At 41.1% G+C, this 130795-nt stretch overlaps 11 protein-coding genes and 1 long non-coding RNA gene across 35 annotated transcripts; 7 read left to right on the top strand and 5 right to left on the bottom strand.

Annotated features, from left to right (window-relative positions):
* The first annotated feature begins 10198 nt into the window (after positions 1-10198).
* Positions 10199-12671, top strand: LOC121199752 (zinc finger protein 652-B-like). The gene is made up of 4 exons (XM_041064676.1): positions 10199-10456; positions 10576-10663; positions 11059-11221; positions 11483-12671. Exons 1-4 carry the CDS (start codon positions 10258-10260, stop codon positions 12602-12604), a joined length of 1572 nt encoding a protein of 523 aa, XP_040920610.1. The 5' UTR covers positions 10199-10257; the 3' UTR covers positions 12605-12671.
* Positions 12672-16023: 3352 nt separating this feature from the next.
* Positions 16024-21771, top strand: LOC121194619 (protein-serine O-palmitoleoyltransferase porcupine-like). Of its 4 annotated transcripts, XM_041057588.1 has the most exons (14): positions 16024-16159; positions 16268-16460; positions 16573-16616; positions 16771-16952; positions 17074-17204; positions 17303-17323; positions 17670-17684; positions 17798-17923; positions 18025-18125; positions 18247-18323; positions 18433-18496; positions 18712-18797; positions 19908-20018; positions 20536-21771. In XM_041057588.1, exons 1-14 carry the CDS (start codon positions 16024-16026, stop codon positions 20635-20637), a joined length of 1389 nt encoding a protein of 462 aa, XP_040913522.1. In that variant the 3' UTR covers positions 20638-21771. The 4 variants fall into 4 exon arrangements, with proteins under 4 accessions (XP_040913522.1, XP_040913537.1, XP_040913512.1 ...); XM_041057603.1 differs by lacking the exon at positions 17303-17323; XM_041057578.1 differs by lacking the exon at positions 17670-17684.
* Positions 21772-24634: 2863 nt separating this feature from the next.
* Positions 24635-31468, top strand: wdr13 (WD repeat domain 13). Its single transcript, XM_041060278.1, has 10 exons — positions 24635-24677; positions 25240-25327; positions 25453-25684; positions 26103-26212; positions 26471-26601; positions 26685-26992; positions 28884-29064; positions 29251-29392; positions 29553-29671; positions 30524-31468. The coding sequence occupies exons 2-10, from the start codon at positions 25287-25289 to the stop codon at positions 30706-30708; spliced, it is 1449 nt and encodes a 482-aa protein (XP_040916212.1). The 5' UTR covers positions 24635-24677; positions 25240-25286; the 3' UTR covers positions 30709-31468.
* A 2807-nt stretch (positions 31469-34275) lies between these two features.
* Positions 34276-37317, bottom strand: LOC121194463 (probable G-protein coupled receptor 173). Its single transcript, XM_041057373.1, has one exon. The coding sequence runs from the start codon at positions 37187-37189 to the stop codon at positions 35978-35980; it is 1212 nt and encodes a 403-aa protein (XP_040913307.1). The 5' UTR covers positions 37190-37317; the 3' UTR covers positions 34276-35977.
* A 4123-nt stretch (positions 37318-41440) lies between these two features.
* si:ch211-167b20.8 (protein phosphatase 1 regulatory subunit 3A) lies at positions 41441-51415 on the bottom strand. 5 transcript variants are annotated; one of them, XM_041061078.1, is made up of 5 exons: positions 50297-51415; positions 47112-47158; positions 46452-46537; positions 46056-46082; positions 43189-43322 (listed from the first exon to the last, which is right to left on the bottom strand). In XM_041061078.1, exons 1-4 carry the CDS (start codon positions 51160-51162, stop codon positions 46056-46058), a joined length of 1026 nt encoding a protein of 341 aa, XP_040917012.1. In that variant the 5' UTR covers positions 51163-51415; the 3' UTR covers positions 43189-43322. The 5 variants fall into 5 exon arrangements, with proteins under 5 accessions (XP_040916996.1, XP_040917003.1, XP_040917012.1 ...); XM_041061086.1 differs by having other exon boundaries at positions 46452-46534; positions 50297-51414; XM_041061096.1 differs by having other exon boundaries at positions 43198-43324; positions 46052-46082; positions 46452-46534.
* A 922-nt stretch (positions 51416-52337) lies between these two features.
* On the top strand, positions 52338-58229 carry tspy (testis specific protein Y-linked). 3 transcript variants are annotated; one of them, XM_041060875.1, is made up of 9 exons: positions 52338-52628; positions 52717-53729; positions 53828-53905; positions 53996-54107; positions 55011-55165; positions 55598-55674; positions 55912-56096; positions 56411-56476; positions 56660-58229. In XM_041060875.1, the coding sequence occupies exons 2-9, from the start codon at positions 52764-52766 to the stop codon at positions 56695-56697; spliced, it is 1677 nt and encodes a 558-aa protein (XP_040916809.1). In that variant the 5' UTR covers positions 52338-52628; positions 52717-52763; the 3' UTR covers positions 56698-58229. The 3 variants fall into 3 exon arrangements, with proteins under 3 accessions (XP_040916809.1, XP_040916817.1, XP_040916801.1); XM_041060883.1 differs by having other exon boundaries at positions 52338-53729; positions 56429-56476; XM_041060867.1 differs by having other exon boundaries at positions 52338-53729.
* A 4657-nt stretch (positions 58230-62886) lies between these two features.
* On the top strand, positions 62887-73130 carry LOC121190095 (semaphorin-3F-like). The gene is made up of 18 exons (XM_041050675.1): positions 62887-63328; positions 65243-65379; positions 68358-68518; positions 68655-68717; positions 68833-68952; positions 69157-69250; positions 69379-69498; positions 69616-69761; positions 69868-69982; positions 70085-70154; positions 70326-70470; positions 70616-70838; positions 70933-71021; positions 71121-71162; positions 71274-71431; positions 71532-71599; positions 71692-71819; positions 71957-73130. The coding sequence occupies exons 2-18, from the start codon at positions 65268-65270 to the stop codon at positions 72332-72334; spliced, it is 2232 nt and encodes a 743-aa protein (XP_040906609.1). The 5' UTR covers positions 62887-63328; positions 65243-65267; the 3' UTR covers positions 72335-73130.
* Positions 73131-73807: 677 nt separating this feature from the next.
* LOC121190103 (wiskott-Aldrich syndrome protein-like) lies at positions 73808-78071 on the bottom strand. 2 transcript variants are annotated; one of them, XM_041050689.1, is made up of 11 exons: positions 77828-78071; positions 76807-76947; positions 76483-76569; positions 76234-76330; positions 75851-75880; positions 75710-75745; positions 75401-75602; positions 75081-75259; positions 74400-74965; positions 74115-74226; positions 73808-74018 (listed from the first exon to the last, which is right to left on the bottom strand). In XM_041050689.1, the coding sequence occupies exons 1-11, from the start codon at positions 77927-77929 to the stop codon at positions 73960-73962; spliced, it is 1611 nt and encodes a 536-aa protein (XP_040906623.1). In that variant the 5' UTR covers positions 77930-78071; the 3' UTR covers positions 73808-73959. The 2 variants fall into 2 exon arrangements, with proteins under 2 accessions (XP_040906623.1, XP_040906631.1); XM_041050697.1 differs by having other exon boundaries at positions 77835-77967.
* A 167-nt stretch (positions 78072-78238) lies between these two features.
* Positions 78239-107224, bottom strand: LOC121190116 (sodium-coupled neutral amino acid transporter 3-like). Of its 11 annotated transcripts, none has more exons than XR_005894949.1 (20): positions 98325-98396; positions 98128-98166; positions 97488-97591; positions 96184-96302; positions 96033-96093; positions 95778-95893; positions 94489-94562; positions 94299-94391; positions 94084-94165; positions 93894-93976; positions 93635-93693; positions 93399-93536; positions 93131-93210; positions 92476-92576; positions 92170-92294; positions 91566-91710; positions 91347-91450; positions 91144-91237; positions 89769-89871; positions 89182-89557 (listed from the first exon to the last, which is right to left on the bottom strand). XR_005894949.1 is itself a non-coding variant. In XM_041050720.1 (18 exons), the coding sequence occupies exons 4-18, from the start codon at positions 105278-105280 to the stop codon at positions 79517-79519; spliced, it is 1431 nt and encodes a 476-aa protein (XP_040906654.1). In that variant the 5' UTR covers positions 105281-105358; positions 106099-106210; positions 106899-106955; positions 107114-107208; the 3' UTR covers positions 78239-79516. The 11 variants fall into 11 exon arrangements, 4 of the variants coding, with proteins under 4 accessions (XP_040906654.1, XP_040906651.1, XP_040906643.1 ...); XR_005894961.1 differs by having other exon boundaries at positions 95778-95849; XR_005894957.1 differs by having other exon boundaries at positions 97488-97584.
* LOC121190187 lies at positions 82347-84434 on the top strand. Its single transcript, XR_005894962.1, has 2 exons — positions 82347-82457; positions 84120-84434. It is a non-coding gene; the product is annotated as an uncharacterized LOC121190187 (long non-coding RNA).
* Positions 107225-108059: 835 nt separating the features above from the next.
* Positions 108060-111223, bottom strand: apex2 (APEX nuclease (apurinic/apyrimidinic endonuclease) 2). Its single transcript, XM_041051561.1, has 6 exons — positions 111050-111223; positions 110842-110925; positions 110405-110585; positions 109840-109983; positions 109554-109623; positions 108060-109252 (listed from the first exon to the last, which is right to left on the bottom strand). The coding sequence occupies exons 1-6, from the start codon at positions 111162-111164 to the stop codon at positions 108104-108106; spliced, it is 1743 nt and encodes a 580-aa protein (XP_040907495.1). The 5' UTR covers positions 111165-111223; the 3' UTR covers positions 108060-108103.
* Positions 111177-127965, top strand: zgc:162200 (uncharacterized protein LOC558638 homolog). Of its 4 annotated transcripts, none has more exons than XM_041051540.1 (10): positions 111177-111230; positions 113122-113454; positions 115626-115838; positions 116046-116198; positions 118076-118591; positions 119619-120497; positions 121129-121308; positions 122514-122665; positions 123824-124184; positions 125343-127965. In XM_041051540.1, the coding sequence occupies exons 2-10, from the start codon at positions 113203-113205 to the stop codon at positions 125346-125348; spliced, it is 2712 nt and encodes a 903-aa protein (XP_040907474.1). In that variant the 5' UTR covers positions 111177-111230; positions 113122-113202; the 3' UTR covers positions 125349-127965. The 4 variants fall into 4 exon arrangements, with proteins under 4 accessions (XP_040907474.1, XP_040907456.1, XP_040907483.1 ...); XM_041051522.1 differs by lacking the exon at positions 111177-111230 and adding an exon at positions 111498-111661; XM_041051531.1 differs by lacking the exon at positions 111177-111230 and adding an exon at positions 112331-112478.
* The last annotated feature ends 2830 nt before the right edge of the window (positions 127966-130795 follow it).

Raw genomic sequence — 130795 nt, 5'->3', positions numbered from 1 at the left:
GGAGAAGTGGAACAGGCTGGGTGGTGCAACGTGGTGCCCATTACACCATTAAGTCCTTGCTGTGCAGCTAAGATAAGATGTGCCAGGGACACGAGCCCAAAAAACAAAAATGGGGCACACCTGCACACACATCAAGACAGGCAACAACACATGCTTCTTTCAACTACATGACTCGCTACACACACATCCTGCCAAATTTCCTGTTAACTGTCAGCAGAACTGAAATCAACCAGTCATTTTTCATTCAGTCTCTCTAAATAATAAAAGACACGTAAACAAAACTTGCCCAAAATCTAATTTACATAGTGTTACTGTACACTGCAGCAGGAGTGCATCGTATTTAATCTTTTGTTATTTATCATGACAAGTATAAGACCATTGATTCTCTAAGCAACAGCATACTCAGCACTCTGGCTGACTACTCTAGGATGAGACCGAATGATGGATTATAATTAAATTAGTGACCTCTTAAGCAGAGATCAGACAAGACTCTGTCCTGACCGTGTAGAGAAATCAATATCAGACAATCAATTGGATTTTGTGCTTGCCGGGTTATTGAGGAAATGTGTTTATCACAAGTACCATCGATGTTTGCTTTTCAAATAGGCAATAATCGAATTTCTGTGGTATTTATATACCTGTGGATATACTCTGCAGATTCACTGACTCTCAGTCTCTTAATGCTTTAAATGTCCTTCTGCTTTTATAAACACCCCCAGTCTATTAGTATGAAACTCCCACTTGCTCTCCGATTAGCCTCAGTCTGGATTCTTCAAGGATAAGTTGAATTAGAAGGGAAACAGAATCTCAATAAAACTTTCTCTACTGTCTCCGTCCTTGCCCTGTGTGTCTCATCATGTTGGTTAAACCTTTATCTTTAATCCTCCAGTGGATAAATGTCAGCACAGTCGCTGCTTGAGAGTCTTGTCTGAAAGGTCCATCGCCCCTTGTGCTGCAGGCGACAAGGTGTTAGAGCTGCTAATCCTCATTCAAGGCTCCACTACACCTGTATCCTTTCCAGAGGCAGAGTAATCCCAAACTCTGGCTTCTAACATAAACCACACACTCGCACACTGAGTCATATGCTCACACACACACACAACCTATCTCCACTCCTGCTACCTCAATGAGAAGCGTGATAATTTTCTAAATAAAAAAACAACCTGACAGTAAAAGCAGGCACTAGTCAAACCACAGAGAGGTGCCTGACAGGCTCAGCAGGCAGTTGTGCTTCAACTCTCATCCCCTCTCCTCATCTCTGTCTCCTGTCCATCACCATTTACCTACTTGAGTATCAGTCCTACATGATTATTGCAGTGGAGTGGTTGTGATGATCTCCTGCTTGGCATGCTTTCAGAATAAAAGGTATGAGATTACAAACAATTCTAAAAACAAAAAATGCCTATATTCTTCTATTAAAGCACCGGGTACAAAAAGATGTCCCCATGTGGTGCAGATGCACCTGTAAAAGTTAGTCCATCTTCAGTCTGCAGAAGAGGGAAAAACAGGGAAAGTCAGGAACGGCTGTCAGTAAGTCCATTTTAATCCTCCTTTTGTCCTCTGGTCATTCTGTTTGAAATATCCACAGGAGGGTTTTTGTGTTTAAGAAAAGAAATAAAAACCATGGTGAGTATTCCAGGTGGCTACAGTGCTGAGCAGAGTGCGGCGCCTGTCTCAGGTCAGTGATAAATCACTATCAGCAGCCTCACAAGATGAGAGAAATCACTAATGGCTGATTGGAGGATACTTCTTGGCTTCTCCCCTTGGGCGCGACGGTAAATGCTCTCCCCCACTGCAGCCGGGGGAACACAAAAAGCGGTTGTTCCCCAGCGGTGAAGGAGACTGCTGATCTGTACGCTCTACAACTACTACTACTAAAGCTGACTTCTTCTGGATTTTACACTGTATAATCTCTTTCTCCTTCTCTCTCTCTGTCTCACCCCCACCCTCTTTCTCTCCATTTCCAGGGCTGGGCTACTGCTCTCCTTTCTAGTCCCTCATAATTTTTACCCACACCTCATTTGCTACCCTCTCCCTCCTCCTCTCCCCTGCCTCTCTCTGCTTGTCTGCAGGCAAGAGAGCGAGCACTGGAAAGCCTATGCATACTGTTAGAGCAGGGCAGAGCGAGATAACCAGCAAAGCTACATAAAAGTGAATGAAATATCAAGGTATTCATGTACTGAACAACCAAAACATGGAGACAAGAAGCAAATAGGTTCATTCATATCATGGCATTCAAGAAATCCTGCATCACCTTCAGTTGTTATGAAATGGTGTTAGAAATAAAGGTACGATTGCACATTTTCATACCAGTAAAAATGCCCAAAGCAGGTAGAGAGCTCATGCCTGGCTGTGAATTTAGATGAGGTTCTGGGCTACCACAAAGAAGGAGGGGAAAAACCGGGGGGGGAAATAAGAGGAAAAACAAGTGAATAACAGGTGTGACGGGATGAATTGAAAGATATGGAAGAGAGCCAAGAGAGAAAATGCAAATGACTGTGTGGGAGAGCAGTGGAGAAGCGGAGATGAGGTGGAACAACAGTTTTCTGCAGTAATCAAAATGACCTGCTGAGGGTGGGGGGCTAGAGGCATGTGGAGACATTTCATTTTAAGCATCGGCCCAGCCTGGGAGATATTCACTTGTTCTCCTTGTGTAACTCCACACTCACACTCAGAACACCACGCACTTGCTAATTTTCAATTTAAAAAAGGCTTCACTGGCACATACACTGCACTGCCCCTGCCAAGTACCTCAGGGCAGGAGAAGCGAGACAGTCCACGGGGCAGAAAGGATTAGAGTCACCAATATCAACACGCTAAGAAAAATTTTGTTCACAGTGCGCAACCACATTCGGGATTGACTTTTACTTGGGGATACTCTAATTTTCTACCTGTCAGTTTCCCGTTTTACCATCTTCACGTGCTTGAACTCTTTCTCTGCGACATCACAGAGAGCCATTTATCAGCCGCCATGAAATAAAGAACTAAGTATGTAGTTCTTTGTCATTTTGTGTGTTTATCTGCTGCTATCCCTCACACACACACATTTTCAGCCTCCCCTCATGCGATATTTGCTGTAAGCCAGTTTGAAACAGGATTTCATGGTGACTGTGTCTGGTTCAACAGGCTTACACATATTCTAGCCCGTCTCAGAATGCTGCAGAGCCACTAATACTGCACTGAACAACCAAGACATGGAGACAAGAAGCAAACAAAACCCCACATACTTCACACTTACTCACACAAACGCACACGCACGGACATAGACATCTTTGTGTCATGTTATCTGTTGCACTCGTGCATCACTTAGCCTCCCCCCATCTGTCTGCTTTAGATCTTCATCTCAACACAAAAGGTCAGTGTTATGTGGAAATAAGCTGAAATATCAACTGCCTGCTCCACAAGACAGAGAAAACTAGAGATCATCACATTTAAGCTGACAGATCCTTCTTGTACACCTCATGTCATGATCTCTTTCCAGCTTAAATACTACCTCTTGTCATTTCACATTATCACTGATATCACCACTGATTCTTGCACTTTTTTTCCCACTCCTACGTGGACAAAGGGCATTTAGCCTGGAGTATGCTGCCCTTATATTTCTCCACTGTTGGGCTGACTGTTGGAAATTACTCCACCCCTTCTAATCTCAAAATGGGTAATGAACACAAACACAGAGTGAAAGCTGAAAGCCTTTTACATCGTAGTGTTCCTGTAATATTCCACAAGAGAACATGCCACATTCTGCATCGCCAAAATCCATGAGCGGGACGAATTGTGAGCTTTTGTCTTGCATTAATGTTAATGGAAAATATTATGCATACACAAGTAAAAGAACAAGAAGCAGCATTTGACAGAGACTCAGCAGAAGGAAAGTTTTTCAAGGAGAATAAAAAGGAAGAGGGAGATGTAAACGAGCTAAAGAGATGGATAAACAGGGCAGAAGAATAGAAATACGTAGAGAAAATCAAAACAGCCTCCTTCTTTCCAGTGAGGCCTGTCTTTTCTTTAGAGGGAAGCAGAGGGCTGAAAGCAGCAGAGCGATGGAATACTGGCAGAATTTTAACAGTGTTCTCATTATTTATTTACTGCTCGGAGGAGAAGACTGCCAGTATATAATACATAAATGCAAAAACCATATTTTGGGGTTTTTTGCATATAAGTGTGTGTGCATGCATTTGTGTATGTGCTGATGACATGACTGCTATTTCATGGTGTGGAGTGATGACTGACAAGTAATAGAAAACGACCCCTCGCAGTGGCTTCATTCACATTCTGGAGAAGTCACTGTGTGTGAAAGCCATTTCACTGAGGAAACGATGAGGGCCAGCTGCCTCAAAGCGGCACTGAGATGGCATAAGCTGGGGGACTTAAACAGACTGTGGAGAGACGGGTAAGTGAAAGAATGGAAGAAATGGAAAACCAGCCTATTGACTGAGAGCGGAGGAACTGTTGTAGGAGTTGGTAATTGTGTCCAATATAATTAAACGAAGGAAACTTTGGTGAGCAGAAGCAAAAACTTTAATTAACTGGCTGAGGAAAACAGGCACAAGACAGGAATCAACAGTGATGTACACTGGTTTCCCCCAGTGTGTTCTTAATTTGGTTGTTGTGGCTCACATTGTGCTGCAGTCTTAGTGGGTCCAGCAAAAAAGGAGATGTCATAGCCTACACTATATACACCATGTACATAACTGTTGTATTTTTTAATGAAAGGGAAGACAAACAGAGGGAGACACAGTCAAGCAGACACACTTGAGTGCTGCTGGGCCGTATAAAGAATTGAATTATCTGTCTATCACAAGAGGCTGAGTGGCATGTGGGACATGTAAGTCCTCTTACACAAATGAATGGCTTTTCATGGTCGTTGGGCAGATGGGGTGGGGATGGGAGGGGTGTTATTCCCTAATGCCAACCCATCACTGTTCTCAAATCCTCACTCATCACAACTCTATACCCTCTATTCCCAATTCTTACTGTGTTCTGCTATCATGTCACAACAGACTTAGTGCTGAGCATGGATGGGTCAGCGGGGAGTAAAGGGGAGGTAAAGGGTAAAGGAGGGAGGGACTCAAGGGACTGGCTTGGAACAGCACCATCTCACCTGTGAAGGAGGAATAAATGTGAAGCAGACCAAAAAGATCTCAGTGCATATAACGTGCTGCTGGTCCACCTTCTCCTTAATAATAATAATAATAATGAAAATAATAATGAAAATAATAATAATAATAATAATAATAATAATAATAATAATAGTCCTGCTGAGAGCTGCTTGTGGAAAACAGTGAACAAAGGGAGAAAGTGGGAGAAAGTTTGGAAACAGAGGGAGAGACGTGAGGGTGAATAGAGCATGAGAGTAAGTTGGCTGGAGGTGGAGGTTCAGCAGGTGGAGAAACAAAAGGGACTTGAATGAGGGAAACACAAAAGAAGTGCAGTGGGCGTTGATTTGAATTTTCCAAAGGGAAAGGTGATTACCACTGTACTGTAGGGGAAGAGGAAGGCTTAGTGAGAGTGGCCTAATTAATTTGAGTGCTAATACAGAGACCACAACATGGAGTCTCCATCTCCGACGCCTGGATGACTGCTCACTCCAGCCCCCGTCTCAGCCTGTAGACACACTGTATTACACATGGATTCATATACAGTATTACAACACGGGCGGTGGTTGGCGCTGCTACAGCAGTCATGTAGAATATTGAATTAACAATGGTTCAGTGGGAGCTAAATGAATTTCCTAAATTAATATATTTGCTCAGATTTTAAAAATTTAAACCTGCTGGCTGCGTGACAGCTCCAGCTGCGAGATTCCAGGTCATTCCCAGGCACTTTTCCTATCATGATGTTTTATCTTCAGCGACTCTTCCAATCAATAAAAACTGTATCATTCACCCAGAAATGTATTTACCAATCAATATCAGCATCTTTCACCTACTTGCCCACAGGGACACATGTGCATGGACACACACGCACACCTTGATGCATTATGAAGACAAAATGTACAAAATCCCATTAATTCCACTCCATCCCTCTTTCTCCCCCCCTAGTGATCTCACCTAATGTGATCCCTGATGACTGTCTGCTGTCTAAACTCCTGCTTTTATAGCCAGAAGCTTTGATATTATTCTGGTCTACCTCAGAGCTCTGGCTGACAGCTGAGCTATCATTTTTCTAACATAAAAACCAATTAAAATTCCCTTCAACTTACTCTTCAGATGCAAGCAGGCTGAAATATGAATAGTCTTTTTGTTTAAACCATCATAAGCCTTGCTCAGATGCTAGGAGATGTTTACAAACGATGCCTCGCTTCCCTTCAGTCTGAGCATAAAATAAACCGAACTTATCCCGCCCAGGTGTTTTAAGACATCTGCAAGCTGTGACTCTCCTCCTCCCACATACTCCCACTGATTTGCCCCAGGCTCAGCCGAATCAATATATCATTAGCCAGTCTCTCCACTCACCCCTCGTTCTCCCTCCAGAAACCCTTGCCTGCCTCCCACTTCACTCCTACTCTGTCCTCCCTCACATTTAACACTATTTCATGCTGTTTTCTCCCTTTACCTCGCCTCTCATCTTCATCGCTTTGGCCTCCACCTCCCCACTCTCACTCCAGCTTTGCTTCTGTCCTTTGTGTATTTCTCTGAACCCACTGCTGACGTGGAAGTGTGAAAAAGGGTTAAAAATGAGAGAGATGGGGGTTAAAAGGCGTAAGGGAAGAATCTGAGCCGTATCAGGTATGGATGGAGACGCTGGGAAAGGGCAGACATTGCAGAAATAAGCAAAGCAGGGAGGAGATAGGGAGCATGAGGGGGAGGGGAGCCTGGCTGGCTGGATGTGAGGGTGAAATGAATGTGTAATTGCGTTGTAGTGGCTCAACCCTTCACCAGACAACTGAGTGATGGCAGGAGTGACAGCCACAACACTCCCCGGTGGAAGTGTTTGAGCCTGTGGTATGTTGTGCTGCTGGGTAAACAGACAAGGTTGTCAGAATCAGTGTACAGGCGCCAACACCACCAGGTAGCAACACGCCCATCTATTTACTGCAAAGAGTCAAACATGGAAAATGCATGGATACAGATGAATAGGGATCACCTTCATAGATGGGAAAAAAAAGTGTACAGAAAAGGTTTTTTTTTTTTTAAAAACTACTCGATGTATTTTATCTGTTAAAAACAGGGACTGCATCATTGCCCCACTTGTGAACAAAAACAGTGAGGGATTGGCTCGCGTCTCCTTCTCTGTGTCTCTTCTTTCTCCTCTCCACCGCCTTCACCCAAAACAGGCCACCCATTCACTCACAGCCCACCCCGCCCTTCTTACATTTTTTTATATTCTCTCCTCAATCTGCTCTTTATTTTCCTTCCCTGTCCTCTTTCCACCCACTTAGAATGACGCAAGGCAGGGTGAAGATAATGGTAATTAAAACGGGGATGATGTGCAGTGAAATGAAGCCAGTACGAAGACACACCTCATCCCCAACAGGAAAAAGAGCGGATGAAAATGTGGATGGGGAAAAAAACTGAGAGAGTGTGTTGTCAGGCTGCAGAAATATGTAAACAATGTACTGTTACAGATGTTATTTTCATCAAATGTTTCTTACATAGAGACTGGAAATAGACAACTTTGATGACCCACCTACCCCTCTCTCTCTTTCACGCACAAGGAACAAAAAGCAGCAGTACAGAGCTTTGATTCATGTGTGTAGCTCCAGGACAGCTAAACAACAAAACAGGTGAGACAGTTACAGCTCACAAAAAGAGACTGAAACCAAATCCCAGAAACTGTACCATGGTAACTGCAGTGAGAGGGATTGGCAAGACCGGGGAGGGGGCAGATGGAGGAGTCACCTTGAGGGAGATGAGGGGAAGGAGGGAGGTAAGGGACGCAGTGGCAGTGCCAATTTGTTTCTTTTCAGGTCATCAGCTTGTAGATATTGAGGATAACACTTGATAAGAAATTAAACTGCAGCCTGAAGTGGAGTATGGGATTCATAATTGTAGAGAAAGGTTATAACGTGATAACTACAGAAGGAAATCCTGTAATCCTGAAACAATCTTCACAGGTGTCCCCTACTGTTCACATTTCGTTTGCGGTACAAAACACTGGCAGTCTGTTCAGTGGTGCCTAAACGCTGGAGTCAGTGGGACTCAGGTTTTTCTCTCAGTGGAGGTGCGAGCGGAAATAAAATAAAATTGATTTAACTCTCAGTCGCAGCTTTAAAGATTGATTTTCATTTCAGAATATGAGTGCACTCCGTGAAAAGTCAAAGTGCCATTTATCCACAACAGTGCTGTCTCTGAGCTCACCTGGGTCACTGTTGATCACAGCAACAGATTTGTGTTTGAATTGTGCGGTCAGATGTTACAGAAGGACTCAAACAAAGCGAATGAGAAGGTGTAATCATAGCTTTTCTTACACATCACTGATTATAGGGTCAAATAGTATGGATTTTGACACTAGTTACCAGAGTTTAAATCAAATGGGTCGTTTCTAAAACATTGCCAGGCCTTGTTTTTTTTTTTTTTCTTAATCTTGAAAACTGAGCAGCACATCAGTTCCCCCCATTACACAACAGTGACATCTGTTGGTGGAGTACTAACACTGACTTAAGAGATAAGTACAGTGATATTCTGTATTTTCTAATTGTTAACAAATCCCATGAGAAGACCAGAACAATGGGTGGATCTGACTGACAAGTAGTCAGTGAGCCACACCATAGGAGTGGGTGACATGTTCATTGATGACCATGAACACGGGCAGTGTAGTTAATTTTAAGTCTGTCCTACATACAATGTCCTGCTGCCATAAATACTCATACTCAAAACTCAGATTTACCCCTATTTAAGTCAGTTTGCTCAAAACTACAGTGCCTCAGTGGGAACCAGTGGGCTTGAGACTGAGAGCTGCAAACAAGATGGGGAAAGTACAGAGACTAAGACAATTCTGGTTTTAGTGTTTTTTATTGGATTTCTCAACAATAAGAAAAAGTGTAATATCTTTTATTATTCTTATCATTTTTTCTTTACCATTTTTATTTCTTATCATTTTTTATGTTTCTGAAAAAGGTTTTACTTAAGATTTTAATTGCTCAGGCACAACAGTGTTTTAAACTAAATTACGCTCAAGGGCACTTCTAAAGTGAGGTATTTCTGAGTGACAACTGGAATGAAGGTGCATTTACACTTTCAAATCTGTAAGTGTAACAGTGTATGTGGGAGGCTGGAGAGCCCTGGCAGGTAATTGGACAGACATAAAGCACTGGCTAGGGCATAATGGTCTACATTCAACCAAGAGACAGGAGAAAAAATTAACATATGACAATTTATTACAGGCAGAGGAAACCCTTTACAGTTGAAATGTTTTAAAGTGCCCATGACTGTATCTGGGAATATGCACTGGGTTGGCTGCGCTGATTATTAGAAATTACGTCAGTAAAACCTTTGTTCAGAAGACCAATGACAAATCACTTCTTGAGTGCTGATAAAAGAAACACACACTGATCTGGTGCAAATTTCAGAACACACATTTACACGAACACACAGTAGTTTTTTTTTCTGTTTTAACTGAAAATATTGTATGAAACTACTTCTGAGAGAATAAAAAAATTATAAGTTAAATTATTATTTTCATGTCCCAATATAACAATTTTAGACAACAAACTGCCACTTAAAACATGCCTATTTGGTTTCCCCCCCCCCCCCATATGTGCTCTGCTTTGCATTTTTAATGCCATCTACATGGACTGTGGAGTGTTTTAGATATCACCAAAATGGCTAGAGCCGGTTCTTACTGTACTTTGCGCTTATCTTTATTAAAGCATCCACTTTTGCACTGTACTGTACATGTGGGAATGTGACCATTGTTAAGACATGAAGTAACTGGTACATCTGCAAAGGGAGCTGTGATAATAGCCCTGTCTGAAACAACTAACTTAATTTGGGTCCCAGAATCTGATGGGTCACAAAAATCAGTATAACACCGGCCAGCAGGGGGAGCCACCTACCCCTGTCGAGTAAAAACAAGACCCACAGGCACAACAAAACTCGCGTCCTGCGGTTGTTTTTGTTGAATACGTATTATTGTTTAACGGGTGTTTAACGGGTGTTTAACGTTCACCGGTAAAAAAAACAAACCGTCCATATTCAACCGGCGTCTTCGCGAGGCTGCGCGCGCGTCTTGGCAACGGAAGTTTAGTTTGTTGCTTCCGGACGAAGTCCTTAGCCGAAACTAGGCGCTAAATCCAGACTGTTGTACACTAAAATGTCGGCCTGCTGTGTGTCCGGCTGTAAAAATCGGCACTCCTTAAACAGCAAACTCAAATTTTACAGAATACCGTCTGGATACCGGCCGTTTCAGGCCAACCGGAGACGTTTATGGCTACAAGCAATACAACAAGTGAACGGCAGCACCGAGGAGCTCAAAGGGAATGTTCGTATTTGTGGCGCTCATTTTATATCAGGTAAGATAACCGGCCCGTTTTCTTTTTACTATACGCTACAACAGATAACCGACCTACTGGATCTGGTCGTTTAACTTTGAAGCTGGTTAGATTATTTTGTGTGTTGTTATGTTGTGCAGGGGAGGCGTCCATGGACCACGACAGTCCTGACTTCGTCCCCTCTGTGTTTACATGCGCTGCAAAGAGTACCAAGAAAAACGTGAAAAGGTTAGTGATGTAAATTACTGTCGTTAGCGAGATATTTAAGAAAATGGTGGACGATCTTAAGGCACCAGTATCAAAGTACCATTACTCTTGCGTGCAAGTAAATCTCCCGCATTCACAGTCTTGATTAAAGTACAGTGTAGTTTGTGGTGCTGTTGAACCGTTTTGCACTATACACGGAGGTGCCGTTGTAAGCATTTGGTCAATAAATCTAATTATACAGTATTAGTTTTTTAGTCAGTGTCTCTCACACCGCTAGTTGTTAATGCTAACTATCTTTATTGCAGTTGAAAAGAGCAAATTTCTCCTTCCAACACTCTCCATCTCCACTTTGGCAAGTAGATATGCAACTGTTTACTGTGTATTCAGATGAATAATTTTTCACAATATTTTCAAAGATTTTTTGGTCATAGAAGAAGAAGGCGCCACCCTAAAGCCAATGCAGAAAAAGAAGAAACACCACCCACAGACAGTTCTCCAACTGACCTCCAGGCATCTGTTTTGATGGAAACTGAACTTCCAGAAGAAATACAGACATCATCAACCCTTTCAGTGCCAAAGGTAGCAGCCACAGCTCATTTCTGCTTTCATTTAGAAAACAAAATCTGTATATTTTATTCTTTGTCATTATTCTATTCAGAGGGCACACGTTTACTTTGGTGGTGGTGATAGTAAGGTGGGCTGGGGGGCTATTTATGTTCAGCACATTTTTCTGCCATATCTTAAATTGCTCGAAGAGGGTTTTTCGTGTGTGAATATATGGTTTCCTTGTTTTATTGGATTTCTATCTTCATAATCTTTGTGTGTGTGTGTGTTTTCTAGGAAGGGGAAACATTGACTAAAGAGGCTGAGGCTGAAACTGGAACTAAAACAACATCTGACCCAAACAAGACATCAGAATCATATAAAGTGCCAACAGGCATCCTAAAACTACACAACACGAGGCCTGTTGTGCTCCTAAAACGTCTAGTTGTACCATCAGGTGAGTATCAGTGCACGCTGTGCAATCAAAACTTCATCAGTGTATCTCAGCTTGACAAACACAAACAGCTGCATGAAGAAGAAAAGTCCTTTATCTGTGAAAAATGCGGAAAGCACTTCACAAATCAGGCTGATTTCACCGAGCACCAGTGTGACGACATTGACGAGCCCTCCTTTCAGTGCAACATGTGTGATCGGTCTTTCACTACAAGCCATAACCTCAAGCGTCATAAACTGCTGCATGTCAAAGATGGCAGGAAGTGCAGCAGGTGTGGCGTGTTGTTCTGTCAACGTCACGGCCACGTCTTTTTCAAGCTGCAGGATGAGTCTGAACAGGATTCCTCCAACAATGAGCTGCAAAATGTCGACAGTGATATGATGCCAGAAAACAGCCTGCTGGTGAAGTCTGAGCAGAGCCATACTGATGACCTGAATGATGATGCACAGAACACCGGGACTGTAACACCTTTGCTGACAGCTACTGCAACTGCACCCCCACACCCTGGACCTTTATCCAAGACCTTTAAGGCCCCACCTCCAGCCTCACACACAAGAATCTTATTAGAAATCCCTGTGCCGGTGTTGCTGAAACCTTCTCTTATGCTAGATCCACCTCCACCCCCACCAATCCCCATGCACTCAGGAAACCCAGGAACATCTTCTCAGCATGTGCCACCCATGCCCAACTGTTCTGCAACCTTCGTCCAACCCTCTCTCCCCCAGCATCCAGAACTCCCACCCTCACTAAAGCTTTTTTCACCTCAGTACCTCACCTCAGCATTACTTGAGGTTAAAAGAAATTATGAATATATTTTAAGCAAACCGGGAGACGTTAAGAACAAGGTTAAGAAGGAAATTGTAAAGGAGGAACCGTGTGAGCTGCCACTGATGTCTCCAGGGGAGCAAAGTGTTGAGAAAGTGAAAAATGAAAGAATTGCTTATGACCTGGAGATTGTGGTCTGATCTAAATCTAGTTGGAGACAAATTCTTGCTTTTAAAACAGGCTTTGTTTGGTTGATACTACAACAAACAAAAAAAACACATAAAACATAAGCCAATTTGGCTGATGTATTGTTGCTTTTGCCATTTGTGTGGCATGAAGTGGTCACGTTTTGTGTTCCTGTGATATATGTACCTCTGAATGTATTGCTGCATGCATCACTTCAGTGCCTCTTTTTTCAGCTGTCAGCCCTAACCTGGTCTAGAACACGGAGATATTTTAATGTAAGTGACTGAACTTGTCATGCTGCTATTTTTTTTATTCAGTGAAAGCTCTATAGTTAAGATGCTTTCACTTCTTAATGACTTATGAGCTTAAATTTGTTTTACCTCTGCAGTTTTCAGGTTAGTCTGTGAGGAACTCCACTGTGCTATAAACAGGAATGGTATGGATATAACTATCCAGTATCATATCCGATAGTAATTGTCACTGAAGTCGGTTTTCCAATCTTTGCCACTGGGAACCACATTGTTTTTTATTACAGAAATATATTTGCACAGAATGCACATGCACACAGATTCCAATGTTTGGGATACACAAGCTTTACATTTTTAAATCTGTATTAAAATGTGGAAGTGGTAGAGAGGGTGCCATACTGAGAGATGAAACTACTATTCAGAGACTTGTTTCTCCCACAACAGCTAGCACCTAGCCTGCTAAACCGTGAGCGAGACACTAGTCAAGCAGATTGCTTTATATTAACAATACTGTGCACATTTTTTAATGCATCACACTCACTGACTCTGACCTCAGAGCTTTAACATATCAGCTTTCTGGTGATATTGTGTCATTTTTTTAATCAACTGAATGTCAGTTAAGATGAACTTTATTAATCCCACTGGGGGAAATTTGCAGTTTCTGTCACTACAGTCAATGTATGACTATTTTATAACAACATATTTTCTTTGCCTCATGCTGTGACACTGTCATTGCATCGGGGCCTTACAAGTCTGACATTAAAGCTGTCCTTTTTACATAGATGAAATTGCAAATGTTGTGTTGTCCATGCTTCATTGGCTAAAAGGATTCACTAAAGAATATATACTAGAGTCTAGTGCATCCAAATTACATTGTGTCCATATCAGGTTGATTTTCAATTGGACAAAGCAGGAAAAATGTGGAAGAAATAAACTCTTTAATGTGGGTAAACTGAAATATAGTCTATACAGAAATAAAATTACCACACTTCATTAGTTGTAGTTTTCTTGTTATAAGAAATTCGCTGGAGAAATAGTTTCAGGAGCCACTGGCCTAAAAGTGTTTTAAGATCTGCCCTGATGGTGGCAGTAGAGGGACTATTGACCCAAAAATGTCTGCCTACTTTTCTTGGACTGACCTCTTATCATTGTGTCATGTTGCATTAAAGTGGCTTGTTCTGTGAGCTCCGTACAATCCCATTGCAGAATAAAGGCTCACAGTACAATAACAATAAGGTGCCCTCATGCCTTCATTCCTTGGGCCTTTTTGTCACTGCATGTGGCTGTGGTTCCCACAGTGTGTGTCAACTACTACAGCATGGTTTAGAAGTAAAACAAAATGAGACAGTTTCCCAGTAGTACAACCTACTTAAAGCTAAAAGTAAATTGAAGAAAAATGTTTTGCACTTTTTAAGCTCTTTTAAATTAATAATTTAACATTAACTACAAACTTAATTGCACTTTATGAATGAGTCTTTAAACTGTAGAATTTGGCTCTTAATGACTAACAAACATAACTGCTGACCTTTTGGCTTATTAGAAAATGGGAAAGTCATTATCCTTAATCTACAACTTTGAACATTTCTAACAACAGAATTGCTGAGAATGAATCCCTTATTTAAAAGCTAGATTAAGGAATGAGTAGGAGAAACAACAGTCTTACAGATTTTTCACAACTTTGCAGCCCAAACGATGCTGTAACTGATCTATAAAGCATTAGTATTTTTAAATTAATAAAGCAATTAGTTATAACCTATAAACCACTAAAAGGGTGGGTTATTGCTTGCATTACATAAAATTACAGTTTAACAGCTGCACACGTTGGAATAGCATATTAAAATATGAAAACCAGATGTGCAAAGAAGGCAGTGTCCAAACAATCTGTATGTTTTTCTGTTTTTACAGAATTTTACCAAAAGAATAAAGTATTTTTTTTAATTACTCCTGTCCACCGTTCGTTCCTCCGCAGCCTCTTGTGCCACATCTCTGAGGTAGTCGACAGTTCCCCGTCTCCCGTCTGACTCCATCTGCACACTGTACACATCCTATTGGTGGGAAGGCCCCGGTAATGGTGGGCACTGAATCTGATTGGTGTTTTCGGCTGTCATTCAAAGCCAACGAAATCAGCGATTGGCTGAGGTCGTCGGATCTGAGCAGCAGATTGGTTGATGTTCCTTCGCGTGGCATCACAGATGACAGACAAGTGGTGCTGATGCTGTGACAATGGGAGTCATCCAGATAAGCATCATCTGGACCGAGTGTGCTTAAAACACAGCGGCGGCACACGCGCTCAGCTGACCGTAAAGGGACGGAAAAGCAGCTGGGTAGAGACACGGGGAGGAACATCCAGCTGCTGCTCTGAAAGGGTAAGTTTTCCCCTGGATAACAAACTGACATGCCCGGGGCGTCCAGTTAGCTGTTTCTGAGTGGGGGCTGGGGTTCAGCTCTCAAGTACGTTGGTAGCAAGACCGCTATTACCGCTGGCGAGGTGAAGCAAGGTTAGCAATCTTTACCAGCCCCCCTAAAAAAAAATTAAAGATGCTTTGCTTTCTGGCGAGCCGCACAGCGCCGGACATGCTATATGCAGCTCTTGTTAGCCAGCTGTGACTCAACTCATCCCCGTGGTCGACTGCATTGCGGAGAAAGCATGTCTTGCAGAATAGCATGTGTCTACTATTCTTCAGACTGACCAGTAAATAAGTGTTTAACACTCCAACACATCACAAGGCCTCTTTCAGCTCGTTATTGTCCTGTGGTTTTGATCCTTTCTCACATCCTGAGATTTCAGTCTTTCTGGTGTAATTTATCATCCCTATGGATCACATTTGATGCCACTGTTGCAGAATGAAAATATAATAACCATTTATGTAAATGAAAAGAAAAAAAACCCAACATAATTAACGGCATCAGAATTAACAGCATCATCGTTCAAATCTTTGCACAGATTTGTAGTGAGCTGCTTTGCATGCTGGGATTTGAAGTGTGAAGTGGTGTGTATCTGTTGAGTGAGTAAATGTAGTAAGCAGTGTGTGCTGCCCTGAAAGCTTGTGCATATGTCCAGCTTGATGCATGTTTGTTATTCTTTTGCTTTAAAGCCAGAGATTTAAATGCTGGTGACACTGATGCCATTTTCTGTTGCTGTAACAGTGCAGTGTTTGGCTTCCCTCTGCTTTCTAAGTCTAGTGATGGGAGCGTTCAGCCGACAGATGTTTTTCCAGGAGCTTGCTCATGGCTGCCTGCTGCCTACAGCTCAGCAGGGCCTGGAGCAGGTATGGCAGCTGCTGGTTATCTGCCTGCTATGTCGGCTCCTCTGGATGTTGGGTGAGAGTCCAGTTACTTTGTGCCCAGTCAGTGTTATTCACCCTTCATATAGGCAGCGTCATCATAATCACCTGTGCTATCCTTTATTGTCTTATCTTGCAATTTCAGGCCTCCCCTCTTTTGTGAAGCACCTGGGCACAGTGGCCGGAGGTTTCTACACTCTCTACCTGTTCTTTGAGCTTCATATGATCTGGGTGGTCCTCCTCAGCCTTCTCTGCTACCTCTTCCTCTTCCTGTGCCGCCACTCAACCATACGAGGCACCTTCCTCTCCATCACTGTGCTCATCTACCTGCTATTGGGGTAAGAGAGTCCTCCTTTGATCTGTGGAATGTGTGTGTTGCAATAACTTTTTAAAAGTTTAATGCGCTGTGAGATCTACAACACTGGTGTTATTCTTATCCAAATTTATCAGGGAACTGCACATGATGGACACCACCAACTGGCATAAGATGAGAGGTATGCCAGGCATCTTTTCTGTAGACAGCAACATTTGACACATTCCTGATAGATACAAGCAACTAATTATTTTAGGTTTACTTTTATGTTGAGCATCAATAGTGTTTTTATTTTGGAATCTAGTCACTGTCTAAGTGCTGCTGCTGCCATCCAGGTTCACAGATGGTGGTTGCCATGAAAGCCATTTCTCTGGCCTTCGATTTGGACAGAGGTGTTGTGACCAGTGTACCCTCACCCATTGAGTTCATGGGCTATATTTACTTTGTGGGGACAGTCATCTTTGGGCCCTGGATCAGCTACAACAGCTACAAAGAAGCTTTGGAAGGACGTAAGCTGGTAAGTGTAATACAGTATCTCTTCAGTATGGAAGAAGGGGGGGTGAGGAAATATTTAAAAGATTTATCCTGTGACACTAGCTGCTATCTGATTCAGTCTTTGGTTCTTTCTTCTTCCTCAGAGTTTTGCATGGCTTTTTAAAGTCTCTGTTAGCTGGGTGAAGAGCCAGGTCTGCCTTGTTATTTCCAACTGTGTGGCACCATACCTCTTCCCTTATTTCATACCTGTTTATGGAGACAAGCTACTACGAAGGTGAGTCCAACATCGAGATACTTGTAAACAAACCAAAATAGCTGTTTATACCCGGTCTTGGATTGCGTATCACTTATGGATTATATCTTTGTTTACAGCAAAAAGAGGAGGAAGATCAGGTGATTAATTGTCTACCCCTCTGATTCTGTACATAGCATTACATTGGAAACATGCATTCTTTCACATATTGTGTGGCAGTTACGGCATGCTTATTTTCTGCTTACCATTTGTGTATCACCTTTGCCCGCACGCATGTATCCACATCATTCCCCCCTCTCTGTGCAGCCACATGTCTTCCAGGACACCCGTCTCACCCTCTCATTTACCACAAACTGTTTCACCATCTTGAAAACCGTGGTGAGACATAGATCATCACATGGCAGGTCAATAAAAAACATTTTATGAATTTAATATGTCACTAACATTAACTGCTGCAACTTCTCTCCTTATTCTGGTGCTTCTCAGAGGTACACTGGCAAAGTACGTATTTCACTGTTGTGTAATAATTGATTAATTAAGTTTAAGTATTAATTTACCTGAGATTGCATTTTAATGCCCGTCTGTTTCTTCCTCTTTTAATATCCTTACAATAGGTGGTTGTTGGCGTATGAGAACACAATGTCGTTCCACTTCAGCAACTATTTTGTTGGTTATTTCAGCGAGACCACCGCTACTCTGGCTGGAGCAGGCTTCACTGAAGAGAAAGAAAACCTTAAATGGTCAGAACATCAGGCACCATATTAGCATAAATCACATTTCTCTTTATTCACATTTTAAAATAGCCCCCCCCCCCCTTTTTTTTTAACCTTTTGTTTTGAAGGGATATGACTGTGTCCAAGCCTCTGAATATAGAGTTTCCTCGGTCGATGGTGGAGGTGGTAACGTCATGGAATCTGCCTATGTCTCGCTTTCTGCACACCTGTGAGTTATAATGCATGATGGCAGAGCAGCTGTTTTTACTTTTCGTTCTCATCATGAGTGGAATGATAATGGCCTCATTTAAAGAGACACTCTTACGTAAGCTGATGCTCTCATCTCACAGATGTTTTTAAGAGTGCTCTCAAATTCGGGACATTCTCTGCCATCATGGTGACATATACAGCCAGCGCCCTTTTGCATGTGAGTACTATGTGGAAGTTTTACAGAACAATTATACCTTGTACTCTGAAACATAATGTGTCTGTGTCAACAAGTGGATTGTTTTAATCCTAACACTTATGTCTGGTAGGGTTTGAGTTTTCATCTGGGCGCAGTGCTAATATCTCTGGGGTTCATCACGTACATTGAGCACGGTAAGAGCCCGCCTAATGTTGTCTCTTTTCCACATTAGAACCTATCCATTTAGAGAAGGTGCTTAGCTTTGCAGTAATGGTTAATTGCACCCACTATTATACACTATTACACACCGTATCTGTTCACTGCAGTGCTTGTAATTTATCTCTTATACTTGGAAAGGAACTTTTCCTCCAGCTTCGTTTTAATGCGCCCGTCTTGTTTTGTGTTTTAGTGTTGCGAAAGAGGCTTGCAGTCATTTTTAATGCCTGTATACTGACAAAGAAATGTCAGCCAAATTGCAGTCACCGGAACAAAAAGGTACGTTGCACCATTCTTTTCCTTCTCTTTTTATGAGGCAAGGTCCTTTATTATCAGTCATTTAACATCAGCAGTGGGCTCTTCAGGTTTCCATGAATTCCATGGAAAAGAACAGTTCAACAGTTTTGTAAATACACTTACAGCCAGGAGGCGATTAGCTTAGCTTAGCTTAGCTTAGCTCAGCTCAGCTTAGCTTAGCATAAAAACTAGAAGAAGTAGGAAACAGCCTGGCTCTGTTTTAAAGCACCTCAAAAACACATTCATTAACATATTGTATCTTGTTTAATCCAAACAAAAAAAACTAAGTATAAAAAACAAAGTTTTAGTTTTATGAGAGGTTATATACTGGACAGTTACTCGGCAGGCTACAGTGACTTTTGGTTTTGCCAAAGCCAAGCTTGCCTCTTCCAGTCTTTATGCTAAGCTGTCTTCTCCTTTTAGCTAATGCTTCATGCTGCACAGATAGAAATCTTAGTTCCAGTCACAGGACTGCAGTGTTTTTACTTGGTTTGTATATGCTCTGGTTTTCTGGCACTGGCATTATAATGCTGGAAAAAAAATGCATCAGCTGCCATTAGAATACAGCAGCCCCCATGGTCTGCCTTGCGCTGTCAAATGATATATTTTGGGAGTTTACTGGCAAAATGCCCAACAAAAATCCCATATGTTATATTAGTTAGACACATCAAGAGCAGCAGGTAGGGGAAATAATGATTTATGTGAAGAAAAAGCAGCCTGCATGGACTGTACATCATAGTTCCTATTGCTCTCATCACATTTTAGGCGCTGATACACTGAAACCCCTGAAAATGGGGTTTCAACTTCTCTGTAACATTAAATCTTACAAAACTGCATTACAAAATGTGCAACAATCAAAGTTAAAAGGACAAAAAAAGGCATTATTTACTATTCGTTGTTAAACAGTAAAACACTCAACTAACGCGCTTCATCAAGGCTGTGTAAGAAGTCGATTGAGACAATAGATTTTTGAGGCCTTTGAGAGACAAACCCACACAGATTACAAAACAAAAGATATGGGGAAAAAGTGTCTGAAATATTGATTAATGAGGTTCCTTGTTCTTACGTGAAGCCTTGTCTCTCCCTCTGCAGGAGCTATGGGTCTATATGATTAACATAGCATTCAGCGCTTTGGCAATTCTCCACCTGACGTACCTGGGCTCTGTGTTCAATTCCAGTGTGGACTACATGGAGGACGATGAGGTAAGATGAGATAAGACAGTATTGATCCCCAGAGGTGAAATTCACAGGCTGCAGGAGTGAAAAAAAATTGTCTGAAGAAGTAAGAAACAGATAAAGAACTGAGTATAGCAAATACAACAGAGTAAAAAAAAATTAATTTAAGAGTCTTTTTAACACAGAACTGTGAATTGTTGAGTCTTACTGGAGTTGTAGGTCACAACTTGTTTAGAAGAGTTTAGGTGCTTATATTTATTCTGCCTGCACTCATAAAATGTACAGCACACTATGTGACACGAACATGTGGAATGGTATATATGTAACCCTAGCTGCAGTATTTATAGTTCAAAGGAGAGAAGTGACCTGTAATATAATTTTTTGAATGATGAGTGGTTTAAAATAGATCTAAATCTGTTCATCTATTTAAGTATGAAGAAATGAATGATGAATCCCATTTTATATAAAGATGTTTTTATGAAAGGTATACATAATAGTATGCACTTTCCTATTTATCTCACATAGTATGTATCGCCCTCTACAGGACGATATCACCCATCATACAATTCAGAAGTGGTCAGAGCTGAGCTGGACAAGCCACTGGGTCACGTTCGGATGCTGGATATTGTACCGCCTCATTCTTTAATGATAAGAGACAGAGAAAGGCTGAAGGAAGCAATAATGAGAGATGTAAGGCTGGTTCTCCACTTCTGCACTGTGACTTTATCCTGCGTCAGACCGAAGACAACAGATTCAACCTGTATATGACAATAAACCAACACGCAGTGTTCAGGTTGCGCCGCATGTTGGCCCGGTAATCTATTATTCTAACCTGCTGGGGACTAGTTTTGATATCCATGACATGATAGCCCGCTCCTCCCTCCTTTTCTCCATATCGCATCCTTTATATCTGAGCCGCAGTTGTCGAGCCCTCATGTTGTGACAGCAGTTACCGATGTCTCACTGTGAGACACAATCAATAGCTGTCAGCATGGTGGAGATCGGCTGCTCCTTTCTGTGGACACACGATAGAGCCCATTATCTAGGTTTCACCATTGACTGCAGCAGATGTCCTCCAGATGTGGTTTCCCTTCACCTCAAGTGTTTTAGAATTGTGTTTTTAGGTTTGAAGGATAAAACTGACAATATTCTTATAGTCAACAAATCACATGAAAACTTGAAAAAATTACTTAAACCAACAATGAAATGGTACATCTCTCAATACTTTATGTCTTCCCCGGCTTTTCTGCCTGTGACACTCAGCCCCAAGCCTATTCACTATACTTTGATTTTTATGAAATGCTCAAAATCATTTCCTAGAACAGCTGGGCACTGTACTTTTTAGCAAGCGTTACTCAAACGAGTAAATACATACAGCATTTGTTTGGAACTGTTTTCAATGGCAGATCAATACATGTTTTGTGCTCTAGTGACTATTTTCGGCTGCAGAACGGTGAATGAGCCATTGATTCAGAACACACTACAGTGCCCATGTTCTTTGTAATGAAGGAACATGTCACCCAGTGCAACAGTGTCGTTCATGCATATGTTTTAGACAACAATGGAGAACTATGACACAGCAGAATAAGCTATATCAAGCTACAGAGACAACTCTGTAAGTAGAATCAGTTCATTGTTGCTTTTGGTCTTTTCATGGGATTTGTTGGCAATAAGAAAATTATAGAATATCACCAGACCTATCTTTTAACAGAGCTTGTCTTTTGAGCATGTGTAAGACAACAAAGAGTTTACTTTTGAATGAAAAGAGCACAGGTTATGGTTATACAGCAGCAATATTATCGTTGCCAATAACAATTTCCCCTTTTGTGAATTTTAGATTTAAAAAAATTAATCAGTAAGTCTCTATGAATTAATTTTTGTGGTGCAGTTTCATAATAATAGTGTTTGTATTTTGTTTTGTGTTAATTTTGATGATTTCCTTTAAACTGAACTTTGCCTTTGCTTAGAGAAGGTCTTATTAGTATTTGTGAACATTCGAAAAACTCTTTCACTCTTTAGTATTTTAAATAAAAGTTTAGAATCAGGGTATTACACATGTGTTACTGTAGAGCAAAAATGTTTAAATTCCAATTTCATATTACAGAAGATAAAATTATACAGTACATGGCATTAAATATTTATCCTCAGATACAGATTTTTATTACACTGCTGCTTTAAATGATGCATTTATGTGACTGATGATTGCCCGATGAAAGAACATGAGCATCTGTATCAGATTGTGATCACATTCTGTCGATATCTTTCTTAAATATAGAACGTCAGTGGATTTGCTTCTCGACTAAGATGTAGTGTTTTAGATTAGAGCCTGAATGTTCGTTCATGCCTGAGAACAAGTGCTCAGTCTCTGCACACCTAATGCCACTCAATCCAACAAGTATTTTAAGTACTATTATATTTACTATAAGCTTTTTTTCCCCTGTAAATGTGAAGGCACTGACACACCTGTGATATTTTTATAAAATTTTACATGAAACCTGGATTGTTGTCTTTGTTTAATTCAGTGTGGAAAAAAATCCAACAAGGTATGTCTGAGAGGATGTGAAATTTTACGAGCTCAAGTATGCACAGAAGACCAATGCACAAGGACTGCTGTAGGAAATAGTTGTTTATTTGAATCATCATTATTTACAAAAAGAATGTATGGACTGTTAAACAGTCAGTCATGGTATGAGGGTGAGTTAGGAATGGATTGCAAAGGGGTGACAGACTTGTTTTTTTGCTCAAAGCAATGATCCGGTTTAACCTGGAGTCCATGTCTGAGCATTCAATAAGCCAGAGCGGACAGTATGGGAAGGAGGGAAGGAACAAAGGTCGAACAACAGATGGTGATGGATGGAGATCATGTTCACTTTTTGCCTCTGTGAGAGTTGAGCAGATGCTGTATTGGAGGGCCACACAACAGCTCAGTCTGCAGGCTCAGGGGGAGAGTACGCAGGGGAAGGGGAGTGCACTCAGCCCTGTCTGCCCCGAGGACCCCCGTGTTTACGACGGCAGGACCCCAGCAGTGTCTCCAAAGCCATCTTCACAAATGCCTGGAAGTTATTGCTTCTCTCCCTTCGGCTGTCCTGCGAGGGGATGAAACACAGACAGATACCTTCACTGGGGACAAAGCAATCACAGCACCTCATTTCCACACTGTGTGCTACACTGCTAGACATAGACATCTTGCAGTGCCCAAAACCACTGATGGTCTTTATCAAGAACTATATCAATATACTCTTTTTGAAACTTGTAAACTGTTGTCTGTGCACAGATTCGATTCTCTAAGTTAAAATAACATGCTGTCAAAAAGTTCAGAAATTTCAGTTCATATAAATGCTTACCTCCTTGCTTCTTGTTATCATCTCCTTTCTGATCACCTTTCTTCGGCTGCTCTTTAGGACTCTGAGGTTGCTGTGAAGATAAAGCAAATGTAAATAAAGTGAAAAATTTACAGACTGAGAGAAGAAAATCACAATTTAAAGCTAGTAATGACTTTCCTACCTTGGTAGTTGACTTCTTGTCCGACTTATTACCTGAAAAGAGTGAAAATATTCAGTTGTATGTCAAACATTTGAAAGCAAGGTCACTTTTGCCACAGTTTTTGTCAAATAGAGAATAATTTTTTTAATGCTGCATTGAACATGCTGCTTTTCTGGTATACAGATAACTTAAAGAAAAATATTTTGTAGGATTTTACCTTTGTTTAACATTGCTTACCTTTCGTTCCTGGCATTTTGGCTGTGCTCCAGAGTTGGTGCTGTTTTTTTGAGAATGCAGTGCTTAATGTGGTGTTCAACTCGGTCATTTATGGCCCGTGCTTGTGAATGGCTCTGTCACTGGGGCCCCTTCGAGAAAGAGCACCATGAACAAGCAAAGAGCCCCGTCAGCTGAGCAGCATGCCCCACAGCTCTGCAGGTCTTTGCTGAGCCAGGCGAAACCTCAGAGCTGACCTTGTAATACTGCCATTGTGAACTCACTGGAACTGTGTGTTCACCTATTGTCCATGACAAGAAAGCATTTTCATCATGTTACAGGCGAGGTGATAGTGTATTTTATCTTTTTTTAAATGTCAACTGGGTCATGGATGACATTTTTTCGCATTGATCAGCCACATTGGATTTAGGATAGCATTATGTCCTTAGAAATGAGAAGATTTTATTGTAACATATGACTACACTAAATTAGTCTTCAGAAACTGTCAGCACTATGAGAGGAAGGGGAACAGCTGGGATTATTAAGTGGTGCTCAGAGTTGCATGCTTTGCGTTTTTCATCGTGTGGACTGTTTTCATGGTATTGCTGATATTAACCAATTGATTATTTTGCCCCCTCAAGGACCCCCGTGGTCCCTTAAGACAGCACAGTATGTAAATACTGTATAAGGAGAGCCATTGTCATTAGTTTGTGCTTGCGTGTGGGAGGCGGTGGGAGGATGAAGGTAAACAGAACAAACTCATAATTGATCATGAAACCGTGATGCTGTAAATAAAGTTTCTGGTCGGTGGTCTGCTGAATACTCTCATCCGATCACACGGTTATACTGGATCAAACAATACATGTAAACGCTGTGAATCATCATCTGGATTCATGTGGCTCCACATCAGCCAGTGGGCTGTTCCCACTGCGTCACGTGACCTGACAGAACAGGGGGGAAAAAAGCAGCGATGGAGAAAAGCTAAGGAAGGTGAGCCGTTTCCGCACATATTTCTCGGTGTTTCCTCTCTGTATTCTAACAATAAACGCCTAATACTCCGTATAAACTTGCTAACTGTTAGGCTATCTATGTGCGTTGAAGAATGAACGGAAAAAAACATTTTTATGCGAGGACATCGCATACGATGTTGTGGCTAACTTGCTAATTGCTAGCTAACGTGAGGTAGCTTTGTGACGTTAGCTGTCAAGAAGAAGGCTCGCCTGCTCTTGGTGCTGTTTGCATGCAAAAAAAAAAAAAACCCTGCCCAGACCAGTCATTCGTTAGCTCTATTTTATTTTACGTCGGTTCACATCCACGGTTATTTTCTGGTGACACACTCACATAGCAAAACATGTCTCAGTAACAAGGTGTTGTCCCTGTTGTGCCATTAGGTTCTGCAACATCACTTCATTATAAGGAGGGTGGGGTGATATTTTAATTATATGAATGTAACTTTCATGTTAGCCAAGCTGTATTCTCATGCTGTGCACAAATGTAAAGCTGATGGGGAAAAAAACAACAACTGTGAGCTGGGTGTTGTGTGTTTTGACAGGAATCTGCCCTGGCAGTGGCTTCGTCTTTACCCAGAGTGCTTGTGGAATGGCAGCAGTTTGGCAGCAGGTTTTGGCAGTGGACGCAAGGTAAGAATGAGTCAGGCTGCAGGCCTTAGTAGTTTAAACTGATGAAGAAGCTATTCGGATGTGTAATTGCTTATGGATCACTTGTGAGTTATTGTGTGTGCTGTGTCACTTCTTTCCGTCCCCAGGTACAATGCTTACCGCACGCCTACGTTCCCACAGTTCCGAACTCAGTACATCCGCCGACGCAGCCAGCTGCTCAGAGAGAACGCCAAGTGTGGCTTTGAGCCAGGGCTGCGCAGGCAGTACCTGAGGCTGCGCAGTCAGCTGCTGGCCCTGCGCTACGGGCCCCTGTCTGAGCAGAGCAGCTTCAGGGCCAGCAGTGTGCGCAGCTCCCGCACCACACTGGACCGCATGGAGGTCAGACCCAAAGAAACAGAAGGGGCAGGGAAAGTAGATGAGAAAGAATAGAAGAGGGTGTTTGTACTAATTTGGAAAATGAGACATAGAAATATCTGAGAGTTGGATTGAAAATATAGAATACAACATGTGAGAGCCATCTGGATGGCTAGAGTTTAGCATAGCCAAACAGCACTGTTTGTCCATGAATATTAAGCTGAGCAGCTTGGTTGAAATGGCTGGCATTGCCTGTGTATATCAGCAGTGTTGTTAACTTAAAATTGCATGGTAATTTCATTAAGTTTTCAATATTTGATGGGTTTTATGATTTTTTTTTTTTTTTTGTCACACCTTTTGTCTTTGCTTGCACTCACTCCTATGAGATACTGTCTCCCCCTGCACTCCCCTCCTCTTCCCCCTCTCCTTTCCTCTTGGGCAGGACTTTGAGGAGGACCCCCGCACCCAAGGGGCTCGTGGTCACCGCCGGTCCGTCAGCAGAGGCTCCTACCAACTACAGGCCCAGATGAACAGAGCTGTCTATGATGAGAGGTACCAGGAAAAACACCACACAAAGATCCTCAGCTTGCATCCAGCATTGTGTCTCATCACCTTGGGCAATTGAATTCCCTTTGATTTACTTCTCCTTTGAGCTATTGCATTTTGCTAGATTTACTGGCTGTAATTCTGGTTTGGTTGCACTGAGTAATGATCAGCTCTCCCATATTGAGTTGTCAGCTGCAGGCGAGGGTTGTGAGGTGTGTTCTATTGATTGTATGCTTACAAGGTGGTTATTATTTCTGGCCGCAGGCCTCCGGGCAGTTTGGTGCCCACCTCAGTGGCAGAGGCCAGTCGTGCCATGGCAGGGGACACAACTTTAAGTGAAAATTATGCTTTTGCTGGAATGCACCACATATTTGACCAACATGTAGACTCTGCTGGTAAGTAAATTAAGTTTATTCTAATCAATTTGTAAACAGCAAGCATTTATTTCACTCTGATCTTCCTTCCCTTGTTCCTTCAGTTCCACGGCTGCAGTTTGCCAATGATGACAAGCACCTCCTTGCCTGCTGCTCACTGGATGGCACCCTGTCCATCATGACGTTGTCCCCGCCTCCTGCCAGTGTGAAGGTGACACTGAAGGGTCACGGGGGTCCTGTCACAGACTTTGCTTGGTCACTGAGCAATGACATTATTGTGTCAACGTCACTGGATGGGACACTGCGTATCTGGAACACAGAGGATGGTCGTTGCATCAGAGAGGTCCGAGACCCAGAATCCAGCGAGTTGCTCTGCTGTACTTTCCAGCCCATGAATAACAATCTTACAGTGGTGAGTCCCATTTGAGATGTGCTATCATTTTTATATTCTCTAGCACTGATTCGCTAGTAGGTAAAAAGCTTTTCTGTGGACAGATCTCTGTCTGGCCAGCTGTCCTGTATTTTTAGTTTTTATTTCATGAACAAAGTTCCATGTTCATCTTATGTTTTTTTTTTTTGTGATTAATGAGAAGCCATTGTTTTTGAGTCATACATAAGAGTATTATAAATATTTTCCCTCTTTCCTTCTGTTTTATAAGGTGTATTAGTGTATTACATGATGATATGTTTTGCAGCCACAAAATCATGCTAATAATTTTATTTGGTCCTCAAATCATTTGCTGCCTGTTCACATTCCTACTGGTCAACTCAAAGACAAATGATAGTAGTTGTGTTTCTGGACCAAATGTTAATGATAGTAGCTAGTTTTCATACTCTGTTCCTGCTAATGCTACTAATGCAATTAATATAAATGCAAAATGCAATAGTTTGTAAATGGGTATTACAGTAAATTATGTAATTAATACTTTTTTTAATGAAAAGTATAGTTTTTCACAATCACCTAAAGGTTAATGTTTTGTCCCACACTTAGATTATTAAAAGCTGCAAATTGCCACCTTTGAGAAGCAGGAAACGGATAATGTTTGTCATTTTTGCTTGAAAAATGACAATTAAACAATGAAGAGATTATCAAAGTCACCAGTTTATTGTCAACTAACAAATTAAGCGACTAATTGTTTCATCCCTAAATATTTGGAGCTCTGCTTCACAGTCATGAAATAAGGTCCATGGCTGCATCCATTACAGTGATCATCCTTATGAGTCTGTTAACAACAAATTGAAAACATTGTGAGTCATGTTATTTTGACATTTGACATCTTAATTTATTTTATTATTTTCCTTACGGAGGAGACATTACCTGGTGTGAATACCTTTTGTTGTATTTCAGTATTTGAGCACCTTTGAACCTTTCTTGTCATGTATCTGTTATTATACAGCCAGCTGTTTTACTGTAACAACTCTACTGTTTTCTAGATATGTCAAGGCACAGTCCAATTTCATGACATATGTTCAGAAAAAATGTGAAATTTTGCTCTGCTGTGATCCTGGTATACCCAGGAACCTCAAATGACAGGCTGGTGACTTTTGCGGCTTTTATTTCCTCCTCATAGTTTATTACATGCTGTCAGATTAGTTAATTGTCATGCATTTGTTAACAAAAATGCTGCATGCAGAGTCAGAACCGCCCATTGGTATCCTTTTATCCCATTCTTAATAACCGCATTCACATTTAGACTGTGCAGATATTGATTAAAAAATTTAGAATTAAATGTCAGCTTTTGTTACCTAAACAAAAGTGGTAAATGTCCTGGATAATTTTGATGTGACTGTTGCTTTTTTCAGTGGCAAGCAGTTTCATTGAAAAGCAGAAAGTGAAGTGAAAGCAGAGTTGTGAACAGCAGTGTCCATTCACAGCTCATTAAGTGAAACACGAAGGAGGTGGATATTTGTTTTTAAGTGACAGTCAGTACAAACAATAAGGAATTTGAGAGGAACACATTTGTTTTACAGATTTCAAAATCTGCTTTGTATAGGTTTTACTGTCTCATCGGTCTGAGGACAGCAAGACAAGTCGATGATCACTGTTGGATTAAACACATGCACACAATATATTTTTTATAATCTTTCTGACATATGGTACAGTAACACTTTATATGTCGTGTGTATATCAGAGTAGTGAAGCTCACAGAATTACATTACACTTGTCAAAGATCAACCTGCCCTGGTTTTCACTTGTGTAATTGCAACAGCAGAGACACTGCAACCAGTGCTTTTCCCAGTCGGTTTCTCAGTGCTGCCCTGTGGAAATAATCAAGGTCCTCACTCCCAGTTCTGTGTTCCAGGTGGGAAACAGCAAGCACCACCTGCAGGTGGTGAACATCTCCACTGGGAAGAAGGTGAAGGGGGGCTCCAGTAAGCTGACAGGCCGTGTGCTGTCTCTCTCCTTTGATGCTCCGGGCAGGATCCTCTGGGCTGGCGATGACAGGGGGAGCATCTTCTCCTTTCTCTTTGACATGGCCACAGGTATTCTCACAGCATTTCCATTAGGCAGAGGGCAAAATGTGCACTGACCACGTTATAAATTCTAATCATTTTTTTGTGTTGTGCAGTGAATAGTGTTTCTGGTTGAGAGGGAAAACGGTTGATGTGTCTCTGCCCATCTCTGCTGTTTCTTTCTGCCCCCCCCCCCCCCCCAACACACACACACAGGGAAGCTGACCAAAGCCAAGCGTCTGGTGGTGAATGAAGGCAGCTCCATCTGCAGCATATCTGCTCGGTCCTGGATTAGCCGAGAGGCCAGAGACCCCTCCCTGCTGGTCAACGCCTGTGTCAATAAGCTGCTGCTGTACAGGTCAGTCTGTAAGGGCAAGTCACTGTTTATTAATAGGCAGTTTTGTCTCTGCTGTGCAGAGATAGAAATTAAAGCTATAACATTTTCATAACATGTATGTGAAGATGTATGTACGTTGCTACATTGAATTTCATCAGTCGTGCCACCTTTTCTTTGGCAGGGTGGTGGACAATGAGGGCACACTACAGCTGAAGAGAAGCTTCCCTATCCAGCATGGTTCCCAGCTCGTTCATAGCATCTTCTGCCCCCTCATGTCTTTCAGACAGGGGGCCTGTGTGGGTAAGACGTCTCTCAGTGTTCCTGCTGTGATATTCGAATAGAAAAGTGGACCATGGTTCATTATTTGCTGAAGGCTTTTCAATGTGGAAAAAAAAGAAGTGCAAAAAATAGCTGCTGCTTTTGGATTTAAAAAAAAAAAAAGAAGAAGAAAACATATTAGCAAACCTTTGAGCAGCCATCTATGTACCTTCTTTGTAGCTTGTGTGTGTTGTAAAGTGTTTCTCTACCAAAGGGCTGTAAAAATTTTAAAAAGCATAGATAAAATTGAAGTTATACAGTAGGTTGTTTACATGAGAGCAGAAATATTTGACACCACTTGACCTAAGAGCTTCACCTTACTTATCTTTATCTTTTATTAAGTCCTAAGAATCAACTTTTGTTTTCTGTTCAAGGCTTCTCACTGTGTAAATTATCAGGTTTGTGCCTCCAATTAGCAGAAGTTTCTCACTCATAAAAATACCATTGAGAATCTTCAGTTAAAGATGTGTTGTCATATAATTGTTACAAAAGCTGCTGATATTTTGCAACATGGCTGCTTACGTTATTTCCGAAAGGACACGGGCTGACAAACAGTGAAGACACCTGGGAAATTTTTGTGTTGAAACTGTCAGCATCTCCAGATTCTTTTGTTCTGCTAGAAATGTAAAAGGTGCATTGTGCTTATAAGTGATTTTATAGTTGTCACAAGAATAATTGTGTCTCTTGAGATTGTTTAGTGTCATTGTGAACCACTGAGATACTCATTTTCAATCCAGGGTGATTTGTTTTAGTGAGACTTCCCTCATTTATTTATAAAGTTGCACTTGCAATTTCTCTTAACTTTTTGTCTCTTTGATTTTCCGTCGGGTACAGTGACTGGCAGCGAGGATGCCTGCGTCTACTTCTTCGATGTGGAACGAAACACCAAGGCGATCGTGAACAAGCTGCAGGGTCACGGGGGACCAGTGCTGGACGTCAGCTTCAACTGTGACGAAAGCTTACTGGCATCTGCTGATTCCACCGGCATGGTCATCATCTGGAGGCGGGAGCAGAAGTGACTGGTCCACCGATGAAATGCTTCCATCCACTGCGTACTAAAGGCCTGCCGCTCCTTAACCGTCCAATAACAAGTCTGTAGATTTTCACTGGAATGTAACAGGCTGCATTAAACGTTCAGTGTAATGATACTCAAGTGCAATCAGATAGAACACCATGCCGTGTAGGTGGTAGGGATGTCTTAGAGATTCAAGGGGTGGTATGTGTGTGTGCCTGTGTGTGCCTGTGTGTGCGTGTGTATGTGTGTGTGTGTGTGTGTGTCAGTTCTCCTACAGCTGCGGCTGAGAAATTGCTTTTCAACAAAGAACGAAAAAACACTACTCCCATGCATGTGTCATGGCTTACCTCCGACTCGTATGGAAGTGACTGAACTCGTGTGAAGAGGATACAACTTAATCTTCCTGAGAAACCAACACTTTGTATCGCACTGACAGTCCCTCTGGCATAGATCTAGATCACTATTTATGTAACTGTTATTCAAGCAGTGTAATCAAGTGTAGTAAAACCGCCTCATTTGCTTTCAGTTCTAAGCAATTTGCCTGTTTGCAGTTGAGACCATGTGCATGTGAACTCAGAGTCAGTCATAGGCATATCAAATTGATCATAACAAAAAATATACAAGTGTGTTTTTAAGTATGTGTTTGTACTTATGTGTGTGTGTGTGTGTGTGTGTGTGTGTGTGTGTGTGTTTTCAGTTCATGCTGGTTGAAGATTCATATAATTTATTTAACGCACATACAGAATAAAGTACTGTAACTGTCAGATGTCCTTGCTTCCTTTTTCTCTAAACATGTTTGAAAGAGTAGAATTTAAAAATGGAAATACTAATGGCAGAAGAGCTTGATGTAGTAGGGTGGTCAAACATGCTGTGTGGGAGAGTGTTAGTCATTGTGTGGGTCTTCAAGATCTACACAGGAATCCCCCTACGTCAATGACTAAAAGGTGTGAATAATGTAGTGTTGCATTTTGTGTTGGGCAATATGTCCATAATAGTGTGTTGTGGGATTTTATTTGTTTTAACATCATGATAGAGCTTATTTGCTGTCTTTTTGTGGTCTCAAATCCTTAAAGCTTCGATAATATCTGACCTTTTCAGACTTTTAGAAAAGTAGTTAATTCCTCTGTTGGACTTTAAAATCACCAATAATTATATATACTCCTGAACAGCTATTGTTTTTAGCCACGCTAGCCGTGTCGCACCATGGATGGCAATGCCAGCCCCATTGGTCCAAATCTCAACAACTATTGGATGGATTGCTGTAAAATTTTGTACAGACATTCATGGTACCCAGAAGACGAACCCTACAGATTTTAGGGACAATTTTTGTTTTGAGTGAAAAGTCTCAAGAGATGAACTGCTCTAACATTTTCTACAGATATTCAAGGTCCTACAACATAAATTCCAACCCAGAGTTTTGAACATATTTCATGATTTATCCACAAGTTCAGTGCCTTTGAACTTGGCTGTTTTCCTCTCAAGGTTGATGAGGGTATTGTGACGTTAAAATGTGGCTGTGTGGGAGTGAGAGCACAATGAATGGTTGCTGTCTGGGAAGGTCAGGACAGGGCTTTGTTTGAAACGGCCAGAATAGGTGCTGATAAAAAAACAAAAACAAAAAAACACTGAAACCAATCCAAGAGAGCAACACCTAACTTCCCCTGTGTAAAATTGAGTGCTCTGATAGGACAACACAACGAGGCCTCTGCACAACTCTGTATCTTCAGAACATACAGTGGGCGAGCATAAGTTTTCACAAATGAGTAAGACGGCCTTTGTTGTGGTGTATCTTGGAGAGAAGTGGGAAGAAAACTAAAAATAAGCACTTTAGATGAATCTTCAACATCAGTTCTGGGGAGACAAAGAGGCACAGTCGGATAGAACCTGTTAAACCTGGACTATTTAGAGGATGTTCGCAGAGATGATGCTGCTCACTATGGAAACATCTTTTCCATCAGCCACCGTCAGCGCACAAATACAGACAATGGAAATTATCTCTCATTCAAATTCAAAGTATAGGCTGATTTTTTACCGAGAGAGTACACAATCATACACTGGCTGTATTTCATTCAGGCCCTAATTAAGACCGAAAAATATTTTTTTCTCTTCCCGCCCCTTCTATTTTATTTTATAATGTCAGAAGCATAATTATGTCGTGTCGTTTGTTGCATAAGGTTCGCTGTACATGTGGAGTCTGTATGATCTGTTTTACCAATAAGGAGAAAGAGATTCAGAGCAAGAAGTGGTTTATTTATGTGCTTTAGTCCATGTTCCTTATCCTGCAGAGGAGTTTACTCTTAGCGACATTTAAAATCCTTTCCATTGTCAGCAGTATTATTTAAGATTTAATTATTACATTTTTTTAAAGAGTGGAATCCTGATACTTGCAGAACTATGAATTGTAAAGAATAAACTTTGTTTTTCTGGACTGCTGAGTGATTGGATACAACCTTAAATCCATTTCAGGGTTTTGCACAAAAGATTCGCGCATTGCATGGCACAGAAGAGAAGTTATTTTTATTTACTTGGTTTTGCTTCTAGACTTTGTGTTGAACTGAATGTTTTCTTCTAGTATGTCATATGATGTAATGATAAAAAAAATCATGCAAAGTTTACTTTTAAGCATCAATATCAAATGCAGGCTTTTTTTTTTTTTTACATTAATGTTTAAATTGATCTCATGATCTCTTGCTTTCTACTGTGAATGTCTGTCAGTATATTAATGCCTGAGTCCCCTCACTGTCTGTTTTCAAAGGGCCTCGCAATACACGATATTATATAGTATATATTTTTGCTTCATTGTTTTAATCGAGACTAGGTAGCTTATGAAGGCTAATGTTAGCTACTGTTAGCAAACTTTAAACAGGTAATGACGAATAACATTGTTCAACATTGCTTAGTCATCTTCTTGACTCTATGACTCTTCTCTATTTGTGCCCTGTTTACCATTATCCTGTACTTTTCATTCATGGTTAGCAAAAGATACATAGTCTTGCTTTAAATGTTATTGCAGGAGGTTTTAAATATTTTAGACTCCTAGCTTAAGAATCTTACTCCAACCACATTTTTGCTCCCACATACAGTAGTTGTTCAGTTCAAGCCTTGTATAACAGTCCTAAATCGTAGACATCTCTTCTCTCTTTTGTGTATTTATACACCTGTCTCTACAGATTTGATGGGTTGGTACTGGACAAAGAAATAACAAATCCTTTTGACTCTACAGCGGTTGTTGGTCAGTGCTCAGTGGAGAGGAAAGAGTCAAGATGACTTTTTCATTTCATGCAGTGAAGTGTACAGAACTAGACTGATGCGTCACAAATGCATCTTTTTTTGAACATGTTTAGCAACTAAAACACACACAAGATGTAATTTATGCTACATGTACGGTAAAGTGGTCTATTTCCAGTGAAGTGTTCTTCACATGTCAACATCCAGGCAGGTCAAAACTCAGAATGCATCAAAAGTAGAGTCTTTATTGATGAGTGGGCAAAAGAACCACCTCAGTTAAACTGTACAGTTACAGGATATCATCTCGCGAAGGAATGCCAGACGTAAAAATTATGGACCTCAGTTCACTTTTCACTTTGTCTTTCCATATCAACATCTGTACAAGTTGTAATCCAGAGTCTTGAATCTATGAAATGCAGTGGAATGCATGCTAATACAGTATGCTGTGCAAGTGTCCACATTTAGAAAATTGACTGCACACATATATCTATGCCTAACATACTGTAGGTCAGACATTTGCATTACATGAATCTTAATTTGGAGAGACAGCTTAATGTAGTCTAAGCCGGTTTCCATTCACCAAACATCTCTGGGGTCCTATCCGGCCTGAAGACGTTTTGACTTTAAATGTATTGTGATCCAGACACTCAAACAGTGACATTTACGTTGAGGGGAAATATAAGAGGGCCTGGTAACATTCAAGTTTCCTTCGCAGTAAGTGCCACTTCATTTCTTCCTTTTTTTTCATATTCTCGTGAGAGCATAACAGTACTTTAAAAACATTCCCAAGATCACCATTTGCAAACAAATGTTCATTTGCTAATGATTTTTTTTTTTAAGCGACGCAATTTACATCATCATTCAAGTCATTAAATCCTATGGCCTGTTTGCAATGTACAAGTGTTGTTTTCTAATTATTCGTTCCCCTTTTTCATTATCCGTCTGTATTTCACATTTGCTTGTACATTACGGTTAAAAATAAGACTACATTTTCAGTTATGGAAATCCATTTAAAGGATAAATTTCCATATGATGACTGTTCAATTTTGCATGAGTTTGAGACCACAAGATGAGGCTGCTTTCATATTGACTCAATATTACTGGAACCTATTCTATCATCATTATTTCTCTCTCTCTCTTTCTTTCTCCCTCCCTCCTGTCTTCTCTTTCTACCTTTTCCTCTCACGCACACATACACACAAATGCTATATAAAAACACACAAGCAGGAATATACATTCCTGTACAGTCTATACAATATCAAATCAAGTCATATTTCAAAATAGTGTCATCTGCTTAACATGTATTGTTTACAAATAAAGGAAAACAGGCAATTTTTTTATGATACAAAGAAACCTGACACGCCCTAAATCAAGTCCAAAAAATCAAGCATGTTAGGGGCTTCTTGGGTTCACAACAGCTATTTAAATGTATCCAAGGTTATTGGGTCCATTCACTATTCTGCAGTCTCCTTTGAATTAAATGAAAAGGTGTCCAGGGTGGTCTATCAATCCATTCAGACCCTTTGAGTTCCTTGATGTGTTTCAGAGTTAGTAACGCTCTGATCAACGCTCTCTATTCACAGTCCAAAGCACATTTCTTCAAGGATTTCAACCCTCTGTGTGTCTGTTTTGTGCCTCATGTGACACAGAAACTAATTCTCAGTTGAAAAACTCTGGGGCGTGTCCCTCTGAAATAAGGCAACATCAATTTAAAATGGCATCTTTCACACTTAGTTGGATTGGTGATTGTTGTGATCTTTCCTACTTATTAACCATACAGTACATCATCAGAAACACAAACCATTAAAGAGTTACCAGGGCTTGTCTTTTGTCCTGTTCAAACCTTTGCACCTGACACATTTATTCAAATATCAACATTCTTCATAAAATAGCACTGTGCCTGCATTTGTTGGCAAAAATTTTGATTTTGTTGTGCAAAACAACAAAACAGACACTGACACTTAACCAAGGTGCATTACATCAGTTCTAATCTCCACATTTTCCTCTAAAACCTGAAACATTCTCGTCTTTAAGCTCATATCTTATCACATAATGCAGTAGGCCTCATCTTGGGGCAGGTGTTGTTTAGTCCTCCAGTAGGTGGGCAGGTGAGCTCTCAGCACTTTCCTGAGGTCCTCATTGAGCAGGAGACAGAAGATAGGGTTGACTCCAGCCTGGGCGAAGCTCATCCACACAGTGATGGAGAGGTACCTGTGAGGGATGGTGCAGGACTTGACGAACACCCTCCAGAAGCACGCCACGATGTACGGAGCCCAGAGGACCAGGAAGAGCAGGGTGATGGTGTAGAACATCCTGCCCAGCCTCCTTTCTGACCTCACCTCTTCCATCCCGAGCAGCCGCCGGTGTTGATTGTGTAAATTTTGCCTGATGCCCAACAGAGTGGGTGGCATGGGACCACGACCGAACCCTGCAATCCAGTTAGCCGCAGCTTGACCTGTGGCCCCAGGACCGTGGAAGGTCCAGTTCTGGCTGATAGCTGGCACGAGCTGGACAGGTTTCATCTTGCGGTGCCTGTACTCAAACAGCAGCAGCTTGGCATAGAAACCGTGGGTGGCCAGGACCACCACGGCCAGCATGAGCATGAATCCCAGGGTGTCGTTGGTCTTTAGGTAGCGGTGTTCAAAAATACACTGATCCTCATCACGGATGAACTTGTATGTCCCCACATCAAAGACAGGTGGGAACGCCATGGCAACAGCCAGAGTCCACACCATGCAAATGATGGCGGCGCAGGTCCAGATGGTCATGCGCTTGGCGTAGAATCGGTGGTGGGCGATGGCAAGGTAGCGGGTGACAGCCACACAAAACAGCATGAAGGCAGCGTGAAAACAAAACAGCACAGCCATAAAAGCCACAACTTTACAGCTCAAGGCACTGTAAGTCCAGGCCGAGCTGTTGTGAACGGAAACCAGCACGAAGGGGAAGCAGGCAGCTGAGCGAACTGCATCGGCCAGGCACAAGTCCAGAAGAAAGAAGTAGGGAGCCTTGTGAAGTGTCCTGTCTCGTAGGACCAGCAGGGAGACCAAGAGGTTACCTACAAGGCTGACACAGATGATCAAACCCAAGAAGACCAGCTTAAAGTAGGCAGACATATCTGTGGCGGAGACTCCTCCACTGTTGCTGCTGCCATCACTGCTGCTGCTGCTACTGCTGCCGCCTCTTGCCATTCCACTCTGTGAAGCCAGCACAGCCAGCAAACTGCCAGGGCCGTCGATGGCAAAGCTCTGGTTAGCCATTCTATCACCTTCCACGAGAGCTTGCCTGGTTCGGCCCTTTACAAACACTACAGATCCTCCTACAGCCGTCGTCTCCCACGGCCCTCTCGTCTTTACAAGGAGAGGCCGTAAGGATCTTTTCTACACGACAGACTCATCTTTCCTCTTTGTCCACAAGCACACCACCTGTGAACAGAGACACACATTTTGAAGAACGAGAAACAAGATGTCTGACGTGCACGCTAGGTCTAAAGCTGTCCACTGAACGGAAACACAACTTACATTAAACAGCATGGATATAGAAGTGCTGTGTTGGGCAACACAGTGGAAATCTCTGCCTTCCTGTTTCTCTGAGGCTGGGATCAGATCAGCAGCTCTACAGCATGCCAGCTCCTTGGCTCTCTCAGTAATTACCTTGCCCGTTGCTAAGATACAACAGCTCACATACTTTGTGCAAGTGTGGGTGTTTGAGTGAATGCATGGGGGTGTACAGGGGGATGGAGCAGACACAGTGCAACCAACACTGGGTATGTCCAACAAACAGAGATGTTGTAAATGAGCAAAGAACATTTTATGCTTTCTCTCTCTGCTGCTGTGTGTGTGTGTTTGAGTGTGTGTGTGCGTGACAGCCAGTTAAAGAGCAGAGGGTGTAATCTGTACCATTCACGGCACATAACAAATACGAGAATATAATGGCAGAGCAGGCAGCCATTTGGTTTTCACCGTTGACCTGTGTGCGAGGTGTCGAATTTTAGTCAACAGGAAGAGAGAGAGAGAAAAAAAAAATCATCACTGTGATCATCATATTCAGGCCTCAGTGCTGAAGCACTGAACCTGAAATCAGCCTTGTTTTAAAAAAATGACATGATTAAAAACATGAAAATTTGATTAACAACCACTTTCGAGATGCAGCCTCTACTGGAAACTAATTTATGGGCATAAGGTGACAATAAAACATAGCTGTGCTTGTCTGGGTGGGCCTTGTCTGTGTAGGCCATGAAGCACCAGTATGATTTGCCGTAAGTGTGGGGCTTATTTTTTCCATACATAACAGCCCTCTGCCACCTTCACAAATATCATTTCACCTGATTAGATGGCTGTCATGTCAGCTAGGCCTGAAACACTGGGAGTGAAAAAAAAAAACAGATGAACAGGTGTCAAAATCACCTCTGCCGTGTGTTTTTGTGTGTTGTGCGTGTGCATGCGTGTGTGTGTGTGTGTGTGTGTGTGTGTATGGGGGGGGGGGGGGGGGGGGGGGTGATAACCTACCTTTCATACCCTCATTTTTTTTCTTTTTTTGTTGGATCTGTTCTTCTCTCGCGGCAGAAAAACAAAAAAATAAATGATCCCGTTGTTTCACTGTTTGTTAAATCGAGAGAAAAACACATAAAAAAAGCCTCATGCTCCTGCTTTGCTCTCAGGCTCAAACAACACCTGTTATGCATAAATCCATCGCAAGGAAATCGAATTGAGCAACATATAATAAACATAAGACGGTCGGGGCTATCTAATAATCAACAGCTGATCAAACGATCCAGGACGAGGACTCTGCTCTTAAGCCACATTTTTAAAAAAATGTATATATCCACTGCCACCCCCTTTTACTGTTTCATAGAGAGGGATGTGTTCGTTTGGTCTGTGTCTGAATATCATCCGAGAAAACAGATTTTATGTTGCATCACGTCTAAGATGGGTTTCCAGAGGGCTCGAAACAGACGCGATAAAAAAACATATCTTGTTCTCTTCATATATCCAAATGATGTCAGATTTTCAATGCTTATAATAACCCACCCACAAACGTTAGAGAGGAAAAAAAGATCGCGCATCCACTAAATGAATTGTCTTGGCATGTATATTGGCTAGTGGCACCAGAACAATTAGTCCGCACAGACAACAGCCTTGATACGTCTCTTTTTCCCATCTTTGAGTCAAAAAAAGAAGGAGATGTATTTACCCTGAAGTGTTAATATGCAGTCTTTGTTTTGCTGTCCAGCGAAGGTGGACTACATCTTAATCGTCCACAATAAAAGCCTCCATGAGAGAACACATACGTTTTTGTCAAATCCAGCGATGTCACAACGAAATCCACATTGCAAACGCTGTCGAAATCACGGCTGGGTTTTTTTTTTTTTTCTTCACATTATTATTATTTAAAAAAGAAAACAAACAAAAAACAAAAAAAAACAAAACAAAAAAATAAAAAACAAAAACAACACGGCTTGATTTGGCGAATTATTCCTGAATAATCCCAATTATGGCTGCTTGCACGGAGGCAGCTCGCACATTCGCGGAAACTGTCGGTTTTATTCGGAGAGAGGGAGAGAGAGAGAGAGAGAGAGAAAGAGAGAGAGGGAGGGAGGGAAGGAGGGTGAGGCGGATCTGTGCAGCATTGTGGGCCATAACTTGAAAGTGATGTTTTATTCTAACCGTCTCTGTGGCATCATGTATGACGCGTCTGTTTTCTCCAGTATGGACACAGCGAGGAGCTCCAGCTGTCAACAAACTGTGTGTTTCATTGGTCTCCTGCCCTTGGTGACAGATCGGGGCTGGCGGGACCCAAAATGACACAGGCTGGCCTGACAGGGCCGCAGCAAAGGATTCTGGGTCCTCATTTAAAGGAGAAGAAAAAAGAAAAACAATACAAAACCGGAAAAAAAAAAAAATCATCACCAGAACCATCACCTCCCCCACACACTTCCAGACTGGGTTTTCCATTTTCTGTTTACTCTTGTGATTTGTATCATTTGTAATATTATAATCCATAAACTTTCATTCATGAATTTGTGCTCTGTATCGCCCTTTACACTATTTTTCCAGTCTTTCATGTTGTCCCACTATGGTAATGTATTTTCTTTTCCGGTGGAGCAGCTTGTGGTAGACCTAGCACTTCAGGCCATATGGTTCTGCCTTTACAGTATATTCTTTAACTTTTTTTTAAATGAAAATGTTTACCATATCAGGTAAGCAGCAGGTCTACATTTAGTTTTGATTTAAAAGTAAAAAAATAATGTGTGCATTGTGCAGAATTGTGTGAGCTTGAGGACTGGACCTAACAGATGACTTTCCTGGAGAAAGTCTGGACTGAAACAAACGTACTGTTGAGCTAAATGACAGCTGTGATGGAGCGGATAAAGCCAATAAACATCCACAGACCACGGGTGCTTGTTCTTCTTGAGGAAAATGACATGTTAAAGGAGGGGTATTACAGAAAACAAGGGTCTTCTTGTCTTGGGGGATTTTGCTGTCAGAGATGTTATTTAAGTAAAGGATTGTGCTCCTCAATGTTTCAGCTCTTTCTTGTGATGAAATAGCTCCATTCAAATAAGCCAACTGCCCATTAGAGTGATGCCACACTGGGTAAGAAAGAGTAAGAAAATAACCCCTTTAAAGACTTTTTTGTAATATATCACAACTCTCAAAGAACATTTTCTGAAATCGCTGCTTAACACTGCTTTCAGTGGAGTAGATTATTGCTTAAAAAGGATATTAATTATTTCAAAGTGAGCGTCTGTTGTAGAATTCACACTGATTATCCTCCTTGGGTCAGTTTTAAATCTGCTTAAATTTTTAATACATTCTACACTCAGGCTATGTGACCATCACACAAATTAATCACTCCCACCCTTTTCCCTGCAGAAGCCTATGAAATAAAAGTGTGATCTGATTAATAATTTTGTTTTAAGGCCAAATACATAATCAAATACATAATCCAAAGGATACCTGACATCCAAAGACATTAACGGGTTTGAGGTTAGTGAAGTTAACACAAGATACAGTAGGTTGATTCAGCAGGAAAGCGCAGAAGCAGTTTATAGAACTCTTAAAGACACACATCTAAAAAAAAAAACAAAGACGATGCCTTTCAGATATCAGCCTATCACAAGTATAATTAGAAAAAGCAGTGATGTCTCATTATGTAGCATCTGAGGTCTGCTGAGAAATGTCAGCTTCCAAACACTGATCTCATCTTACAATGGCCAGTGTGTGCTGTAATGTGCACTCTAGTATGACACTATGACTTCAGTGCAATGCATGACCTTTGGCTTCTATCTGCGGCTCATGTTGCTGTCTGTGTATTTCCACTTCAAGCAAAGCTGAACGCGCTCCAGAGTCAGAGGCGCTGAAGGCTCTGATGTTATTTTAGTGCCATGTCAGTCTCTCCGAAATTTCCTTCTCCGCACTGCAGTGCCATTATTGTGCATGAAACTGTTGTGCATTTAAAGAATGGATGAAAAGAAAAACAAATACACAAAACAAACAAACTCATAATGGTACGGGGTATAAGACCATGTTTAATGGCAATACACTGCAAAAACTTTCATCACTTCAAACATGTCATTTGGTGCTTCAGTCTGGCTGTGAGGTTGTCAAAGTAGTGCTTTAAAATGTTATGTTATGCAACAACAATGACCACAGCGTTTGTTTACTAGCAAGAACAGGAAAAATTATCAAATGAAATATGCATTAGAAAGGAGGCTGGTGTTTGCTACTGATTAATGTCACTTTCACATGTCACACTCGTTTTATCCCTGGAACAGCATCCATTTCAATCTGATGTTTGCCAAAGGTTATCAGGTTTTCATTTTTTAAGCATTAAGGCGAAAATACTGCATGTTTTCCTTTTGCATTTTGTAAACAAAATTCCATTTCTAAGTATGTTCAGTGTCCCACTATGGTAATGTTTTGTTTTTGTTGTCCTTCGTTAAAGACATAATAACAAATGGAATTCACAAAAGTTAAATTCATGGCAGTCTGGTTAGACAACAACCTTAGATACACACTGACAACAACAGTCAAAAAAAAAAAAGTGCATTATAGAACTGATTGAATAAATCAGAATATAACACCACATACAAACATTTCCACATGACAAGAAAAAAATAATTACAGTGCATTTAAATGTGTGATAATATTCTGTGATTTGGTATTAGAGCCCTCACGATGATGTTGCAAAAATGGGGTAATAACTGTCTACTGTTAACTCTTTGATAGACTGCATGAAAATATCACCAATATATTTATAATCACTTTTTACATGATACAGACTTCTCATGGAAATTAAAACTGTACCCAATATGTCTCTCTTCTGATGAAAATGTATATCAATCTGACACACAATTTCAACATATTTTTGACTTGATGGCTTCTTTTGGAATCATGAAAAGGCACTTAGCTTGCGAACAGATCAGAATGAACTTCTGTGGCATAATCACAAACGGCGCAGGACCAGAAGCAGTCCAATGAGGAAGAGGGCACTGGGTTCCTGCATCACTATCGAGAGGGAGACAACTCCACTCAGAAAGATGATGGATGGCATCAGATTCCTGTTTACGTCACGCTCAGACTGGGGCTCAGAAGCCGTGTTGGATAGATTCTCTAATAATGTGTCAGGGGAAATCTGGGGAGCATCTTCTTTCTCTTCCCGGGCCGAGACAGACCGAGGAGCTAAGTTTTGGTTCACCTCAGTGACATCTGTACTCACTGAGACGTTCTCTGTGTGTTCAGGTGATGAGGGAGCTTCACTTCCTGCTTCCAGAGATGCCTGACTCTCTTCCAGAGGCGATTGGAGCACAGATGTACCGCCTTCACGATGCACTGCAGACCCGGTGGAACCCTCTGAAAGCCCTGCAACAAGTTCACTCTGACCCAATGCAACCTCTGGCTTGAAGGCCTCAGTCACACTGGGAGAAGAGATGAAAGCAGCAGCAGCAGCAAGTTCAAGACAAGGGCGACTTGCTGGGCTTTCAATCGACCTGTCCTCTCCTGTTGGCCCCAGATTTGTCTCTGTGGTAGGAAGATGCATGCAAGAGGCCTCTGAAGGAGGGATTTCCTCTCCACCAGTCTGGGAGCTCTCTGATCTCGGCCTTGACTCTTGTTGTAGAGGAGACAGCAGTGCAGAGGGACTACTGTCTACGGGCTGCTCTGACGTTTGGTTGCCTAATTCACAGTGGAGTCTGGGTAAAGGCTGTGACTTATTTGGCTGGACTGATTCGCTGGCACAGAGAACAAACGATGAATTAGTTTGAAGAGTGGTTTCGGAAGACATAGAGGGGAATCTTTCACCTGGGGATACAGCGTGAGTGGACAGTGTGCCATCAACAGATGGAAGATCTTGGTTGGGTGGGACAGAGGGACCATATGGGTGAACTGCAATCTGTTAAAGTAAAACAGTGAGACAGAAGTGACAGCTAGGAGAGTATAAAGACAAAGGGAAAAGATTTGTATCGTACATTAGCGTTTCACACAGTAAGAAGAAAAGCATTTTACCGCATACAAATGCTTTTCTGTGAAATGGATCCCATGCTGACGTTGGAATTGTGAGGAAATTCAAACAAAACAGAAGCATTATGGTGGGATTTGTCATGACTAGCCCCTAAGGGGGCTTTTCTTCTGAACCCTTTTTGTTATGTTATGATCTCTTTTGTGGTCATTTGGACCTTTTCAGATTCTTGTTTAGTTTGTTAAGTTTTGTTTATAGTTCCTGCTTTATTTTGAAATCGTTGCCCTTGTGTATCTTGTCTTTTTGTACTTCCTGTATTTGTCTTGTTTCCCGCCTTTGTGATTGTCTGCCCCGCCGTAATTGGTTTCACCTGTTGCCCATTACCTTGAGTGTATATAATCTCTGCGTCTCCTTTTGTTCTTTTCAGTTGGCCTTGAGTTTTGTCTCTTGCTGTTGGCTCATGTCTTTCGCCTTGTCTTTTGTTTCTCATCTTGCCTCTCGTCATCGTATCCCCAGTTAGGTTTTCTATTTATTTGTTACTTCGTTTCTTGTTTGGTTTTAGCTCCGTGTTCTGTGTTTCTCCTCGCTAAGAGTGATTTTGTGTTTGCGTTTTGTATTTTTGTTTTCTGTGACTTTTTCCCCTTTATGGGTGATCCATATTTTTGATTTCGTCTGTGGGGTCGTGCATTTGGGTCCAAGTCCTTGCCCTAGTTGTGACAGGATTGGGTGATATATTCTTTCAAAATTGTTGGCAGAAATGTAAGTTCTCATGCATGGACTTCCCCTGTCATGAATAAAAAAAAAAAAAACGATAATGGATATTTTGAAGATGCTTTTCTTTAACTGGAATCCATACAGCACAGGGGCATCAAAGGGAGAAAAAAAACAGATCAATGCCATTTTCAATGCAGTGTTATTTTATCCTTAACTTTGCCAAATGTACATATTTTCACATTTTGAACTAGGGGGTGATTATTTTTCCTTTGAACACCAGGTACTCAAACGTTTTTTTGTTTTTACATAAAGGCTTAAAACATTAAAAAGAGCTTTGAGCATTTTCAAACATCAAAAGTCAGATCAAGATAAAATCATAACAATTTAAAACCAAAAGACAGATAACACCCAAAAGAACAAGCTCAAGAGCAAGACACATTAAACACGAGTAACAGAGGAACTAAGATAGGACATGTAAGTGTTAATGTAGAAAATAATTAGACACAGATGAATATGTTAAGATTTAACGTCATGTTCTGTGTTAATATCATGTTTCCAGATGAAAATCCCGCAGAGACCTGGTATCATTTCTGATGGTAAAACAGAATCACAACACTTTTATGTAAGTTATACATATCCTACATCTATAATTTTGTATGCTGCATTTTTTTATGAAATCCTATGCTTCATAAATTTACACCAAATACTTTCTCAGAATTCTGTTTTCAGTGAGAGCACTTTGTGTCAATCTCAGAGAAAAGTGTTTTAAGAAATGATTTGAAGCAGCACAGAATGAAAACTTTGCACACAACTGAAAACTCAGCGAGTGAACCATTAAAGTGATGGACACTGGCAATTATACTGACAAAGCTCAACTCGAAAATGATTACACAAAACGTGGAGAATTAATTTGTCAGGAACAATGACGTTTGGATGTTTAACCCCTGAAAAACCTTGAATTTGATTTTCAAAATATACTGAATAACGTTTGGAGGAATTTTGATGTTCATACAGGAGTTGACTGTAAATGTGATGCTCTGCCAAAGGGAAACAGCATGCATGTGAATACTGATGTGAACCAAACATACAGATGAGCTGGATGAGTGCATGCCTAACAGATATATATCTGTAGTATCAGTGAGAAATGAAAACCAGATCACGTCATCATGTTATTCTGTTAGGAGGTGGACACCCTAAGTTTTTTGTTTGTTTTGGTTTTTGACGTCCTCTGGGATTTCTGAGGCAGTTTACTCATTGTTAAGCAAATCAACAGTTACTTCCTCCTTCTTCTCAAATACAGCTTTCTTCCAAACTGATAATAGTACCAAAATCAACTTTTGCTTGCCAAAGTGTTAACCCAAGCCCCTTATGATCAAAGTTTTAAGCAGCTCAGCATTTCTCTCCTCCACCATCATTTTATCCCAAATAAATAGAAAGAATATTAGAACAGAACGATGCCAACACTGTTTTTAGCATTACTGTGTTAGTGCTCAGAGTAATGTCAATCTGACACTCAGCAACAGAGCAAATAAGGCTATTTCCCAAAATGTTGAACTATTCCTTTAATATTGCAGCAGGGTCACAGCAGTTAAATTGTGCTTCTCTTCAGAGATTTTCCACTGTGTGTGATCTAAAATGAGTTTCAGTAACACTTCAGTAAAAAGAAAAACCTCTATATAAATACACTGACAATAGCACAATGATAATGGGCTTCAGTACCATAATCACAGATAATGCGAACATACGGGATATTATGATTACACATAGTGTGAATGAATATTAGTGCTCAGACTCACTTAAGACTGAAAAGAGACATGAATTCCGATTTAACGGGGAAAATTTAAGATGCAGAGACATTTAAACAGCATGCATCATGATGTGAACACGATACGAAGCTGACAAGGAGACCAGCATACGGTACTCGTGCTACAGCGGTGAGAAGCGAGACATTACCTAAGTTGTTGCTGAAGCTTCAATGAGCTGTGAACAATATAAACAACCAAGCCAATGATGGTAAGCTTTAAAAGTTGAATAGAAATGTTTGTTATGATTTATTAGACACATGACTCGCATAAAGGGATAAAGCACTTAGCTTGCTTACCTGTTAAATGGGAATGTGTCAACAAATGCATGCAAATCAAGATAATCTGAACATAATCAAACAAGTAATTTTCCAAATGTGTTTCTTCTGTTGGCAACAAGCTACAGTAGCACATCCCAGTTACTCTGGACTGTTTTAACTTTTGCAGGTCAAAGAAAGTTCATACTGAAAAAGAGCCCCAATGAACCCTCCAGTCAGTTAACGGTTTTTCTCATTTAAAGATGTTCCTTTCTTTCCAGTACTCTTACCTCAATGTCAATCTCCGGCTGTACAATGGCAGGGCAGATAGCTGTAGGTCTGACAAGTCCTGACTTGGAGGCCCCTGCTTCTTCTGCTGATGTAAAACAGATACATTTACTATGAGACTCTGATTACAGAGAAAATGACCTTGTTCAACAAAACACCAATTATCAACATTTTTTAAACAACAGTAGATAAATAACTAAAGGGGCACTCCAGCAATTTCCCATGTGTGAATCAGTTTACTCATCCCAGGGAGCACTACTCAGCCTGTGACAATGTCCTATGATGTTTTCTATGGCTCTGGACGGGGGTTTGACAAGTCTGAGAAAATAACCCGTGATTACCTCGGTTTGGGCTTGAGACTTGGGTAAGACTGTGTTACAAACTGGGCAATTTCACAGTAATGCTAATGATGAAATATGCAACTGAGGTGCATTATGGGAAATGTAGAAGTCAGTATTTTTGGAGCCTGACCCACACTAGTCAGGATGTCTTCATCTCTCCTGCACCAACTTTAACCTTTTTTTTTTTTTTTTTTAAATCTGTCCCTTGTGAGTCCATGAAACCTTACCTTAAAGTAAACATATCAATTCTCCTATGCAATACCACTTTTTTTCAGATAGTGAACTGATAGTTGATTTTGTATGACAGCGTCCAAACTGTACCTTCTTCCTTTTCCTGCTCCTCCTCCGAATCTAAATTGTCATTCATACTGAAAGAAAAGAGAGACATTTTGGTTATAAGACAATGTAAAAACTCACTCAGTAATATACTCTTTGAAACACACCCAAATGTGAGTTTACACTTTTGAATAGAAGGCAACTGAAACCTCAGAGGTCTTATGTTTAAATGCAACAATAATGCACAGTGAAAATACACAGTTTACTGAGTGGTCTGTAAACAGCATCGAGCTGAGGGAACCGTGGAAAGAAACACTAAGGGAGACCTATTTGATAAAGTGAGCTGAGGCTGAGCAGCAAGGTTATGGATTTATAGCTACATCTTAGTTTACTCAAATAGTTTTGTATTTTAAGCTCATTTTGTGCAATAGATGCAACATTTGAATCAGCTGACAAATGCGCCGGTCATACCTGAAAATAAATGATGCCATTTTGGGTCCCAAGATGGACTGTTTAAATAGTAGCTCATGTATAAAGAAGGCAAATATAAAGCGGGTAGCTTGGATAATTATCCTTATTATTTGCTGAAGCGGTTCAGCTGTTAATGGACTGAATTAGTCATTTTAATCAAACGTGGTTAGACATCCTTTTCCACTGTGTTGTACATTTTGTACAATTCTGTTTCAGCAGCACCAGCTGAGCAGAGAGCTTTAAAGCCAAAAGCCTCAGTGATGACACATCTCATTAGGCTGTTTGTTAAAATAGATGGCGAGGTGGGAAATTACTGAGTGAGATATTGTTGACTGAGGTGCAAGCACAATATAAGTCAGAATATCAGTAGAACTGTTATATTTTTATGTCAGAGTTACTGGGGGACACACTAAGATAAATCAGCTGAACATTTTTCACTGGATTTGCCCTATCACATGTTTTCAAATGTGTTTACATACGATCCTAAAAATATATAAACAGGTTGATCAAATGTAGCCACGATTAATTTTTCAGCCAAATAATGGAGCAGAGATGTTTTCTGAGGACACTTCTGTTGAAAGAAGGGGGAGGTAACATGGCCAAGAGTCCTGCAAAGGTTGCCAAATGAAATAGAGGTCAAGAAGTGTGACGAGCATGTGACAGGAGCTACACAAATAGAGTGGGAAAAACCTGACAAGCTCTTCATACTCCCTGTGCTTAATGCACTTCCAGTTTTATATCAGAGGGGCGGATTTAAAATCTGATAGAGATCTGACAAAGATCTTTGCATTATACATGTCTGATGATGTGTAGTCATTATTTGCTAAGCTCTACTTTTTTTCTTTTTGTTCCAGCTCTATCATGGCAAGCACAGTATGCTCAACAACAACTACAAAAGTAAGGTAACTTAAAGGTAAATTATTTGTCATTTTTGGGAGAATCAACATTTGATTTCTGACCGAAGCAGACATAAAGCTTTTCATTATACATTTGAAGGTTATGAATTAGAAGTCACATTTGACATTGGTGCAAACGCTTAGAAAAACTGAGATTCTAAGTCTGACATGAGCCTGATATTGTAGAACTGAGATACAGTTAGCATAATAAATTCTGTTAGATCTATTCAAGCCTGATCTGGAGCTCTGGCCCCTTTTGGCCCACATCATGTTGCAAAACTCCAGACTGACTCAGCAGCAAGTTGAATTGAAAAAGATTGAGACTGAGGCAAAACTGAGCAACCTCATCACATGGCGATTGAGGCAGATGACATTGACACAGAAGCATTGTTTCTGCTCTGGTCTCAGTATTTACCGTCAGCCGCAGTGCATTAATGTGTGATATCGATATTTGCCTGAGGTGGAGTTCAGTTAAATATAAACTAAACCAGCAGCAGGATTACTTCAAAGCAGAAACAGAAGCTACTGTAAGTCATATTAATATACAGTGAGTAATAAATTCTAGTGTCTAGACTTGTTTCATCCCATAGAAACCTTTCCTCCCACTGGCTGTGTTGTTAATGTGTTAAATCCAATTATCAGTTAACTTCAAAGCACCTAATGAATCTATGATGGTTGCTATGGTGGTGGTGGTGGTGGTGGGGGTGGGGGGTGGTGGTGCTGGTACAGTTTCTGCTCCCCAAATTCCACCTTTGCAGTAAGTGACTCATCCATCCCTAACAACCCATCTGGCCTCCTTCTGACTTCCAAACAGCTTCACCAATGAAGACCACATCAGTTTATACCCTGTTTGTTCGTTTTATGGGGACCTCAGGGGACCTTTGCGGCTGTCTTCTGTCTCTGTGCACTGTGAGATTCATCAGGCACTTTTATGTTGATGCAACAATACATCAGGGGATTACTTGACTTGAAGGGAGCAAAGAAAGCAGAGAAATGATTTGTGTGCCAGCCTCTAACGACACAAGGGAATGAGGCCAATCTGTTCCACGGAAATTGCTCTGCTCCCCTATGACTCTGATAGAAAAGGTCAGAGGTAAATTTTAGTGCAGGGAAACGACCGGCCTGAAAACGACACCTGCCCTTTGCCTATTTTGATCGTCCTCACACACCACTGGATGATTGCCATTCTGAAAGGGGTGTGTTCTCTTTCCAAAACTCTTTCTATCTCTCACTGCAGATGCTGAAGGCACTGGATCGTAAAGACTAAAATCAGCCATTAACAAACTTTATGAACACATAATTAGGTAGATTAGATTCTCTCCTTGTGCTCTCACTGTGCAAAAGCCTGTGTAACTGTGTTTATTAACATCCCGCGTGAGTTCTTACGATGCTACAGGCAGTCTCCAGGCAGAACTTCTGAATAAAGCTGAATGCTCATTTCAGCCACAAAACCTCACAGGGAATTAGTAAGCAACTGGAGCGCTACAGCTGCACAGCGCCTAGTGTTAGAACTTTTTTGACTTTGTTTACATCTGTCTCTACATGATTTGTTTGCCAATGTGCTCTCTATGTGGAAATTAGGCTATTTCTTAGTCACCTAAATCTGAAACTTTTATCATTCAGAAATTAAACTTGAGCATCCCGTTTTATTCCATTGGATGATAAGGATGGACAGCTTTCAAGGTCTTTGAGCACACTGAGGTTTAAACGCCTATAATTAAGTTAGCTGCAGTCTGTGGAGGTCAGAGGAGGAAAGGAATCTCAGGCGGACTGTGGCCAAAATATTGCACAAATGGCCTGTTAAGTATTTATCCCTTGATCTGGGTCTGACAAATGAGAGCACAGGTGTGACAGGCGATTTACCTGTAAGCTTTTGGAGGTTTCAGGATACTTCTTATTTGTTGCATATCTTTGTCTTTTTGAGTGGAATCATCTTCATAGGACAGGAGCAGAGTCACCACATAATTCATAGAGGAGTTATTAGCCCAGAAATCACCATCAGACGTTTCATAGCGAACCACAAACTCAATGCGAGAGCCATGTGTGATATAAGGTGGCGCAAAAGACAGCTTGAAGGAGAACTGATCAGTGTCCCCATCATGAGATCCATGGACATACTCTGCCGGGTGGTCAAAGTAAGTAACCCAGTTGTCCATGGTCGCTCTGACATAAACTGCTTTGTGGAAGGAGATGTTCAGGACTCGTATTAAACCACCGAAGGCAAGTGGCTCATCCTCTACTAGGGACATCTGCTCAACCTCCACTTTATTAGCGTGTACAGCCTGCAGCAGGGCACCGCCGTCAGGTGCGTTATACTCTGGGTGCACATGATAGATCGGCTCTCGCTCAGGCTTTCGGTACTTTGCCTCCTCTTCTTGCCACCTCGCACTGTCTTCTTCCTCGTCCGAATCAAAGGCAATGAATTCCTTCACATCCACCAGATCTCCACCTGTTGTATCGGCAAATGACACTCTCTTTCCGGCAGACAGCGCCAAGTGGATCCGCATGTACTCAGCAGTCTCGTCGAAGATGGACGGGCCTCGCTTTCGGGGTACCGGGGAGCATCTCGGAATGAGGCGGACGTCCTCGGTGTCATCATCTTCATCATCATCATCATCATTATTATCCTCGTCTTTCATGGGAGACCTACCCTCTGTGTCCTCGCCTGACTTGACAGTCTTAGCCGCGGTAAAAAGCCCCTCTTGAGTTGGTATGGTTAAAAAAGACATTTTTGCAGAAGTGTACACTCAAGGAAGCTGCGCGCTGTAGAGAGTACATATGGCGTCTCCAAAATAACAAACCACAACCAAATACTCGTGCTGATTTGCGCAGCAGTGGCCAGTGTAGATCCAGAGCTGCCCCTGCGTTACGCACAGAGCCTCCTCAGTCAGCGTGTGGCGTTAAATGTCACCCATGGAAAACTTGTCTTTACTGCCAGCCCTTGTGATAGTGTATCCCCTGGTTTACATGTCTTTATGCATCTCCCTTTGGCTGCTGTCGCAGAAGGAGCAGCCTCTAATTTTAGCACTGACCTACCGGGATCTCCATGCCCCAAATTTGTCTTTTAAATTGGTATAATCCTGCGACTCCCCCCTGTTCCGTTTGGTTTGGGCTTGCTAAACCCCCGCTCCTGGAAATTGGATATTAAAGTAGCCTAATATCATATCGGCCAATTATCAGTAATATATAAGCCTGGAATGAATTAATTGATACAAAGACGATTTCTTTATTATGTTTGTTTATTTATTTATTAGGGACAGGGCATCCTAGGGTGCCTGTCCAAAGTAGGGTTCACAATTGAATTTAATAGCAGTACAAAATTTAGTCATTAAGGAACTTAATGTATTTCTACTTATCATTTACTGTATGTTAGAAAGAATGCCGTTTCAATAAGTGAAAAAAGAGGAGGGAGAGGGGACGAAACAAAATGTACAAACGTGACTGGGAGGATATTTATAGTTGTGTGCGTCCAGATCTTTTCTGGGAATAAAACAATCGTATTTGATGCTAACTAAGCCATCACACAGGCCACGGTTTAGGCTTTCACTGAATTCACACACCCACACAAAGCCAAGTCCTTGTTTACATCTGGCTTGACGTTTGTGGTCTTGGAACCGTGCGTGTGATTAATTACAAATTTCCTCCATTTCAAATTCGCCAAATTCAGCGTGTTAGACAGTTAACTTACGGTCTGTTTCGATGTTGTAACGTAACGTAACGCAACGTAACGTAAATGTATAAAATATGCTTTACATTTACTGGGCTTCTGATTTTTCGTTACACTTGCTGCTGCGCAGTTAAACCGCCGTCTATACAGACAGAGCAGCGTGTAAACACACCCTTGTACGTGATTGGCGGAGAGGTTTTAGCGCGGCGTGCCGTAGCCAATCAGAGGATTGTTTTCCTGTCACGTCGGTACACGGATAGTAAGCTAACGGGTAATGCAAACACAAACTAAAATAAATAACGCGGATTGTCGCTAAATGCGGTATATCGTGGGAGGGTTTGATTATTTGGACCGACTCTTTCTCGTTGGACTTATGTTGGCGAAAATGTGGTGCAGACATCAATGCGAGGACACACGAATTGGGTAACGTGAGCTAACTGACGTTAGCCATAGCCTGCTAATTTTTAACGTTACGCAAGGCCGCGGAGAAATAGGAGAACTGCTTCCTGCTCTTGCTCCACCGAGAATGTAGGTAACATTACGATCCAAGGAACAAAATCACAGCGGTTATCTGAGTAGCTAGTTCAGGTGATTAATCAGTTGCATTTTTTAGCTGAGCTTGCAGGCGATCTAGCTTGTTAGCTATTTGGCTAGCTGGCTAGCATGAGTGAACTGACGGACTGCCAACAGTCCGCTGACTCTGCATCGAGGAAACGGTGTCCATCACCCGACCAGGATGAAGGCAGCACTATTCCCAGCAAGTCCTCAAAAGTAAGTGATGCATCGAACGAAGCAGGGGACACTTCGGAAAGTCGCAAAAACAGTGAAGCCCAGAGTAAAGAAGCAGCTGGAAGCGAGGACAAGTCAGAAGAAAGCGTGGAAGAACCAGCTGCCGTGCTAACGGATCAGGGTTCAGGCAGCACGGATGGCACAAGTACACTGCCTGTCAACAGCTCCAGTGGTGACGGTCACGATGCCAGCAACACCGAAAAACCACAGTCCTCAGGTGCACAGGGATCTGCTGACTCAAAGGAAGATGCAGAGAAGGCAGTTGGAACAGAGCAACGTCCCACAACTCCTCTGGATCAGTCCGACTCAGCAGCCATAGCAGCTGCTGAAGCACTCGCCAGTCTCACAGGAAGAGACGGGGAAGACCGTCAAGAGACTCCTTGCTCATCTGAAAAAGCTAAACAGGTGAAACAAGGGAGCAAATTCAAACAACGCGGGGGCCAGCAGTCCTCAAGAGCAGGCTCTAAAACGCAGGCAGCTGCGGCAGATAGCTCCACATCTGTGCACAGTACTGACAGAGAAGATGCAGATGATGTACCCGAAGCAGATGAAGGTGACGAATCCATATCTGGGACTTCGTCTTCACCAAGCTCCTCTTTCCCATCAGACAATGAGGACAATGATGATGGGGAGTGTGCCATTGTGTCAGTTAAGATGGCCCCTGAGATGAGACAGTCAGTGGCTCTCCTGGCGCAGGTACAGATGAGACTGGAAGCCCTTGAGAAGAAAAGTGCCCGGCTTCACCAACGGCTGGAGCTGAAGATTAGTCGTCAGCGGCGCCCACATCTGGATCAGCGCAGCTCCATTACAAAAACCATCCCTGGCTTCTGGGTGACAGCTGTATCCTTAAAGTGAAAAAAAATTCTCTCATTCTCCATTTCTCCATTCCTGCTTTGTGTTTGAGTATGATGGGTTTTTTCTTAACTCCAATGTGCCAGCTGTTGAACCATCCACATCTCTCAGCTCACATCGATGAGACTGATGAGGATGCCCTTAGTTACATGACTGATCTTGAGGTAGGAAGTGTTGGTGTTTTGTTCTTACAAAGCCTGGCATTTGTATATGCCTAGTGGCAGAATTCAGACTTTTCCTCATGTCTTTCTCAGATCGAGTCTTTCAAGAATAACAAACTGGGCTACAGGATCCGCTTCCACTTCAGACGGAACCCCTACTTCCAAAACAACATCATCATGAAGGAGCTGCACCTTGGGATGGGAGGTAAAAATGAGCATGGAGTGATCAAGTCAAGGCACAGAGATGTCATTCTTAACGAATGCATGTTGTAATGAACTCTACACCAAAACCAAAATATTCTCATTTGCTGTGTACATTTTGTTTTCCATTTTTTTACATGAAAGCAGCAAACCCATCTAAAACATTAAGTTCTAAGCAGACTCATATTTTGGAGTAAAAAAAAGACAAATAGCAACACATTTTGTGGAACACTTACCAAAAAGTACTGAGCATGAAGAGTAGGTTGCCAGAAAACTGAAGAATTTTAACAAACTTATTAATTTCACACCCACAATCCTCAAACAATGTAACTGTACAATAAATAATAATTGTGAGAAAATTGTGAGAATACTGTAGTTGTTGTATTCTCCATGTTTGTAAATGTGCATGAGAAAATATTGGCAACTCAGTTCAGTATAGTGTAGTTCCATACAACACCACAAACTATAGTCTCGAAAGAAAGTTATCACAGTGACACACAAAAAACTGTAGTATAATGTTTCATAGATTTAGTGCAACAAAGCTTCTGCATTGCATTCCACTGTACAATGGTTTCTAGTTTTGTGGCAGTGAGTTACTTTTCTCATGTAAAGATTTGTTTTTGTTTACAGAACATTTCATGTTGTCAAACAGTAAATTGGAGCTATTGGAGAGTGTTTTATTACAGAAACGTGATGACATTCACCTGTTTGTAATGTCAGATTGTTCAGGGGTTGTTTACCATGTGAGTTGTTCAGAGAAAGCTGATATTTTTTCCGTTAGACTGACTGAATGAATTCTGACAGTACGCCTCATCTAATGATGAGTTTTGTTTTTTGAGGCTTCGCAAAATCAACATGTCCATTAATTTCTGGGTCACCTTCTAATCCTGGGTGCTCATGTTTTCAGGATCTCCCATGTCTTTCTCCAACCCCATCCTATGGCATCGTGGTCAAAACCTGACAGCCCACAGCGAACCCAGGAAGTCGTCACGTGGGGTCTACCAGACCTTTTTCAGCTGGTTCAGTGACCATAGCAACCCAGGACAAGACGATGTAGCACAGGTACTGATGACTGCTCCCTCATACTAACGTAGGCTCATGATGGCAGCGCACAGAGATCAGCAGATTAACACCGTCTCGTTTATTAACTGGTAGTCAACCAGTTTTGACAGTGCACTACTCTGATGACATGTATTCAGACCTGCCAACCTGCATCTTTTTTCCCGATATCTTCGAAGCAATTTATCCCACTAGACAACCATGAATTGTACTCTTTATATGCCAGATGTATTCTGTAAAAGGCTTAAACTTTAGATATTTTTTGGAGGAATACAATTCTGACGCTTTTACCATGTGTGTATGTTTTAGCTGGTACTCAAACTTTTGTCTAAGGTTAGCAGGACTGTGTGTGGTGTATTAAGACACTTAAAGAGAGCACATGCTCCAAACATATTGAATTAAAATATATTGAAATGATCTCTGTCTGATGTTTAGATACTTAAGGACGACCTGTACAGAGACCCACTGAGATACTACCTCACTCCACTCTGGGAACCGAGGGAGAACGGCAGGTACAGACAACTCATTTTCATAGCTGTGTACATCAGATGTAGTAAGTGGACAAACCACTTATTAAGCTATTAATTGTAGAAATAGTCTCAGCCCCGGTGACGTTTAAATTATAGTTCATGTGTAAACTTTAACAGTTTCCTGATATGTTTTCTTCCCCTGCCGGTTAGACCAGGTGGAATGCATACCAAAACAATGAGTGTGTTTACTGTATGTGTGCATTTACATTTTCACACCAGCAGTGGCAGCGGTGCGAGAGCAGCTGACAACGGTAATGGAGATGAGTGTGTGGTAATCTCCGACTCGGACGATGAGCCTGGCGAGGAGACTGGTGAGGCTGAACAAGGCCACGGTAGGGAGGGGGAGGAAGACGAAGAGGAGGAGGAAGACGAAGAGGAGGAGGAGGACAGGGGGCCAAGCGCAGGTTAGTGCTACAGTAGAACCTAAAAAGGCAGCTGAAACCCCAAATTATACAGATACAAATTTGTCACGTTAAATTTGGTTTTATATAGATGTAATTTTTTAAAAATTATTTCAGATTTTAAATAGTTTTAAAGTGGATTTCAGCAGATAGCTGTTGTAATTTGATAAAAATGATCCTGTGTATAAAATCCACAGTGTTTGCTGCTGGTCATGTTGTGAATGAGAAACCAGGGACTTGTTAGCATCAAGTTGACTGGGTTGCGTTGCAGCTGAAATATAAATGTTTGAGTAATGCAGGCTAAACTGATTAGACAGGAAATATTTCCTCCTCAGATGAGAGCCCAGAGGAGGAGGATGATGGTGGAGAAATTGTGATTGACGGTAAGACACCACTCTCAACAGCAGTGTTGCAAACTCAGCACTATCATAAGCAGTCGGTGGAGGGTTGGGGAACCTAAGGGCTGATAATTCATCTTGGTTTTCATATTTTCTACTCTTTGATTAATCTGCTTTGCCTTTTTTTTTTTTAAATGAAATTCTACTTGTCTTACTTCTGTCCTGTAGGCTCTGATGACAGTGACCAGGAGGAGGAGGAGGCCTAAGAAGAACTGAACAGGAAGAGGATGCATATGTTGAAGAGGGCGAGTCATCAAGGGACCAGAGACCAGGAAGATGAAGAGGATGCCCGGGTTGACAAAGAGTACCAGAGCAAACATTGAATCCTTCTTCCTGATGTTAGTCATTTTTATGCACAGAATATCAGTCTTTGTTTTTTTTTTTTTATAACTAAAATACATAGGAGCATTTTAAATCAGGGTTCACTGTAATAATAAAGCCAAGGCAGCATGTTTCCCCTCTATTTTATACAGTCGGTACTGTGTATTCTGATGTACTCTGATTCACCTTTTTGCAAATTTTTTTTTTTTCTACAACAGCTTCATACAAGTAGTGTTCTTCTGTTTATTGAAGAACAACAAATGACAGCCTACACACAGACGCACACAACAAACGCACATAGGTTAGACTTTGATTGCCACTCCTTACTGGCATTAAATTTTGCGTTGGAAGCCTTCAAACAAATAACACTGAAACCTTGCGAGGCATTATTAGTGGTCATTTCAAAATAACGTTTAAGCTGTTTTTAGAACTGGCATGTGATGATCAAACATGTCATGAGTTGAATTTGATGTAGTGACAGTACATTTCAGATGCACTGAGTACTGAACCAAAATTTGTTCTCAGGGATGATCGTGGTGGTAGTTTTGTTGAAAGAACTTTACTGATTCTCAGACATTTACACTCTGTGGTTACTGTTGGCTGTGTATAGGGAAACGTGTACTCTACTGTAGTAAATAGGAACAGATATTGTTTTAATATAATACCTGTGTTTTTTCCCTCCCCTACATGTTCGGTCTTGTTACACACCAACCTCCACCCCTGTTAACAACCTGTAAACCATCTCTGATGTTTAAAATCATGGCGTAGTTTGACCAATGTTTGTGTGGATTCCTATGTTTTTGTAACACGCTCCTACAATAAGTAGTTGAGTTTTGTATTTTTTTTTCCCTTTTCTTTAGATTGTAACTTAATTTGAATTTGCTTTCTAAGGCTTTTAAGGTTTGTTTTAATGTTATGTGTTTTAGGATTTGTGCTATCTTCTTTATAAAAAGATGGTATTTATTATGTTGTTTTTCTACACGTCCACATCATGGCATGCCTGTGAGCATGCAATGTAAGACAGGATGATTACATTACTTACAAGGCTGTGTAGATGAAGTAATTTGCAGTGCACAGTGTCAGTAAATGTCGTTCAGTTCACAGCAACATTATGGGGTGCACTGTAACAAAACTAGTGTTTGTATTTGCTTACTTTTCTTAGCAATGAACCTGTAAATAATATTTCAGCATTGTCTTTTGGATAAGACAGTACACAAGTTTAATCATTGGATAAATTTATCAAATAATCTGGAGTTTTTTCATAAACATGATCAGAAAGTTATATTTTGTGTGCTGTGTTTTATAGAACACTGTAGTTTAAAGATACCTACCTGTTTGTTGCTTTGGTTAATTTTGTTTGCTTGAAGATAAATGTCCACCTTTTGACTCAGACCTAATAAAATAGGCAGTTGTTTCACCTTACCGTCTGTTTCTTACACATACTGTAGCTTTTTGCAATGTTATTCTCTGTAAAGAGGGCTGGAATTTGTGCAAAACAACCACAAGATGGCAGTGTGGTCCAACATATTCTCACATCTCTTGTCAGACTTCAGGTGTTAATTTTGGTTATGAGTCAACACAGTATGTCATAAAGTACTTAAATGCCTGTATTTAAACATTCATGTGCATAAATGAGGAAAAAGTTCAATCTTGCCTTTACTCATCTGTCTTAAATCGTAAGGACTAATAACAAAGCGCATGTGTGACTTACTGACATAAAAGTAACCTCAGATATGCTTGGCTGCAACACGTTCTTCTTGAAGGGAAAAATCAAACACAACCCGCTGAGATACAGCTGTTCTTTAATGTATTCTATCTCTGATATGACAGCGGTGTGTGATATCACTGACGTTTTGAATGTAGCACTGCAAATAGCCCGGGGCAAGACATTTTTGGACAGGCCCAGACAAAGGAACAGCGGTGGTGTTGCAATGGTACACTTAAACCCTTGATTCCACTTTTAATGCACAGCTATAAATATTCCACTAGCAAAAACCTGTCCTGCTTTAGGCCCAGCAGCACCCAGGGTATGCAATCTAGGATGGGCATATACTATTAATACTGATGATGGAAACACATTATACCCCATGAAATGATCCCATGTGAAACACAGTGTTTGTCTCCTCTTTGAAGCTGCTTTATTCAGCCCACCTCAGAGCACAATGTTTTTACAACTATGAATTAATAATGGGCTTGGTTCCTACAATATTGATCGTGACAAACTAAGTACAGATTGCTGGGACAACAAAGCTGTATTCAGGCTGCTTTGTGGTCTGAGGGTTGTCTGTGAAGCCTTTGTTATGTATGTGGTGGCAAAAGCCTGAACGGATTCCCCACTGTAAACTACACTCCCCCTGCGTTGAGCTGGTGTTGCTACTGTACACAAATCATCTTGTCATGCTACTTCATGCTCTCACATTTCACAAAGTAGTTAGCTGGAATCTGCTACTCGGACGGATTCGCTGCAGACTGAAAAATGAAAAGATAACACACAACAGCTCTTTCTTCATCTGTGTGATTGATGTTGGGAGTGTATGAGGAAGGGGCTTGTGCTGCTTTCTATAGTGGGTAATGTGAGAGGTTGAGGTAGTGCCCCTGAATACCAACTACTTGTGAGTGTGTGTGTGTGTATGTCTGCACATGTGTACATGCTTGTAGGCTTGTTTGCGAAAGCTTGCATTCTTTTTGCATGCATGCACATTTACAACAGCTGCACGTCACATGCGTGTTTGCAGGTTTTCAACACCAAGGCGCACCTTGGCGTGATTGTCTGCTCGTCGGCTAATCAAGATGAAGGGCAGCATTTGAACTGTACCGAGGGGCAAACAGAGAGGGACAAGGAAAGAGAATAGAGTGAGCATGATTGAGGGAAATGGATGAGTGCAGTGATAAGCAGGGCTGCCTGCGTCCTGACAGATACACACAGCAGATGGATGACTCTTATCTGGGAGATCACAGAGTGCATACTCACGCCTAGGCCCGGTTACAGAGAGCCACGATCACACCAGACAGATGAATAGGCCTACCCCCCACCAATCACACTGCACATACTGTACACACATGCACACGAGCGCACGCGCACACCTACACACACACACACACCCACTTGACAGAATGAACAGATTGCAGAGCTTGCGTTACCTTCGTGTCTTTGACATTGAAATTCACCTGGAGTCCCCGTGTCTCAAGGATGTGTGCAAAGAGAGGAGAGACGAAGGGTGTGGAGAGAGAGATAAGAGAAATCAATTTAATTTTAATTCAAGCAGCAGAGCACGCGTGTGTGTGTGTGTGTGTTTGTGGCATCTGTGTCTGCATGCACACACTGTATACATGTATGTTGGCATACAAATTTGTCTCTGCCAGCAACAGAGCCACATAAGATAAGATAAGATAAGATAAACCTTTAATAGTCCCACAATGGGGAAATTGCACTGTTACAGCAGCAGAAAAAACACTCAGGATTTACACAATAATACACAGTAATAATAAATACTATAAACAGCAAACAGTATGAAAAAGAAGAAGAAGAAGGCTGCACATAAAGCACCAGTTATTAAGTCCAGAACAGAGTATGTGTGCAAATGGTTTTGTGCATGTGGTTTGCTCAGCACAGCTGGTTGTACAGTCTAACAGCCGCAGGAAGGAAGGACCTGCGATAACGCTCCTTCACTGTCTTGGGGTGAAGAAGCCTCTCACTGAAGGAGCTGCTCAGTGCAGTCAGTGTGTCCTGCATGGGGTGGGACTCATTCACCATGATTGATGAAAAGGTTGTGCGAGAGCGCTGACAGATTTACCTTTCAAGACAAAGGGACTTTATTTTCACTCATCAGCCCCACATCCTCACTATCCTCCTTTTCATGTACAGTATCCCTCCCTCCCAACACACACCCCTTGTTGTATGGAAAGAGCTCTTCTTCTTCAACAGCTGTTGATACTCCCAGCTGCATTTTATAGCAAGGGAGAGTGCCAGTCTTGTCTTCAAGGCAGATGGTTGCTGGCTGGCTGGCTGGCCGGCCTGGTGGACACGTGGCATGTTGGACGACTGCAGAAGGTGCTCCGTCTCAGGGAAACTGCAGCAAAAATATGCCTGTACAGTGTTCTCTATTAAAACCTGCAATCACCTCGCTTCCAATACAGCACGAGGCGAACAGGCTGCGACTGGAATGTGCGCCACGTATGCGCCCTTCATGTCAAAGATGTTTTCCAAAGTTGCTCTCCTTTGATAATCATTGGTGTGTGAAGTTCGTGGATGTCACACAGCACCTGTTCCCTTATCTTGCAGTTTGATATTTACATTTTTTTCTGACCTGTTGGATAATAATTAGAAGACATGTAACGTCATGTGAGAGGAGCTGTGCTTGAATGTAGAGCAAATAATCCTGGTGAATACTGTACCTTTATTTTCTCTAACCTGTAATTTCCTCTCAAGGTCATGGGAGTTTATGGTGTCTATGGTGACGCCCTGGACTTTCTGAAGCAGGCATGTTCAAACACTCGTCGATTCATCAATATACTGTAGGAAAGACCATCAGTGGGTCAAATAATGGGTTGTTTTTCCCCGGGGGTACAATACCCTGCCCCTAGAACTGCCATGATTGATGTGTCTGAGGGCCCAGGATTCATCCGGAGCCTTAGGTTGGCCTACAGAGATAAATGTCTACCTCGCTTTTTACATTACCTATCCATTAGACGAGAAGATCCTCCTGACAGAGCTTTTTGTGGACCAGAAAAAACAGACTCAGTGTTTGTTTTCTAACCCATACTGTCTGTCTCCATGCTACAAAATCCATTCATCATGTTGGAGGTAACAGGTCTCTACAACCATGTTTACCTGCTCCTTGTACTCACATTCACAGAGCAAAGGAGGAAAAAAAATGACCCTGTCCAATGGTGAGCTAAAAGCTGTTGCTATCTCCAGCAAGTTGAGGCAGTAGTGTGTGCATGCTGGTCAGATAAGACCGCAGGATGGTGGAGGATGGTTCGCTGAGAGATATGGATGACGTTAACATGTGGTCATGAGGCGGTGGGAGCTGGTCAGTGCACCAGTGTCCATGGACAAAGTTGAGAGCACACGGAAACCTGAACTCAGCACACACTCATGACTCATTTCCTTAGCTGGAAATGGAGGGATGGCCTCCTGTGGGGCGGGAAACAAAAGACTCCCTCCTGGACACATCTTGACACATCACTGCCTGTACATCACATCTGGCTGATACCCAACTTGAGATAAGGTCACTGCTTACATACTCTGTCTGTATGACAATGAATCAAACCCAAGAATGTGCATTAAAGATTTTTTTTTTTTTTAAAGTTAGACTTAAAGCTGTCTGAGCACTGCCAGGAACTGCCCTCCTCTTTGACCTTTTACAGACTGGCACACCACATTGCCTCCTGTGTTTATTTTATTTTACTGTCTTGCGAGGCCATTTCTCAGAATACATTCACCTTCTGCTTTTGTGTCTCCAGTGCACCATAGTGCGTCAGAGCTCACCACAAAGCCAGTAATGATGAGAGGTGCTCTAAAAGCTGTTTTAATTTCAAGCTCAAGGCTCTGTGAACAGGATGGATGTCCTTTACGTCCAGTCCCCCCCCCCCCCCCCCCCACCCTCCCCAGTCTGGTTGCTTTGTCACCGTTGTCATGAGTGCTGGAGCCAGCCACGGAGGAATCTCAGAAATCTTTTTCGCCTGACCTGGCTCTCATGTAGAGCTGAAGAGTAATGGTGACATAGACCGAGTAGCAGACCTCCTCTCGTCCTGCTCCTTTTTAATAGTGAATTTCAGCCCCTGCATCATGAATAAGAATAGCCTGTGGTCCTCCTGGTGCATGAGAAAAACATTTATATAAAACTCCGGCTGTACGGCTGTCACCACTTAACCAAATGATTCAGGTTAGATAAACTTCACCAGAAGAAAACTACTGAACTGACATAGATTAACAACAGTTCACAGCAGAGTGGAGCAGTGTGCCAGCAGTGACAGGGTTAATCATACCCATATGGTGTACCAAGAGGTTTGGTCCAAAGCTGCTGTGGGCCAACAGGAGAGGGAAGGCTGGGTGGGGGCAGAACAGAAGGGAGAGGACAGCAGGGCAGACACTCTCCCAACACCTGCACCTGGTCACTTGATTCACAATCAAACAGCCTCAAAACTCCCTTTGAAGGATCAATGGACCAACATCTTGTTCACATCACGCTGATGGTTTCTGCCTTCCAGGCTTAAACTTTTGGACAGAGTGGAACAAGAAGCGTTCAGGGATCAGCTGTGCGTTTTTCTTTTTCCTTTTAATGTTGCAAGGAAGAAATGCCGTCGGTTATAGCGACTGATTAGGCAGCGTTTTTTTTTCTTCTCAAAGGGAATTTGCAAACCTATCGGATTGTTTTATGCCTGCGCAGCTCTGCTGAGAGAGATTTTTCCAATTCAGTTTCGAGGCGCAAAACGCTGGGAATGCAGCGGTAACATCCCGCAAGTTTTGGGTCTGAGAGGCGAAGCGGCTGTCGACACACTCAGAAATCATAGGTAGGCCATTTAACTTCTCTGTGGTTTAACTTTTAACTCGGGTTTAGTTACTCTGTATCGCGGTCTGAGTGGTAGGTGACTGGAGTACACACATTTGTTCGGTTCCTATTTCTGGATGTTGAGTTCACAGGTAAGTGCGCACTCCTCAGCGGAAAAAAAGAACTGGGTTACAGAAATCCTACAATTATTTTTTAAAGGGAAACCATGTATTATTTTAGGCAGAACTTTAATCTGTCGTGCCGTTACCACCCAACACTGAAAATCAGCTGAAATACCGTCATTCATGCAAAATACCACAAAGTACAATTAGGCCATCACACATAGAGCCCCCACAGGCACCATTTAGTGACCACCATGTTTTAGTGATATCTTCTGATTGGCGATCACAGATCTTTTAAAGGTATTTCAATAGGAATACTTACCCTGAGGTTGTTTTTCTAGCTTCACTTTAATGACAGTAGATTAAATGCAGTGGACAGGACATGAATTTTAATCATACTGGGACAGATTCACCAAGCCATGGACATTTTGCCTGTTGCCTAAGCGTTAAAAAATAAAATAAAATAAAAAAATGGGGACTTCAGAAGTGTCTGTGGTGTTCATAAGGCCGTATGGTGATTTTAGTATGATTAGCTGAATAACATTTTTGGTGGCAGTGTTGATTTATTTATATCTTCCCTTTTATATAAAGTCAAACTGATGAGTGATTATTAATTAGGTTTTTAATACGATCTGTGAATGTTCATGACAAAAGAAAAAAAAATGTGTGTCCATACCATTTGTTTTACAGATCTCACAGTGTACAATGAACAGTAACTATACAGTGTTTGATAAGAGGAATAGAGATCAAGCTTCCCTGGGGAGAAGATATATGGCAACTGTGTGGTTATGCCAGGAAGCCTGTGAGGCGTTCCCAGTGGCTTCTGTTTTTAATTTCCAAACGTTCACCATGCCAGTCATTGCAGTTTCATCAGAATGTTCCGATTTTTCATGGGAACACATTTTTATATAACGTGTCACACATGAATTAATGCCTTATTGTGAAATATAGTGAACATTTTATGAAATCTCACTATTTTTTTTCTCACTCTCTGCCTAAAAGCCCCTTTTTTTAACCAGTCCATGTGCCACCAGAGGCCTTGGCTACATGGATGTCATGAGAAAAAGAAAAGCCCGTGGGATGGCTTATAGCCTGAGCAAAGCACACCTTCAGGGAGACAATTTAATGGATGTTATGGTCTCAGCTTTTAGTATTCATTATTTATATGGGATCCTCTCCAGCAAAGTGCAGATACATAATGAATGCAGAGTTAAGGTCTAACAGTTAGGCTACGTTTCAACACCCCTAAACTGTCAGAAATGGTTTCAGCGATGACTACCTGTTTCTTTGAACTGTCATGTATTTCACTCGTCAACTTCTGAAAGTAAGTAGACTTGCTTTGTTGAAAGACAGAGAGAGAGACAGAGGGAATCACTGATGGGCATCAGACGCTTGTTTTATATTGTTTTCTATGAAAATGTGCATGAAATATGTATTTTGAGAAAATATAACATGTTTAATAAAATGCCCAAGATGAAGATGAAAAGACACTGATCTAATTTTTCAGACTTTTTTCATGTCACAGTGCTCGCAAATAACATTATACAGTCCTGACACATACCTTAGTACGCTTACACTTTAAATAAATAATAGGGCTGTCATATTTTCCAGAGCAGGTGTGAAGATTTGGACGTTGTACTCTCCTGCCAAACTATACCTCTCGCCTTGGAAGGCTGCAGGCCAAACTTCTGATCAGAGAGATCAGAGAAAGAGAGAGAGAGAGTCTCTTGCCTGTCCTTCCTTCTTTTTCTGTCTCATATTTCTCATGGGGCACTCTATAATAATAGTTCATTCCTTTTTCTTTTTTCGTCCAGATTTAGATCTCTGTGGGCTACCTGCATGACTGTTACCATGACAGCATCTGGAGCCCAACTCCTCCTGTTAGCCTTATGTGTTTACAGAGGCTCGGGCCTGCAGCAGTCTGCTCCGCGGGTTCGCCTCTCCTTCAAAGGTGAGCTCCTACAGATTAACTAAAACTCCCCCTGACATCAGGCATTGTCAATAGTTTCCTTTACTTCTGTGGTCAATAGTTTTTTTTACTTGCATGGTTTCTCCCACTAAGTCACACACAAACTCGTGCACACACCCACGCACGTATCCACACCAGCGGTTCTGTTTCCTCTTTATACATATGTAAAGAACGTATTTCCTGCCACATGTCAAACAGTGCAACACTGAAAACAAAAGGTGGATGTTACGTGTGGTTGGTTACTGGTAGTGCCCTTCGACAGAGTTTCTCCCCACACCCTGAAACCCACACGCACTGTAGTCTGACCTGTCAGTGCTTCTCTGGTTTTGATGACTGACACGATGACACAAGAAGGAAACACCTGAAATCTGATCAGAAGAGCAAACTCTTTAAAAAAAAAAAAAAAAAAGAATGAGCACCTTAATGTTTTTGCCGCAAGGTGTAAATTCAGGCTGCGATAGAGGTTTTTAAAACCTTTTTATGGGCTTTTGGGATTTTCCCATGTAGTTTGCTCCCTGTCCTCCTTAGCTCTAATGGCAGAGATTCATGTTACAAATATGTGGATGACACCTTTGATCAAAACGGTGCTGGATGATTACAGTCATTTTTGCATCTCCATCGTGTTGTCACTTCGAGTGCACCTGCACATGTGGACGTGCACGCTCACGCACCCACGTCACACCTGAAATACCTCTTAGAATTGGAGGTGTGTTTCAGATTCATAACATGCATCGGTGTTTTGATGTGGAGGTGAGTCAAAGCGTTCTGGTCCCAGGTCAGGTCTAGGCAGAGCCAGAATATTTGGTGCCTCGTCTTGTTAAACTGCCACGATTCAGTGTGAATCATTTATGATTTTCTCTATTCGAAACAAGAGACATCTGAAGCAGATTAGAGGTGAACTAATCATGAGCTCTGTGGTTAATAACGATTGGCAGTTGGAGTCTGCATGCAGTGTTGTTTTGAATTCAACTGATTTTGTAAGATTGAAAAACAGCTGTGTACATGCTGTTCGTGGTTGTTGTATGCGCGGAACAGTTGCATTTGAGGCTTGAGGAGGTAATTGCAGTGCATTTTTATATGACCTTTAACACTAATCCCTTTTCGGTAAACAGCTTATACACACCAGAGTGTTTTTGCGGCAGGGCGCACAAAATTGTAGTCTGACCAATTACACAAGTTTGGTCTTGAACTTTATCGTGTTCCTCCCTGTGTAAGATGCAGGAATTCAGCTTGTTTCAAGCAGCTGAGAGGTGTTGAATTATTGGATTGTTGGTGAGCTCGTATAGAGAAAGCAGCCGCATTCACAGACCTCAGTCACCCTTCCCCCTAATACCAAACAAAAAGGAGAAAAGTTGGATTTACTCCCCAACTGTTTTCTGCCACTCCAAGGATTTATTGTTCATTGTTTGTGACAGCAAGTCTCTTTGTTCCCTGAGGCGCCTGTGGAAGAGGTTTTGGGGCGGCTGGAGGACATGTGACTCTTGTGAGCGAATGGGTCGGCCTGAGTGACACCCTGGGGTACAGAAGCCCCGCAGAGGATAGAGATCTTGTATTGTTTCCTCTGTCTCTGGGAAGTTGTGTCAGTTAGACACACTTCAAAGGGACTGACCAAGTCTCATTTAACAGAATTAGTCAGCATTGCTAGAGAGCAAAACGTGCTGTGTAACTGAAGCCATGTTTTAGGATCCCATGCCCTCACGGTGCTGTCACCAGTTTGTTCATACTTGAGATAGGGCTGGGGACTGAACGGCAATGGTCATTAGTGCCTTAGTGACAGTATGTTGTCAAGTTGTAACATGAGAGTGTATAGTGGCCCAGCTGTAGCTTCATGCTTGAATCGTATGTCCTTCCCAGTGTTTCCCTATCAGTGTCAGAATGTTGTCAGGGGATAAGTGTTTGCTGAATGTTTACCAGATGATGGCAGTACATTGTTTGCTATTTTTGGAGAATGGAGACATGTATAGGGGTGTGGTGTTTCTACATTTAGCCTCTTCGGTGAATCCACTATGGCCCAGTGGAGATTGGCCAGAGGCTTGTTATCCTGTGTTTACCTCTCAGGAACAGAACCGGACCTCGTCCCACCTCTGAGACTCCATCCGTGTTGTCCGGAGATCCGATTGCGTTACTTATTTTAGTGGCACCTTGACTGCATCCTGTTAACATTGACCTCAAAAGGAAGATGGCAGGCACTTTGATGTAAATAAAGATTGTGCTTCCTCTTGAATCCCTGTAAGCCAGCTTCTGAGGGTCTGTGCGAACATTTGTCATTATATAAGCCTGCTGTCTTTAACATGCCTCCGCCATGTCCCAGTGCGCACATATGGTTGTCAATATCTTGCACATGCCACAGATGTGTGCTGTGTTGTGTGTGTGTGTGTTGCTTTTTATGTGTTTAAAATGAGGCAATGAATTGTTGGAAGGACGGATTGGAAAAAAAAAATCACATTCAGAGGTAGAGTGCTGTACCGAGTCCATTTGTCTCGCAGCAGATGAAAATTGTTCAATCAAAGCTTTCAGGAGAACAAAAAAGGAGAAACATTTTCCACTGCAGCGTGTCTTAACAGGTTATGCTCTGCTGAACACAATCCCGATCTTAAGAATTAGCTGCAAGTTCCACTGACCGTGTTTCCTAAGGGACTGGCTTTTTCGTCTAACTCCACAAGGCATGCGGTGCCTTAAACTCAATCAGAAAGTCAGGACACATAAAATATTGAGATCTTAAAAGCGAATACATTTCCTAAAATGCCCTAAGTTGAGTTATATTTAATCAGTGACACACATTTTCCAGAAAAGAAATGAGAACTTCAAGGGACCATAAGTTCATCCGAGTCAGTAATGAAACATGTTAAAGGCACAAAGGGAATAAAGTGAATAGTTGTTGAGAAATAGCCTCTGCTCCCCCTGCTGTTGGTTTTCCAAATGATGTTTTTAGCACAGCTGCACCTTTTTTTTTCACCCAGAGCTGATGGACACACGGGCAGCACGACCCTTCAGTTTCTCCTTCAACACCAGCGACTACCGCATCCTCCTGATGGATCAGGATCAGGGACGTCTTTACCTGGGCAGCCGGGAGTACCTGGTGGCTCTGGACATGCACAATGTCAACAAGGAGCCGCTCATAGTGCGTACAAACTCCACCTGCTTGCTTTCTCTTAAATCCAGTCTGCTATTTGGTATGTGGCATTAAGTCTCTAAATGCAATGATCCTTAATAATCCAGTATTTTCTGTTGTTTTTGACAAAAAAAACAAAAAACAGATCCACTGGCCAGCGTCTGCTAAGAGAAAGGGAGAATGTCAGATGACAGGAAAGGGAAGACAGGTGGGGTAATCTGTTTACATCCTGCTCTTTCAAAAATCACAGACATCTTCTTTCATGACAGGACAACAACGATGACGATGTTTGAATTCCATTTGTGTTATTCCTCTTTGTCCAGGGTGAATGTGCCAACTTTGTGAGGTTGATAGAGCCGTGGAACCGCACCCACCTCTACACCTGTGGAACAGGGGCGTACCAACCTATCTGCACATTCATCAACAGAGGCTGGAGGGCAGAGGTGAACGCAAAGACCTTTTACAGTTCCATGAGCGGGATTTACAGCAAAAATCCCTCAGCTGTGGGCCTGAAAAGCTTTGTCCTGATAAATATTTCAGGGCTACAAACTGGGACACTGATTTGTTTATGATTTTCCTATGCTCCCATGTGACGTTTTAGCGGTCTATTTTTATGCATATTCTCCCTGTCTAATCTGCCTCTGCAGGACTACCTGTTTAGGCTGGTCCCTGGGTATGTGGATTCAGGGAAGGGAAAATGTTCCTACGATCCCACACAGGAAAACATTGCGGTTCTAATCAGTAAGACATGCTTTATTTATAGGCAGACAAAAAAACACAAAAATCTTAATTAATAATCAAAATTGTGTCTTATGCTGCTGAATCACAAAGCCTTACCTCTCTTTTCCTTCACTGTCTTACCTCTGCAGATGGTAACCTATATGCAGGGGTCCATATTGATTTCATGAGTACAGATGCTGCTCTGTTTAGGACCATGGGAGGGAGAACAGCAATCAGAACAGAGCAGTATGACTCCAGGTGGCTCAACGGTGAGTAAGTGTGGGTGTGAGGAGGTAAACTTTGCTGATTACATGTTACAGTTCCCCTCATTTTATTTGACAACCACTTGCCTCAATCCTCTGTCTGCTTGTGTTTTTATCCCCTAGAGCCTGTGTTTGTTCAGATCCAGCAGATCCCTGACAGTGCAGAAAAGAACGACGACAAACTTTACTTCTTTTTCCGTGAGAAGAGTCTAGACTCCAGCGGTGGGGCGAGCCCCAGTGTTTTAGCCAGGGTGGGAAGAGTGTGCCTGGTAAGCTAAGCTGCATTCGTATATGTAGTGAAAAGATATACAGCTTACAGCTTGTAATATACGCACTGTACATATTGAATCATGACCTAATTTCCTGGCTGTCTAGAATGATGAAGGAGGGCAGAAGTCCCTGGTGAACCGCTGGACGACGTTCCTGAAGGCTCGTCTTATCTGTTCAGTGATAGGAGAAGATGGAGTGGAGACACGATTTGACGAACTACGTGAGGCCACAATGAAATAAGCACTGCGCTCAAAGTGATTGCATTGTAATTGCAACTGCTTTCATATAGCGTTACTGATTTGCATGTCATATTATCTTTCAGGGGATGTGTTTATTCAGCCCACGCAGGATGAACGAAACCCTATGGTGTATGCCCTCTTTACTACGGCAGGGTGAGTCTTCTCTGGAAGTTTAGTTGATTTACACCTCAGCCAACCTCATCAACTCTGTCTTTTTAACATTTTTCAGCATGTTTGTAGATGAGCTGTGCTTTAATTTTAGCAGTTGGGTGCAAAGTGTCTCCTAGTGCTACCACTTACCTTAATTGTTTGTTTCTGTTTAAGCTCTGTGTTCAAGGGCTCAGCCGTCTGCGTGTACTCAATGGCTGATATCCGCAATGTCTTCAATGGTCCGTTTGCCCACAAACATGGCCATAATTACCAATGGACAGAGTACAATGGCAAGATTCCCTACCCACGGCCTGGAACAGTATGTTTGAGTCATGTTATCTCCAAAGTGATACGATCAAATACCCCACAAACATCCTTACACAAACCCATTTCAGGCCATTTAAACAAATATGTACACAAACAAACCCAAAAACAAACTCCACCTCTTCTTTCCTGCCATGCAGTGTCCAGGAGGAACCTTCACTCCAGGCATCCGCTCCTCCAAGAACTTTTCAGATGAGGCCGTGGATTTCATCAGGGCCCATCCCCTCATGTTCCATCCAGTTTATCCTATCCACCGCCGCCCCCTGGTGGTCAGAACCGGGGTGGACTACCGCTACACTGCCCTGGTGGTGGATCAGGTGGATGCTGTGGACGGCCGCTATGAGGTGCTCTTCCTTGGGACAGGTGAGACAGCTGCAGACCTTAAGACATTCGTCCAGCCAGAGGATTATTTTGGCAAGAAAATGTAAGACTTGAATATAATTTCTCTCACTTTTAGATCGAGGCACTGTGCAAAAGGTTATTGTTTTGCCAAAGGACCCGATCACCATGGAGGAACTCACACTGGAGGAGGTGGAGGTTTTTCGGGTATGTTTTAATATGTGGCCCTGAAATGACTAAAATACTCTCATTTGGTGATAAAGTCATGTTGATTTTTCTTTTTTCTTCTTTTTTAAATATTTACAGACCAGGGCTTCTGTCAAAACAATGAAGATATCTTCTAAAAGAGTAAGTAAATTCCCCTTGAAGACGAATGTGACTTGGTGATACACATTCCAGTGCGTACTTCGAAAACAGTTGCTTCACTGCGTCGGCTTTGTTTTGCTTGTGTCGCTGCAGCAACAGCTGTATGTGTCGTCGGACGCGGGGCTGACCCAGGTGTCTCTGCACCGCTGTGGTGTGTATGGCAGGGCCTGCTCTGACTGCTGTCTGGCCCGGGACCCCTACTGTGCCTGGGACGGAGAGAGCTGCTCGGCCTTCACTCCATCGACCAAGAGGTCAGGGACGTCCCACAGCTTCACGGTGCACTGTTTCTAGACTATGAAGTGAGGATGTGTTGTCAACTTAATTTTTAATTAAGTCTGATCTTTATCTCAGGAGGAGCAGAAGACAGGACATTAAACATGGTGACCCCCTGAGGCAGTGCAGAGGCTTCAATGCCAAAGGTTTGGCCAATTTTTTGGTGTGTTTAAAGAAAACAGAATTCCTTTTTTTTTTTTTAACTGAAGTGATTGTCATTTCTTCTCTGTCTTTGCAGTGGAGAAACGTCTGAGAGAAACAGTGCAGTTTGGGGTGGAGGGCAGCAGCACTTTCTTGGAATGTCAGCCTCGCTCTCCTCAGGCCACCGTCAAGTGGCTCTTCCAGAGGGAAGGAAAGAGGAAAGTGGTGAGGAAGAACACTTGGATTTTTGTAAATGCTAAAGGAACAATTCAACATGTTGGAAAATACTGCATTCTTGCTGAGAGTTGCTCAGTTTGTTGTTTTTACACCTAACTTTTCCAGCCATTATTTTTCTGCTACAGCTCAACCGTGTGGGAGGTGTTCTGAAGACCAACCATGGCATCCTCCTGAAGTCTCTCAACCAATCAGACGCAGGCCTCTACCACTGTCTCGCCACCGAAAACAACTTTAAACACACAGTGGCCCGCGTGGCGCTGCGCATCCTGGATCGAGACATCGTTTTAGCTCTCACCGCTCAAGATGAGGACGAAGAGCCAAAAAGTCACCAAGCGGGACCTTACCCGCAGTCATCCTTCGTCTCCACGCCTTTCCCACCGGAGATTAGACTGATTAACCAGTACTGCCAGTCCTACTGGGAACAGCTTAGTCCCAAACAGCAGCAGCAGCGCAAGCGCACCAGCCGCAGGCACACAGAAAGCCAGGACCAAGGCCTTGGCTAGAGGATGGGACTGATGCTATCCAACGCTGGCCTGTCTGGACTTTATGGGGACTTTGTGGTGGACTTTTAAGTTTGACATACATGTTTAGGTGTTACCGCCATTCAATAGGCAGGTGATGCTGTCATGCTGTCGTTAAAAAACTATATTGGTGGTTTTGGAAGTGTCAGCCTAAATATAGATTGTGCATATTTTACATTACCGATGACCACTTTTCAAATAATACTGTACTTTCTACTACTTTCTTCCAGGTGTAAGTTCATAAAATTTGACATTGAAATCAGCTTACAGACTTCATAGTTGGATCACCTGTCACAGGGAAAACCATTTTCTTGTTTTACATTCAGGTGCTTGTAGGAAACGCCAGCGTCAGTGACTTGAGAATCTCTGTGGAAGATCACCCTTTCTAGTGCAAGAAACCAAAAAAATCATACACATCATCTCTTGCACAATGTCCATGTTTGCGTATTATTTCCTCTTCTTCTAGGTCGCTAGAAGAGAGATTCTGACATTTATCTTTCAGTGTCAGATGTTGGGTAGCACTTGAAAGCACCACCACCAAGAAAGTGTTTTCAAAACACAACTGGATTACCATGCAACTATAACGTTACTGTGACAAAAAAAGAAAACAAAAAACAAAAAAACAGTGCTCATAGTGACGAATCACATATTTCAGCCAAGTTTGTTGTTGTTTTGGGAAAATGTTTGACTGTGATGTAAAGTAAATGCAACACGTAGTTAATAGGCCACAACATGCAAAACCACAGGTATGGTCCTTTTAAGTATCTTGAAACAAAAATGTAATATATTGATTGTGAATATAATATATATGGTAATGATATGGTCATTGGATTACTCTTGTATTGTATGAAGATAATATGGTGATATAAATGCAGATGTTGCATGCGTATCTGTTGTCGTTTGTCGCAAGTTGTACATTTTACTGTTCCATTTTCAACCTTGGTGTGTTAAGATGTTTGTAAGGTGTAATGTATTCTGTTAAGCTAATTCCATTGGATGTCATATAATGACTCCTTTACTGTCCTGTGCTCTAGTGACCTACAGAATGTGAGTGTTTTAAGATATGTATAGCATACAGTGTTCTTCCAGTTATGCACTTTGTCGGTGGCGGTATTAGAGGGAATTGGGGATCTTTGCACAGATTAATGAGTAAATGAAACAGGAGCATAGTTTTCATGTACAGTATGTTATTACAAAAATGGGAATGAATCTGGCTCAGATTTAGTAGTGATTGGTGGTGTTCTGTCGTAAGCTGTATTTACTTATTTTTAAAAATGACTCTTTTCGGTGGAAGCACAAGGAACAGGATATTTTCCAGTCAGAGCCACCATTCACCTTCATTGTGAGTAACACAGTGCTATGTGCTGTCATGCTGATCAATCCTACACTGGAAATGTTTGAACAAATATATAAACATTTCAGAATTCTCTTAAATGTGTCCTTTGCTTACAGTCCTTTATATTGAACTACTTGTTTATTGAACATATTTCAGTTTGCAGTTGTTGAAGCTGTAACAACTCATGTTGTAATGTAAAGGTTTCTCACTAAAATCAAAATGACTTAGTTAAACTAAGTTAAAAATCCACATAAACAATAGACGCTCTACATCAGTCATCCCATTCATCATCGTCGTCATCTTCATCTCCACCCTCATCTTCACTTTCATCTGAAAGAGAGGGCAAAAATAAAAAGGATGGACTTGCCCTCTTGGTTCAATACCTGCATTGTCAGATAAACTTTTTTTAAATGTTATAATATTTACCAGAAGAATGGATGACTTTACTCCTCTTCTGCATGACCATCATAAGAGCACCAACAATGCCCTCACCAGATGCTGGAGATGCAGATGGAGGTGGATCAGGGCATTCTGTTACCTATAACACATACCAAGACAGGAGGACAGCATTTAAACATGAATATCATGCAAACAGAATTTTAATTTTAATTACGACACATTGCAGTATGAGAATATAGACCTGTGTGCTTATATATAACATATATGAAATGAAATATTTGAAATGTTCTGGAGAAAAAGAAGTTGCATTACATTTCTGAGCTTCTTCCCCAGTCGGATCTGATCCAGCAGAGCTCCTCTGCTGTCTCCTCCTCCAGAGGATACAGGGGCAGGTGGCGCTGGGCCACCTGCAAGGGGAGGAGGCGGTGGGAAATCTGAAGAAATAGGGGCCAGAGATGGTGGAGGTGGAGGGGGTGGAGGAGGAGGAGGAGGGGGTCCTCCTCCCCCACCTCCTCTGCTGGGTGTAGATGGAACAGGAGGAGGTGGGAAACCAGTGGAGCGCTGTTGGCTAGATGGCGGAGGGGGAGGAGGCAGGCTGTGGGAGGACATCGGCGTTGAGGGGAACTGAGAGGGTGCAGCATGTGTAGGCGGTGGTGGTGGAGCACTGCCTCTGTTTACTGGAGGTGGTGGGGGTGGCATGCCTGCACGCCCTGGAGCTGGCTGAACAGGTGGGGGCCCTCTCTGTGACTGGCCTGGGATGGGAGGCAGTGGTCCAGAGCGGCTTCGTGGAGGTGGAGGGGCTGGGGCAGAGGGACCGGAGCCTGGCAGAGGAGGCAGTGGCCCTTGTCTGCTAGGTGGAGGGGGTGGAGGTCCAGATGCTGTAATGTAGTGGATTTAGATGTTCATTACAGTTCAGCAAAAGCTTTAGACCATTACATTAACCTCAAGGGAGCAGTGAGGTTGCTAAGTAGGGAGAAAATTATGTGGTCTAACCTGCTTTGTTCACCTCCCTTTTGACCGCCTCCATGCCTCCAGACTGCTCAATGACATTATAGATGAGCTGAGAGGTTTGTTCATCCCTCATCTCAGCTTCACTGATCCCAGCCTGGGAGAGAAGCTTCCACAGATCAGGGTCGAGGTTGTTGGGATCCCATCCGACATGAGTAACGTGCCTGACGTGAAGGAAACAAGAGGAGACGGTGTGATAGAGTTACAATATAGTAAAATATAGTAAAACAACGCCCTCTCAAGATATTAATCAAACTTCACTGCATGACATTGGAAGCAATGCATTCATCGATTGAAACGCTCACTTAAATCCACTGGGTGCTCCTATGTCTGCTTTGGAGAGTTTGGGGCCCTTTTTCTTGTTCTTCTTGTCCTTCTTCTTTTCTTTGCTGGACAGAATGGAGGCAGCAGTAGGTGAAGGCATGGAGCGGTAGCGTGAAGACTGGATATCTGGGTTCTGGATGTCCACTGTGGCCATGTGAAAAGATCCTGGGCTACCAGGTTGTGCTTTTGGTAGAGATACAGACAACAGACAAGTCAGTATTTAATTTCAGGCGTCACTGGTTGTAGTGTAAGTTACAGTCCAGACATGTTGAGGTGATGGAGTCATGCACCTTTTTCAGAGGGGGGTGGAGGCAGGGAACCTCTGTCTAGAGTGAGAGGAAATGGGAAAGAAGACAGAAACATATTTACTCTTCCAGTTTGCTACAAGTGTAAATAGCACAGTGCAGTCATAAAATTGATTGCTATCTTACCAGTAGGTGGCAGGGGGCGCTGTTTCTTGTCTGTGAATGACGAGGAGATGAGAGAAGCCAGTTTGCATCACTTTGTGGCACCATAATACAATATCTATTCAGCTAAAATACCTTTAAAATGGTAATGTAATGTTTAAATGAAAATATCTATCGTTCCATTAGAATTGCAACTTGTAAAATCATCAAATTTGGGCAAAAATAAACCTCATAAAAGTGGAATTTAATTTTTTTTTTCCAGATCATATTGCAAACAACATACAATCCCAAGAAGATATGTAAAAAAACATGTTGCACAGGTTAAAAATGGCTGAATACAAAAATGTATTTCATGCTCTACAATTTTAAAAACAAACATCAAAGTTGTTGGCTTTGACCTCACTGACCTTGACGGTTGTTTCTTTGGTTGATTTTCTCTTGAACAGCATGTTTGAATGCTTCTGCTTCCTGTTGTTTAGCAAAGTTCAGCCCCACCTGACAGTCCTACATCATGCAACAAATGAACATGGACTCAAACGCTCGTGTCTCTCAAAGATTTGCGACCCAATGATGATTTTGACACAGATACTTGCAGGGCACCCCACCCAAACTAGACAGTTATTAAAGGTGCAGGAAGAAAATAAGGGTGTGCTTACATCTGCAGCAAAGGTATGAAAGTATGACTGTGGCATGGAGTAAACAATTTGGTTGTAGAGCTCCTGCTCCCAAACCAACCTCCCTGCCTGTGGCAAACAAAAACAAAAAAAAACAACAGTATTAATATTTCCATCTCAATAATACTCCAGATTTGAGAGATCTGAGTCAGTCAAGATTTGTCATCTTGTGTCAGTTCAGTAACTTTTCAGTAGGACAACATGAAGCGCAGTAATTGGTTTGTCAGTCTGAAGAAGGCCTAAATATTCTTATGTAGCCTTGTAATTAAGTTCTTGATATTAGGGCACCATTGTGTGAGAGATTACCTTCAAATCAAACATCCGTATGAAGTAGGAGCGCTGAGGGTTGTCTTTGACGAAGCACACCACCCCAGTGTGCTGCAAGCTCCACATGGATGGACTGTGAGGCAGAGCCATGAACAACTGTGCCACTGCAGTGGCCATGGACTAAACACAGAGAGACAGTGCATACTTTGAAAACAGTCCAGTGCTGATAGGACACTTTAGAGCATTTTATTGCCGTTCACATGTAAATTTGACGTTTTGTGGTGAGGTGATCTGATGCTCTTAATTTGCCACTGTGGGTGTATATGTCAGTAAAATGTACAGTTCATATTAGATTGTTTTTGTTGTTGGCAGAGTCACAGGCAGAGTGTTTACCACAGTAACGCAAAGAGAGTCAGGAACAAAGCAACTTCTGCTCTACAGTAGGACTAGAGTCAATGGTAGCGTCTAATTCTAACAGAGAGGAAGAAATGGTTCAGCCACCATTTCCTGTTACAGCTACCTCCTTTTTGATGACCTAATGTCAGCAACTCACTTCAAACTGCATTTGCATCAACGTACAGCAGATCCCTTTTAAGGAAATATATCTTAAAAAAAAGATTTCGCTTCAAAATTTACAGCACATGTAAAAGTAATACAGTAATACAGTAAGTGTGACAAATAAAATAGAAATAACTAGCGCACAAAATAGCAAATAAACTAACAAAAAGCAGATGAGACAAATCTGAAACTACATTACTGTACTGTGTTGTTGCTTAAGTTAAACATGTAATGTAAAACTCCTCAATTGAAGGTTCATCTATCCACCGTGCTCATTAAAAATCAGGACTTTATGTTGATGTTGAATCATTAAAGGGAAGAGAGAGAAATCTTGAGCGCTGAAATTGTTTACATTTTAATGGGGCAACTGGAATAACCAGTACTGTCTTCGATACCTTTTCCTTTCACTTTTACAATAAACTCTTTCATCAGAAAGGATACAAGTCAGGACAGACACAGCAGAATATCATTCCACAGTGGGTTTGGTCAGTTCAGGACTTACAGCACACCTTCTGCCCAGCAGCTCCTCCAGTCTCTCACTCTCCTGTTGGCTCAGCAGAGAGCTTTGGATGCTTTCTGTTTTAGATTTAGATCCACGGCTCATGGTCCTGCGATAATTCTCCCAGATTATCTCAAATAAATGTGAACAGCATTTAAAAAAGCGTCCTCTCTACTCTGTAAAAATGCTAAGCTCTTCAGTCAAGGAAGTTTCTCTTCTCTCTTCTGTGCACATATCATTTCAAAGCAGGAAACAGGCAACCGCACTTCTCTAACCCCCGCTTTTCTTCTTTCTCTCAGACACACAGCACAAATGAATGTGTTACTTCCATTTTCAGAGGAAGGGCAGCATACCGTCGCTCTTCTCCTGCTGTGAGTATGTTCATTTTATGACTCCACACACTGAACACATATGTACAAATGAAAGACATATTTTATTGACAGATAACAACATTCAAATTAATTTAAAAATATACAAGATGAGTAGCAAATTTTAAAAACAAAAAAAAGGAGAATAGAATCCATTCATTTTAACTTAGAGCGATGGGTAATTATTCACCGTATTGAACAGCACTGGATTTTTGAATGCTTTACAGGCCTTTGCCAAACATAGTAAAAAAAAAAAAAAAAAGCGTTGCAACCCATCTTAATGTAACACAATAAATATATTCTTTGGTTTGCAGCTCTGGATGTTTTCAGGGACGGACAGAAACTTAAAAATTGTACAAACCACCTTTCTGTGTCTTTCTATGAATGATCAAACTGTTTGAACTTCATGAATAGCAAAAAAAAAAAAAAAAAAAAGAAGAAAAAAATTCCCACAAACTACACCGTATTTGTTGGATCACTTATAAAAAAAGGTCAGGCTTAGTTTTGAAGATTGTAACCTTTGCAACATTTGTGTTAAGTGTCAGAATCTATAAACAAAATATAACATTGAACACGTTAATTCAATTCCATGTACAAGTCATTGAAATTTGTATTATGACTGACTGGAATGGTTGGTGTGGAACTGCAGACTAATCCTCCCCGGCCATATTTAGCAGAATCTGAGACGTTTAGATAAATTTGAAATTTGAAAAGACTTGACTGCCCAAAATGTGCAATGAAATTGCAACCAATGAATGAACAAACTAGAATATCTTATTATTTTAAATATCTTGTTTGACTAAAAGCTAATTCCTGGGTAATGAAAATAACTGCCTTTTCAAATTTCTGTCATGTAAACTCTGAGATTTTAGGGAAGTACATTGGAAGGATTTTGGCAGTGACTGAGCTATTCCAGGGAACTCTACACATCCATACTCTAAAATGGGATTTCCATTTGAGTCATGCTGTCCCCATTCATTCTTAATGCTGTTACTCCTTTCCTGTCTTTTGCATTTCTACACATGGCTCCAAACAACATCCTTGCTGGGACCTGTGACACAGGATTCATTCAGTCAGAACACATTGCTTTGTATTCTCTTGCATCTGTGTTCTCTCCTCCATTACAGTACCTTTTGTCTGCCCCATAACATGTCAAAATGCTTTTTTGGGGGGTTCTGTGTGTGTGTGTGTGAGGTCCTTCACATATCCTTTGTGTTGTGCAGCCAAATTTTCCTGTTTGGCAGAACTCGGCAGAATAGGGTAATTTAATGACGGGGAGCTTTGGTTGGCGTTCTTTCATTGTATCTCTGTTCAGCCACAGCAGCTAGTGCCCACCTCCACTTCGGGATTCTCCAGTCACCCAGTCAATGATGATAAATGACAAACTCATGACCATAAAGATGAATCCCAGTGCAGCAAAGCAGGCGGCCTACAGGAGTGGAAAGAAAGAAAACAACAAATATTTCAACAACATGTTTAAAAAAAACACAAAGCAATTTAAATGACCAAGATAAATTTATTGTATCCTTAATAGCTGAAGGAACCTGAATCTTGGATCTGGACAGGAAAGGTTCCTGGTCTTCAGGAACAATGCGGATGTAGAAGATTCCAGGTAGGATGAAGATAAGGCTGGGAGCAGATGTGGCTCCTGCAGATGAAGGCATATAACAGAGAGGGAGTTTAGGTCATAGATTATGCAGTTAACAATACAAAATCTGCACTGAAGCCCAGACCAGAGAGCATTTCTTCCTGTGTAAACATACCGATAATGCCAAAGATGTCACGGATGGAGGGCACAAAGATAACAAGCAGGTTGACCACAAAGACGAGGCCAAACGCAATGCCAATATGTCTGGCCCAGTGGAAAGGTTTGTCAGGGAACAAGATCTGGAGCAAAGCTCTGCGGATCTGCAGAAAGAAGGAAGGAGTAAAGGAAAAAAGGGATAAAGTCATGTTTTTCTTCACAAAGAAAATAGCAAGCACCATACAAACAAAATTATACAAAAGTCAAGGTGTATCTTGTTTTATCACCACAGGTAACAGTGTCTTATAAACTCACATACACACCAGCTCAACTGCATCCCAACTATCTGACATTTTAGGTGCTATTTTCCATCACCACTAAAGCTCCATATATATATATAAATATAAGGAACAGTTCAACATTTTGGGAGCTGGAGCCAGATCTGGTTCAGCTTAGCTTAGTGTAAACACTGGAAACACCGAGCCTGGCTCTGTCTACAACACCTCTAAAGCTCACCACGGGCAACTAGTGGAGACTCCACTTTTTTCTCCCACTAATTAAACAAGCAAAATGTAATGTGTTAATTAGTGAGGTATAGATGTTCTGATAGATGGATCCTTTAACCTTTGTATAGAACTAGGCAAATGTTCCCCCCCTGGCTCTAGCCTGTATGCTGAACTAAGCCAACCAACTTCTTCATATAGAATGGATAGACATGGGAGTGGTATTGATCTTCTCATCTATCTCTCTACAACAAAGTGAATAAGCATATTACCAAAAATGTCTAACTGTTTCTTTAATCTAACCTCTAAAAACTTTATGACTAAAGCATGTGTTGGCTGGAAAAGCTAACTCTGGCCCATGTAAGCATATATAAACCATACTGAAATGGCAAGTGCTGAAAAGGCTGCATACAGTCAACACACAACTGAAACAGAAACAGCTGGTTTGAGAAGTTTTGCTTAGAAACAGTGAGGTATTTTTAGCGCCTTGATAGAAAATGACTCTCCTCTTACTCTCTGAGATATACATAGATCCTTTTGGCTGCAACCCTTATGTGATGTAGAGGCTACATTAGCAGCATTTTGGTCTTGTAATGTTCAGGTCCTGAGTTCAGGATGTGGCTGGACAAGACTGTTAGGAAGTGAACTGAGAGACCCCCAAAAAATGTTTTTTAATGCCAAAAGTCATGAACCGGTCACATGGCTATCTGCCAGTAAAAACTTTTTAGAGAAACTGTTCATCAGAAAGAATTACCCTTGCAAAAGCTTGCATGTGGTGTGCCCCATGGCTCCATTCTGAGACCACAACTAGGGCAGCAGCGGAGCCGGGGGGGTGGCTTTTGGGAATGAAGCCCCGAATCTCACTTCAAAAGCCCCGTTTCTCTTTAAGCTTTTAAAAATGATTACAACCCTGACACAATATTCCCTATAAATTGCATTAAAACGTATTACTGGGCAAATAGCCAACAACAAACAATGTTGTAATGTATTTACTCTGCTTGACTGCTTTGGTGCCGCAAAGATCTTGTATAAGGCCGACGTCCCACTTTCTGCTGATCGCTTTGGTCATTGGAGGGTGCTTAATCGCAGGAGTGAGACCGCTTACTGTTAATACAGGATCTTTGTTCGATACCGACGTAAACCGCCACACTGAGAGCGGAATACACAAACTATTTACCCAGAGACCTGAACGCTGGGGGCTGAGAAAGAGACAGAAGACGACCGGATTACTTGAACAGAGTCTGGAAAGGGATGAAGAAGTGAAGGTGTTTATTTACGTGCTGTGTGTTTGTAATGCCCCTCAGCCATGATTCCGTCGGCGCTGACTCCTTAGTTTCACTTGAGTGAATTAAGTAGTTAGCTGTTGTTGCTAGCATAGGCTAATTCCACCCATGAATGCTGATTAGCTCTCTGACTGCGAGCAGTAGTCATTGTTACTGCCCTGCTTAGAAAAGCAAACGAACAATCCATCTCTGCAACCCTACTTTGAATCTACTTAAAGTTAGTCTCATTTATAAGTCTCAATTTTGCCATTGGAGTTAATATATAAAAATACATTTTTAAAAAATTCTAGAAGTCAATAGTTAAGTGGTTATTGTTTCTTTTCGTTAAGTAGTATCAGAAGTGAATCTATTCCCTAAATCCCTTCTGAATCAGAAGGGGTTTAGGGTTTGCCAATGTCCAGCAGGTCACCCTAAAATGGACTAGGATGCAGGAAATCGCATCTAAGAAATTCAAAATTTTGTGGGGGAGGACCCCCAGAGCCCCCTCAGGGCTTAGCCCCGGATGTTCACAATGTATGGCTCCGCCCCTAGCAGCTAGGGGTAATTACACACTTCACCCTTTCCTTTAAATACGAAATATTGTTATTCTCCTTGTTGATATAAATGTTCTTATGAAACTTATAGGTTGGATATCTCACCGGGAAGAGAACCACAGGGACAGTGAGAGTGACGGCCACCAGCACAGCCAGACGCACACAGAGAATCAGGACATCAGGGGATCCCATGCGACTGTAGGTGTGTAACAGCTCTGACTCCACAGCACCTACCCGCAGAGAAGCAGACAGCCCTTGTCACGCAGTATCTCACACTGTCTAATGTTTCATTCACAATGCTGGAAAACGCATAGGGGTACTGGGTACAAGTGGGTCATTCATTTGAAATCTTACCATTCATAACATCAGCACAAAGTGAACTTTGAGCCTCAGGAGTAAAGAGTATCTTACCGTAAAAGGTGAGGTAACCAAAAAGAGCAGTCAGCAGGTACATGACGAACATGGCCAAGATGGAGATGTTGGCAACATTCTGCATCCGTTTCTTGGTGGGACTAGGGTAAACGCCATCACAAACATTTCATGAGCTTGACTAATATTTGAATTTGACAAATACACAGTGTTGTTTGTGCCAATAAAAACACACACTTATTTCTGAGAAAGAGATGATGACATCTGACTTACTTTCGTAGCTCCGTGTAGATTGGTAGCACTTCTGGGTGACAGACAAAAGCAAAGGCCAGAATTGGGATGGTGTATGCGGTCTAAAAGCCAAACACAACAAAGGTCAATGAGTAACGCAGGATTAAACGTGTGCTATACCCAACACTGTTGCTGACACGCCTTGGTGCTGTTGACATAACACGCTCTAGTGCAGAACACGAGGCAGTAAATCTGCTATGCCAACTAAGACATACAGCCGACAGTTCGGGAAAGTATGAAAATGCAGTGTGAAAATGTTTTTGCTCTAACCTGTGAGTTGACAGTAAATAGCTTGGCCTCACAGAAGTGGTCTGTCTCATTAACGGCACTATGGTCGCCAACAGTAGAAGTCATGTTGATATGAGTATCATCGAGTGGACAGGGAATGTTGAATTTCTTGTAGATAACCTGAGGAGTCACACCCGCTGGTTAATCAAAGATAAATATTTAAAGGAGGAACAGCTGGTAATATTGTATGTATCTTTGCTGGCTGTTTGCTGACTTACCGAAATGAGGAAAAACACCATGCAAGAGAGGGAGAAGCCACTTGTGTAGCCCAGGTAACCTGGATTGCAATGATAATGAGATGTTGAAAAATGATTTATGGTCACAGACAGAAGACAGATTCAGGAGGTGATGATACTTTACGTACAAGACAGGACAGTAAACATAACTACAACAGGTAGTAGAGACATGAAGTACATGGGAGAAGAAGGAGAATTAAAATAAAAGAAAGAAAATGTGATGACAGAATGAAAAACATACCAAGTTGTTTCATGAGTGCTAGAGGAAGGATGACGAAAGTGCTAACAATGATGATCAAGATCTTTCCATTCAAGAACCACTCTCTAAGAAACAGTTAGACAAATAGATGGGAAAAAAAATCAGTACACCACTAAACTATAACTTGAAACTACTGAATGATGCATAAATCAGAGTAGTACTTCAAGACTCACTGTGTGTGTTCTGGGTTATCAAGGAACGCTTGAATAACCAGTGGAAGCTCAGACTTGATGATGAAGAGATAGCTAGACATAGCTAAAAGGAAGTGAAAGAAATATTTTAAATTGTGTCATGTGTGCATTTCTAATATTATCACATCAGATGCACATGCTGTCACTGAGAGATACCAGATATAAATATAATAATGATAGGTAGAAATGGTTTGACAGTACCTCCAATGTTGTGTATTGTAATAACACAGGCAGCCAGCATTTTTCCTGGGTGACCAAAAGCCCGATACCCAAGCTGCTCATAGGCCCGGATCCCTGAAAACACATGAACGTGGGGAGGGATGCACAAGAATTCCAATGCACATGTACTGCAGTGTATCTGTGCAAATGGCAAATAAAACTCTATTCTACGTTACATCTGCGTGTGATAGGTTATGAATGAAGAATTGACTTTTTGACTACATATGCTAAGTGAATCTGGCTCCAACTTACCAACAACTCCAGCGCTTTTCAGCAAGAGATGGATCGAATACGCAGACAGAATGGCAATGAAAGTCAACAGGATTCTGAAAGACAAAAGAACAGAGATCTGTTGAGAAATGTGTTTGAAGTCTAAAAATGGCATGACAGAAATGTGACAATGGTCTTGCAAGTTTGGCCATTGTTCTGATTAGACTTAAAGCTGTGCTCACTATCCAAATTTTTGAAGGCAGAGAGAAAAAGAGAAATAAGGTTAATCTTTACAAACTTCCTCTGAAACTAAATTCTGTTAATAAGCAATTCATGATTGTCATCTTCTGTTTTTTTCCACTCACACAAGAGAGTTTGGCTTTGAGAGACTGGCTCTGCAGCCACTCTCCACCTCCCCCCGCCACATAGCACAGGACTGATCCAAGGAGGCGTGTCTTGGGTCTGATCACTAGGGTCTATATTTAACTGCTCAAATCTGATTTAGAGAAGCTGCGTGTGTATGAGCTCTAATGTACATTGTGACAGATCAGGCTTTGTACAGTAGCAGCTGCATGTACAGTTTTACACTTACAGCTCAGAGACAGACAGAAACACACACATATTCCAGCACAGAGCTCATCTCGATGCCATCACGCATACCTGTCCTAACACAAACACACACACACACAGTCAGAGGATACACACACACCCCTGTGGCACTACTTCTAGCCTTATAAGGACCCTCTGTTGACCATATCCAAACTGTATCAGCTAACAGAAACTTTACCCTAATCCTAATTTTAACCTTAAATCAAAATCTATTATGGGGGCACTTTTCAAGCAAGAAGCACAAGTCTTAGGAAGCTAAACACATGCAAAGAGAAACGGAAAACAGATAAAAATATGCAAATTAAGTAAAATTCAAAATAAAAGAAAACATACATAAATATAGAAATTAGCTTTGCAAAAACTACCTTAAAATAAAAGCTAAAAATTAGAGAAAAGCCATTAAGAAATAGCTGAAACGACAGACATCTTCACAGGGTCGGTCTACAACTCATGAACTCAAACACACAAGTCAAACAGCCCTGCTTTACTCTTGTAACCTCAAAGAGTGTTCACATTTGGCTTTACCCAAATGCTAAAAATATGCCACAAGAAGCCGAATGTACTAGTTTCCTCTTTGCTCAAGAAGTGGCAATATTACAACTTAATGGATGAGTGCTGTGAGCACTCATACATGCACCTACATGGTTAGATACATACACAAACACACACACACACTGACAAAAACAGTCAGGCGCAGAGCTTAGCCAGAATAGGGAGAGTGTGTTTGGCTTGCATACTCACAAAAAAAGAATGATTCCGGTGTTGGACATTGCAAAAGCCAATCCCAGAATTCCACTGCCCATTATGGCGTTACTGAGGTTAAAGATGGACATGCCAAAAGAAGTCTTTCCCTCGAACTGCAGCAAGAGGACAGGATAAGGACAACAGTAGATGTGAAACAAATCAATTCATTAAAAACATTACATAAACAGCATTTACTGTATCTCATTTTACCACAGCAGTACAACAAACATGTGGCCAAGAACAATCACTCACATCTGTAAAGTGTATTTCTTTCTTGACACCGGTTTTATGTGGAAGAAACTCCTCATGTTCAGCCAAGGCATCCAGTCCATCAAACCTACAACAGAAAAAAAAATGTTAGGGCACAAAGCCTTTATTGTCATTTGATGTACCTGTCAAATATAATATCTGTTCCTTTGTGAGTCTTACCCATCATCCCTGCTATGTCCATTCATCTTCTGAAGCTCCATTCTGGTTGTTGGGGTTAAGACTTGAAAAACTTCTTTTGATCTACTTTTGCTGGATTGAAAGAATCCACCTCAGACTTTTCTGGAAGAAAACAGACAACTACTGTTTAATTTGTGAAATGCTCATTTACCAAAATCTCCTACACATTTGGCCATTATCAGTGAATGCACTGAGAAGGTTTGATATCAGCCCCTCTCATTTATTTTTTTTTCCAGCACACCTCAGGCACAGATCTTGCCAACGCTCCATTATTTGTGGAAAAAAAAAATGCAAGCAGGCTGACCTCAGCATGCGTCACAAACTGTTTTATACTGATTCTTGTCTTAACTTGTCACATGTGAGATAACATCTCAGAAAGGGTCTTCCAAGAAGCCAAGCTGAAATGTATTTATCTTATGGCTCTGGTCTACAATGCAATAAATGGAGATTAATGTAACAGTGGCAGACTTGCAAAGGTGTTTGAATATCCTAAGCCAATTCAAAGTAAACATAATAGTTATTTGTACTTCAACAGAAGAAAGTCACCAGCATTCAAGACAGTGAATATGACTACTGTAATACAAAAAGAAAATGCTATGTGGCTTAAAAAGGGCAGACCTATTTATAAAGTCTTGAGACACACCACTGTAATTTCTCCCACTTGCCAAGGACAACAAGAATCTTGCATCTATGATGTTTTTCTTTTTCTTTTGGTGATGTAAAAAAAAAAAAAAAAATCCTTCGCCACTGCTTTATTTTGGATTTCTCCCCCCTACTTCTGACATGAGGATTAAAAAAACTTCTAGATTACTGTGGCAGTTTACAAAATAAAATTTCAGCAAAAATGGACACGTTTACTTGAGATGTAAGTCCTTTTAACGCTTGTGTGACATGAAAGTCTTTAAATAACAAACGTTGTCAGAGGACTTATGTTGTGCTAATCTGCTGTGGGCCACACAAAGCTGGCATGGACAGGCTCTGGGAATGAGCGTAGGTCTGTGCTCCTGCCACGAGGTCATGGGATACTTCCCTTCTCTGTGGGTCAGACTGCCCTCAGGATTTTCACATCTGACCCCTAAGGACTCACTCACACTACATTGTGCCATTCCTTAAGAGTTTTACACAAAACCAGAATTTTTTATATTCCTACGCTCATTGCTGAAAGGGCCCGTCAAAGTACAATAATCCACACAACTTGGTGCTTGATAGCAGTGGGCCACAGAGACAAACAAAGGATTCCTGTGTAAATGGTGCTATTTAGTCTAAATACAGAGTAGTCCTTTCCCTGCCTACTGGCCTCAGGTCAAGTTTGGTTAGAGTAACTTTCTTTAGCTACATACTTAACGACTTTCCCATGGCCCATGGCCAACTCACACAACCAACAAAGCATAGACTAAATGTCAGGGATATTTTGTATTTTAACTTTCACAAAAAAGCCAGTTTCTTTATGAATTAATTACCTCTCTCTCAAAAGACAGATTTCACAGTTGGGTCTTGTTGCATTTTATTATGGGGGGAGCAGGAGAAACTAGACAAACCTGGTTAACTAGATACTTGTTCCATGTTAGATATTTCATTGGCCATGGGGGTAGCTCTTAGATAGTGGAAAGAGTTAAAAAAGAAAAAAAAAAAAAAGGTGGACAAAAGTAATAAAAACGAAAAGTGCTCCTGTACTTTCCATCAATCTGTTCCACCATTTTTCCCAACAACCTACTCTGATGCTGTTTACAATGTGTTCAATGTATTGTCATAAGAAAATCTATTTAAATAATACATTAAATAATCTATGTAATAATTTTGTCAACTGACAACACATTAAGTGAAACACAGCAGATATGAATTAGCTCTATTATCAAGCAATGCATACCACATGGCTCTTGTCTGACGCAAGACCAGCTCACTATTGACAGTTAGCCCTTCCCTTCTCCTCACCAACATCTAGAACTCAAGGACACATACACACAATTCTGAGCAACTTACCCGGGTGGTTAAGTCTTGATGTCTTTTAAATAATAATTCCTTGTGCAAGCTGACTCAATTCTCAAATGCTAATGTTTATATATAGCTTTGCTCTTAGGAGTTTCTCCAAAGCCCCTTGGTAGAGCAGAGAGGAGAGAGTGAGAGAGATTAGAGGCTGGGAGGGAGTAAGCGGGAAATGGGAACACCCATACTTAACCCTTTGTTCAACCAGTTACAGGTAGTGTCTGTTACTCAGAGCCTGAAAATGATCCACTCACCAGGTGTCTACTCTGAAAAGGTATCAGCACTGCAACCCAAACAATGGAAAGGAATTGGGAGACTGTTTTCAGACAGTTTGTAGTTCAAGGCTACAGGTAATCCCAGGAATCCATCAAATCAACGGGGATTCTGATGATAATGCTGGAAACGAATTACCATGTTGTTACAGACTATGCAAGAAGGAAGGAGGGGCGAAGTGGGTGTCATCTGAGGTGGGCTTTGTTACAGCATGGGCGGATTCTTGCTGACAGTTTGCATCCTGCTGGAAGTCACAGTGATGGTAATTAGCTTAGGAGATAAGTGCTTTTTTGAGATGGGCAACGTGATCGTCCTTAAGAGTGGAAACATTGTGCATGCTTACAAGTTATCATGTGCTAGATTCAAAACAAACAGTAAAACCTGAGCTGACATGCAACAGTTGAAATGAACATGCCACATAAAAAAAGATCCCTAAAGACTCCTATACAGTTCTAGTATCCAGTGTCAAGTTTTATAGCATTTTATATACATCATCATATGAGGAGATGCTTTGCCCAATTGCACACTTTGTGAATACACCAAAAAACAACATATACTTAGGCTGTTAGCGGGACACCGAACCAGAAGCCTCATCCACTCCTCAGGGATGGCATTTCAGTTGGTTGATAGCATTAAATCTAACTGAGATATGGGCTTTGCTAGCACACCCAAGAAACACCCACATGTGCCTTATCTCACCAAGACACAAGCTCTTTTGGAAATAGTGTCTGTTTTATACAGATCTCACAATGAGGTGTGCACACTGATGGCAGACTTAAAAAAAAAAAAAAAAACTTTTAAATAAGGTTTAATTTTATTAATACAGATTTAATTCACTTTGTCAAGTTTAGGTTATTTGGAACAGTTTTCCAGCAAAATATCACAATCAAGGTCTGTAAAGATTGGGTGAATTTAAATAATGAAAAGATAATGACTACCTGAATGACCTTAAATGACCTTAGTGACTTTAAGTAATTTGGAAAAATCTAAGACAATTAACTAACATAACTAATATTTAACATACATTTGTCAAATTTAGTTCATCAGGTAACATTTTTGTCTCAATAAAACCACCCATCAAACAGAATGCCAGCATTTTCAGCCAGGATGATCTCCCATTTCAGTGAGTCATTTAAAATCCCACCTCTTGCTCATACTGCCAGCATGTCACCAAAGGCACAGACTGAGAATGAGAACAGAAATATACTCTCAGCTGAAAGGTTAAAGCAGAAACACACTGAAAGGAAAACAGTGTTATCATTATTTCAATATACGGTGCATTATCAGTGGAGATAATAACAGTAATTTTTGTCGGTATCTTTCCCTGTGTATGAATGGGAAATTGTGTCATGGCCCAAATGTTGCTGCTCTGCAGGCCTTCTTCTGGTACTCACCTCTTTTGTAACAGGCAGACAGATGGATGTCTTCAGTCCAGACAAAAGTAACCGAGTGAAAGTACAAAATCTGCCTCTCACTGAGCCATGAAGTTTTTGGCAGCTGTGGGGAGGAAAAACGGGAGTTGGGCGGAAACAGAAATTGCGCGCTTTGAGAAGATTTCCTGCCATGTCAGAAGCCAAGCCACTCCCTTTCCTTTCAGACTGCTCAGGCCACGTGTAGTACTCTGTTACTTTATGAAATAACGATCTTGTACATATGTAACATTATGCATATCTTGACACTGCTAGCATTTTTCTTTTTGTTCAAGCAGTCTTTCTAATGTAATGTAAACCTAAAGCTGACAAATAAAACTACACGCTTACTGTACAATGATTATTCTGTGGCTATGAAGCTGGTAGTGTCAACTTTCACTTCTGCTCTAAGCTTCAGCTTTGTATCATCAGCTCACTACATCACCATCTAGTGGCCAACAACACTGAGGTTCCAAAAAAAAAAAAAAAGTCACTGATCAGTATGTGTTTGTATGTCCAGATGTGGCATTTTGGACAATCAGAAGCCTTATAATTTGGGGCAGTTTCATACTCTTTATACTATATTATGCAATGAAAACAACTATGAAGTGGAAAATAGAGGAAAATGCATGTCACAGTTTCCAAGGGCCCAAGGTGACATCTTCAAACAGCTTGTTTTGAACAACAAATTTCAAAACTCTAAAATATTCAATTAACAATGATATAAAACAGTCAGATTGCAAATCCTCACTGCAGACTAATCCTCCCCAGCCATATTTAGCTGAATCTGAGATGTTTAGATACATTTGAAAAGACCTGGCTGCCTAAAATGTATAATGAAATTGCAACCAATGAATGAACAAACTAGAATATTTTTTTATATATTATTTTATATATCTTGTTTGATAAAGAGCAAATTCCTGGGTAATGAAAATAACTGCATTTTCAAATTTCTCTTGTGTAAACTCAGATTTTTATGGAAGTGCATTCATACACATCCATACTCTACAATGGGACTTCCATTTGAGTCATGCTGTCCCGATTCATGCTTAATGCTGTTACTCTTTTCCTGTCTTTTAGTCCCACAATGGGGAAATTACATCCATACAGCAGCAGAGAGAGTAAGATACAGGCACTCAATATTCAAAAGATAAAAAATATAAAGACCCCAGATTTACCTTTAGAAAATAAATTCTATAAACGAAATTAGATAAGATTTCAAAATAAAAGTGGAAATCACAAGACAACATAGGCACAAAACAAAAACATAACGACATTATTTACGAGCTATGACAGACAGGGAGCTTTGGTTGCCAGTCTTTCATTCTATCTCTGTTCAGCCACAGCAGCTAGAGCCAACCTCTACTTCCGGATTCTCCAGTCACCCAGTCAATGATGATAAATGACAAACTCATGATTATAAAGATGAATCCCAGTGCAGCAAAGCATGCGGCCTACGGGAGTGGAAAGATAGAAAACAACAAGTCAACAACATTTAAAAAAAATACAATGCAATTTAAATGACCAAGATAAATTTATTGTATCCTTAATAGCTGAAGGAACCTGAATCTTGGATCTGGACAGAAGAGGTTCCTGGTCTTCAGGAACAATGCGGATGTAGAAGATTCCAGGTAGGATGAAGATGAGGCTGGGGGCAGATGTGGCTCCTGCAGATGAAGGCATATAACAGAGAGGGAGTTTAGGTAACAGATTATGCAGTTAACAATACAAAATCTGTACTGAAGCCCAGACCAGAGAGCATTTCTTCCTGTGTAAACATACCGATAAAGCCAAAGATGTCACGGATGGAGGGCACAAAGATAACAAGCAGGTTGGCCACAGAGACAAGACCAAACGTAATGCCGATATGTCTGGCCCAGTGGAAAGGCTTGTCAGGGAACAAGATCTGGAGCAAAGCTCTGCGGATCTGCAGAAAGAAGGAAGGAGTAAAGGAAAAAAGGGATAATGTCATGTTTTTCTTCACAAAGAAAATAGCAAGCACCATGGCCGATAAACAAAACTATACAAAAGTTAAGGTGTATCCTGTTTTATCACCACAGGTAACAGTGTCTTAGAAAACTGCTGCAGAGAAACTGCTGATCAGGCAATAAACTCACATACACACCAGCTCACACTGTATAAACTCACATACAAAGTCATGAACCGGTCACGTGGCTATCTGCCAGTAACAACTGTTCAACAGAAAGAATAAACCTTGCATGTGGTGTGCCTCATGGCTCCATTCTGAGACCACAACTATTTAGTGTTGCCCGCTAGGGGTCATTACTCACATCACCTTTTCCTTTTGAGATGTTAAATAAGAAATATTATTATTCTCCTTGTTGATATAAATGTTCTTATGAAACTTATAGGTTGGATATCTCACCGGGAAGAGAACCACGGGGACAGTGAGAGTGACGGCCACCAGCACAGCCAGACGCACACAGAGAATCAGGACATCAGGGGATCCCATGCGACTGTAGGTGTGTAACAGCTCTGACTCCACAGCACCTACCCGCAGAGAAGTAGACAGCCCTTGTCACACAGTATCTTACACTGTCTAATGTTTCATTCACAACGCTGGAAAATGCATAGGGGTACTGGGTACAAGTGGGTCATTCATTTGAAATCTTACCATTCATAACATCAGCACAAAGTGAACTTTGAGCCTCAGGAGTAAAGAGTATCTTACCGTAAAAGGTGAGGTAACCAAAAAGAGCAGTCAGCAGGTACATGACGAACATGGCCAAGATGGAGATGTTGGCAACATTCTGCATCTGTTTCTTGGTGGCACTAGGGTAAACGCCATCACAAACATTTCATGAGCTTGACTAATATTTGAATTTGACAAATATACAGCTTTGTTTGTGTCATGACTAGCCCCTAATGGGGCTGTTTTCGGAACTCTTGATATGTTTTGAACTCTTTTGTGGACTTTTGGACTCTTCTTTAGTTTCTTAAGTTCTGTTAATAGTTCCTGTTTTATTTTGAAATGATAGCCCTTTTGTATCTTGTCTTGTTCTACTTCCTGTCATTGTCTTGTTTTCCTGCCTTTGTGATTGTGTGCCCCGCCCTAATTGGTTTCACCTGTTGCCCATTGCCTTGTGTATTTAAGTCTCGTCTTTTCCCTGTGTTCTTGTCAGTTTGCCTGTTTCCATGCCTGTGTTGATACAGATATCACTTCCAGTGATTTTTGGTTTCTTAAAAGACTTTTAGTTCACTCCTTTTGCTTGTCTTTGGGGTTTTGCGTTTGGGTCCAAGTCCTTGACCCCCCAACCCCCTTGACAGTTTGTGCCAATGAAAACACACACTTCTTTCAGAGAAAGAGATGATGACATCTGACTTACTTTTGTAGCTCAGTATAGATTGGTAACACTTCTGGCTGACAGATAAATGCGAAGGCCAGAATTGGGATGGTGTATGCGGTCTAAAAGCCAAACACAACAAAGGTCAATGAGTAACGCAGGATTAAACGTGTGCTATACCCAACACTGTTGCTGACATGCCTTGGTGCCGCTGGCATAACACGCTCTAGTGCAGAACACGAGACTAAGACATACAGCTAATAATTCAGGAAAGTAGAACCAGGCAGTGTGAAAATGTTTTTGCTCTAACCTGTGAGTTGACAGTAAATAGCTTGGCCTCACAGAAGTGGTCTGTCTCTTTAATGGCACTACGGCCGCCAAAAGTAGGTGTCGAGGAGATATTAAAATCATCGAGTGGACAGGGAATGTTGAATTTCTTGAAGATAACCTGAGGAGTCAGACCCGCTGGTTAGTCATAGATAAATATTTAATGAAGGAACAGCTAGTAATATTGTATGTATCTCTGCTGGCTGTTTGCTGACTTACCGAAATGAGGAAAAACACCATGCAAGAGAGGGAGAAGCCACTTGTGTAGCTCAGGTAACCTGGATTGCAATGATAACGACATGTTGAAAAATGATTTATGGTCACAGACAGAAGACAGACTCAGGAGGTGATGATACTTTAAGTACAAGACAGGACAGTAAACATAACTACAACAGGTAGTAGCGACATGAGGTACATGGGAGAAGAAGGAGAATTAAAACAAAAGAAAGAAAATGTGATGACAGAATGAAAAACATACCAAGTTGTTTCATGAGTGTTAGAGGAAGGATGACGAAAGTGCTAACAATGATGATCAAGATCTTTCCATTCAAGAACCACTCTCTAAGAAACAGTTAGACAAATAGACGAAAAAAAAACCAGTACACCAGTAAACTATAACTTGAAACTACTGAATGATGCATAAATCAGAGTAGTACTTCAAGACTCACTGTGTGTGTTCTGGGTTATCAAGGAATGCTTGAATAACCAGTGGAAGCTCAGACTTGATGATGAAGAGATAGCTAGACATAGCTAAAAGGAAGTGAAAGAAATATTTTAAATTGTGTCAAATGTGCATGTTTAATATTATCTGATCAGATACACATGCTGTCACTGAGAGATACCAGATATAAAATAATGATAGGTAGAAATGATTTGACAGAACCTCCAATGTTGTGTATTATGATAACACAGGCAGTCAGCATTTTTCCTGGGCGGCCAAAAGCCCGATACCCAAGCTGCTCATAGGCCCGAATCCCTGAAAACACATGAATGTTACATTTGCATGTGATAGGTTATGAAGGCAGACCTGGCTTTTTGACTACATATGCTAAGTGAGTCTGGTTCTAACTTACCAACAACTCCAGCGCTTTTCAGCAGGAGATGGATCGAATATGCAGATAGAATGGCAATGAAAGTCAACAGGATTCTGAAAGACAAAAGAACAGAGATCTGTTGAGAAATGTGTTTGAAGTCTAAAAATGACATGACAGAAATTTGACAATGTCGAGTTTGGCCATTGTTCTGATTAGACTTAAAGCTGTGCTCACTATCCAAATGTATAAAGGCAGAGAGAAAAAGAGAAATAAGGTTAATCTATACAAACTTCCTTTGAAACTAAATTCTGTTAATAAGCAATTCATGATTGTCATCTTCTGTTTTTTTCCACTCACACAAGAGAGTTTGGCTTTGAGAGACTGGCTCTGCAGCCACTCTCCACTTCCCCTGGCCATATAGCACAGAACTGATCCAAGGAGGCGTGCCTTGGGTCTGATCACTGGGGTCTATATTTAACTGCTCAAATCTGATTTAGAGAAGCTGCGTGTGTATGAGCTCTAATGTACATTGTGACAGATCAGGCTTTGTACAGTAGCAGCTGCATGTACAGTTTTACACTCACAGCTCACAGACAGACAGACAGACAGACAGACAGAAACACACACATATTCCAGCACAGAGCTCATCTCGATGCCATCACACATACCTGTCCTAACACAAACACGCACACACAGTCAGAGGATACACACACACCCCTGTGGCCCTACTTCTAGCCTTATAAGGACCCTCTGTTGACCATATCCAAACTGTATCAGCTAACAGAAACTTTACCCTAATCCTAATTTTAACCTTAAATCAAAAGCTATTATGGGACACTTTTCATTATGAAGCACAAGTCTTAGGAAGCTAAACAGATGCAAAGAGAAAGGGAAAACAGATTTAAAAAAAAATATGCAAATTAAGTAAAATTCAAAAATAAAAGAAATTAAAACATTTATAAATATAGAAATTAGCTTTGCAAAAACCACCTTAAAATAAAAACTGAAAATTAGAGAAAAGCCATTAAGAAATAGCTGAAATGACAGACATCTTCACAGGGTCAGTCTACAACTCATGAACTCAAACACACAAGTCAAGCAGTCCTGTTTTATTCTTGTAACCTCAAGGAGTGTTCACATTTGGCTTTACCCAAATGCTAAAAATATGCCACAAGAAGTCGAATATACTAGTTTATAATACAAGAAGTGGCAATATTACAACTTAATGGATGAAATACATACACATACACAAACACACACACTGACAAAAACAGTCAGGAACAGAGTTTTGCCAAAATAGGGAGAGTGTGTTTGGCTTGCATACTCACAAAAAAAGAATGATTCCGGTGTTGGACATTGCAAAAGCCAATCCCAGAATTCCACTGCCCATCATGGCGTTACTGAGGGTAAAGATGGACATGCCAAATGAAGTCTTTCCCTTGAACTGCAGCAAGAGGACAGGATAAGGACAACAGTAGATGTGAAACAAATCAATTCATTAAAAACATTACATAAACAGCATTTACTGTATCTCATTTTACCACAGCAGTAATACAAACATGTGGCCAAGAACAATCACTCACATCTGTAAAGTGTATTTCTTTCTTGACCTCATGTTCAGCCAAGGCATCCAGTCCATCAAACCTACAACAGAAAAAAAAAATGTTAGAGCACAACACCTTTATTGTCATTTGATGTACCTGTCAGTAATATCTGCTCATTTGTGAGTCTTACCCATCATCCGTGCTATGTCCACTCATCTTCTGAAGCTCCATTCTGGTTGTTGGGGTTAAGACTTTAAAGAGTTTAAAGATCTACTTTTGCTGGACGAAAAGAATCCAGCTCAAACTTTTCTGGAAGAAAACAGACAACTACTGTTTAATTTTTTTTCCCAGCACACCTCAGGCACAGATCTTGCCAACATATCATTATTTGTAGAAAAAAAAAAGCAGGCTGACCTCAGCATGCGTCATGTACTGTTTTACACTGATTCTCGTCTTAACTTGTCACACGTGAGACAAGATTTCAGAAAGGGTCTTCCAAAAAGCTGAGCTGAAATGTATTAATGTAATGGATCTGGTCTACAATGCAGTAAATGGAGATTAATGTAACAGTGGCAGACTTGCAAAGGTGTTTAAATATCCTAAGCCATTTCAAGGTAAACATAATACACTGTGTGCACAATTATTAGGCATGTCGTATTTAGGAAGGTTAATCTTATTATTGAACAACTACGGTGCTCTTGGTCAATCTAAAATGTTAATAAACCTCAAACCTGAATATTTAAGAAAGTAAAAGTGAGGTTTTGGCTTTCTAAGGAGAATATTTATGTGTGCACAATTATTGGGCATCTCTTACTGTGCAGAATTATTATGCAACCAAATGAAAAATGAAAATTTACCCATCTCACAAAAAATCAGTGATCAATATAGCCCTTCTTTTCAATAACAGTCATAAGCCTTCCATTCATGGAGTATGCCTTGATCTGTTGACGATCAACTTTTTGTGCAGCAGCAACCACAGCCTCCCAGACACTGTTCAGAGAGGCGTACTGTTTTACTTCACCGTAAATCTCCCATTTTGGAAGGGCCCACAAGTTCTCAGTATGGTTAAAGTCACGCGAAGAAGGGGGCCATGTCCTCATTCTTTCATCTTTAAGGCCTTTACTGGCTAGCCACGAAGTGGAGTACTTTGATGCATGTGATGGAGTACTGTCCTGCATATAAATCATGGTATTCTTGAAAGATGCAGACTTCATCCTTTAGCACTGCTTGAAGAAAGTGACTTCTAAAAACTGGCAGTAGGTTTGGGAGTTGATTTTGAGTCTATCTTCAACTGAAAAGGTTGAGCTAGCTCATCTTTAATAATATCAGCCCATACCTGAATCCCACCTCCACCTTGCTGGTGTCTGAGTTGAAGTGGAACTCTGTGCCCGTTACTGATCCAGCCAAATCTGTCTTCATATATTTCTTGGCCCAGCCTTGACGTTTCAACTTATGTGCCTTGTTCAGTGGTGGTCGGGTTTCAGCCTTCCTTACCATGGCCATGTCTCTGAGCACTGAACACCCTGTACTTCTGGGCACTTCAGGTAGGTTGCAGTTCTGGAATATGACAGCACTGGAGGATTATGGGTTCCTGGTAGCTTGAACAGAGAGGAGAGAGTGAGAGAGATTAGAGGCTCGGAGGGAGAATTGCACATTTTGTAAATACAGCAAAAAACAACATATACTTAAGCTGTTAATGGGACATCAAACCAGAAGCCTCATCCACTTCTCTGGGATGGTATTTCACTTGGTTGATTGCATTAAATTTAATTGCGATATGGGCTTTGCTAGCTCACACCCAGATGTACCTTATCTCACCATGACACAAGCTGTTTACTAGAAATAGTGTCTGTTTTATACAGATCTCACAATGACGCATGAACACTGATGACAGAATTTTTTTTTTTAAATGAAAATATAATGGTTACCTGAATGATCTTAAATGACCTTAGTGACTTTAAGTAATTTGGAAAAATCTAAGACAACTAACTTACATAACTAATATTTAACATACATTAGTCAAATGTAGTTGATCAGGTAACATTTTTGTCTCAGTAAAACCACCCATCAAACAAAATGCCAGCATTTTCAGCCAGGATTATCTCCCATTTCAGTGAGTCATTTAAAATCCCACCTCTTGCTCATACTGCCAGCATGTCACCAAAGGCACAGACTGAGAATGAGAACAGAAACATATTCTCAGCTGAAAGGTTAAAGCAGAAACACATTTAAAGGAAAACATTGTTATCATTATTTCAATATACAGTACATTATCGGTGGAGGTAATAACAGTAATTTTTGTTGGTATCTTTCCCTGTATCTGGTACTCACCTCTTTTGTAACAGGCAGACAGATGGATGTCTTCAGTCCAGACAAAAGTAACCGTGTAAAAGTCCAAAATCTGCCTCTCACTGAGCCATGAAGTTTTTGGCAGCTGTGACATGGGGAGGAAAAACGGGAGTTGGGTGGAAACAGAAATTGCGCGTGTTGAGAAGATTTCCTCCCATGTCAGAAGCCAAGCCACTCCCTTTCCTTTCAGACTACTCAGGCCGCATGTAGTACTCTGTTACTTTATGAAATACCGATCTTGTACATATCTGTCAGCATTTTTCTTTTTGTTCAAGTGATCTTTCTAATGTAATGTAAACCTAAAGCTGACAAATAAAAACTACATTCTTATTGTACAATGGTTATTCTATGGCTGTGAAGCTGGTAGTGTCAACTTTCACTTCTGCTATGACCTTTAGCTTTGTGTAATGAGCTCATTACATCACCATCTAGTGGACAACAACACTGAGGTTCCAAAAAAAAAAGAAGTCATTGATCAGTATGTGTTTGTATGTCCAGATGTGGTCATTCAATATTTAGTCTGCAATTCTTGCTTCAGCTCACAAAATAATGGCATTTGGCATTTTGGACAATCAGAAGCCTTATAATTTGGGTCAGTTTCATACTCTTTATATTATGCAATGAAAACAACTATGAAGTGGAAAATAGAGGAAAATGCATGTCACAGTTTCCAAGGGCCCAAGGTAACATCTTCAAACAGCTTGTTTTGAACAACAAACATTTCAAAACTCTAAAATATTCAATTAACCATGATATAAAACAGTCAGATTGCAAATCCTCACTGCAGACTAATCCTCCCCAGCCATATTTAGCTGAATCTGAGACGTTTAGATAAATTTGAAATTTGAAAAGACTTGGCTTCCTAAAATGTATAATGAAACTGCAGCCAATGAATGAACAAGAATATCTTATTATTTTATATATCTTGTTTGATAAAGAGCAAATTCCTGGGTAATGAAAATAACTGCCTTTTCAAATTTCTGTTGTGTAAACTTTGATTTTTAGGGAAGTGCATTGGAAGGATTTTGGCAGTGACTGAGCTATTCCAGGGAACTCTACACATCCATACTCTTAGCTTAATGCTGTTACTCCTTTTCTGTCTTCTGCATTTCTACACATGGCTCCAAACAGCATCCTTGCTGGAACCTGTGACAGGATTCATTCAGTCAGAACACATTGCTTTGTAGTCTCTTGCATCTGTGTTCTCTCCTCCATTACAGTACCTTTTGTCTGCCCCATAACATGTCAAAATGCTTTTTTTTTGGTTACTTCATGTTGTGCAGCCAAACATGAAGGAAGTTCAAGCAACCTGAAAGATAAAATAAAATAAAATAAAATAAAATAAAATAAAATACACCTTTATTAGTCCCACAATGGGGAAATTACATCCATACAGCAGCAGAGAGGAAGATACAGTAAGATACAGGCACTCAGAATATTCAAAAGATCAAAAATATAAAGACTCCAGATTTACCTTTAGAAAATAAATTCTATAAACAAAATGAGATAAGATTTCAAAATAAAAGCAGAAATCACAAGACAACATAAACACAAAACAAAAACATAACTTGACATTATTTACGAGCTATGACAGACAGGGAGCTTTGGTTGGCGTTCTTTCATTCTATCTCTGTTCAGCCACAGCAGCTAGAGCCAACCTCTACTTCGGGATTCTCCAGTCACCCAGTCAATGATGATAAATGACAAACTCATGACCATAAAGATGAATCCCAGTGCAGCAAAGCAGGCGGCCTACAGGAGTGGAAAGATAGAAAACAACAAATATGTCAACAACATGTTAAAGAAATACAATGCAATTTAAATGACCAAGATAAATTTATTGTATCCTTAATAGCTGAAGGAACCTGAATCTTGGATCTGGACAGAAAAGGTTCCTGGTCTTCAGGAACAATGCGGATGTAGAAGATTCCAGGTAGGATGAAGATGAGGCTGGGGGCAGATGTGGCTCCTGCAGATGAAGGCATATAACAGAGAGGGAGTTTAGGTAACAGATTATGCAGTTAACAATACAAAATCTGTACTGAAGCCCAGTTCAGAGAGCATTTCTTCCAGTGTAAACATACCGATAAAGCCAAAGATGTCGCGGATGGAGGGCACAAAGATAACAAGCAGGTTGACCACAAAGACGAGACCAAACGTAATGCCAATATGTATGGCCCAGTGGAAAGGCTTGTCAGGGAACAAGATCTGGAGCAAAGCTCTGCGGATCTGCAAAAAGAAGGAAGGAGTAAAGGAAAAAAGGGATAATGTCATGTTTTTCTTCACAAAGAAAATAGCAAGCACCATGACCGATAAACAAAACTATACAAAAGTCAAGGTGTATCCTGTTTTATCACCACAGGTAACAGTGTCTTAGAAAACTGCTGCAGAGAAACTGTTGATCAGTTTTGAAAAACTGTTCAACAGAAAGAATAAACCTTGCATGTGGTGTGCCTCATGGCTCCATTCTGAGACCACAAATGTTTAGTGTTGCCCGCCAGGGGTCATTACTCACATCACCCTTTCCTTTTGAGACGTTAAATAAGAAATATTGTTATTCTCCTTGTTGATATAAATGTTCTTATGAAACTTATAGGTTGGATATCTCACCGGGAAGAGAACCACGGGGACAGTGAGAGTGACGGCCACCAGCACAGCCAGACGCACACAGAGAATCAGGACATCATGGGAACCCGTGTAACTGTAGGTGTGTAACAGCTCTGACTCCACACCATCTACCCGCAGAGAAGCAGACAGCCCTTGTCACGCAGTACCTCACACTGTCTAATGTTTCATTCACAATGCTGGAAAATGCATAGGAGTTCTGGGTACAAGTGGGTCATTCATTTGAAATCTTACCATTCATAACATCAACACAAAGTGACCTTTGAGCCTCAGGAATAAAGAGTATCTTACCATAAAAGGTGAGGTAACCAAAAAGAGCAGTCAGCAGGTACATGACGAACATGGCCAAGATGGAGATGTTGGCAACATTCTGCATCCGTTTCTTGGTGGCACTAGGGTAAATGCCATCACAAACATTTCCTTAACTTTACTGATATTTCAATTTGACAAATACACAGCTTTGTTTGTGTCATGACTAAGCCCCAAAGGGGGCTGTTTTCGGGACCCTTTTGTTATGTTTTGAACTCTTGTTTAGTTCTGTTAATAGTTCCTGTTTTATTTTGAAATCATAGCCCTTGTGTATCTTGTCTTGTTCTACTTTCTGTCATTGTCTTGTTTTCCCGCCTTTGTGATTGTCTCCCCCGCCCTAATTGGTTTCACCTGTTGCCCATTGCCTTGTGTATTTAAGTCTCGTCTTTTCCCTGTGTTCTTGTCAGTTTGCCTGTTTCCATGCCTTTGTCGATATCCAAGTCTGTTCCTGAGTCTGTCTTCCCCGTGTTTGTTCCCTTACCCGTGCCTTGAATTTTTTAACCACCTCATGTACTTACCTTGGTTTCCTCTGTTTTCATGTAAGAACGTTTTGTATTTTTGTTTGGTTTTGTGTATTTTTCTCCTGCGTGGCTGATTTTTGGTTATTTGAGTTTTGTTTCTTGGCACTTCCAGTGATTTTTGGCTTGTTAAAAGACTTTTAGTTCACTCCTTTTGCTTGCCCCCCCCCCCCCCAGATGATGACATCTGACTTACTTTTGTAGCTCAGTGTAGATTGGTAACACTTCTGGCTGACAGATAAAAGCGAAGGCCAGAATTGGGATGGTGTATGCGGTCTAAAAGCCAAACACAACAAAGGTCAATGAGTAACGCAGGATTAAACGTGTGCTATACCCAACACTGTTGCTGACATGCCTTGATGCCATTGGCATAACACGCTCTAGTGCAGAACACAAGACTAAGACATACAGCTGATAATTCAGGAAAGTAAAACCAGGCAGTGTGAAAATGTTTTTGCTCTAACCTGTGAATTGACAGTAAATAGCTTGGCCTCACATAAGTGGTCTGTCTCTTTAACGGCACTACGGCCGCCAAAAGTAGGAGTCATGTAGATATGAAAATCATTGAGTAGACAAGGAATGTTGAATTTCTTGAAGATAACCTGAGGAGTCAGACCCGCTGGTTAGTCAAAGATAAATATTTAATGGAGGAACAGCTGGTAATATTGTATGTATCTTTGCTGGCTGTTTGCTGACTTACCGAAATGAGGAAAAACACCATGCAAGAGAGGGAGAAGCCACTTGTGTAGCCCAGGTAACCTGGATTGCAATGATAACGACATGTTGAAAAATGATTTATGGTCACAGACAGAAGACAGATTCAGGAGGTGATGATACTTTACGTACAAGACAGGACAGTAAACATAACTACAACAGGTAGTAGAGACATGAAGTACATGGGAGAAGAAGGAGATTTAAAACAAAAGAAAGAAAATGTGATGACAGAATGAAAAACATACCAAGTTGTTTCATGAGTGCTAGAGGAAGGATGACGAAAGTGCTAACAATGATGATCAAGATCTTTCCATTCAAGAACCACTCTCTAAGAAACAGTTAGACAAATAGACGGAAAAAAAATCAGTACACCACTAAACTATAACTTGAAACTACTGAATTATGCATAAATCAGAGTAGTACTTCAAGACTCACTGTGTGTGTTCTGGGTTATCAAGGAACGCTTGAATAACCAGTGGAAGCTCAGACTTGATGATGAAGAGATAGGTAGACATAGCTAAAAGGAAGTGAAAGAAATATTTTAAATTGTGTCAAATGTGCATGTTTAATATTATCTGATCAGATACACATGCTGTCACTGAGAGATACCAGATATAAATATAATAATGAAAGAAAGAAATGGTTTGACAGTACCTCCAATGTTGTGTATTATAATAACACAGGCAGTCAGCATTTTTCCTGGGCGGCCAAAAGCCCGAAACCCAAGCTGCTCATAGGCCCGGATTCCTGAAAACACATGAACGTTACATCTGCATGTGATAGGTTTTGAATGCAGACCTGGCTTTTTGACTACATATACTAAGTGAGTCTGGCTCCAACTTACCAACAACTCCAGCGCTTTTCAGCAGGAGATGGATCGAATATGCAGACAGAATGGCAATGAAAGTCAACAGGATTCTGAAAGACAAAAGAACAGAGATCTGTTGAGAAATGTGTTTGAAGTCTAAAAATGACATGACAGAAATTTGACAATGTCGAGTTTGGCCTTTGCTCTGATTAGACTTAAAGCTGTGCTCACTATCCAAATGTATAAAGGCAGAGAGAAAAAGAGAAATAAGGTTAATCTATACAAACTTCCTCTGAAACTAAATTCTGTTAATAAGCAATTCATGATTGTCATCTTCTGTTTTTTTCCACTCACACAAGAGAGTTTGGCTTTGAGAGACTGGCTCTGCAGCCACTCTCCACTTCCCCTGGCCATATAGCACAGGACTGATCCAAGGAGGCGTGTCTTGGGTCAGATCACTAGGGTCTATATTTAACTGCTCAAATCTGATTTAGAGTGTCAGGAGTAAAGAGTGTTTATGAGCTCTAATGTACATTGTGACAGATCAGGCTTTGTACAGTAGCAGCTGCATGTACAGTTTTACACTTACAGCTCACAGACAGACAGACAGACAGACAGACAGACAGACAGAAACACACACATATTCCAGCACAGAGCTCATCTCGATGCCATCACACATACCTGTCCTAACACAAACACACACAGTCAGAGGATACACACACCCCTGTGGCCCTACTTCTAGCCTTATAAGGACCCTCTGTTGACCATATCCAAACTGTATTAGCTAACAGAAACTTTACCCTAATCCTAATTTTAACCTTAAATCAAAATCTATTATGGGACACACACAAGTCTTAGGAAGCTAAACACATGCAAAGAGAAACGGAAAACAGATAAAAAATATTCAAATTAAGTAAAATTCAAAATAAAAGAAATTTAAACATATATAAATATAGAAATTAGCTTTGCAAAAACCACCTTAAAATAAAACTGAAAATTAGAGAAAAGCCATTAAGAAATAGCTGAAATGACAGACATCTTCACAGGGTCGGTCTACAACTCATGAAGTCAGACACACAAGTCAAACAGCCCTGCTTTATTCTTGTAACCTCAAGGAGTGTTCACATTTGGTTTTACCCAAATACTAAAAATATGCCACAAGAAGTCAAATATACTAGTTTCCTCTTTGTACCATAAGTGGCAATAGTACAAGTTAATGGATGAAATACATACACAAACACACACACTGACAAATACAGTCAGGAACAGAGTTTAGCCAGAATAGGGAGAGTGTGTTTGGCTTGCATACTCACAAAAAAAGAATGATTCCGGTGTTGGACATTGCAAAAGCCAATCCCAGAATTCCACTGCCCATCATGGCCTTACTGAGGGTAAAGATGGACATGCCAAATGAAGTCTTTCCCTCGAACTGCAGCAAGAGGACAGGATAAGACAACAGTAGATGTGAAACAAATCAATTCATTAAAAACACTACATAAACAGCATTTACTGTATCTCATTTTATATTCAGAATCAGAAAACTTTTTTGCCAGGCATGTTACACATACAAGGAATTTGACGTGGTGTTGTAGGTGCAAAACAGACGAATTGGACTGACAAGTCCCATAACACACAAAGTTGAACAAGAAAAAAACAAATTTTTAATACTAAAATAATTTTTAATACTAAAATAAGAGAAAGAAAGAGCACAGCAGTACAACAAACATGTGGCCAAGAACAATCACTCACATCTGTAAAGTGGATTTCTTTCTTGACACCGGTTTTATGTGGGAGAAACTCCTCATGTTCAGCCAAGGCATCCAGTCCATCAAACCTACAACAGAAAAAAAAATGTTAGGGCCCAAAGCCTTTATTGTCATCTGATGTACCTGTCAGTAATATCCGTTCCTTTGTGAGTCTTACCCATCATCCGTGCTATGTCCACTCATCTTCTGAAGCTCCATTCTGGTTGTTGGGGTTAAGACTTTAAAGAGTTTAAAGATCTACTTTTGCTGGACGAAAAGAATCCAGCTCAAACTTTTCTGGAAGAAAACAGACAACTACTGTTTAATTTTTTTTTCCCAGCACACCTCAGGCACAGATCTTGCCAACATATCATCATTTGCAGAAAAAAAAAGCAGGCTGACCTCAGCATGCGTCATGAACTGTTTTACACTGATTCTTGTCTTAACTTGTCACACGTGAGACAAGATTTCAGAAAGGGTCTTCCAAAAAGCTGAGCTGAAATGTATTAATGTAATGGATCTGGTCTACAATGCAGTAAATGGAGATTAATGTAACAGTGGCAGACTTGCAAAGGTGTTTAAATATCCTAAGCCATTTCAAGGTAAATATAATACACTGTGTGCACAATTATTAGGCATGTCGTATTTAGGAAGGTTAATCTTATTATTGAACAACTACAGTGCTTTTGGTCAATCTAAAATGTTAATAAATCTCAATCCTTAGTTAATTTGCGTCTTTTTTCTCAACATCTTGCGACTCTGTTGACTATTTATTGAACAACTACAGTGCTCTTGGTCAATCTAAAATGTTAATAAATCTCAATCCTTAGTTAATTTGCGTCCATTTTTCTCAACATGTTTCTTGCGACGCTGTTGACTATTTGCAACAAAACATTTGATGCTTCTGTGATCACGACCCAATATCTTAGCAAGTTCAAGAGTGCTGCATCCCACTGACTTTTTACATGTTTTGACTTTTCAGAGTTAGTTAAATCTCTAAACTCAAGGACACATACACACAATTCTGAGCAACTTACCCAGGTGGTTAAGTCTTTATGTATTTTAAATAATAATTCCTTGTGCAAACTGAGTCAATTCTCAAATGCTAAGGTTTATATAGCTTTGCTCTTAGGAGTTTCTCCAAAGACCCTTGGATGAACAGAGAGGAGAGAGTGAGAGAGATTAGAGGCTGGGAGGGAGAATTGCACATTTCGTGAATACAGCAAAAAACAACATATACTTAAGCTGTTAACGGGACATCGAACCAGAAGCCTCATCCACTTCTCTGGGATGGTATTTCACTTGGTTGATAGCATTAAATTTAATTGAGATATGGGCTTTCCAGCTACCACACACACATACCTTATCTCACCATGACACAAGCTGTTTACTAGAAATAGTGTCTGTCTGTTTTATACAGATCTCACAATGATGCATGCACACTGATGACAGACTTTTTTTTTTTTTTTTAAATAGCTTTTAAATAGGGTTTAATTTTATTAATACGGATTTAATTTGCTTCCACATTTCAAAAATGTTTGTCAAGTTTAGGTTATTTGGAGCAGTTTTCCAGCTAAATATCACAATCAAGGTCTGTAAATTTTGGGTGAGTTTAAATAATGAAAAGATAATGGTTACCTTCATGACCTTAAATGACCTTAGTGACTTTAAGTAATTTGGAAAAATCTAAGACAACTAACTAACATAACTAATATTTAACATACATTTGTCAAATATAGTTCAACATTTTTGTCTCAATAAAACCACCCATCAAACAGAATGCCAGCATTTTCAGCCACGACGATCTCCCATTTCAGTGAGTCATTTAAAATCCCACCTCTTGCGCAGAAGAACAGAAATATATTCTCAGCTGAAAGGTTAAAGCAGAATCACACTGAAAGGAAAAGAGTGTTATCATTATTTCAATATACAGTGCATTATCAGTGGAGATAATAACAGTAATTTATTTTTTTCCCTGTGTAAGAATGGGAAATTGTGTCATGGCCCAAATGTTGCAGACTGCTGCCCTGCAGGCTTTCTTTTGGTACTCACCTCTTTTTAACAGGTAGCCAGATGGATGTCTTCAGTCCAGACAAAAGTAACCGGGTAAAAGTCCAAAATCTGCCTCTACCTCCAACCTTGAGGCTTGATGAAGTTTTTGGCAGCTGAGACAGGAGGGAGGATATATGGGAGCTGGGCAGAAGCAGAAATTGCACACTTTCAGAAGATTTCCTGCCATGTCAGAAGCCAAGCCACTCCCTTTATTTCAGACTGCTCAGTGTCCAGATATGTAGCATTGTACATATCTGGACACTGCCAGCATTTTTCTTTTTGTTCAAGTAATCTTTCTAATGTAATGTAAACCTGAAGCTGACAAATAAAAACTACATTCTTACTGTACAATGGTTATTCTGTGGCTGTGAAGCTGGTAGTGTCAGCAAAATGTGTTCGCTTTTACTTCTGCTATGAGCTTCAGCTTTGTGTCATCAGCTCATTATATCAGCATCTAGTGGGCAACAACAATGAAGTTCCAACAAAAAAAAAGTCACTGATCAGTATGTGTTTGTATGTCCAGATGTGGGTCATTAAATATTTAGTTTGCAATCCTGCTTCAGCTCACAAAATGATGGCATCTGGCATTTTGGACAATCAGAAGCCTTATAATTTGGGGGAGTTTCATACTCTTTATTCTATATCATGCAATGAAAACAACTATAAAGTGTAAAGTAGAGGAAAATGCATATAAGTTTCCAAGGGCCCAAGGTGACATCTTCAAACAGCTTGTATTGAACAACCAGATTGCAAATCCTCACTTTGAGAAGCTATACTACCAATTAACAAAATCGACAGCAAACAAAGCCAAAGTCAAAGTTTTAGAAAACTACTTTTATTTTTTAGAAAAAATTTTATTTTTTAGAACTTTTATTATTATTTAGAAACTTTTATTATTTAGAAAAAAGAAAAAACAACAATTCGACACATCTATGTAGCAGTCTTACAGTACTTGCTTGAGCTAGAGGAAAAGACAGGAAAAACAACACTTCACTTCCCCTTGTCAACCCATGCAAAGAAATTACATCGAGCCTCAGGGTTGGAGGTATGTCCCTGAGGACGGGCACACACAAAGAACTGTTTGCCCATGTTTGGCCCCTCCTTTTTTACAGTACGAAGCACACAGGGTTCCCCGTGGACCTTACAGGAGGGTGGTGGAGGTGGTCCATGAAGCACTGACTTCCAAAACACAAATGATGCCCCTTTGTTGCCATTTGAGTTTCCCACAGTGGGTTCTGATGTTGAATGTTTTGTCTTCACCTGTTTGTCATATTTCTCTGTGGTGCTGCCAATACACATCTGTGTGGAACCACCAATGGCTCGCTCTGTATCTTCAGGTACTCTGTCTGTGACTGAAGACACATTTTCACTAGTTGTGGAAGCTTTTTGGGAGTTTTGTGTAGGGGTAATTTCATCCAGGCTGAGTATTTTTTCACACTGCCTGACAGGGGCTTCACCAGTGGGAACAACATTTGTGAGTTTAGGTTTGAAAAAGGAAAGGAGGCTGCCTTGTGGTTTTGAAGAAGTCTTTGTTTTTTTCCCGTTTGGGACAACAGAATCTGATGCTGATAGCCGTTTTTTACCAGAGATGTTTCCAGCTCCAAATGGGTTCAAGTTCTCCCTCTTTTCCTCCTCCTCTTGAGATCCAGGTAATGAATCCCTCTGCTCAGACTGAATTGATTTTTGGTCCACCTTAACAAGGAAGCGGGAGAGTTTCTGCTGCTTGCCAGCAAACTCTGGCAGGTAGCGAGTACAAAGGGGAGGAGGCTTAGAACCGGGCAGGAGAGTGCAGTTCAGCTGCCCCCATACAGGGCAGTGGTCAGACCCCTCCACCTCTGGCATAATGTCTGCTGCCACAAACTGCTCCTTGGCTAGCTGGCAGTCAGCGAAGATATAGTCAATGCGTGTGCCATAGTTGGTTTGCCGCGCTCCAGTGAGAGTGGACCAGCATGTGAAGGCGTTTGGTCGAGTTGGGTGGAAATAGCGAAAGGTATCCACAAATTTTCCACCCTGGATGTTGTCTACTGAAGTTCCCTCAGATTCTTCATCAGGCTCCTCCTCATTCCTGTTCTCTTCTGCTTTGCCACTGTGCAAAAAAACATTCAGCCATTTCCTCCCAGGATTTTCACCAAAATCATCCTAAGTAACAAAAAAAACAAAATAGGTTGAGTGTCACACTGTGGCTAGCTCAGCTTAGCATAAAGACTTACAGCAGGGGGTAACTAGCTAGCCAGTGTAAACTTGGTTATCTGCTTCTGTTTTTGTATGGACTAAACAACATGATATAATGTGTTCATTAGAGATCTTTACAGGTGCTGGTGGCCAGATTTAGTTACCCCTGGACAGGTTGGCTGTTTCTCCCCATTTCCAGCCTTAATGCCAAGCTAAGCTAACCAGCAAGCAAAACATTCATATGACAGCATTCCAACCTTTTACTTACAATATCACTGGGGTCACAGTGGTCTATTGGCAGGTGAGATGTATTTACATCTCCTAAAACGATCACATGACTGTAATATAACCAACAGAAAAAAACAATTAACTCAGATTGCAATTTTTAAAAAATGTAAATATTATTTTCATGATTACTTGTCCAACAACAACAGCCATAAAGTGGTAAAAGGCTGCAACTTAGAATTTAGAATAGTTTCATATGCAAAATGTTTGTGGTAAAAGCAGGATACATCTGTGCCTCATCTTTTTTTCCTGTCTCTGGAAACGCTCACCTGCCATTTTTCAGTATTGCTTCAGCCCGACACTGAAGCAACTTGTAGAACTGAAGTTTGAACTGCTTTCGCTCTGGCTTTTCAGGGTCCGCCCGGGGACAGTATACATTGATTACAGTAACAGTTTGCACTTTTTCCTGACACCTGTGGGTGAAAAAATAAGTAAAATAGAGTAAGGAAGGAAAAATAGAGTATAGACATCTACAACTATTGTACTGTAGGTGTTGCAACAGAGCTAGTTACAGAAAAATAAAGCATTTGAGACACTTGTGTCTGTGAATCTTTTCCACAATTTGCTTGAAAAATGACAGAAATCATTGATCAGTTATCAAAATTGTTGCTAGATATTTTTTGTGTAGATCAGCTAATAGGTTAACTGACTAATCATTTCAGCTCCACTGAACTGATTCAAAAATCTACATTAAATAGTACAAGAAAGACCGCACTGCGAAGGTAGTTGCTTAGTTTTTTAATGTGAAAACGCAAATAGAGATAAATAGTTCATACAAACTATTTTCATACAAACTCCTTGAGGAAACCACGAAGCAGAACATTTTTCTCTTACATGATTTTGTGCTGTGTGATGATGGCTCGTCCCTCATTGTCCAAAAGCTGCAGCTCCTCACTTGAAAACTCAGTGTGGTCACCGTAGCATCCAACAGCCCCTTCATGGTTGGTCAGCAGACCTGTGAGACCCTCCTCAGCAGCAAAAGGAGTGGCACTGTCCTTACAGTATGTGGCAACCCCTGTGAACATAAAGGATGAGAGGTGAAATAAGCTTACATGGAGCAGTAGTGTGCCAGCAGCGTCTATAAAGCAGGTGTTGTGCAGTGGTTACAGGGATCTTCTGTGTGACTGATACGTGTCCACTCAGTAAAATCAATTATGACATTAGAAGAGTGTGTCTTTATATAATATAGCTGGAAAAACAGAGTTAAAGAAAACAACAACACTATCATCACCCAAGGACACAAAATGACTTGTTATGGCTATGTAATGAACCTGAATAGCCGCTGCGTCCTCGACTGTAGCTGAAATAGGAGTTGTAGCCGTCAACAATGGCAGTTCTTTCATCAAGCAGGTCTCCTAGAAGGGGGGGGGACAAATTGGGGTTTAACTTTTTATAACTTTCGTAGCAGACATAGCCTGTCTGTCTGGTACGATGAATGACAGCTCCCTCGTTTTCCACAATTCTAAGCTAACCACTTACTTGTCACTTTTGTCTCCTGAACACAGACAATATCTGCGTCCAGTGAATCAAGAGCCATTTTAATACCGCCTCTGAGAGTCCTTATGCCATTTATGTTCCAGGTAACGATCTTCATTGTGCAAAAAATGCCGTGGTTTCACTGAAATGCGCGCATTCGGGAGTAAAAAGGAAGTCAAGAAAGGTACGAGCGGAAGTGATTTTTTTCACTAATCTTTCGATATTTCTTTTAAATTTAGTGCTTCTTGATAAAATATAATTATTGTGTTTGTTTAATGGTTGTTACATTTCTATGTCAGGATACACAGTACACGCCATGACCGCCGAAATACAGAATATAAGTCGATTTCTTGGTATGATTGCATTGCGCCTTTGGCTAGCTAGAGGGAGTAGAAGTGCTTTCAGCTTTTCGGCGCGGTTTTGACACCCGACCTCCCAGTGAAACGAGAGAACCGGGTGGGAGGAAGGGAAGTGGCTGTTCAGTCTGTATCCCGGGCTGGTACCCCTGGCTACTAGTGTGATTAGCAACCGTTGCTGCTGACAGCTGCCGGAGGAGGTACAACGCTAACGTCTGCTGGCAACCGGCGAGCCCCATCTTTGAAATAAAACCAGAGGGTGAGTAGCTGGTTTCTGCTAATAGTGGCTATCTAGCGTTGGCTAATTAGCTCGTCTGACAGGATCTGACTGGCGTTACGACCGGAGAACAACCCCGTGAGTAGGGAAGTAGATGTCGTCTGTACCGCTAAGCCTGTGTAAATTTAGCTAATTACAAAGCTAACGTGCTAGCAGGCGGAATTCTTCAACTCGACGTTGCTAGTAGCATTGTGGTTTCATTTGCTGTGTACATTAGGCTAAAGCTACTCCGGTTAGCTGCGCGGCCGTGTCCTGTTTCAAGTCCCGGTGTCGTCTTAGATATTGAAACGCTATCCCTGTCAGAATATTTTTCACCCTTTCGATAGCAGCTTGCTTTGGAAACAGGGTGAACATATAGGCTGCCAAAAATATCCAGTCCCTCCTTTAATTTACATTTTCATTTAATACAATGGAGGTGTAGTTTGTGGGCTAGGAGTAACAGATGCATACGGGACACATCATTTGGCACCGGAGCAACCGGCGGCTGGTGTTTCCATCTTCGGTCAGTGAAGAGGACATGAGGAAATGGGGGGAACTCCGCTCCACCCAGTCAATACGGGTGGTCAAAGTAACATAATCTATATTGTTTCCACGGCTACTTTGTGGAGGGCCCCTGGGGATACAACGCCAGCAAACATTAGTAACTGCCTGCCTAATGTGATAGATGTGCTCTTGTTCGTGTTGAAAAGCAATAACGTTGTTTAGTGATAAATGCGTCCCAGTTTAAGAGTGACCGCATGGCAACTGTGTTGAAGCAAGGAATCATCATTAACGATCTTTAAATGCTATTGTCTAATAGGTAAGCGAATCGTAACTACTTCATATACTGCTGGGTAGCCTGTTAAGTTTCTATAATAAGTTCAAACTCTTATTATGCATGTATAAACTACAATAAAACAGCATCATTTATTTTTTTAGTATATCATTAATCAGAATCGGCAAAATAATCATTAACTAAACTTATAAAAAAAGCAGTGGAGTTGTACAAAGTACAGTAGTTTCCTCTGAAATATGCTTAAGTATAAATATTAAGTAGCATAAAATGGAAATACTCAAGCGAAGCACCTTAGAACTGCACTGAAGAACAGTATTTGAGTAAATGTCTGTAGTTACTATTCACCATTGGTTATAACTGATAACATATCTTGAGTCTACATGGCTGGCTGATAATCAGAGACATTTTTTACATATTTGCAAACTTCATCTGTGGGGTAATTTATGGCTGGGATTTGCGTAGTGGCCATTTGGCCTTTTGAGCACAAGTGGAAGGGTTTTCCCACTCAGTCAATTCCAAAGTTAATCTTGCCCTGTTTGGTTTGTTCAGTTGGTGTTAAAATAAGATTTAGACAAAACCTCTTTGCTGTCCTGGCCATTGTTCTGAGTAGTTTACATAACCACCATCTTTGTGTGTGTGTGTGTTTTTTTTGTTTTTTTTTTTGTAGTGTGTAGTAATGAGAGTGGAGGAGTGAAAGAGGAAGGTGTCCCAGTAGAACATTGGCAGACAAGTGGGAGGCCGGGCAAGGATGCTGGAGGCAGATGCAGACCCAGCAAGTGCAGCAGCGGAAGGAGAAGGGGAGGTAGAGATGGGGAGTGGAGACTTGAAGGCTGAGGTGGTTCGGCTAACTCTAGAGCTCCAGGAGGCCACAGAGGAGAAGCTACAGGCAGCCCGCTATGGCCTGGTGGTGCTGGAGGAAAGTTCTGCTCTTAAGCTGAAACACAGGCAGCTGGAAGAGGAGCATGAAGCCCTCAAAGTGGAACTACAACAGCTCAAAGAGGTAGGAATCCCTTCTAGTTATATTTATATATTTAGACAACAAATGCAGTATGGGATATCATTTGATTTCTTGCCCTTATGAAAACCCGTGTTTTTAGATCAACACACTAGATTTAATGTTATGATGTACTGTTTATAACTGAAACAAGCATTTCCTGTATTCAAATTCCACAGTGACTGTCCGATTAAGAGAAGCTGAAACTTGAGATTTTTCAGTTAACTCCAGTTCTTATGTTGGCAGATCTGATCAGTGTTATCTGGTCCAGCGTGTATATTGTGTTTTCACAGAATGTTTTTGGATGTCACTTTTTTTCCTCCATGTTGAAAGAATACTGCAGGAGGAAAGAACACATCAATGGTTGCAGTCATTTTACATTTGAGAAATATGCAAGTAAATTGCTATTACATTTATACATATGTATTATTTCAAGACATTTTAATCAAGACACAATAGAACAGTAACATCATGTCTTTTTATTGTTTCGCCTGCTTTACCATTGTACAGAAGTTGTATTATTGCCTGGTCTTAAATCACACTCTTGGTAAAATGGAAATGCAGCCAACATTTCACTGGCTGACATCGAAATGCCGTCTTTTCCTCAAAAGATTCCATTGTTGTCTCTTCATATGCACCACTGAGCTATGACATGAATTTGATTGCTCATCCTTTCAGTGCCTTCTGGTAACTCTGACTTTCTGCTTCCACAGTAACAGTTCTGTTACAGCTGTGACCTCGTATTATACTTTCAATGAACATGTTTGTGATTGCGTGCTGAGTCAGTTGCGCTCTTCGAATGCCATTTGATCCTAATGGCATCAGAGAGAGAGAAGACTGTCTAGTGATTAGGACAGTGTCTGCAACATAGCTGGTGCTTTTAACGTGCTGCATTCTCTGTTCACCTTAAACTGATTTTGATACTTAACTGCATAGCATTAATGATTTAATTAGGTTGGCACCGGACAGTCAAGATAAAAAGATTAGACCAATATGTCGAAGCTCAGATTATCATGTAATCCATGCCTTTCACAAATGTATGGTGCATTGTGATATATGGCTCACATTGCCTCTCTCCTGTTTAATAATTGACCAATTGAAAAGCTGACAACCATCCCTTTAACTGTTACACAATTGTATTATAGTTTGTACCGTTGTACTCCAGCTGGCTGTGACATTTAAGGCTGCATTTTGTGAACATTTGCACATTAAATCATGGTGCCATCCCAATGCTGATGTAGTACCGAATGTGTAATGTGTTAGAAGTTCAAATTGTTTCCTGATGTAAATGTCACAAATACACCAGATCGGCCTTGAAGGTATTTGGGATTGCTGGAACAGGCTTTTTTAAACTGGTTTATGTAAGAATGTAATCCCATAAAATTCAATCCCATCGTGTGGGCAGATTTTGCAATTGTTCCATCTACCTGTTTAAATTAAGAGAGAAATAATGTTTAAATCCTGCTTACAGGCAGTTGGACGTTTACCAATAAATCTGTGCCAGAATAACACTAAAATCGGTCCACCCCAATGTTTTATAACCATATTTCAAGCAAAGCTCTTTAGGTCTGAAAGGACATAATGGTACAGAATTTCAACTATTTTTTATAATCTGCATAAAGCTAATTTCTTGGCGGCTTACCTACCTAGGCTTTGGAAGGGTTTTAACAAAGTAGGGTGGACTCGTGTTGTAAATCAGCCTCATTATATAACCACACTACAATGTTCAGCTGAGCGTGTTTAGTAGCATGTTCATTTAATTTAACACCTTATTTCATAGTTTTTCATCTGTAGTCATTGATGCATAATGTGTCAGGGTTACTAATTATAGCAAGCTGTGAAGAAATGCATGTTACTACCGTGCGATGTATTAGGCTCATATTATTATAGGCTTATATTATTATCTGTGGAACCTGCTGTTACGGGTTAAGGTGTCTTGTTACCAAACCATAACGGCTATTTTATCACTGTGGTCAGGTTTCAGGTGATGGTTGTGAAGAAGTCCTATTTCCTTTCTTTTGTCAAAGATGTCTACGTTCCTGGACTTGATATGAGTAGCACAGCATAAATGTATTTTTGGTTAAACACTGCAAATGTTGTTCCAGTGTGTAACCTACTGTAGCCTGCCAAATACTGCAAAGTTGGCCACTTCCTTAACCTTTTTTGTTTGTGTTAAGGCATTTGCAGATTCTGTGAACAGCCAGAAGCGTGCAGCTGCTGATGGAGAGTGCCGGGAGGAGAGCCTCCTGCAGGAGACTGCCACTAAGGAGGCTGCCATGGCAACCCGCATGGACGAAGTCCAAGCAGAGCTTAAGCAAGCACGCCTTGCTCTGAGCAATGCCCACGCAGAGATCGATAGACTTGGGGTGGTCTCCACCCAGCTTAAGAAGGTATGGTGTATACTAGTGTTTTACTATATGTTATCATGCCCCATCTCTTCATGATGCGTAAGAGTGAACCTCCAAATCACTGGAGGATATATTAGCTGTGTAGTCTCATTCGCAATGTGTAATTAACCGTGCGTGACATGAATTCTGCAAGTGTGCAGTTCAAATTTTGTGCTTTGCACAGATTTCACAGTGGGTTGTGTTCCACAGGAGTGCGAGTGTCTGGAGGCGGAGAAGGGCCATCTGAGGGATGAGATGAAGGAATATAAAATACGTGAGCTACGCCAGTTGCAGGACAATGGCGAGCTTGAAGAAGAAAACATATCTCTGCAAAAACAGGTGTCTGTGCTGAAGGAAAACCAGGTCAGTTATTACTCGTGCTCCAACATAACAAATTATATTATAGTTCTACCAGCTGGCTGTATTTGTAAATGAATGAGTGGTTAAAGAATAAAAGTTATGTAGTTAGATGAAAAAGAAGTTTGCATGAACATTGAGCCATACTGTTGTGTTTCCTGTTTACTTTCCTAAACTTCAGAAAACAAAGTAATACACATAGCGGGAGACAATCATTCTTCTCCTGATTGCCTGCTTTTTTCATTTGCCAGTGAATTCCAAGTATGGCTGCCTCCCTGTAGAGCCAGATGCCATGTCTGATAAAACATTTTGCTGGCTATATGCTGCAGAGAAGGAAATAATTATAGTTGCAGGTAGCACTATGGCAACCAGGATCCAATCTAGTAGTTTCATGATTCATAAATGATTGCGGGACACTCAATTTCAGATTACTTTTAAAGTTCTTGATGACTTTGAATTCTTTAGGAAATTATGTATTGTCCTAGAAATGTATTGTTATTGTTTTTGTATTTTTAGCTGAGAGCAAACTGAAATTGTGAAGAAGTCAGCAGCTGACAGGTCTATGTTCAAGACCACATGAGTTTCAAATCCCTGTTAAAGGGGTAGATTATTTTAAACAGGCTATGTTAGAGGATGCTCTGAAGGTGACCACAATGATGTTAGCTTGCCCATGCAGCAGAGTAGCACCTAACAGTTAAAATGCTGAATGACACAACTTGTACAGCTGAAAGCTGACAAGAATGCCACTTAAGCAGATGCAAGTAGAATGTTATATTATATTATATTATATTATATTATATTATATTATATTATATTATATTATATTATATTATATTATATTATATTATATTTTTTGAGGTGTTGCTCATTTACTACATAAAACAGAGTGCTTAAAGTACTTATATCAAGAAGAGGGGAAAAATCTGAAAAGATCTTTAATGGAATTAAACTAATTTGAGGTTATCCTGAAATTGAATTTATGACTTTGTGTCATTTAGGTAGTCAAATCTTACACTATGTGCACAAAAAAATCAGCAAAAATGTTGTTTACTGCACGATAATTGATGTTCCGTATTTGTGTGGGTTGTTATGTAAAGCAGTTATGTGAACCTGTCATTGTTTGGATTCTTCAGGGTGTGAGACAAGTGCTTCCAACTGCAGATGGGCCTTCTGTGTATATTGCACCTCTGCCAAGACAAATTGTCCATGACTAGTTCTAAATGTAGCAGAGGCTTGTTTGTGTGTGCACCACTTGTTAGTTGACTTTTAGATAAAACCCCGTCTTGCCTCTACAGTGTCTTTTGTCAAAAATATTTTTTTGTCATTTCAGATGAAACCCCTAAATTATATTAATTAGTGTCAGTCATTCATCAACAGTTTTAATGTTACATGTTGATCTTATTTTTAAAATATACACATTTATTTTATGTAATGTCTACTACATGTAGTATACATGTTTAAGATTAAGGCCAGCTGAATTAATAAACTTAAATGAGGTGACTGAACTAAGAATATCATTCAGCATCTCTGCTGAATTGTGTAAGATATTTGACATTTAAAAAGAGGCAGAAAACATGGAGAGAGGGCTGTATACAAAAAATGTCCAACTTCACTGATATACAGTATATTTTGTTCACCTTCTGTGCTTTAGTTTTTATTTGCATTTAAACTCTACACCAGTGGAAGAAACTATACATATCATCTTGGAGTAGCCATTTGTCCACCCAAGCCGTCTAGGTATGTGGCGGTAATACTACTGTACTAGATGCGCTGGTATATTTACATGTTGGGGCTAGAATTTGCTTCCATATCTGTAACATAAAAAGACAGAGAAACACTTAAATATAGACTGCCATGTGGTTATGCTCCTTATCACATTTCAGATTGAGTTTGAATCGATAAAGCTGGAGCTGACACAGAAGAACGAGGAGCAGGAGGAGCTGCGAGCTCAGCTGGACGAGGCAGCAAGGCTGAGGGAGATAGCAGAGATGCAGCTGGATGAGGCCCTGGAAGCCCTGAAGGAGGAGAGGGAGCAGAAGAACAGTCTGCGGCGAGAGCTCTCTGCCCTGACCCTGAACCCCTTTGATGCTGTGGGGAGCCTGGAGCTCCACTTGGAGCAGCTGGATGACAGCCAGGAGGAGGGCCAGGGGGGAGAGGGAGTAGGTGAGGGTGAGGGAGAGGACCAGGACAGCGGCTATAATAACGGTCCTGGGTCTGCTCCCAGTTCTGCTCACCCTCCTCACTTGGGGGGCTCCAAAAGTAATGGCCTCATCCATCGCTCCTCTACTCCACGCAACAGTGATATGTTCCTGCGTGCTCCGGCTTCTGGGCTGGTGTCTGACCTACTGAGTGAGCTACACTTTTCAGACAGTCAGAAGCTGAAACAGCAACTCCTACAGGTAAGCAGCAGGACAATATGTGCCACTCTTTTAAATTCATTAATATGGTTGAATTATGGAAGTGCACCAAAGAAAAATGACCACAGAATGACGTAGCCAAGCTTACATAGGTTTTAGAGAATGATGTGAACAAAACTACAATGATTTGATTCCCTTTTCAGCTTGAATTGCTCTGCAAATTTCATGGCAGTCTGCCTGTTTGTTTTATTATGGGATGAAAAAAACTGCATATTAGTTTTAGTGTTAGTTCAAATGTTTAAATAAAATATGACTGAAATGCATGATATGAACTTCTTCTGGTGCCAGTTTGCATTTTATCACTATTAAAAAGATTTTTAATATAACGTAGTACTTACAGTGTCATTTACCTGAATTTTTTAATGCACTGACAGCTTTAGGCAGTGGTGAATGAGCACAAAATGGCTTCTGCATAATGATAATGTACTGTGTGTATCCTCTACACTTCTGCTAACATTATGTACTCGTAGTGACTGAGAGGTTTGTCTGCTGCTTCCTGCTCTAGACCACATCCGCTGTCTGTTACGGTGCTGTTACTCTGTTGGTCTGGCTCTATTAATAAAATCCACCTGGCACCACATTGTCACATCATCTACTTCACCAAGCAATTTAGTCAACTCCTAAGTGATATAGTTATGCCTCACAAATTGACTGTATTTGGGAACGTTAAGGATGTCTTGAACTTCTCATCCCTCTCTGTCTGAAGGAAATACATTATTCATGATTCACTTAAATTGGGGGGTTGGGTAACCCTACCCAACAGATGTTGGGAGTGTGGAGCGGAATGGGGTCAGCCTCATCTTTACATTAAAAATGCATTAAGAGGAATGGTGGTTGGGGGAGAAATTTGTGTTGTAGAGCACTGTCCTTTAGTTTTACGGAAGATAATCAGAATCAGGCTGATTTTTCAACTAATTGACGCCTTTAAGTGATTTCATCAAATTTATGACAAACATGTTCATATGTAACAAGAGTTTGACCTTGTGTGTGTGTGTTTGTGTGCACCCAGGCAGAACGAGAGAAGTCCAGCCTGGCTAGCAAGGTGGAGGAACTGCAGATGCAGCTGGTAATGTCCAAGCAGGCACTGAGTCAGCAAGAGGACAAGGTTGGCTCTCTCACTCAACAGCTGGAGGCTGTGCAAAGCAGCCAGCGGCACAGCCAGGAGGCAGAGGACAAGGGAGATGACGAGACAGAGACCGGAGACGGTGGCAATGGTGTCTTTGACTATGAGGTAGACACCAAGAGCAAGGAGGTGCTGGAGGCGCGCATGCGTTCAGCCAGCGAAGAGCTTCTGAAGCTGCGAGATGAACTGTCTCAGGCAGGAGCGCGTTACAACACTCTGGAGCAGAGGTACAAGCAGGAGAAGGATCGCTGGAGGGCAGAGGCCCAGGAGCTGGCTGACAAGATCCGACAATGCATCAAGTCCAGTAAACAAGACCAGGAGCGCATCAGTGAGCTGGAGAAGGAGATTGGAGCCACACGAAAAGTGGCAATTGATTCAGAGGGGCATCTGAACGTGGCCCAGGAAGAGCTGCTGGCCTTCTCTGAGGAGCTGTCCAACCTCTATCACCACATCTGTGTGTGCAACAACCTGACACCCAAACGGGTCACCCTGGACTATTACCGCGATGGTGCCAGGGCAAGTGGTGGAAGTAGTGCAAGAAGATCGCACCATGTCTACCCCCAGCACAACTCCCAAAAGAAGCCTCGAGCCAATGACATGTTCATCTCCAAAGCTGCAGCATTGCAGTTTATGGGCGAGGTGGACAGTGCGGGAACCAGTGGAGACTCTCCTAATTGCCCAGGGTCCCCCACCTTGGATTTCAGGGACCCTTCCAACGTCCGCAACTTGGTAGCAGTCATCCGTTGCCAGATCAAACACCTCCGGGTAAGACAGTACTTCTCATAACAGTCATTTATTAGAGTGGTACTCTACTACAACTTGATTGTTGGTGAAATTAAACTTACAACCAGTTCAAGTTCTCTAACTCTCTCCCTCATTGTAGCCCGATTACTGAAATCCTTTCCTCCTGCACGAATTTCTCGCTGAACTTAATGCTCAGCTCAGACTGTTAAATGTAGCTGAGTAGCTCCCATGTCCGCACAATCCACTGCCTGGTGTGGTCCTTGTAGACACGTGTGTGTAGGTTTGAATGAATTGGATTATCAGGGGTCAAAGTTGAGCTGTGACTTCTACTACAGAGAATCCTTTTAGAAAAAATGTCTGGAACATTGTGCAACACATGTTCTGAAACACATATTGTCGCTCTTGTTTCTTCAATTTTGAAGATGCATTTCATGATAATAATAATACTAAGAAGAGGAGACTAATTTAGAACAATTTTTAAACAAATTGTTACTGTCATTTGGTCAGTATTAATAATGTGATTTTTGGGTGTGCAAAACTATGTAGTCTTTATATAACAAATTGTTTTCCCATGCTGAAATTGCCACAAAATCCTACCTTGCCAGCAAAACTAAACTCACTTTTATGAATATGTGCCTTTATATTTCCTCAGGTGGCTGTGGACCTCTGTCGCCAGAGGGGTGCAATGCCTTATTCAGGGCTCAGCAGCAGCGGAGAGTCAGACCGGGATGCTGAGAGCCTCTTGGAGGAAGTACTAAAACTCAAGTCCCTTCTCAGCACCAAGAGGGAACAGATTGCTACCCTCAGGACTGTACTTAAGGCTAACAAACAGGTAGGTCAGAGCAAGCACCGGCTTAGCAAAAATATTCCAGTTTTGTCTCTTTGCAGTGTTTTAAAATAGCTTTAGTCGAGAAACAGTCCAGTTTTCCATTTTATGGTATTGCTCGAAACCAACCTCACCAGTCAAGGACTTTCCATAAAATGCAGTCCTCTAAGGTCCAAGGTCAATGTGAATGTTTTTTTGTATCTTGCCAGTAAAAACAAGCTTTCCCACATTTTTCCATGTTGGTTTACTCTGAGAAGCCTTGATCGTTTATTTGTATGTACAAAAAAATCCTGCAAACAGCTACCTTGGTACACAGGGATCATTTGTTGTAAAATTTATTCTTCCTTATGCTGCCAATATTTTTTTTATTCATTCTTTCAAAAAAAAAAATTCAGGCTAAATTCAGTATTTTTAATATTAAGTTGATTGTCTTGATAAAATAAGAGAGAAAGTCTGTTTCTTCAGTATTATCCACGCATAATCTTCACATAAGCACTACAGCTGACCTGTATCACCAGTGTCTTGTCTAGACAGTCCCTTGGGCTCACATGGTTCTGTACCTTGAGTACAGTGTAAGGTTGAATTCCTCTTCCCCCTCCCCTGTCCTGAGCCTCAAGCACTGCGTGACCTGCTTCTGTCTCACCCTGAGCTGTCACTCTCCCTTTACACTCTCACATAAACACTCAAGGTAATCTGCTTGGCAAGGCCATGCACACACAGTGGTTTACCTTCTCAGGTCTGATTTCTAGGAGTATGTTGCCCCCCCTGTATGTACCTGTGATGTAACTGTGGTGTTTACATGTGAGACCTTTTCAGTGATGATTTCATTCAAGTCATAGACATGTGAAAGGGCTGCAGGAGGAGTCACAGTACTGTAGTTGTACTTTTATCGTTATCAAAGCAATATTTTTTCATTGACCTTTCGGGCTCTGATACAGAGGACATGTTGTAGACAGGGGCAGTAATAGTGACAGTTATAGCTTGTTTGATTACTAAGGTATGTGGTTAATGAAATTGTGCAACACTTTGGTTGATGTTTTCTACTCTGCAGCAGGGGTCTCTGTAGAATTCCTGTGTGTGATGGTGCTGTCAGTTTGAAATGCAAATTATTAACACCTGCTATACAAATCATGCATGATATTGTGTATTTAACATCACACTTTGAAAGAGCTGTGATGATGAAATGATGGTGAAACTGTACTTTTTTGTAGACTGCAGAGCTGGCCCTGTCCAATTTGAAAACCAAGTATGAGACAGAGAAGAGCATGGTGTCAGAGACGATGATGAAACTCCGGAATGAGCTTAAAGCCCTGAAGGAGGATGCCGCCACCTTCTCTTCACTCCGAGTCATGTTTGCCAGTCGGTAAGATTTCCTTTTCATGTGTACTCCTTGGTAGTGTTATGGAAGGAAAAAGGACTTTTATTTTGTCCTGTGACAAAGAACGTTTTTGATTGCCTTAAAATTTAATTAGCTCTGATTGTATGGTCCTTTCCTCTTTGCTGGTGTTCTTCATGCTTAGTAATGGTTCTTCTGTTGTGGTACAGCCTTTGCTACCACTCATGTAATAAGCTTACCACGCTTATTACGCCTGTGGACAATCCACTGGTTCACGTGAAGATTACAAACCACATGCTCTGCCCTGTGCCGACAGGGAAGGAGGCAAGGACAGATTTGTCCCATCAAGCCAGGTCACCTTAGGGAAGGAGAAGCCTAATGTTGTTGGGAGATGGGTGGGGCATGACATTGAGAGGGAAGGTACTATCAAGGGTTAAACTTACAGACCACACGACCTCACTCACTAATCACTAACCTCTTCTGCACATTAGCTGGCATGATAATTGTTTGGGGGAATGTTTTTGTAATGGATTGAGTGACTGAACTAATTCTTTATTTATGTTTTTTTGCAGTGGACAGCAGAAATGTTTGCACTATGTTATTAAATGCCAGAAAATCTTCTTGGGCATGCATTAGACTGTCTAGGCCCTCTCCAGACAGTTATGAGCTCGCATTTGATTATCCTTAAGAAGGATTGGAGAACAGACAGTGGTCAAGGACTACTGTCTGTTGCAACAGGCTAAAGATTACAGCTTAAAAAGATCCCCTTGCTTATTATCATGTTTAGTGGTTTTGTGGTGCCACCATGTGGATAATTGGAGTGACTGCATTTCTATAGTGTAAATGATGACAAGGGAGATTTTTTAAACTCTTATTCTGGTCAAAGTTTGTTTCTACTGTTGTCATCTTCACATGTGCCCCTCTCTACTTCCTTCCTTCTTCCATTAATTAATTGCTCATATATCTGTTATTTAACTAGTATGATTGTACGTAAAAAACATAACATCACCTTTGGTAACGTGTATTTGCATTTGTTTTACTGTTGCATCACAGCTGGTGTTTGTTGTGTCTACTACACAATAAGTCATATTTAGCCTGTGTGTTGTGTGCCTCTGGCTTTGTGCTTTAATTTGGTCTTGTCTGCCTGTGCATGTTGCATCCTTTAATTGTGTCTGCATCTCTCAGGTGTGACCAGTATGTCACCCAGCTGGATGAGATGCAGAGGCAGCTGGCAGCAGCCGAGGATGAGAAGAAGACACTGAATTCTCTGCTGCGTATGGCCATCCAGCAGAAACTGGCTCTTACTCAGCGTTTGGAGGACCTGGAGGCCCCTCTGTCTCCCCACAGCCTGAACAGCAGCCCTCGTCGCTCCCGGGCCAAAGAACTGGCCACCAAGTCAGGCAGGGCCCCGCGGAGCCCTCGAAGCAGTCCTGCGCGACCCCCACTGAGGAGCAGTCCACGGGCTAGCCCAGTTCTCGGCAGCAGTGTTCCTGCCACAGCCACGCACCACCTGCGAGCTCTGACCCGAAGCCTCCACACAAGCCCCGTAAGAACCCCTCTCTCTCTTTGTCCTGACAAAACCGTCCAGACAAGCAGTCGGTCTCGTAGAAGCAAGGGTCTCCCGCGAGACGCCACTTTCATTAGAAGTCATAGTGTCAGTGATGTTTTTAACGCAGAATTGAGTCCTGGCTCTTCCCTGACACGTAAAGGCTCCACCAGCTCTGTGAACAGTGAAGTAATGGTCAAAACACAAGTCAGTGATTCAAGAAAGGGTGCATCAGGCCGGAGGGCTTCGGTGCCTGCACGTCAGGACACCTTCATCACAACTCGCGTTGCACCTGCCTCTTCCACCAGCCTAAAGTCTTCTTGGTTTTCTTCATCCACAGATAGTCTAACCTCTTCCAAAGCTTTGTGTGTGTATCCTAACACGTCTGAGGCATGGGGTGAAAGTAAACAAAAGCCTGATCTAAAACCAAACTTAGATACTTCTGTGCGAAGAAAGCAACCATTGGCTCACAGGTCTAATTCTGTACAAGCAGTAGCTGCATGCCGTAAAACATTTCAGTCAGACTCGGCGTCTTCTCAGTTGAATGCTAAATCTTCAGGGGCCCTGACATCTGCACCTCTCTCTGTTCACAATCCACCTGGTAAGCCGAGGATGACTGGGGCCTGTAGAGAGTCTAGACGTAGATCATCCACCTCCTCAAGCAGAACAACTGAGGAATCACAAGCTAATGTTAGTAAGAGCTCTGGTAATAAAGCTCAGGCCACATCTGGCCGGGCCCGGAGCTCGCACTCGAAATCATCTCGCCGGCGATGAGATAAAGTAGCCAGAAGATGAATCAGAAGATTATGCTCTATACTAAATTATTTTTATCTACATCTATATATTATGTTAGAAATCTTAAGTAAGCTATATACTTATTCTATAAAATATCAAATAAGCTATCCTTAATATTGGAACAGTCACTTGGGTTTTTGCTCAAATTTTGTTCAGACCAATTTCTTATTGGGGCTCAATTTATTAATAATCTATTATTATTATACGTCGTTCTTCAACCAAACGCCCCTAATTTGTTGATCCTTTATATGTTGTTTTGATCTGTCGATCCTTATGATTACCCTCACCTTTTTAAGTTAATTTTTTTTTTTTATTGTTGAACTAAATGTCTTCTTTTGTCTTTGTCTCACCCTGTCTCTGTAGCGCTGAAACACTCCTTCCATTACTCCAAACCCCCTCTTCTCCATAAGGACCTGTCTTCATGTTGACTCCACGGCTCCCTCCTCCCTTCCTGACTCAAGACATCTTGTCCATCCCAGATATGATGCTACATTCCCCACTCTACCCACCACAACCATGGATTAAAAAACAGTAAAAAGAAAAAAAAAAAATCTCTCATCCCACCCTCTTGGTCTTCTCTGCTTGGAGCAGAGAAACCTGCATGCAGCCTGGAGAAGGATGAAGAGACAAATGTGCTGCTCATTGCTCTGTGAAGTCATTGACCGTGTCTTGTCCAAAGTGGTTCCAACTTCCATCTGGTCTTGTTCAAGGCTGTGTGTTGTGGTGAACCACTGACAGTATTTATTCCAGAATGAGACTTTTCGTGTACAGTATTACTTTCCTCAGACTCTTGATTCAAGGCTATGATCTGTTTTAAGGCTGTACATCTTTACACTCTTGCCTTTAATCTGGCATCCTAGTCGGGCCTGTCTGGCGTCTTTTAGTGTCTGTAAGCCATTAGTTCACCTGTGATAGATCTCCCAGGTAGTAGTTTTTATAGAACAATGCAGCCTTACTAAAATAATTGCTACCCTAAAAGTAGAGTGTTTGCTGTAGTCCTGAGGTTTCTCCCTTTTACTGGTGATACAGTAACATGCCCTTTTATATTCAGTGGCATTTCTGGCTCTGCCTTCAGCCACACCCTTTAACTAGAGGCCAGTAAACGCACCATTTCACTGATGGAAATAAATCAGCCATAAGTCCACCACCTCAGGTCAAGCACCGAGTAATCTGGTACATGATTTGGGAGATCATTAATGTGCATCTTACTTTGCAAACTATGCAGACTAATGTCAGGACAGTGCCTGAATACTTCCTGCTGTTCTTTAGGATCAGGGTGGGTTTTGAAACTTACCTTCACTTTCAGTTAACAGTGGCTGGCTGCAACCATTTTACAAACAGCCATTTAACATCTGTCACAATAATCAGCTTTTGGAATTCATCTGGGAGTGCATAGTGACACAAGGGCAAGCATCCATCAGCTGATAATACGTGTCGAACTGTGGGTTTTAAACATTCACTCTCATATCACTCGAGAATTCAAGTGGCTTGGTTTTCCCCAAAACTAATACAGACCTGTTGGGCCATTCTCGTTTCTCTTGATTGCAAAGTCATAGCAACAGTTCCCGTTCTGCTTCTGGTTTTTCTCACTCCAGCTAAACAGCGATCCTCATGTTTTGTATGTCATGAATTAATGTCACCATGCTCATGTGTGCTACCAAAGTAAGCATGTTGTGATGAAGTAGTGTTGCCCACAGCAAGCTAGTTCCTTCTCCTGTGGCTACAGCATCCATTGTTTTCAGTTATGAATGCTAATAGTGCTAGCAGGCTGCTGTTAGGGTTGCTGCTTATAGAAAAATGAAATAACAATAATGTCCCATAATTGTTACAAGCATTGCACAGTGCTTTACAGCACTAGCCGCCCACTATTACTGACAACAATAAATAAATAAATTTAAGAACTTAAAATATTTAAAAGCAAGAAGAGAAAAGGAAAAAAAAAACACTTTTCTACCATGGAAATATACACATATTCACTGATAGCCTGAACATGGGTTGCTTTTAGAGTAGTTTGGTGCCAGGGCTGTGATTTGAGAACAACATTACATTTGTCAACATTGGCACTGTAACACTAACTGTCTGTAAGTGCAGTTCAAATTCAAATTGAATTGATCTAATGTGACCAATCATGATCTTCGGACCACATTTGGAAATGGATGTTTGAAAAATGAGAACTTAATGCGCAAGAAAATGTTGACATCATTTTTTTTAAACTGTCCTGTGGTTTGTGAAAGAGGCCACATCCTGCTGACTTTTTTTTTTTTTTTTTTTTTAATTTTTAGTGCCTTGGTTTTGATCTTGTCTGTTGTTTTTAGACTACACATTTTCTAAATAGAGGCTACTATTCAACACTGTAGTTGTGATTTTTTTTTTTTTTTTTTTTGAAGGTATGTTTTATCTGCTTATGAGGAAACTCACTGAGCAGTGCACTGAATAATGTGATATCTCATTTTGGTAAAATATTTTCACTTTCTGGCTAGCATGCCTTGTATGAACTCATTAGTATTAACTAATGAATAATTTGACCTCAGCTGTCCCTTGAATCAATGGTCACTATCTGTATTTATTTTAGAGAACTTACTGTGAGACAAGTTACTGTATAAAGATTATTAATACAGAACATTAGGAACATAACAAAAACATGTGCAATGTATCAATAAGGTTTTATGGTTGACTGTTCATGGACTCATGCTAAAAAGTGAAAATGCTTTAACATAATGTCATATTACTTTGAGGGTTGTAAATGGATTCTTTGATCTATTTAATTCACTTTGTGCAGATGTGTGTATAATTTAATTACCACTGTTGTGTAATATTTTAACTGTATTTATGTTATATGTCTGCATTCTGTGTAAATTGTTCTAGAAGACGACATGCACACGCTCCGCATAACACATTTGGTGGTCCTCAACTTTTTACGTGTATGCAAGTTGACCTTTCATTGACCTGTGAGCCACTTTTGTCATGAAGAATTAAAACAAGCCAACAATGTATATTGATTGTGGTCTTTTGAGTTAAAACATAGCAGTTGTGATGAGTAGCACAGAATTACATGATGCTTTCAGTTAGTTATAAGGGATTATACAGCAGGTATGGCATGGTTAGCACTCATTCTGAAATCTTGGATGTTTTTTTTTTTGTTTTTTGGGGGGGGTTTTTTCCGAGTAGGGAGGAAAATGAGACAAAATAAATAAAACCCTGTAGTCCAACTGCTAGCTTTATGCAGCATGCATAATTAATTTTGGCCCACATTTTAAATAAACTTAAGTTGAGTATGGATGTTTAGCTGACTCAGCTGAGCAGTTTGACTAATAACAGAATTCCCAGTTTGAAACAATTAAAGTGTCATAGGTCTGGACATGACTAATCTTGTGCAAATATTTCTCAGCAATTTGTTAAATTTAAAAAAATCCACTGCAGATAATGATCTAATCTAAAGATACAGCTAATAAAATCTGCAACCTGTTCAAGGGTACAAGAGCCATCTTTCACAAGAGTTTACAAAAAAAAAGAAAAAAAAAAAAAAAGCAGACATAAATTGCGTTTAAACAAAAGCAGTTAACTAACTGCATCGAAACAAATTTGCTTTAATGCATTTATATTTTGAGTATCACTCAAAATCTAACCTCTATTCTCAAACATTTACAACAAAATATGAAAACAATGTGAGGGTTTAATCCTGCAATTCTGGCTAATCAATAACGGTGAAGGTGAGCCCTCTGCTCCCTAATGTATTAAAAATTGGGGTTAGTAAGTCCTGATGTCCACTACAAAGGACATTGAATCAAAAATGTGTTTTGAACGAGTTAAAATTATTGTGCCTTTAAAAAAAATATTACCAAATTGAAGTCAAGACTTTGATATTAAATAAAAAAACAGAAACATATCTGCAAAAAATCAATGATTTATTTATCATTTGCTGTGTTGGCCACAACCTCACAACTGAGGTATCACAAGAAAGCTCAGCGTGTCCACTTAAAAGGACAGTACGATTGAGACAGATTCTATAAATGATATTTTGACCTAGGGGTCTCGGACTTGTGCCCCCCACAGAGGACAAAAATGAATTGCCGGGTCTCAGGAGGTCAAATATATTTAATATTTGTATTTTATTGTGTCAGCTTGAAACCATACAAACATGTAGTGTAGTCGAACAAGAATGTGCATGGCAAATCAAATCCCAAACAATCATTCATTCATTCATTTTCTACCGCTTAATCTTCTGTCAGGGTCGCGGGGGAACTGGAGCCTATCCCAGCTGCCTATGGGCGAGAGGCGGGGACCCTGGACTGGTCGCCAGTCAATCGCAGGGCTGACACGCAGACAGACAACCACACACGCACACACTCACACCAATTAACCCAGAAGGGCCCAGACCGGGGTTTGAACCTGGAACCCTCTTGGTTCAATCCATGAACCAATAAATGACACATCTTGATTGCACTTCATTTTATTAACCACTAGATGTCCTATTCAAGCACATGTCAAGCCTCCGATAATGAATCTTTTTTTTTTTTTATCAGGTGTCGAAGCTTCAACAGAGCCTCGATCAGCCACTCTCCTGAGTCATGGGCGGCTCCCACACTCTCCCAACCCAGACACCCCCTGAGTCAGGGCGCCACTTTTATACATGCATGCTGGGGTGCAAAGGATGTCTTTGATCACATCTACTGTAAGCACTCAGGACAATCAAATCAAATCAATCAATCAAATGGGTTCACTCACAGGACATCTAAGGCATTTCCAGATCAGCAGTTACAGATGTCAGTTCACCCTAGGGGACATCTGTTCTAAATGACCACAAGGTGTAATCCTTATTTTGTGTTACAACTTGTGTGGAAGTTTTGTACAAAGGATGGCTTTGGGTACAGAATTAACAGTCCTAAACTTAGTATCACAAAACACAGATACATCCAGTGGTGGTTTTTGGCACGGGCGAACTGAGCAGCCGCCCAGGGCGGCATCACATGGGGGGCAGCATAACCACGTGGAAAAAATAAATAAATTTGATAATAAATTTCTATTATCTATCATATTACTGTATGGGGAATTGGCAAATTGGCGCCCCCTGCAGCTGAAGGTGCCCTTGCTTGCTGAGAAGGTGCTGTTTTCAGAAGCTGTGTGAAGAAGGGAAAGAGGAGGGGGGCGCGGGGGACAGTTCACCTCTGGGTCTCTCCCAAATGGAATGGACAAGGGAAGGGGGGGAGTCCACTGTATAGAGCAATACTCTAATGGAATTAGTGGGCTAAAGTCACCTCGACTTTCTTCCAAATAATGCACATTTCATTCATATTATAAATACAGGCCTATAATTCCTGCACGGTTTTGTTTTTCTGATAATCCTGCTCTCAGGATTGCACTTACTCTGCCAGTCACTGTGGCTCATGCAGAGAGGAGCTTTTCAAGGCTAAAGTTGATCAAGTCGTACCTAAGGTCAATCATGTCTCAGGAACGGCTCACTGGCCTTGCTGTCATCAGTATCAATCACTCAATAGGGAAGCAGATTTGGTATGATGACGTTATTGATGATTTTCCATCAAGGAAGGCCAGAAAGGTCAGGTTTTGTTTGCTGTTCTTAGTACAATAGAGGGGGTCTTGCCCAGGGAGTAATTCAATGTAGGACTGCCACCGGATACATTGAAAAAAAAAAGGATGAAGGATTTGTGCTTTTCAGAATATTTATTCTATATTTTATTTGTATATTATTCTTTTATTTTCTTTATTATTCTAAAATAATAAAATTATATTGTTTTTATTTTATATTCTTGTTATTCTCTGCTGTTGTTATGTGTGATTGTGTATATTTTTGCCACTTT

This window comes from Toxotes jaculatrix, chromosome 2 (assembly GCF_017976425.1).
Source record: "Toxotes jaculatrix isolate fToxJac2 chromosome 2, fToxJac2.pri, whole genome shotgun sequence".
Taxonomy (NCBI): Eukaryota; Metazoa; Chordata; class Actinopteri; family Toxotidae; genus Toxotes; species Toxotes jaculatrix.
Note: the sequence above shows the minus strand (reverse complement) of the source record. Positions and strands in the feature narration are given on the sequence as shown.

Excerpts from the sequence above, each read along its gene's own strand:
- LOC121194619 (XM_041057588.1), top strand. The coding sequence starts at position 16,024 with ATGGGAGCGTTCAGCCGACAGATGTTTTTCCAGGAGCTTGCTCATGGC. Across the intron at positions 17,205-17,302 it reads GGAGACAAGCTACTACGAAG|CAAAAAGAGGAGGAAGATCA; the intron begins GTGAGTCCAACA and ends CTTTGTTTACAG. Across the intron at positions 18,324-18,432 it reads CAGCCAGCGCCCTTTTGCAT|GGTTTGAGTTTTCATCTGGG; the intron begins GTGAGTACTATG and ends TATGTCTGGTAG.
- LOC121190116 (XM_041050721.1), bottom strand. The coding sequence starts at position 105,280 with ATGGAGCTTCAGAAGATGAGTGGACATAGCACGGATGATGG. Across the intron at positions 102,397-102,494 it reads TGGTGTTTTTCCTCATTTCG|GTTATCTTCAAGAAATTCAA; the intron begins GTAAGTCAGCAA and ends CTGACTCCTCAG. Across the intron at positions 102,071-102,258 it reads TATTTACTGTCAATTCACAG|ACCGCATACACCATCCCAAT; the intron begins GTTAGAGCAAAA and ends TTTGGCTTTTAG.
- LOC121199752 (XM_041064676.1), top strand. The coding sequence starts at position 10,258 with ATGTCGGCCTGCTGTGTGTCCGGCTGTAAAAATCGGCACTCCTTAAAC. Across the intron at positions 10,664-11,058 it reads ACCAAGAAAAACGTGAAAAG|ATTTTTTGGTCATAGAAGAA; the intron begins GTTAGTGATGTA and ends ATATTTTCAAAG. Across the intron at positions 11,222-11,482 it reads CAACCCTTTCAGTGCCAAAG|GAAGGGGAAACATTGACTAA; the intron begins GTAGCAGCCACA and ends TGTGTTTTCTAG.
- LOC121190095 (XM_041050675.1), top strand. The coding sequence starts at position 65,268 with ATGACTGTTACCATGACAGCATCTGGAGCCCAACTCCTCCTGTTAGCC. Across the intron at positions 68,718-68,832 it reads TGACAGGAAAGGGAAGACAG|GGTGAATGTGCCAACTTTGT; the intron begins GTGGGGTAATCT and ends CTCTTTGTCCAG. Across the intron at positions 68,953-69,156 it reads ACAGAGGCTGGAGGGCAGAG|GACTACCTGTTTAGGCTGGT; the intron begins GTGAACGCAAAG and ends CTGCCTCTGCAG.
- LOC121190103 (XM_041050689.1), bottom strand. The coding sequence starts at position 77,929 with ATGAGCCGTGGATCTAAATCTAAAACAGAAAGCATCCAAAGCTCTCTG. Across the intron at positions 76,948-77,827 it reads TGCTGGGCAGAAGGTGTGCT|TCCATGGCCACTGCAGTGGC; the intron begins GTAAGTCCTGAA and ends CTCTGTGTTTAG. Across the intron at positions 75,260-75,400 it reads GGAGCACCCAGTGGATTTAA|GCACGTTACTCATGTCGGAT; the intron begins GTGAGCGTTTCA and ends CCTTCACGTCAG.
- zgc:162200 (XM_041051540.1), top strand. The coding sequence starts at position 113,203 with ATGCTGGAGGCAGATGCAGACCCAGCAAGTGCAGCAGCGGAAGGAGAA. Across the intron at positions 120,498-121,128 it reads GCCAGATCAAACACCTCCGG|GTGGCTGTGGACCTCTGTCG; the intron begins GTAAGACAGTAC and ends ATATTTCCTCAG. Across the intron at positions 122,666-123,823 it reads CGAGTCATGTTTGCCAGTCG|GTGTGACCAGTATGTCACCC; the intron begins GTAAGATTTCCT and ends TGCATCTCTCAG.
- si:ch211-167b20.8 (XM_041061062.1), bottom strand. The coding sequence starts at position 51,162 with ATGTCTTTTTTAACCATACCAACTCAAGAGGGGCTTTTTACCGCGGCT. Across the intron at positions 47,159-50,296 it reads AAACCTCCAAAAGCTTACAG|TATGAATGACAATTTAGATT; the intron begins GTAAATCGCCTG and ends CTTTTCTTTCAG. Across the intron at positions 43,323-46,451 it reads AGCCGGAGATTGACATTGAG|ATTGCAGTTCACCCATATGG; the intron begins GTAAGAGTACTG and ends TTACTTTAACAG.
- apex2 (XM_041051561.1), bottom strand. The coding sequence starts at position 111,164 with ATGAAGATCGTTACCTGGAACATAAATGGCATAAGGACTCTCAGAGGC. Across the intron at positions 109,984-110,404 it reads ATCACACAGCACAAAATCAT|GTGTCAGGAAAAAGTGCAAA; the intron begins GTAAGAGAAAAA and ends TTTCACCCACAG. Across the intron at positions 109,624-109,839 it reads GCAATACTGAAAAATGGCAG|TCATGTGATCGTTTTAGGAG; the intron begins GTGAGCGTTTCC and ends GTTATATTACAG.
- LOC121194463 (XM_041057373.1), bottom strand. The coding sequence starts at position 37,189 with ATGGCTAACCAGAGCTTTGCCATCGACGGCCCTGGCAGTTTGCTGGCT.
- wdr13 (XM_041060278.1), top strand. The coding sequence starts at position 25,287 with ATGGCAGCAGTTTGGCAGCAGGTTTTGGCAGTGGACGCAAG. Across the intron at positions 26,602-26,684 it reads CCAACATGTAGACTCTGCTG|TTCCACGGCTGCAGTTTGCC; the intron begins GTAAGTAAATTA and ends TTGTTCCTTCAG. Across the intron at positions 29,065-29,250 it reads TCTCTTTGACATGGCCACAG|GGAAGCTGACCAAAGCCAAG; the intron begins GTATTCTCACAG and ends ACACACACACAG.
- tspy (XM_041060875.1), top strand. The coding sequence starts at position 52,764 with ATGAGTGAACTGACGGACTGCCAACAGTCCGCTGACTCTGCATCGAGG. Across the intron at positions 53,730-53,827 it reads CTGGCTTCTGGGTGACAGCT|CTGTTGAACCATCCACATCT; the intron begins GTATCCTTAAAG and ends CCAATGTGCCAG. Across the intron at positions 56,477-56,659 it reads TGGAGAAATTGTGATTGACG|GCTCTGATGACAGTGACCAG; the intron begins GTAAGACACCAC and ends TCTGTCCTGTAG.